Source organism: Meleagris gallopavo, chromosome 1, assembly GCF_905368555.1.
Source record: "Meleagris gallopavo chromosome 1, MGAL_WU_HG_1.1, whole genome shotgun sequence".
Classification (NCBI taxonomy): Eukaryota; Metazoa; Chordata; class Aves; order Galliformes; family Phasianidae; genus Meleagris; species Meleagris gallopavo.
The window spans coordinates 104,835,456-104,978,903 of NC_139404.1; the positions used below are offsets into that span (position 1 = coordinate 104,835,456).

The following is a 143,448-nucleotide window of genomic DNA, read 5'->3' on the forward strand; positions in this document are numbered from 1 at the left end:
GAATATTTGCACAGAATTGTTGCCTCTTATGAAGCCTTATGGTAAGTGTCACATAACAAGTAGAAAAATAGTTTTATATGACTCTTGGTGCTTATGACAGGATTTTGCTATTTAATGTCTTGAAGCACACTGCCCAACGAGGAACCATATTTGTTGTCTGAATTGTTGTGAACTAGCAAGAAAAAGAAGGAAATGAACAACTTTGGTACAGATGAGTGAATTATTGATTCATCTGACTCATTCCTGTGTACTGAAATGCTAAGAGAGAAAAAGCTTGCTGCAGTTTTGCATGCTGGGATTTGTATTCTGGAAACAAGCTGATAACGCCAGTGTATTAGTGACTAGATTGCTTTTGTTGAATTCTGCATTATTCTGGCATTTGGACTACATTCTAAAAGCTGTTGCAAAGCTGGGAATATTTTTTTTCACTTCAACATCTGGCTGTCATTATTGAGAAAATCACCTACTATTCTGAATATGCCTACAGATTGTAACAGGCTATTTCCTGGAAGCATTCCTGAAATTCAGTGTTGAGTTTTTGCAGATTCACACTTTATTTTTTTGTAACGAAACTCACTACAAACATTGAACATAAAGTGAACCGTGATCAGTTGTGTTCACATAAAATATTTTACAGGCATTTGTTTCAGTGAACACACAGCTGTAGAGTAAACAGACTTGAATTTGGGGTTTATTTAGTATGTACAAATATAATCAGTCTTTATTCTCTCTTTAACAGGTAGAGTGGTGAATGTCTCTAGCATGGTAAGTATCTCAGCTCTGGCAGGCTGTAGCCAAGAATTGCAGAAGAAGTTCCGCAGCGACACAATCACTGAGGATGAGTTAGTGGAGCTCATGACAAAGTTTGTGGAAGATACTAAGAAAAGCGTGCATGAGAAAGAAGGCTGGCCAAATACTGCTTATGGGGTATCCAAAATTGGTGTCACAGTCTTGTCCAGGATTCAAGCCCGGATGTTAAATGAGAAAAGAAAAGATGACCACATCCTTCTTAATGCCTGCTGTCCTGGATGGGTGAGAACAGACATGGCAGGTCCAAAGGCCCCGAAATCACCAGAGGAAGGGGCTGAGACTCCCGTTTACTTAGCCCTTCTGCCTTCTGATGCTGATGGTCCTCACGGCCAGTTTGTTAGTGACAAAACTGTTCGAGCCTGGTAAACTTAACATCTGTGGACCCTTGCAAGTGGTAAACATGGCTGTGAATTAACATATGCCTTGGTAGGGATATATACATCTAGATCTTACCCTGAATCTTACCCTGGCCACTTTAGCACTGGGTCCTTTGTAGCGAGGGCTACAGTTACTGAGTTTCTCTAACATTTTGTCTATAATATGGTACTTTCAGCAGTGTCTGTTGGCCTGTTTGCAGCACTGATTGGGTAGCCTGACTTCTGATTTGTGGGGCGTTCCAACCTAGTTAACATGAGTTGATTTGGTATTGCCCCAGTACAGAGGTGCCTGACCTTGTTTTACAAGGGTTTAGTCTTAGTGAAATCATTGCCAGCCCTTCTTTTTTTTTTTTTTTTCCCCATATAAGAGAGCCTACATATTTCTGTGATACGGGGCTTATATGAGGAGACAGATGCCTTATGCTTTCTCTGTGCAGTGGATCTTTTTGGGGGACCGTAGTTGCTTCTTAAGATTGTATGGGATTTCTTAAATGGAGGAAGGGTTTTTCTCAGTGCTACAGTTTAACTAGTTTGGGTTGGGAGGAACTAATCGGGTTCAAACTGAATCACTGTTGTATAGGGATTGCTTATTGTTATAGAACAGAATTTGGTGGAAAGAAAAAAAATAAAACAATGATGTACCATTAATAGGGAAAAATTACCTAGTTGGTTTTATTAATATGTATGTAATGTGATTACTTACAGGCTTGTATCAGAATAAGCCGCTTGTATGAATACTAAAAATCTAAGTTGAGACTATTTTCTGTATTCAAGTCTGTAATGCAAGTGTGTGATGTTTGGAATATGTGGAGACAAAATAAACTATAGAACTGGTATATCAAACATCTGAACTTCTGCAGGACTTCGGTTTCACTTATTGCACAACCTGAAGTTTTCTTACTAAGAACCGACATTAAATGCTGTAATGGGATGTAAAGTACCACGATAATAGTGAGGTACCAAAGTCTTTGGCTACAGCAAATGAGAATGAGCTGACTTGCAGCAGCTGCAAACACAGAAATGAAAGAAAAGAGCTGCTTACCTTTGAGAAGGCTTCAGGTAGGCAGGGATCTCCAGAGAGAGATCCTCTTGCCTCCACTGCCAACACTTGCTGAGCTCTGGGAAGGGATGGATCTGGCACCATCCCTTGTGGTTACTCAGGTACACTGCATGCATCTGAAATCCCTTGGGTTGACCTTGCCTTCCCACCAGGTGCTTTATCACTGTCTCAGGCTGTGACTTAGTGTTTCTGCTACAGATGTCCTCTGTGTAAAGGGAAAAATGAACTAAGAATATAATTATCACTTTTTTTTTTTTAAATGTCCTTCATGCAAAATGACAAGTAGAGGAAGCACTAATATGAAGAACATAGTTGTTTTAATAGTTGGTTATTGTGTTTCAAATGCTTAACTTTGAAAGGCAGAGCCATGAGGCAGCCTATGGGTAGGTTAAGGTAGCTGATTGCTGCTTGTAGGAGTGAGGTGGGTTTTGGTCACACCCAGGCACTAACCACTTAACTTTCTCTATAATGTCTTGGTTTCAGTTAGCATGACAGCCATGGCTAGAGTCTCAAAGACCTTGCCTGTCCCATGTTTCCTGCAGAGCAGGGAGTGTGCAGGACTGCTATGCAGGAAGAGGGTGCCTCCTTCGTCAATGCTGAGAGACTGAAAGAGCTGTGGGAAAATTGCAGGTCTCATTTGGTCGTGAAAGAAATGTAACAGTCATGTTAATTCTTAATCAGGAGTCAGCAAGACAATGGCTTGGCCAACTGAGTTTTATACTGGCTTTCTGTGGTAGTTTGTGTTCAGGGAAGTCTTAAGTTATGAGGCACTGAGCACAGTATGTGTTGTTTTGGTAATCACTTAACACAGAGAACAAAGCTGGGAGTATTAATCTTTTACAGATACATTAGGTTTTTTTTTTTTTTTTTAAGTAAGATGGAAGTGTTGCTATGAGTTAAGCCCCAGATCTCATAAAAGAGAGTGAGTGTTGCCTCCCAAAGTTACCGTGCTGATATATTCTCTATGAAGAAAAACATCTGAGGCCTGGTGCTTAATAGCAACAGATCAGTTACAAAATCCTTGTTTAAAGGGGAAAAAAAAAAAGCTTATGCATTCCGTGTAGCAACTGTAGGCTGCCTACAGCATCATAGCTCCAGTGGCCATTCTGCTAGTACAATGACTCACATTCTAATGTGCAACAGAAAGGACTGTAGTTTTCCTATGTTCTTTGGCTGTCTTACTGGTATTGGGGTGGGGTGGGGGGTGAAACTTGGCTGTTCTGATTTAGTAATACATTGTGCAGAACTGTTGAGAGATGTAATTGAGCAGTGGAGAATCATACATAGTTTGATTCTTGATACTTGAGTCATTCTGTTTCAAAAGTTGTTCTAGGTTATGTGTATGAACTTTACAAATGAACATATACCCAAACTTCTATACCTATTTTCATAAGGTTTGTACAAAGAGCAGACTAAGAATCCCTGGTAAGTTGAATGCAGCTAAATGATATCCATCGTAAGAGAAAATCAGCTTCTGAGTCTCTTCTACACCCCTTAGAGCTCCTACTTAAGTCTAACTCAGCATCTGGATTGTCGGTGTATTTTTTGGTTTTTTTTTTACATTTAAGTCAAGCAAATGATGTTTGACAACCTTACAGATGTTTCAATTTCTTACACTAAGCCCTTTTGCAGCGCTTATTCTTTTTTAAGAAGAAAAGTGGAAGACTATTTAGTAGTCCAGCAGAAATGCCATTTTCATAGTGATTGATTATAATACAGTTTCTTCTGATACATATCAAAAGAACAGAGGACACGTCTTTTACAGCCTTTCAGTTGAGTAGTGCCATACTTGAGGAAAGAGAAGCCAAAAAATGGCTGTTCACAGGACCAGCCTGAAGCAGAGAGGAGCTTGTGCAAGAGATGCACACCCATCTCCTTGTGACAGCAGGATGAGGACTGCATATTGGGAACAGAGCTGGGACTGTGCATGGCAGGCTTCCAGAGGAGGTCTGTTTGCCAAGAGCAGAATGAGAGGACAAGCTGTACAGTGTGCCTGGCAGGCTGAGTCTTTGGACAGGGCTTCCATTGTTCAACCATAATTTATTTTTAAGGCTGCTTCCCTGCTTCTCTCCCATGTCTGTTATGTCTGAAGTGTTTTGTTGTATTCAGATTCTGGCATGCCTGCAGAGTGGTCATTGTATAAAGTTTAAGGGTTGGGAAAAGAATGAAATAATGATCTGTTCTACTGTATGAAACCTTTGAAAACATGTGAATTACTGTTTTTCTTTTTACAGCATGTCACTAGCATTTTCACTTTGCAATTTATTAGCTAAAGAAAATGGCTGGCAATGCAGTGACTGTGGTGACATGGAACAGCAAAGGAATTGGACTGACAATTGTGAGAGCTCAGTGGAGGCACTTCATTGGTGATGCCATGGCTTCTGGAGGAGCCATTCAGGCAGCAGTGGCAAAACTTAGGGAATGGAAGCTGTCCATGCTTCTGTATCAGCTGGATATAAACAGTGCTAATAATAATGTGGTGTTTCCCTACTTGAAAAAAAAAGATGAAAAGAACTTTTTGAACTTCTTTATGTCTGTAGATAACTTTAATTTAACCCAACTCTTATGGTAGCATGATCCAACATATAGGTAATCTTGAAATGGTTTTAAGTTGAGGGAGAGAAGATTTAGGTTGGATATCAGTGGGAAGTTCTTTACTATGAGAGTGGTGAGGTGCTGGCACAGGCTGCCCTGAGAGGTTGTGGTGCCCCGTCCCTGGAGGTGTTCAAGGTTGGATGGGGCCCTGGGCAGCCTGGTGTAGTATGAAATGGGGAGGTTGGTGGCCCTGCTTTGGCAAGGGGGTTGGAAATTCATGATCCTTGAGGTCCCTTCCAAGCCAGGTCATTCTCATTCTGTGACTTTGAGTGCTGACTTTGAGTCCCCTTCAGGCTAAAAATGCATCAAGAAAATGTAAATTATATAAACCACTTAGTGTTACCTAAAATGTTTAAATGAAGAACATAGCTGAAATGCCAGTCTCAAATTTATATAAAAACATTTGTAGTTTATTTTTTCCCTCAAATAATGGGGGGGAAAAAAAAAGGAACAATGATGTTTCACAACAGAAAAATTTCAGTTTTCGTTTTTACTCTGCAAAGACTACTTCATTTTGAAGCTGACAATAAAGAAAACCATCAGCTGGAAAACGTTCTGGTCTTGGAGGCCAGTTGTCATAGCCTGCAGATTGCTTCACAAGGTGAGCCGTTCATAGCACGTAGATCTTAATGAATAGTACTTAAGATCACATTTTCCAGCTAGGATTGTTTTCTTGTCCTTGGGCCCTACTCACTATGTTGTCACAGTTATTCTACGTTCTTAAAATCCTACCTTTGCGTCTTCAGAAATGTACCTACACTCTGAGACACCCCATAGCAGTGTCTGTTTTGTTTGATTGGAGTTGTATAGTATTTAGAGGATATACAACAGAAGTGCCTCTGGTTTTATTTCTGTATGTGTTGGTTTAGATTTTTCTATGGAGGTAACATATGGAGAAAACAAGCAACTTGTTAAACTTTCATCAGTATTATTTACTGATGAAAAGAAATAAGGAAGTGGACTGACTTGAAGGCTGGTTGTTTTCAGTGCATGCTCCAATCCATGTTTGCCATCAGACTGAATGCTTCCATGGCCTCTCCCTTCAGTAGACTCTGCCGCAGCTGACTTGCCACCCTGAAGGCTCTTAAGGCCAGGTTGGATGGGGCTCTGGGCAGCCTGAGCCGGTGGGGGGCAGCCCTGCCCATGGCAGCAGGTTGGAGATTGATGATCTTTGAGGTCTCTTCTAACCAAAGCCAATCTATGATTATTACAGATCTGTTGTAAGTTTAAAAGATATCTGAAACGAGGTGGGGTATCTCATGCCCCAACCCAGGTGCAGCACCTTGCACTTGGTCTTGCTGAACCTCATAATGTACCGGTGGGCCCACTCCTCAAACCTGCCCAGGTCCCTCTGGATGGCATCCCTTCCTTCTGCAGTATCAACTTGATGTCACCAGCACCGCAGCACTCAAAGTCACAGAATGGCCCAGGGTGGAAGGACCTCAAGGATCATGAATCTCCAACCTCCCTGTCAAGGCAGGGCTACCAACCTGCTCATTTAATACTAGACCAGCCCACTCAGCTTGGTGTCACCAGCAAACTTGCAGAGGCTGCACTTAGTCCCATGATTTATGCTATTGATAAGGATGTTAAAAACATATATATAGATATAATAGTGTTAAAAATAATTGCAAAATGCTTTCTGCCTTTGTCACGCGCATGTTACATGTTGATCAGCTGTTACTGATGTGCTCCATGTGCACACGCTGACTCTCGCGCTGTCAGCAGATGCTGGCTTCTCAAATGGATGGAATGGGCAGCAGCCACATGGGCTGCGTGGAAACCTCTGAGTAACCTCTGAGTAACTGCTAAGACTATAGAGAGAGATAACGAGCGGTGAAGATCTGCCAGCAGCGCTTTTTGATTCCTGGTCCGGCTTTGGAAAGAGAGTGCAGAACTGAGATAAGAGTCTATTACCGCAGAACCATCAGTAAGTACCTTGCCGGTTTGTTTTCTCACCACAAAACTCACCTACTCACCCCGGGAGGTGGCACCCCGTCGCTGCGGGATGGGGCGAACTGCCGTAAGGGCGGCGGCCGCCCTGTTACCGCCAGGGGGCGCGCGAAGCCCGGCCGCGGCGCTGAGCCGTGCCATCTCCCCGCGGAATTGCGGGGGGCATCGCGGGTGAGCCGCTGTGCCGCCTGCCGTGTGGGTGAAGATGCGAGGGGACGTAGCTGGGCGGGACAGCCAGAGGCTGGATCAGAGCTGGGTTGCGCCTGAATGCTCTCTGCCTCCCTCCCCTTCTACTCCCCCCGTGCTGCATTCAGTGGTATCGCCCAGCTGCCGACCGCAGCGCAGCCCGCCCGGAGCGGGAGGAGCTGCTGCTCGGTGGCAGGTTGGGTCGGTTTTTTCGCTCCTTCCCGTTGCCATAGTGACTGCGGGCCGGGCCGCGACACCGCGACACGTCGCCGCTGTCAGCACAGCCACAGCCCGGTGGATCTGCGGGGCGCTGTCAGGTACCGGCGGTGCGCGGGGGCGGGAGGGAGCGGCGCGGGGCTCCCGCCGCGGTCACCTGCGGGTCGGCGGGCGGTGCGGTGTCTCCCGCCTCTGGGGAGCTTCCTGACAGCACGTAAAGGTCGCTGTCTGGTGCCGTGTGTGGATTTTGGCGTTGTTGCGGGCTCGCTTTCCTCTAATCAGCGCGGATGCTCAGCCCTGCTCACGGCAGGGGGTTGGAACGGTTTCTAATGCAGTCCAGCAGTTCGGTGATTCAGGCACGTGAAGGAGATGAGGGAAGCGGGGCTTTTTGTATCTTTACTGTGGTGGGTTAAAAAATATACCACAAAAACAAGCAAGCAAAAACACACATGGCCTTGCTATTAACTTAGAATCAATCATAGAATCATAGGCCCGTTTGAGTTGGAAGGGGCCCTTAAAGGTCATCTGGTCCAACTCCTCCGCAATACACAGGGACACCTACAGGTAGATCATCATTTATGTATGTATGTTTTTGTCATAGAGATGTATCTAGGCTGAAAAACATCAGGTATTTTGTTAGCAGTGGCTGAGCCCTGCTGAATCCTGCTATTAAAGAACTCAAAAGTGGCTTAAACATGCCTTTGAAATCATTTCTCACTTTTGGATCCATCTGCATTTTTCTGTTTCTGAGTTCCCTACCAGAACCCTCTCTCAGTGTAGTTATTATTTCCTGTTCAAGGATAATACACAGTTCAGGTTTTCTTCTGGTGTTATTTTTCTGTTTGTTTGTTTGTTTTAAGAATATAGAAGACTGCTTTGACTTATTTTTGTGACTTAAAAGCAGGAAACTGAATGCAGACACCTTTCAGAAACGTGATAAAATGTTACTACAGGACTATACTCACTTTCCTGTGTCAGTGAGACAGAAGGGATTGACCTGAGCCTGGCATTCTGAAACCTAAGCATGTGTCTAGGTGCTTATTTTGATATTAGCCCACAGAACTATTGTCATAGCTGATACCGGAGTGCAGATAAAATTTCTTGTATGCACAGTGCACCCAAGCCCATTTCCCGTTGTTCTAAACCAGCTTTGGTTTGGTTGTGTTTTATCTGAACGTACTGCAGAACGTGAGGAAAGCACGTCTGGAAAACTTGTTTTTCTACTCTGCAAAAATATATGAATACATTGTGGTGAAGTAAAGGAAGACTTGGATGCATGGCTTGTCACCTTTGCGCAACACCTTGAGCCTTTTACGTCACCGTTTCCTGCTGGCAATTAAACATGTTGAGGTCTGAGGGATCCTTCTTCTAAGGGCTGGGAATCCCATTAAAGGGCCTCCTCTGAAGAGTCATATTTTGATATGAAATGTTTCACATTCCACTGCTACAGATAAGCCTGCAGAACACTGCATGATGACAAAAACTACTCATATCTCTCTGCTTGTCAGCATTCTGCCTATTTGCAATAAGACTATAGTTTCCTTTCTTACTGTGTGACAGATCCTTGTGCATGGAATTAAAACAAACACAACAACAATAAAAAAAAATATTTCATAAAAAAGGGAACTGTGACTGCCAAGCCACTAAAACAGTTGGTGGAGAATTGGAGTCATGCTTGCAAAGTTATTTTTAACTTCATTTGCAACTTGGTCATTTGACCAGTTCACTGGGATGTCAGTGTTTCTGTGTATCTATTGTTATTTATAACATTTTAGGTTTACCAGAACTTAAATGTCAATTATCTCTTTGAAACTCTGTATATATTTTAGTTTAACAGGAAATTTCACCTTGCTATGAGAACTGAAGATGGACCCAGAGGAGCAGGAGTTACTTGGTGATTACAGATACAGGAATTATTCTTCAGCAATTGAGAAAGCTTTGAGAAACTTCGAATCATCAAGTGAATGGGCAGATCTTATATCTTCCCTTGGCAAACTCAATAAGGTACAGTGTCCCAGGACTGTTTTTTCATTTGTTTGTTATCTTTTTATTTTTATTCACTGTAACTCACAGTGTTTAAAAAGAATTAAAAATCAGTTGAAAAATACTAGTTTATAAAAGAAGGGGTAATAGAAACAGCTGAATTAGTATCTTTTATACAAATATGAGAAATCCTGATAAAACCAGCAAAGGTTTTCTTCAAATGGTGTTTGTTGCCTTTATGTCTAATTAAGATTTTGGTTTTAAACAATCTCACAGTCCTGGTTAAATTCAACCTAGAACAGTCGAGTAAGGCTTTATGTAGGACAAGAAGTTGCAGGTTCTACTATAGCTACCAAGTAAAAAATTATATTTAAAGAACGCATTTACTTGATCACGTCCTCATATTTGGGGAAATAACTGATTTGTTGCTGCTGGTGGTTTGTTTTGTGTGACCATGAAAAATATGAATAAATAAGAAGTCTTATATGGGAAAACACCTAGTAAATGTTTTCTCCTCTTGCCCAAGAAAGAAGGAGAATGTTACTTGTGTCCCATTTGGTCTATTTTGACATAATGCTCTTCCTGAGTGTACATGGGGCGTGAGTAGTTGCATCATCAAGTAAGTAGGAGTGGGAGGAGACAGCTCTTGCAGAATTCATAAGGAAATGTGTTGTTACCAGACAAGTATTGCTAAACCATAATGCTACAGAGGTTTCAAAGGGAAGGAGTATCCAAATGGAAGGTTTTCTAAAGGGCAGCCACCTTTTTTCCTTATCAACAGAAGGAAGCTGCATATTGCTTTGTTAATAGGAGTTGCACGTTTCTGCCTACACTATTTCTCCCTGTATTCTTGCTGAGGACAGTCATAAGGAGAATGAAAGGCCTTCAGAATGCTTCTCTTGAAAGGGAAAATCAGAATTTAAATGAGATTTACATAGCTATGGCAGAACATAGGCTTTGATCTTTTATCTGGATCTAGGTGAATACACTGCAATTGACTAACCTAGCTGAATCTCCTGTGCAGGGTACAGGATTGCCAAAATACATAGCAGCATAGTGGGAAACAAACAGAAAGGCTTTCAGCTGTTAAATCAGTCCATCTGCTGTGGTATTTTGTGGACTTAATCGTATTAGGAGCATAGGAATTGGTAGAACAGTATTCATCCCTAGTGTTCATCTGCTTCTGTTTGTTATCTGAAAAGAGGGATGATAACAGAAAAGTCAGGGGAGTGTGCCACAAAAAGGAAGATTGTGAAATAAGATATCAGTAGCTATTTGCTTAACCCCTGTGATATCTCGTTTTTTCTATAAAACAAAAATATTGTCGGGGAACTCTTTTCATGGTGTGATTCTAACATAAAGAGCCTAATTTATTTTACAGACAGTTTCTGATAATGCAAGAATGAATGAATGAGCAGGGAATGAGTGGGTAGAAGGAAGGAGATCAACATTATCTTAATGACAGAAATGTCTGTAAAAATACGTATTATTTTACACAGCACATGATTATATTCAGGAGTCTGAGTGTCAGTAACAGTGATGCCTATTACTAAGCAAACATGAAAATGCTGAGAAAAGGAGAGAGAGCAAAGAGAAGGAGTCAAGGCGTTTTGGAAGGACTTTTCATGCTTTTGGTGTTGCTTGGGAGATCCTAAGCATGTGCTTCAAAAGGATCTTTGAATTGTGAGTGCTCTTGCTTACATACTTGTAATATTTTCTGAGGCTTTTTCTCCTGTAGGTAGAGTACTCGGTCTTGTAGTACTTGTGCTTCTGAGTCTCCCAGGTTAATACCCACACTCTTATATCCACATAAGTTCAGTGGAATTATCCTTTCAATACAAGGGCTGGAGGAATCAGCGTGGGAGTCCTCCTATTTAAAGATGAGAGAAAAAGGGTGGAGGAAGCTGATACAAATGCCTTTGGCCATGGCTAAAACAAGTGGCATTGGAACTCTTGCTGCTCTTATTGCTGATGAAAAAGAGGCAGTTTTACTACTTCTTGCTAATATTAAATGCCTACCAAGGTTACACTGAATGTTATTTTTCACAATTTCTTTGTTGCTTCTGTGGTTCTCTGTTTCATGGTGACTTGCAGAACCACAGAAGCAGCAGAGAAACTGCCTGACATCAGTCTGAATGATCGGCTAAAGCGGTCAGATTGTAGATCTCAAAAGACAGTTTTGTCACTTAAGGGAGACAAACCTTTTCTAACTTTTGATGTCTTCAGTGTGGACATCTTTACTTTGAATCACTTTTAAGCAGGGAGAGAAATAAGGTTAAAGGTTTTAATTAGTTAGATGTGACTCACCTCTTGCTATTTAAAGTAGATCAGAAGAATCCTGTCCTAAAATTGCTTATGTTCCCTACTGGCTTTGTAGGAAGCCTGGAGTGAGTTACTACCATTTTGCCCATTATTTTTAGATGACCTAGACTTCCAACATTAGGTAAGATTAATCCCCTGCGGTGTTCTGAACAGAACTGCAGGTACCAGGTGTGAGTATGAGTGAAAACAAAAGCTAGCACTGGCAGAGGTTGCTAACTTACACTACATCACATATTCGTTTTTTCATTTTACGGTGTGTTACACATCATGATGATGGATCCTATCTCTAATTACATAAACCAATCATTTAGTAGCTGCAGCGTGGGCTGCTCCGTGCTTCAAGAAGTAGGATTACCATCTTCTCGTTGCTCTGAATGGATACAGCCCTGAACTGTGTTTTAATTATTTTTGGAAATTTGCATACGTTCGCTATCTGGAGAACAGTGTTTTGTGGCTAAGGTTTTCAGATCTTCAGTACAGATTGCTGCATCCAAGATTGTCTGAGTGCCAAAAAGTGATGGTGCTATTGCAGATTTTGCCAGCTTGTTCCAATGCTGTAATAGGATACAACTTTAGACAACTCTGCAAAGTCACTCTGATAGAAGAAATTTTTAGGTTCTCCTCCCCTGCCCCTTTTTTATTTTTAAACCTAGAAATAGGTGGTAGTTCAGCATGTGCAGGCTTGCCTTGTTTCACATTTAAAATGCTTGTAGCAATCTGTTCAGAATTCAAACAAATTAGAAGGAAATGGGACAGAAAGAACAAAAATCATTGCTGCTGCACAGCTGGCCTTTATTTCAGCAGTAACATCTAAATGCAACACTATGTTCTCGAGGGGAGAGAAAGATTCTTCTGAAACACAGATTTTGTCAGCAGAGCCTTTAATAATGCCAGTTAGTTTGTATGAGAACTGTGACTGCCAGGTCTTTATGCCAACTGTTTGCTGAGTTACAAACATAAACACCACTTGCCTTCTGTTGAAGGAAAGCCCTGCCTTCTAATGGCTTTATGGAACTTTACCGCACCCAGTGCTCAAATGCAGTGTGCTTAACTGGGGATGTGTCTCCTCCTTTTGATATATCTTAAGTTCCAGTTTCCTCATTACTGGCTTTGAACTTCATGCTGCTGTTTTTGTGGAAGCTGGAGCTCTGTTATGAATTTCTCTCAAACTTATCTGGAAAATGAATCAGTGGAAAATGGACTTACAGGCTGGCCTTCTCCCTCACTCTTCCCAACCACTGTTGACTTAAATAAGAGTCAGAGGATTTCCTGGTTGAATATACATGCTGCATTTTTTTTCTGGAATTCTATTTATGGGAATATAAATATTTACTTGATTTGCTTGCTTTTCTTAATGTCTAGGCAAATTGATACTGTGGTGCTATAAAGCAGTGTAGGCCTTAACCAGTAACTGTGGAAATAGAAGTATTTCTGCATGTGTGCCTGTGTTTGTTTTGCGTTCTCAGCCACAACACTATAAAGCCATGTGTATACACTATAAAGAGTAGATAGTCTTCTCTTCTGCCCTTTATAGCTCGTGTTCAAAGAAGGCATAAGCATCCTTGTCCATTAGAAGATGTTTTATGTGTATAATGTAACTCTTCTGCTGTCGTAATTGCTCACATGCAGGAAAGCTGGAGAAAAGGAGAAAATGTAGATCAGGGTGGGCTTCAGCTCTTATGTAACTGAAGGCCATCAAATTACACTCACAAGAATTAAAAATGAAAAAGGGGCAGGGGGAATAATGTCAGTTCCCAATCCTGTGAGGACAGTTGTCCACCTGCTGTTTTCTATGTAGTTAATATTAAGGTTTTAGCAGATAGTATATTAAGATGGTATCTGTTTGATCCTAAACTCAGGAAATATTTACCACTAGTGTATTTTTTTTGTAGTCATCTTCTTTTATATTTACAGAGGGTGTGGGCAAATATATACCAACCAATATAAGCAGAATGTTTCAAAGTCCAGCTTTCAGACAGTCTTCAAAGTTGGTACAAGACAACAACATGTTAAAGATATATATTTTTTTTTCCTATCTCAAATATAAAAGCTAATTTGGAAGTATGGCCCATTAGAGCTTCATGTGTGAGATTATGCTGTACTCTTCAATTCTGGCTTTTAATACCAATTGAAATGCAAATCTTATCTTGGGGGATGGGGGGAAGGAAGAAAGGAAATATAATGGCTCCGAATGGCATTTGTACTGTATGCATTTCAGAGTAATGTGACATTATGACATTTCTTTCTATTTACTGTTGTTAGGAACTCACAGCCCTTTTCTTCTGGAGTGCAGCTTTTTACTAGAAACTCTTCACTAAGAGCTAATGTAGGCTTAGGCATGGCAGCAAAAAGGAGAAATAATGCAGTGTAGTAGATTTTTAGCTTCTCGTGCCCACCTACTGTGAAGTCTTACATGATACATTGCACACACCTTTGAAATAGGATGAGTTTTGTGTCTTCTTCTGAATGCTGATGTGAATATTCAGGATTCTCCATTGAAGTGAGTGCTGTGATCATTGATGTACTGTGTTTTTCTTGGAACTGGACAAGCATGAGTTAGTTCCTTTGTCTACTGGGCTTTTTGGTTTTTTTTTCAGGCATACTGGAATAACATAGAGTTTTAAAGGGTTACATGGGGTAAGATCAAGACTTAGCCTTTGGGAGAGTCATGAATCTGCCTCATCCTGAAAACATCCCAAAAGGCAACCTGCAGTAAAACACTTGTTTGTGTTAATAGTCGGTGATTAAAGGCCAAAGTGGCATTTACTTGCAACTCCTTTTTTTTAATTGTTGCTTTCTCAATTTTAGAAACATACTTATTTGTATTTATATACTCATTTGCTTTAATGAAAAAGAGTAATGTTTTCAAGAAAGGCAATGCAGTTTGGTTTTCCTGAGCGTTAGCCTATGGACAATACTTAGTTGTTTCCTATCCTGAAGATCTCTGGCTTATTCATCCATACAATGGCTATAGTTACTAAAGCATACTGAGTATAGCCACGCAGGTTTACAAGTAACTTCACAGATTTTCTATGTGTACTTTGGTGGGAGGATTATTTGTTTATTCCAGCTATAAGAGCAATGTTAATTTATGAGGAAAGATAGTTATTTAATACTTACACCATTCCTGTCCTTAAAAACTGAGGCACTCCACTTCTTGCTTTCCCAATTCCCTTAGAGATAGGATGGGAGTGCTCTCTTTGTCCATTTGATTTTGATTTCCAGTCTCTTTGGAAAGCAAGACCAGACTTTACTAGGCTGTTCATAACTGATTTCATACTAAAACTCAATTGCAGAAGTCTGTTGAAGTGAAACAATCTGCATTTATGAGAGAAAAGTCTTGAATGTGTTATTTAGTTCTGTTTGCTAGTAGGAAACCTTTGAAATAGAGTCATTATAAACCGTATTTTACATTATAGATATTCATTCTGACCTGTTTTCTTCCACAGGCTCTTCAGAGTAACCTGAAGTATTCTCTATTGCCAAGACGTCTGATCATCAGTAAAAGATTATCTCAGTGTTTGCATCCAGCACTTCCTAGTGGAGTACATTTAAAGGCACTAGAAACCTACGAAATAATCTTTAAAATAATTGGGACAAAATGGCTTGCCAAGGACTTGTTCTTGTACAGGTAAACTTCTCTTTAAAAGCTTATGCATTTCGCAGTCTACTTTAATTAATTTTTTTATTTATTTTTTTTCAGCTCTGGTTTGTTTCCTCTGCTGGCAAATGCAGCAATGTCAGTGAGGCCTGTTCTCCTTGGTTTATATGAGAAATACTTTCTTCCTCTCCAAAAGTCCCTCCTGCCTGGTCTTCAAGCCTTTGTAATTGGACTGCTGCCTGGATTGGAAGAAGGGTCAGAAATCTATGACAGGTGAGAATTAATGTAAAAGTAATATACAGTATTTTGCTTTCTTATAGAATTCTGAAGAAATTTCTGATGGCTGGCTGTGGAAAGAGAAAGTTTGTTAAAGGGCTTCTAAGGGCAGAAGTGTGATGACTCCCTGAAAGCTGCGATAAATAGCTTTGAAGTAGAAACAACCTTTCCCCGTCTATTTTCATCTCAGGAGGAGGAAAGGAGAAGAGAAGAAGGAGGGATGAAAATCAATATATTGAAGGAAGAGAATGAAAAAGCATTTTTAAATGCTTTTCCAAATTCCTGAATAATTGACCTGTCTTCCCAAACTGCTGCTCTGTAAGGAAATTCTATTTAAATATGTATTGTGACGGAAGAGAGCATCTGCATTCTCTCTTCTTTCCAATCTCTCTATATCAGATACTTAGCCTCAGTTTCTGAAAGCAGAAGCAAGAGGCAACCCTTTCAACATCTATTGTGGAAGAGCTGTCTCACTCATTCCCTGGTGCCTCAGACAGTAATGGCAGTGATGTTTGGTACGATAAAGTCAGGATGAGGGAGTGTGCTAAGAAGAGCAGCTCAGCACCCACTTGTGTAATGGTTTTACTTCAGTTTGTAAGAGCTCAGCTACCGTAGGTTTCAATCAAATGTTTCTTTGCTTAAACCTTTATAGTGTATTTCCATCTGTATTTACAGTCTGGATACGTTGGCTGTTCTCACTGTTCTTTTTTGAATGCCAAGTTATATATAATATGGTTGATAAAATAGTTGTAGATCTAATGTCTCAACAACAAGTGTTAGATTGAAAATTCTTATCAGTCACTGAAGCATGTAAGAATAGGTCACATGTATTTGCAACTTGGTAGTATTCAGTTGACAATTGCAGAGCATCTTATCTGTAGACACGTGTGTACCTCATACAGTCTGCTATAGAAGGATGGATTTCATTACATGTTTTTTCCAGACAGGTTTACAAGACACAGTGATGTGTAGCTTTCCTCTTTCCAACAGCACTAGTTGTTAGGAATTTGGGAAGTAAGGGAATCCTTTGAAACTAAGGATTCTTTGAAATTCTATTCATCTCAAGACTTAATGAGATTCAGCTTATTTTGAAACTGCCTATAGCTAGTGCCTATCTAGTGAGTTACTGGCAACTGCAGATTAGTTCCAAGATCCAGATTCTGTTTGTATTCCTTTTTTTCCCTGTTCTTGATGGCGTTGTTTTCACCTTGCACAGACAGAAGTTGGCCGTATATTTCACTGTGTGGAAGATTTATGCTGAAATTTAATGTCATTTTACAAAACACACAAATCACATACAAATATCTTTCTTTAGTTTCCTTGTGGTAATGATTCTGGTACAAGAAAGATAAGCTAGATTTCTTGTTGGAAGCTGTGCTAGATTAATTTTAAACTCAGCTTTGTGAGAGACATAGATACTGTATCCTTCTAATGCTTACACACATACAGACAGAAAAGAAAATGTCTTGAAGGGTACTTTCTGAGGAAATGGATAAAGAACATTGGGTTTGGTGTCTTTTTTTTCCCTCTCTTCTGTACTGGACTTCTCTCTTTTCACTCACTTCTGCATTCCTAATGTGAGGTTTCTGTATCACAGTACTGACAGAGTTGCCGAAGCAGAGAATGTGCCTGAAGTCATAGGATCTCCAGTGTGATTGCCATTTAACAAATTTCAGTGTTCCAGTTCTATGTGCAGTAACTGTGTTCTTTTCTCTCATGTTTTGCTTGTTCAAGACTTAAAAATTGAGCCCATCAATTTTTAAGTATGAATGTATGGGATATCTTCCAATACCCAGACTGACAAAATCAGCTTTCACAGCCTGCCATCAGCTTAAAGTATTTCCAGCTCAGCATCAGGCACATCTCATTGTCAATATTTTGCAATTAGAGCTACTGCAGGTTTGGTCAGAGCTTAGTGTCAGCAGATAATTACAGGAGAAGTTTCCATAGCATGCAGAGAAACTGTTTCAAATGAATGTGCACAGTGACAAAGAACTGAAGGTTGTTTGTTTGTTTATTCTGTTGTTTTGTCATTGTTTATTCTGGTTTTGTTGCTTGATTGCTTTTCTTTTGTTTGTGCAATCACATGCTGGCCATCTTTCTGGAAAGGGACAATGCTGATAATACAAAAATGGAGAAAATAAATAAATTGTGACCTACAATACTAACTGTGTGTAATTGCTTTTTTACGGTGTAGAACTATAGGAACAGAAATCTTTTCTCACGTCAAATATTTTTTCTTACAGAACAGATGCTTTGCTTGTGAAGCTCTCCTTGTTAATGGGCAAAGAAGTTTTCTATGGAGCACTCTGGGGCAGTGTTCTGGTCAGCCCATCCATTAGGCTGCCTGCTTCTCTTTTTGTTGTCAGTCATATCAACAGAGAGCTGTCTGGAAAACAGCAGAAGTACATGCTTGGCGCCGATTATAAGCTTACAGTAAGTTCATTATGCTTCTTGTGGAACAATCTTACCTACCATAACGGCAGCATCTAGCAAGTTGTATCTTCTCTGTATTGGATTAGAACATCATGCTCTTAAGAGTGAGAAAAAGAAAGGCTGAAAGGTCTGTACTTCAGAATTGCATTATTAGGCAATTACTTCATGGGAACATCTTAACTGAAATGTGCCAGAGAATCTCCCATACATACTTTGTTCAGTTTGCAGAATGCAAATCTTCTGAATTTTCTGCACTTTTTTTTTCAGTATTGTATACAACCTTAGGAGACTGACTCAAGTGATAAACATGAAACCTTGTCTCTGCTTGTTCTGAATTACACCTTATATACTATGAACACCTTACGTACCATTTTTAATGTAGATTTCTCAAATGTTTACAATCCTAGAAGACAGTTCTGAAATTTAATGCCTTTTTATTTTTTTCAGTAAAATAGAAAACGTCAGTAGGTAGTAATTGATGTTGAAGTGATGGAATTACTGTAAAGTCAGCTTAAGTACTTAACATCGGCATTTTGTTTGACTTCACTTTCTGTCTGATAGTTAGTGGTACCACGTTGTGACATTCTGTATTGTTACAAAACCAGGTATTTTGTAAGTTTTAACAATATTTTAACAGTACTCTGCAAAACTTTTGGCTTGGCTTTTTTTTGGAGGGGAAGTAAATGGGTGGATAATTATCCTCTCACGTAAAATAATATTTTAATCAAGTTTGGTTTTTCTCTTTTTCCTCATGATTGTATTTTAGGTATCATCATGAAGTAAAAGACCATTATGTTTTCTTGTTGTTTTGCAGATCAAGTCTTTGTGTGTATCAGTACTGGATTCAAATGTCCTTGTGCAAAGAAACACTCTCGAAGTGATTCTTTTCTTCTTTCCATTTGATACAGCTTTGGTAAGAGGACTACTTTAGTATTGTCATATATGCACTTTGTGCAGGGAGGTAGTTACTTGAAACCAGTCCAGCTGCCACCTCTTATCACTAAATGTCTGACCTTTGTACCTTCAAAACCAATAAACAGATTTTGCAGTTTCTTACTCCTCCATCTATGTGTTCATACTCCATACAGCTAACTCAGTTCTACATCATCAAAATGCTTCAAATGAAGCTGTGCTTTGATTCGAGTATTGTGTATCTGGAATGTGTTTGAAGTGTTCAGGCCTGGGAAGCTGCACAGAGAAAAATATAGAGCATTTGGAATTGTCTATGCTAAACTAAGATAACTTCTGTGAATAACTAGAGAAACAAATAATACTTGAAACATTAGCTGTCCCCATCATTTCCCAGCTTGCCTTGTTGTGTAGTAGTTTGAAGGTACCAAATAACCTTAAGTCTTAAAATGTAACACAATTAAGTCTTCAGTATTATTAGCTTAACTGTGGCTCTGTACTATAAATAGGAAAATAATCACACAACTGTGTCAGGTTCCCTTTCCTGAAATTTTTAGTGAACGAAATATTTTGTCATTGATGGTTTACTATTCCTCTTTTATCCCTCTCCCAGAACACTAATATTACCAGTTTTAAAACAAATACAAAACCCCATTACCAGTTTAACTTGTTTCAGTGTTCGTAAACAACTGCGCTGTCTTTTTTGTCCTAGGACTACAATGAAAATGCTATTCTACTGTGCAGGACTGATCTAGTCTATGTTCTGTCAGCAGCTACGCAAACACTGTTGAGGAGAGACATGTCACTCAATAGAAGATTATATGCATGGTTGCTAGGTATGATGCAATATACAGCGATATTCAATATTCCAAGGACCTAAGAGAAAACTGTTTCAGTGCTTAAAAATATAATACGCTTTTTCAGCTGTTAATGAATGATGATTCAAGAAAATGTTGTTCTGCTTGCATTTACAAAGTACCCGTTTGTCAAATGAATGCTTGATTTTTATTAAACAGGTTTTCTCTTCAGAGGTTGAATTCATTTCACTGTCCTGAATCACTGTGGATCTGATGAGTTATTTATGGTTCCCTTCACAATTCACTCCAGAATCACCTGAAAGGAACAGAGTGCCATTTTAACCTTGCTCTTTTGGAAGTAATAGCCTATTAAAGATTCCTGTGTAGGCTCAATAGTCAATGAAGGAGCTATAAATGAGCTGTGGCTTCTCCCAGTCTGCCTCTTTTTAAGTGCCAGAGGAGACTGAAAGTGATAGGACAAGAGTTGCAGCTGTGTAATTGCATGAAGCCTACCTTTGATGACCCCGTATCTAACCTGACCTTGGTTTTGATGTATATTTGAAGTTCAGTATAGTATACCTGGATGTCTCAAATTGTGTTGCAGGAGCTGTCCTTGGGCACCTTCTGAGTTAGTTTCAAGTAAAGTGTTAAAATTATGAAGATAAAAAATGCAGTGTAGTTTCAATACTTTTATAAACAAGGTGTGTGTAGTTCTCTGTAGTGTAGGTAGTGCTCCGTAATGTAGTGTCTCTCTATACTTGTTATGCTTCTATTTGTCTTGTAGGCTCTGATATTAAAGGGGGTACTTTTGCTCCAGAGACAACAACTTCTGAAGACCATGCTATTTATTTTTTTGGAAAATACTCTAGAGATCTTTTAGTTGAGGTTGGTATTCATTCTATACAGATATTTGTATGATCCTTTTAAATTTTAGCACAAACTGTGTCTGTGGTTCACTGCATCTCTTCATATGTCCTTCAGAGCTTTCTATCCCTAACTATAGCATCCCCTTGGTGTTATTATATTCTTCAATCTGAATGCCTTCTGTGCTGTATTTGTCCCAGCATTATACGTGCTTACAAATACAAATGGAATCTAATTGAAATTATTAAAAATGCCTCCCTGAATAAGATCAGCTCTTGAGTGTGCATGATAAGATGTTGTCATTGATTTGTCTACCTTATGTGGAAAATTGGAGTTCAGTTGTAGATGATGCTACACAAAATAAAACTTAGAAATCATAGAATCATAGAATGGTTTGGGTTGGAATGAACTTTTAAGATCATCTAGTTCCAATCCCCTGCTGTAGGTAGGGACACCTTCCTCTAGATCAGGTTGCTCAAAGCCCCATCCAGCCTGGCCGTGGAAGACCAACTGTTAATAAAATGGAAATCTCTCTTCTAGGTATAACATTTTGATTCTTTCCTTTTACTAGAGTTTGGCTGAAATTTTACATCAGAAATTCTCTGAGTCTGATGCAGAGGAACAGCACCAAGCTTATCTGAAACCTTTCCGCATCCTTATCAGTCTCCTTGATAAACCTGAAATAGGTAATGTTACTTGTCACTTCTGTTGTGACTGTTAAAACTGTTATGACTTCTTGTTTATCAGCTTTGGAAGTAGGACTGAGGACAGCACCCTGCAGAGCTCTTCTGAATTCTGATCGTATGTGTTTTGTGCATTGCTGTGCATGGGGACTGTTTTACTCGCTTTAGAACTGGTTAAGAACTGTGCTTTAAAGCAAGCACCGTCCAGGTTATTTCTGGCCTTTTGCAGAGCACTGCACTGGATGCAGTGCACTCCAGCCTGTAATTATCACAAGGAGAACCCTCCACTGTGCTCAGAACTGCAGTCAGAGTCCAGTTCAAAAGAACCACTACTATTCTAGCTTTAGTATTCTGCTCTATTCACTCCTTGGAGCTTAATCTCTCAGGTTTAATGCCAGACATCTCTACTTTCTGGCTTGTAAGGAGGTTTCTATCTGAAAAACTGCCAGTACTACTTTTTCCTGCATTTGTTTTTATTGTTTGGCTGCTCTCAGGTCTTTCTGTAGGCCCGCATCACTCTGACTGCACTGTTTTTCCCAACAGTTTAGTCCCCCAGGCAGCTTGTTTACAGTGCTACTGCTGTCGGAATGGGCAGTACCATTTACCTGCAGCTGCTCCAGCTGCAAATAACCTCCTCTCAGCGTAGGAGATGGAGGTGCCTCTGTGAGTGGCACTGTGTGCTTGCACTGGCCTGCTACTGCTGTGTGAGCTATAGTCCGAGGCTCTGTGACTGGGCTGTGAAGAATTTCCTCCACTTCCTTGGTCACATGTCTATGCTGTTGTCTGTGTGAATTTCCCAGCTCTGCAAGGGTGAGACCCTGCCAGCCTGCCCTTCAAAGGTCAAGTTTTTTTTCTGTGTCAAAAATAAATAGATAAATAAATAAAATTTAAGGGGCTTGACAGAATTTAGATTTTCGGAGTATTCTTATAAGAACCACATGCAGATAAATCTTTGAAACTCTATTGTGTGAATCTGATGGATATGTGAGGTTAACAGGTAGTTTTTAGAAGGCAGTGTAGTCTTAATGATTGACTGTATTCCTCAGCATTCTATGTGTTACTCTGGAGAAAGATGTTAGTGTTGACTAAGCCTGTAGTCTTTATCACAAATAAAACTCATATACTGAGACTAAACTCTTTATTTGTAGGCTTCTGTGTATTAAATTATCCTTTTTCATGGGTCTGGAAAGTCCTCTAAAGCACATCTCCTATTAAAGTATTACCAAAACATTGCCAGGACAAAAGAGAATTCTGTATTACTTCCCTATTAACTGAATGCCACCTTAATAGAGGCCGTTGTTAATCTATTTATCAAATGGTGCTTACATCTCCTTCAGCTGTTAATTTTAATTTTTTTTTTAAGAATACCTGAAAAACAATTGTGATTAAAGAATATTATATAAAACATTTTTATTTCCTGAAAACTATGTTGAAGGAAGAACAGGTGACTGAGGTTGTTGGATTAGTCACATATTTTATAATCTAATTTAGAAAGTGAATGACTGAGAGTGGATGGCCTACTGTATGTTTTATTTTGTTGATGGTCATTGTTAATCTGAACCACAAAAAAAAGATTATTTAGCTGAGCTGCATTATATGGTTTACTCTTTCTGTTTCAATCAGCACACAAATTATAACTTCTTGAGCCTTAAACTTGTATAACTTTCACTTCCTTTTCAAATGACATTAAAAAAAAAAAAAGAGGCAAATTAAAACAGCAAGAATCTTTGACCTTTTCTGCTATTTAGTGATGTAACTTTGTTTCTTCCCATAGAAACACTCATTGGAATGCTTTATATACTCTTTTTTAATAGTTCCATATTTGGGATACCATACATATAAATTGTTCATCTTTGTGTGTAATTTTACATAAAATGAAGGTGTGCTGACCCATGACAATTGGGTGCTGATGACAGCACACACCTGACTTCTGGGTTCTTCTTAAAACTGTGCATAAAAAAGCATGTTATGGTTCTTTTTGTGCAATTGAGCTTTCTCTATTACAGTTATTTTCCCAGATTTTGTTCCTCAAAATTTAATCATGGCTACTATGCTGAATGAGAATTGGGAAATTTGCTTGTTTTCCTCACAGTTACAGATATGGTGATTATTTCTTGCATGTGAACTGCAGGTTTGTGATATGCTTATAGCCACTTACAATGACTGCAGTAGATGTGCCTTACTGAAGTGTCTTACATGTAATGTAGAATCAGTGCTGTGGCTTTTCAAGTAGCACTTTAAAAGTTCCTAAAAATGAAACACAGGGAGTATTCGACTAAAATAAAAAATAATAATAATAAAAAAATCCCTGTAAGTAGTTAATTTCATTTTAACTGAGATGTTTCCCAAAATCTGATGTTTTAAAAAGCCACATAATCATTTTCTTCATACTTCAAAACTCAACATGTTGTTGTTGTTTTATTTAAATCTAGTTACCCCTAATTCAAATTTATACAAGCTTGTAACTGAACTACCTAGCAATGACTTTGATACAATTGCAGGATTTATTTTTTTTCTTAAATTGTAGGGCCACAGGTTGTTGGGGACCTCTTCCTTGAAGTTATTAGAGCCTTTTATTCCTACTGCAAGGATGCACTTGGTTCTGATCTCAAACTTAGCTACAACCAAAGTGGCAACGTACTTGCAAGGTACAACTTTCAATTATAAACTGAAACTGTCTCGTATATATATTAAGCCAAGTTAATAAAAACTAACCTAACTAAGCAAATTTTTGTTTCAAAAGCTAAGTATCCTTCTATATAAAATGCCAGATTTCTTGTGACTTCCCTAACATTTTCCACACACACGCTTGATTTCTGTGATTAGAAGAGAAGAAATTGAAGAACGCTGCTTATTGTTGGCGGTGATTAAGTTCAGTAAGGTTTGATTTCTTTCACCTTGGAAGATACTCAAAGTTTAGCTGTTCTAGAATCTCTTAGTCCTTGGATTAAAGCAATCAATATCTCAGAGAGAAAATAAGTTTTTAGACTACGTCAGATAATGCTGTAACATACGTGCTCTTAAAATCTTTGCTGATATCTCTTTTTCTCTCTTTTCTTTTTTTCTTTTTCCTTCCATGCAGTGCAATCAAAGAGAACAAAAATGCTTCAGAAATTGTCAAAACAGTCAATGTGTTGATTACCTCCTTAAGCACAGACTTTCTTTGGGATTACATGACTAAATGTTTTGAAGATTGTTTCAGGTATTTATGTTATTGAAAAATAGAGCTCCCTCCCTCCCCAAAAATGATTCATAACAGCTATCTATGTAAGATCATAAAATTTATCAAAACATTTACATTCTGGTAGGGCCTCAGTACAAGTTAGATTCAGATAGCTATATGTGTTGCTTCTTGAAATAATTAAAGAATGCAAACAAATAATTGCATGCAAAAAAAATAAAATAAATTAAAAAAGAAATTACGTTTAATAGCAGCTAGGACTGGGAAGGACTCAAAAGGAGAGGTGGATAGAGAAAATGCTTTTGTCTTTTTTTGAAGGACAAGTGTATCCTTTTTTTTCTTTTTAAATGTAAGACAGAAAGTTACACTTAGTAAGAGAGTCTATAGAGATTTGATCTGAAAATTAGAAACTCTTGAGCATCTTGCATACGTGCAGCAGTTTAGGTGGTTTTTGACAGAATGCTTTCTGCTGCTGTATTAGAAATCTCTTTTTACTTTACTTTAGAAGGTCTAACTGTTCTGCTGAAAGTATTCCATTTTAACAAGAATTTTGACAGGAAAAAAGTTTTTAAAATGGTGTTTATTTCCATGCTAGAAAGAAATCTACACAGACAAGAGATCTTCGTGAAAATGTTAGCATGCCTCCTACTGTTTCAGAGCTCTGCACATTATTGGTGTTTCTTCTTGACGTGATTCCTTTGGTAAGGCAACTTGCAGTTAACTATTTTGATGTCTTTAGATGCCTAAGAACAAATAATTAGTAGATTATGTATAAAAGAAGCAAGCAAGCATGCATTTGTGCATCTATGACACATTTGGCAAAGTATAGTTTCACGTGCTATATGGTTATCCTTGCTGTTGCCTAGCAAAATAACTGTCATTTCAAATTATGGTAATTCAGTGAAAGTAACTGGCAGACTGTCAGTAACTCTTTTAGGGTATGATCTGTTTTTTATCATACAGAATGAAGGAAGAAGAATAGCTCTGAAGCAAGTTTGTACAGATCACATATTCATGAACTGATGTTATCAACAATTAACCAGTGTTACTACACAGTTAAATAATAATGTCTGATAGCTCTTTTAAACAATGCTTATTTATTTTAGGAACTCTACTCTGAAGTGCAGACTCAGTATCTTCCCCAGATGCTCAGTTATATGGTACAGTCTCTCCTGGAAAATGTGGAGGTATTAAGTTTGCCAGAACTCACTCATGCCTTAAAGACATGTTTTAAGGTGCTTAGCAAAGTGCAAATGCCTCCTTCCTATCTAGACATTGAGACAGGAAGTAGAAATGGGGTAAGTATTTCACAAGTACTTATCGATATGTAAAATTGATTGTGACAAGTCTTGTTTTTAAATACTAGTTCTTTAATCTTAAATGTAGATGATGAACAGAAGCAATACAGATTTTTCAAAACTTATTTTGTCCCCTTCCAGATTATTCAGTGTCCTGTAATTATTGTTCCATTTCTGACTTGTTTCAGTTATTTGTGAGAGTGAAGTAGTCTTGTCTGAAACAGAGGCTATGATCCTGTGTATTAAGAAAAATGTGCTTTTAATAGCATTGAAAAGGCAGACAGCATCATGCACTTCTTAAAGATGAGTTGACAAATCAAGCTCAGTATTACAGCTGGTTTAGGTCTATAAGGCTTTTTGTTAATATTTTAGCTTAATACAATGTGGAATTACTTGGGTGCAGGAGACTGTTATGGCAAATAAGGAACGGGTGGTATGAAGCGGTCACACAAGCACAGCCTGAATGTTTTTCAGTAGAACAAATAAATGTATTTGACTGAAAATAATCCAGCATAAATAATACTGTTCCAGTTGTAAAGTGGATTTAAGGAAATATTTCCATTTGCTAAGCATCTGTAGACAGGGATCTGTTGATATTTGAGTGAAAGTGTGGGGACTACACAAATATTTGTTATGTTTTAAATTCAGTTGAATCAAATTAATTCTCAGTGACTAAATACTGTCACATTGATTATGTTAATGTTTCTGTTCTAGAGCCCAGTGAAAAAGGAAAATGTGGATGTAACCTTGGAGACTAAGTCAGAGCTGCAGGAGGAGGATGAGACTCCATTCGCTCCCCTGAAGTCAGAAGACAGTGGCATTGGTCTGAGTGCTTCCTCCCCAGAGCTCTCTCAGCACTTAGGAGTGCCAACTGTGACACTGGAGAGAGATGATGTCTGGAAAAAAGGGGGGAGCATTCAGAAGACTTTGCATTGCATCCAAGAGCTGGTTGCCAAGTTTTCCAGTAAATACATTTTTGGGGTGCAATTTCAAGAAGCAAATAATGAAAGCATCTCAGCAATTAATCTGAGTGGAAAAGAGAAAAAGGAGAATGGCTACAGATTATCTGAGAGTGCCAGCAAGAAAAAGATTCCAAAGCAAATCACTGTACCTCAGTTTAAACAAATGCTTTCAGAATTGTTCTCAGTTCGAGGGTCACCATTCAAGAACAAGAGTTCTAACCTTCTTTCTTCTGATTGCAAGTCTGATAAAAAAGAAAAGGAGGAAGACTGGGACTTGGAACAAGTGATGCTTGTCTTGGGACCTTTAGAGCTGACTGCAAGGAAGCTTTTGCTGCAGCTTGTCACCTTCTGTTGGATTGTACCACATTCCCCGTCTATCTTTCGGAGGAGGAAATGGAACAGTTATATATCTCTTTGTTTCAGTTTCCTGGTAAGAGAAGATTCCTTTCATGGACAACTTGTGCATTTGGGAATACAAATTACAGTGTGAGCTCAGTTACTTGCAAGAGATGCAATCAGTAGGTAATGCCTTTTGACTGAGCTGAAGGCAAGTTGCCTATGAATTCAAGATTTACCACGTCAGCTATATTTTATGTCTTGGGAATATGGGACAATTCTTCTCAAGCATTTTTACTGAATTTTTTGAAGACTTTCACTACAAAACTTGTAGATGACGGGATGAGAACATCTTCTGGCCTGGGGCATTTTTTGGCAGGTTTCAGAAGTTTCAACATCCATAAAAAAGAAGCATTAGAGGTTGATGGACTAAATGGAAAATCGGAGCCCATAATAGAAGCAAAATATCCATTTTCCTAACCTTAAAGTTCAAAGGAATTTGATTAAAGCTAACATATATAAAAAAAATCATGTATGATTGGAGGGCCTGTCTGTGCTAGGAATTTTCATTAGGTTTAGCAGCAGTTACTGGCTTGAAGGCTTGTTGACAAGACTGTTTTGTGGTGAACGGAGAGGTGGGAAAGTGAAATTTGTCTTTCACTTCAATACAGATTTCTCGTGCCTTCCTTAACACAACAGTGATATGCTTATCATTTACATTTACATCATTGGGTGAGCTCTCCTTGCTGTAGATGCTTGCATATTTGCAGTGCCTTCCACTTGATTAAGCAATTTTGCTGTACTGAGCGTACTTAGAAGGCTTCCTTACATACTTGTATTTCTTTGGAATATTGTCCTAGGATTATGTAAGATTATTTTTGATATAATTTTCATCTGCACAGCTTGGAGAAACAGTAAGGTTTAAAGGCAAAAGGGTAGAGACCCTCTAATAATGAAGGTGTAGGCTGAATGCAGTACAGAAGTTGTCTGATGTGGAGAAGGAAGAGTATTCATTTTATTCTGGTGGTAAAGTAGTGAAAACATTTGTCTTTGAAGCTGGAGACGTGAATTCATACTTCAGACTGTATCCAGTCAAGTCCTAATAAAACGTTATCTGATTATTCATGCAGCAGAGCTAAAAGTGGCTTGACATGCTGTTAGTTTATCAGTTCTTTGTGTGCTTTATGGTTACTGAAATGATATGCCTCAATGCTGTTCCAGGGAGCCACTTTAGATCAGCAGACCTCTGTTATTATCTCTGACAGTGACAGCTGAAAAATGGCAGCTGTAAAAACTAGTTGTGCCTAAACAATCCAGAAAGCAGGAGTGCACTTGCTGTTGGGTCACTGAGCACCTTTTTGCTAGGAGAAGTAGGGAAAACATACACTATGTTTTGAAGAGAGCTCTTCTGAAGCAAGGGATGTTATGATAGCATCACAGCTGAATCTGGGTAGTCATTTTTGTCTCTTGATCCTGTGAGCTAGATTGAAGAATAGTCGGAGGTAAGACTATAACCTTTGAGTAACCTAAACTTTTTTCTCACCTGTCTTTTGAGGAGGTTGTGATGCCAGCTTCCCTCTGTGGCTGAAGTCCTTAATGACAATATGCTGCTGTGTGAATGACTGCTATGTTCAGAATGTGTCCATCTTCACACTGCTGGAAGTGATCAACCATTCCCAGTCACTGGCGCTTGTGATAGAAGACCGAATGAAGCGATACAAAGTCTCTGGCCACAACCCCTTCCTCGGGAAGCTGCAGATGGTCACGCTTCCTCCCATTGCTCCTGGAGTTCTAAAGATCATCTCAGAGAAAACAGATTTCTACCAGGTGTTGACACTCTCTTTCTTTATTACTGCCCAGCTGTAAATCCAAGGTGGGGTGGGAAAGGAAGTAGTACCGGTATGAATGTTTGGAGTAATATGTTTACTTCTGGTTTTGGTTTGGTTTTGTTTTCTTTTTTTTTTTTGACCTTCACAAGCATTTGAAAGGAGTTGAACATCTTATTGTGAAGTATACAAGTAAGAATACGAAAGTGACAGGCTATTTTTAAATTGCTGGTTGTTTGTGTCCAAATTCTTGAGATGGAGGTAAACTCAAAGGGCTAATTTTCATTAGCCTAAGCGCTATACTTCAGAGAACTTAGATACCACTCAAATTTTTCAGTAAGAGCCAGTACTAGTGGGTAAATAATAATGCGAACCTTCCGTCCTCCTTGTTTTGATTGCATCTATTTCAAAAATGCTTTCCTCATCTCAACCATCTGTTGGTATGAGAGTTCAGTCCAAGCTCTTACTGTTTATTACTGCGCTTCCGGCTGCTGTGCCTGATGTATGTGATCTGTTTTGACCCAGAAAATAGAAGCAGAAGTGCTCTCCTGAACTCTGGTGCTCATCTACTTTAATTACCTACTCTCTAATATCAGAGTTGGAAAGTATATTCCTTTAGGTCTAAGTGTATGACCTGAATTCTTGCTCTTTACTAAACTAGGAAGATTTAGAAATACCTTTCAGCAACAGAGTGCTTTTATGCAATAGAAAGCTTTGAAGTCAGTGAAGAAATGACAATGAAGAAATTGTTATTATCTATTCATTTTATTTTATTTATTGTTTTTACTGTACCCTAGAGAGTAGCTTGCGTGCTCTGGAATCAGCTGAACAAAGAGACACGAGAACATCATATTGCCTGTGTGGAACTATTCTATAGGCTGCATTGCCTGGCACCATCAGCAAATATCTGTGAAGACATTATATGCCATGCACTTTTGGATCATGATAAAGTAGGTCTTGTATTCACTGAAGCCCATTTGTCACTGTAGAGTTCTTCCAGTGTTTTCCAAACTGCATCCAATTCCCTTCCATCCCATGGCCTTTGCTTCCGTGGTCCCTCTGTCTTTCCACAGACTCTCTGTCCACTCCACTGCAATTCCTTGGGACTACTGCTAGATTTAATCCCTGAATCCAAGCTGTATCAGTCAGTGCTGGAACATTTTAGTTTTGGCCCAAATAATTCAGCATCTTAAAACTTGCAGCATTTATTATTATTTCTAAAATGACCTAGACCCACAATTGACTCTTAGTCCAACGCAACATTTTATTACTTTGTAAGTGTATGCCAGCATAATGTTGACCCCGTGTCTGCCTTAGTATTTAGTTCTCATATTAAGTAAGCTGTAATTAAATGAAGTCAGTTAGTTCTTAATTACTTTACTTACCTGGTTTAATGACAGAACAGTTCCGTAATGACTTAGTATTTATTTGTGAGAAATGTCTTGCATAACAAAGCTTACAACAGCCTCCTTTATTCTCCAGCATTGATTTGGGTCTTTCTGCTTGCAATTTTGAAACTTAAAAGTTTGGAAATATGTTAAAGCTTTTCAAACAAAATCACCAATAATAAACAGTACCTGATACAGCAGTTGTCATCCAACTTTCAGACCTCCCTAACATCAAACCAAGAGTAAATGTTTATAATACACTTAAGTCCTAAACTATATTTTTGGTATATTGGTGCATCTTTGTGGCTGTCAAGGTTTGGTTGTGCATTCATGGATATTTGGCATTTTGGTTTAGTCTACTGCATAAAAGTACTCTCAAAATACCTGAGAAGGATTAGTAGTCATCTGTGTAACAGCTATTGTTCTGATAGAGGTTTAAAAATCACTAAAATTTTACTCAGAGATAAATACTGCAAAAAATAATGTCTGTGTCTTGTTTCCTTGCAAAGGGAACAAGGCTGGAAGCACTGTTCAGATTCTCTGTCATGTGGCATCTGACCAGAGAGATCCAAGGCAGCAGAGTATCTTCTCACAATCGGTCCTTTGATAGGTATTTTCATTTCCACTTGCTTATATTTATGTTAATATTATGCTTTGTTCTGCTGTTTTTTTTCTGGGATGGGAGAAAGTTCTGTAGAGCCACACGAGCAAATGAAAAGCCTTCAGACTCCTTGCACTCCTGCTTGCACTCATTGCATGGTGCACCGAAGAGCAGCTTTATGTTCTGGTGTAAAGGAGGCTTTTGTAAAAATAGTAGGAGCTTCTTCTATGAAAGATAACTTGCTGACAAATTTCTGCATAGCAGACACGTTTTCTCTTAGAGTGGGTTATATTTTTTGTTTTCTCAAAGAAAACGGAACCAGTGCGCGTGCACACACGCAAAAATACCCTTTTGTTTAGAACGACTTAATATTTATGAGACAACAACTTTCATAGAAAATGGAGAGAAAAGTATTAAGAGTTTTCCTAAATACATGTATGAAAGAACTTTTCATAGTATGTTTTTCTACAGTGTGAATGCATGTTTGGCCTTGCTTCTACAAATGCATGTGTAGTTGACCTCAATTCAAGAAAATGTGCATGATCAAGCTGCTGTTAGCAGAGATGAGCTATTGGCTGATGCTTACATGAACATGTGCTAAGTCTTCCACACAACAACTTTGCTGTTTGCATTAGCTTTTTCAGGTATTTCAGTTGTACTTATTAGCTCTGATTTCTCCATTCAGGTCTCTGTTTGTGGTACTGGACAGTCTCAATTGTTCAGATGGTGCAATTGGTGCTGCAGCACAGGGCTGGCTGATCCGTGCTCTTTCACTTAATGATGTTGCACGGATTCTTGAACCAGTCCTGCTGCTGTTGCTTCATCCAAAGACACAACGCACGTCCATCCACTACATCAAACAGAAAAATTCAACAGGTAAAACTGTTCTTGGACTGAAACTGTAAGTGCTGACGTAGCATAACATACTTCTGAACACCTGCTGAAGGTGGTTTCTGGACTGTGATGGCATCCTGTTGCACTGGGTTATCTTGCCTCAGTTCCGTAGATTCTTCCTCATCCATGTACTTCTGGTGATGCCTAAAGCAGAATTCAGGAGTAAGTCATGCTAATTCGAGGACTAATGACAATTTCTGTTACAGTAGTTGCACCTGCACTGTTGGTTTGGATTGCTTCTTGCTTTGCTCTGGGATCTTGTCCCACACTTCTCATCACCATTCCTAAATGATCCACACTGCACGTGTGTTCACTGTTTACAGGATCCCTACCTGAGCAAAACTAGGTTTGCAACCAAATGAAATCCAGGAGCAGTTTGGTGACTATGTCAGTCCAGGAGCTGTTCCAGTAAGTGGGATGGACAGGCAAATCTTACTCTCTCTGCCAAGTCTTGCCCCAGCAGAGCATGCACCCTCAGTATCAGATTTCTTTCTTCAATCAGTATGTTTTTTGTTTTTGTTTTGCTTTGTTTTTTGTTTGCTTGTTTGTTTGGGGTTTTCTGTTTGTTTGGTTTTTAGTTTAATTTTAAGATATATAATGAGAAACATTATGAACCACACGTGATCATGTGGCAAATGTGGAGCAAACAGCTCATGTGACAGAGACCTCTAGGGAGTAGCTGTGGAAGACTTAGATATATCTAGGTATGAACTAAGGATTTGCTCCAAGTGCAGAATCCTGTGAAGGCTGAAAGCCTGTTTAGGTTTGGGATTGCTGGGAACAGTGTGGCTATGAGATGCCCTGCATCATTTGGCCCAAGTAACCAAGGTTTTTTCCTGGATTATATCAGGAATACTGCATAGAAGTGTCCAGTTGTTTTTTTTTTTAATAAACTTCTGTGTCACCTGTCTCCCTCATTCTGTTAGCCTAGCTATCTGTTTGTATAATTATTTTTGTCCTGATTGGCAAATAATTAGATGACAGACACTGGTAGAATCCAAAGAGATCTGTTTAGAAGACGCTGTAGAAACACCGAGCTAATATATTCTTTCCTTGTTTCATAGCATATAATCAAGGAAAACTTTATTAATAATATATTATTAATAGATAATATTAATAGACAAAAAGCGAATAATAAGCTCTTTATTCTCATTTCCTTCCTGATCTCAACAAATATTTTATGCTCAGAAAGCATAACAAATATTTCCACATCTCAGGCATCATAGCATAAGAAAAACAACACGTGCTTAGTGCTGTGATCCTCTTGTCTTGTGCTTAGAGTAGCTTAGTACTGCTTTACCACTTAAAAAAAATTGCTTCAATAAGCAAATTTTTTTTTCCTCTGTTCATTACAATTAATAGCAGAGGAGAGTAGCTTTTTAAAATCTTTTTTCTTACAATAATTTACTCAGTATAGAGAATGTTGTATGTAATGACCCATTATACATTCTTTTTAACTTTTTAATCTTTTTTTTTCAGAAGATATACATGATTGGCTTTGCAAGAAAAAGGTCTCCTGGAAAGAATCTTGCGTCTCTGAGAGCAATTCTGAAGAAAACCTCCCATTGAGTCAGTTTACTGCTGTGGATAGAGAAGCAATTTGGGCAGAAGTGGAAAAAGATCCAGAGAAGCTGGAGTTAAAAACTGAACAGTCTGAAAATGATGCCTCTTGTAAACCTGTAACTTCGCATGAGGCAGGTGGTGACCAGGATAATAGTGAACACACAGAATCAGCAGACACCAGCACAGGCCATGACAGTGAAAATACATCCTCTTTTTCTCCTTCTCTGGAGCTGCAAGAAATGAGCAATGAGGACAATGACAGTGCTGCAGCTGATGGCAAAGAGAACACAAATCAAGCATTCCTTCCTGAAAGCTCCAAATCCAGTGTAGCACTAAACCTTGTGCGTGCTGACTCTGAAAGGACTCAAGCGTCAGAATCTCTGTCAAGTGATGAGGAGGTGGACCTGGAGCTCCAGGAAATTACAAACTCTAGGTTGCTCAAGCAGCAGAAGGAAAAACAGGAGATGGCTGAGGCTCTGTTCAAACATATGCTGTTATATTTGCAACCCTATGATTCCAAGAGGGTACTGTATGCTTTTTCTGTTCTGGAGGCAGTGCTTAAAACAAACCCTAAAGAATTTGTTGAAGCTGTAGCTAGTACTAGCATGGATACCAGCTCCACTGCACATTTGAATCTTATTTACAATCTCCTAGCTCGTCACCAGGAAGCTCTTGTAGGGCAAAGTTTTTATGGCAAGCTTCAGACTCAGTCCCCAACCATGTGTCCCCATTCTCTCCTAATAGAATTGCTCACTTATCTCTGCCTCAGTTTTCTGCGCTCGTATTATCCATGCTACTTGAAGGTTACACACAGAGATGTGCTTGGCAACAGAGATGTCCAGGTAAAAAGTGTGGAAGTCTTGATTAGGATGATGACCCAACTGGCTACCATGGCAAAAGCAGCAGAGAATAAGAACGTAGAATTCATACGGAATTTGCTAGGAAGATGCAAAATTCAGGAGTTTGTTCTTCTTTCTTTGTCTGCATCTATGTACACAAGTCAGAAACGGTATGAACTGCTTATGGTAGGTGGAGTTAATAACATTCTGGAAGAAGATCTTTTTGAAGAGAGCCTAATCAATTTTGGACATGATCAAATATGGAGCGAACACCCGCTCCAGATTGAGTTGCTGAAGCTCTTGCAAGTATTGATTGTCTTGGAGCACCATCTTGGACAGACTCCAGAGGAGCAGGAGAATCAGCCAGACCTCTCCAGGGAATGGCAGCAGGCTCTTAATTTCCAACAGGCTATTGGTGCAATGCAGTATGTCTATCCACACCCAATAACTTCACAGGGATTATTTGTCTCTGCTGTTGTTAGAGGTTTACAACCAGAGTATGGTTATGGGATGCATCCTACTTGGGTAAGCTTAGTCACATGTTCCCTGCCTTACTTTGGGAAGTCTTTAGGTTGGACTGTGGCACCATTTGTTGTACAGATTTGTAAAAACCTGGATGAGCTTGTCAAACAGTACGAAAATGAAGCTGTGAAGATATCTGTGAAAACATCTGCAAGGTAAGAGTCTGCAGTGTGGGCTTCGTTATGCTGAAACTTTTTTTTTTTTTTTTTTAATCCCCTTCACTACAGACTAGTGCATGGTTACTTACTTAGCATTGTAACTCACAGAGTTTGATTTTTTGATCCTTAAATCCTGCTGCCTATACAGACATCTGAGCCTCAAGCCTAGATGAGGTGGATGCAGTTCTGTTGACATAGGGCTTAAAGCAGTTGGATGAAGAGAGGAAAGGGGACCAGCAGCAAGGATGACCAGCATCTGTGATACTGCTTACTATCCAAGTACAAAGCAAGGTCTCCGTTCTGACAAGATTCAGGATTTTAGGGAATTAATTGGAGACAGAGACCCTGCAGAAGTAAGATACTGTGCTATTGTTCAGAACAGATAGTAAGTAAAAGGAGCAGGGAAAAAGAACTGAACACCAGAGATTCACGTTGAGGTGGAGAATAATATTCTAAAAGATCTAGAGAGGTAAATGGGGTTGTCCAAGCACAGTTTGTGAGTTCTCTGTTCTGATAATTACTGTCTGTCTGGTCATTCCAATATTCTTTTGCAATGTTTCTTTACTGAACAATAATAGATCTCTGTTGGAATTTTTCATCATCCACTTGGACTGTTGAGCTTTTTTTTTTGCTTTTTTTTTTTTTTTTTCCTCCAAAAGCTTAACCTCTAAAAGAGAGAATGTTACACCTGATTATCCACTAACCCTTTTGGAAGGTCTGACAACTATTGGTCACTTTTGCCTCCTGGATCACCCTAATCAAACTAAAAAGGTAACTGCTTAATGCCTGCCATTTCCTACCACTTGCTTGACACCTTTGTATTAGTTTGTCAGAATATGCATCCCTTTTTCATTCTGAGGTGAATTTAAGTAGTAAAGACAAGCCTATAGAAGACAAGTAACCTTAGGGAAGCCTGATAATACATCAAAAGAAGTGAACTATGTAAATGTGTAAGGAAGGAGGGAGTTGATTTTCTTTTATTTGAAGAAAGGAAAGTTGATTGTGATGATCTTAGTCATGCATATACTAGTCCTATGTAGCTTGTCTGTAGTTGCTCTGTCATTAACCAAGTCTTCTATTTTCCTTATAGTTGATAAAGTGCTTTCTAATATGTTCCCTAAATTTTTGTTCCTGCAACGTAAGGCAGAAAAGGATATAATTCTAACAATTTCTTAGATGAATGTGCACAAAAACATTCAGCAGCCAATTAAATACTCTTAACAACAGCAGTATAATTCAGAAATAGAAGCGTTTGATTATTTGTGAGGTTGTCATTATAAAAGACTTCTAATTACAGCATGAAAGCAGTCACTGTAGTGCACAGTATAATGTATTTTAATCTTCATATTTTTGCTTTCGTAGTCATCCTGTCTAGCTGAACCTGCAAACTTGAGAAATGCTAGGAATGCCATTTTGGAAGAGTTGCCTCGTATTATTAATACTATGTCCCTTCTTTGGAATGTTATAAAGAAGGAAGACTCTCAAAAACGACCAACCGACTTCTTTGGAACTACTAAAGGCTCTTCCTCAGTCTACTTTAAAGCAACCAAAGTAGGAGTTCTTTTTAAACTACTGTGTATCTCATCATTCTTATCATCTCATCTCTCACCAGTGCTTTTTAGATAGAGTTCATAGAAATAGCTTTGCCATTTCCAGAATAACACTGGGACATAAAGAGTTTCTGAAGAAATCTTAAAAGCTATGAACTTTCACAGTACTTTCCTACAAAAATACGTCTTTCTCTGTTCCTCCTGCTCATCTGGACTCATTCTTGACCTGTTTAATGTTTATTTTTTTTCTGTGAGCTTCTATTACTAACTGCTGTAGAGCCTGAATTGTCTGCACTTTCCACAGGCAGTAGAGCGTGTATCTGAGGAAATAAAAATACTAGGCTTTTTCCTTTTTCTATAGTTACTGATAAACTGTAGTAGTAAAAAAATCAGTAGGAGAAAAAAAGAATACAGCACAATAAGAAGTCGGTTTTTCTATTTCAATATCTGTTTTCTAAAATATCTGCCTCCCTTCTCTAAAAAGGACACAACTAACTTATTAAAACTAGTCTGATTGCCAAATACATAAGGAGAGTATTTTGTTATCATGTTGTTTTTTTCTAACTTCTTTGGAAAAGGACAAATATTACTGAGAATTAGCCTTTACCTTGCAAAGTTTAGCATACTGGGTTTTTTTTTCCTCCCTCTACAGACATTAAGAACTAAAATACTGGACTTCCTGAATCCATTGACAGCACAACTTGGAATCCAATTGATGACAGCAGTTGCAGCAGTGTGGAATAGCAAGAAACCTCATAGGAATCAAAGTAAAATAAAGGTAAAACTGAATAAAGGAACCCTTAGTTTTCCAATGTAAAGGCAAATGCTGCATTTGTATGATTAGTTCTGCTCTTGTTTATAGATTGATTTGAGTATTTTTTTTAATTATTTTTGGGTTTGTTTTTTTGTTTTTTGGTTTTTTTTTTTTTCTGTTGTAGTTTACATATGACAAAGATAAATCTAAAATGTTTTTGTGTATATGCAATTCCACAAAGCATAAGGGCTACAATTAAACCTAATTAAGTAATCAGATTAGAAGGACCACATGGCAAGTTAAGTCTGACGGTAGTAGCCATTTTTTTAAATTCAATACCGGATTGTAATCTTAGTGATTACATATTGCCAGTTTTACTTTATCTGCTCTGTCTTCAGAGAAAGTTTAGAGATACAGAGTCCTCTAGAACTACGCATGTACTGTGAGCAGAAGACTGACCTTTTCTGATTTCATTTGGACACACTGTCATAGAGTCATCTTGGTTGAAAAAGACCTTTGAGATCATCAGGTCTAACCATCAACCTGACTTAGTCCTATCACTGGTCTTGCTGACCACACTTATTTCTGATGCAAGCTAGGACACCATTGGCCTTCTTGGTCAACCTGAGCACACTGCTGGCTCCTGTTCAGCTGAGCATCGACCAGCACCTCCAGATCCTTTTCTGCCAGGCAGCTTTCCAGCCACTCTTCCCCAGAGCTATACCACTGCATCTCGTTTGTAGGACACAACTGCAGAACCCTGCACATAATTGCTTTCAGGAATGTTTTGAAAGAAATCTGCATGTGGCAAATGGTTGCATGGTTGACGTAATTTATCTGATTTAAGTTTTGTGTATTTATACAAGAGTAGTCCCACTGAAAGCTGCTCATCAACTTCAAGGTTTGCTTGGTATAATGATCTGACAGATGTGCTTTTTGTTTGGTCAGATACTTCCAGTGGCTAGTGCATCCCAGCTCATTCTTGTGGACTTAATATGTGCACTTAACACACTGAAAACTGATACTATATTACATCTAGTCAAAGAAGTGGTCAAGAAGCCATCACAAATCAAGGGTGAAGAGGTAACCGGGAAGATAAGTTCACTATGTTTAACGTGTTGGGATAGATGTAGAATAGCATGCATCTTTAGATATTATTAGAAGAAAAATAACTTTTTTTTTTTTTTTTTAAGTGTGAATTTTCCTGAACATGTTATGCTTTCCAGAATTTGCTTTTCTTTAAACTATCAGTTTAAGTAGATTCTTTAGAAAATTTTGCCAGAAAAGTTACCATGGGTGTGGTAGCTCTGGGTCCTCTGGTACCAAAGATGATTTCAGGTATCATAAAGATGCTGCAGATATACTGCTTAGTGAGATATTTATATTTCTTTACCTTTATCTGAGCAGTTAGAAGTACTTTTATACTGCCCCTGCTGTTTTCCTCTTAGCAATACTGGCTTCCTGGAAAGCTATCATGTATGTATACCATCACAGGAGTTCATACAGCTCTGAAAAACTGTAGGGGATATTCAGAAGTAATGTCACTGATTCTGAACTAGAGTCCTCTGTTGAAGCTCTGAAATCCCTCGCACTCCTGTGTAGACAGTTGTATCACAGTTGCTCAGTTGTTTGAGTACAAGCTGCTTCTTTCTATTGCTTCTATTCTAATTCTACAAGCTGTTTTCTATTGAATACAGGTACCCAGCAGCAAGAGCTTTCTATTCTTCTGAGGGCAAATAATGAAATTTTTTTGCTTTTATTTTTCAGAAATCCTCTCTTGTAGATATTCCGATGTTGCAGTTCAGTTATGCTTTCATTCAAAGGTAATTCAGTCATTGTGAAAGATTATTTTCTGTTTGAATATTACTCAGAGTACCAGGATAACAGTTAACATTTATTGTTTTTGCTCAACTTTGATCTTGTTGCAAAGTCACGGAACACCTTTAGGTAGGGAATTGTTATCGGCACTTCACTGTTAAGTAGGCACAAAATAACTGGGCTTAGATTGTTTTCCAATGATATGTTGCCTATGTCACTTGAAAATCTCATTGCATATGAACAGAGCAATATGGATCAGATATTTCATTAGCAGGACACTTACATAAGGTGTTACAATCTGTCTCCTTATCTGGTATGTGTTTCCAGATGGCTGGATAGCAAACTTCCACATTTTACTTCATTTTGAGAAAGGCACAATAAAATTGCTGTGGATGCAGTCCATACTGGACACATAGTGGGTCAGACAGGTGATTGGAAATGTTTCTTGAATCAAAGTGTTTCCTCACATATTGGCTTTTCTCATATGGATGCTTTGGGATGTATCAGACTGCACATGATACTGTATGCAATAAGCTATGGAGATCGAGTGAGCTGGCAGGCAGTGGATCGGTCAGCTAAGCTTTACTCTTTTCCTTTCCCCTGAAGAACCATTCCTTTTACTGAGCTGGCATACTGCACATGCTGCTAGCCCTTACTGATGTAGGCATACAGACTGCACCACCAGATACTTATTCCATACTGTTGGGTCAGATAGTCCTTCAGATCCTGCTTTTTCCTAACATTGATAGAAGCTTCTAGAACACCAAGTTAAACTTTTTGTTGTTGCTGTTGTTTGTTTGTTTGTTGCTTTAAGTCTTAACTTCAGGCTTGGGTGTGTTTGTTATTGGGTTGTTTTTGTTTTTTTTTTTGACAGATTGCCTGTTGCAGCCTTACAGGAGAACTTCCAGTCCTTGTTAGGACTTCTGAAGGAGTCTGTGCAGTTGAACTTGGCTCCTCCTGGACACTTTCTGCTTCTCAGGTATTGCATAAGAGAGAAGGTTTATAGATGCACTGAGTAGAGCTGTCCAATTGCTAATTTGGAGCGAATTGATTTTTCCCACAGTACCCTGAATGACTTTGTGACCAGGACACCTACTCTAGAAAACAAAAAAGACCAAAAAGACTTGCAGGTACAGTCGATACTTGTAGAACTTTTTCTTCTAGTTTGTTTATTTGGCATGTACATCTGAGTAAAAGTGGAGATGGCCTAATCTGTACTTTGGATCTAAATTCACCTGTCCTTTTGGAATGGATGAATGCACATTTACACAAATACAGGAGACTGAAATATGAGACACGCACAGAATGTCTCTAACCAAATTTTCTCGAAAAAGTACGAAATCACAGTAGCAACTATGGACTATTCAAAGCTAGTTTCCTTGGGTAATTGTATGATTTTTCTCAGACTTGAAATCATAACAAAAATTTGACTGTCATGAGTTCATATCACGTGTGTAAAATATCAAAATCTCAAAACTGTCTAGAAAATTAGTGTCATAATTGTCCTTGAAGGACATAGCTAAATTTTGTAATGTCAATAACTGTCGTTTCATCTTTTATATAAAGAAGGGAAGGAGCAGAGCAGTATTCTTTTCCTCTACTGATTGTGATTTCACTAGAACAACGTAAGCACTACCCACATAAGTGTAGTTTTGGCTCTGAGCTAACCTAACACTTCCTATGAGGTGAGACTCTATTATGGTTATGGGAATTCTGTGTCCCAGCACTTCTGTGTATATCTGCTTCAGAGACTGACCAGCAAAATGACATCTTGCAGTCTCTTCACAAATGATCTCTGTTTTAATTTGGATGCGTAAGATTTACTTTCCTTAAAGTGTGACCAGCTTTTCATTTTGCTTGGAATGAAATGTGCTAAAATATGTATATAGTTTGATACTTACTTTACCCCTAGTAGAAAGACTGATATGGACAGATGAATTGCCATAGAATAGAACTCAGGCTCACTAAATGCTTTCAAATTTGAAATGAAGACACTACCAGGTCTCAACACAGGCACTGGTAGGTCATTCCTGAGGGACTGAACAATTCAGATCGTGTCTTTTGACAGTTGACATTAGATATATAAAGTATGTCAGGACTGATACTGAGCAGAAAGATACTGTATTAGTAATTTCTGTGGAAATTAATTACTAAAACCTCCATGGTAATCTAACTTACAGCTTTCTTTCTTGTTTCCCATCTTCTTGTCTTGTTTGAAGTGAGCAGTAATGTATATTGAGAGCACAGATAAATAAATATATCATAGAAGTATATATGTTTCTAAGAGTTAAAAGTGCCTACTATTGATTTTAGATCCATGTGAAAAGGACTATTGCATTTCCCAAGTGACAGTAAGTTTTATCTAATGCCAGACTGACATCTTATTTTATAGGAAGTGACCCAAAAAATCTTGGAGGCTGTAGGGAACGTTGCTGGTTCTTCTTTGGAACAGACTAGTTGGCTGAGCCGGAACTTAGAAGTGAAAGCTCAGCCTCAGATTTTGCCAGATGAGTTCAACACTGAAGATGTGAATGGTAATGTGATGGTTTTGTCTGACTTTCCACTGCTTTCTCTCTTCTGCTTAAGTCAATAAAGAGTACAATGTGTTAGTGCGTAGTTTGCTTGAGAAGAAAGTAATACAGATGAAAAGTAAAAGTAAAAATATGCATTGTCTTCTAATAGCGGGTTTAGTAAATACTATATATTGTGTGTAACACAGAGAAAAACTTATTTTAGGTGCATTCAATACATGGGACAGAAAAACACAAAGCATGAAGTATGCTACTGTGGTGAGATGCCCAGAAGCATTTCTTTGTAATACCAACATGCAAATAATAGTTCTGTTTGGGAAGAAAATGAGTCAACAGCAAAATTTAAACATGTCTTGTCTGAGGTGAAAACTATATGATTTTGCCTCCTGCAGATACTTCAGTGGCACCATCATCAATGGTTTCTGCTTCTGCCCCTTCAATATACAGTGTCCAAGCTCTTTCACTCCTTGCAGAAGTAAGTAGGATCCTGCATTGCAATTGCTGTTCTCAAATATAGTTATTTATTGATATTATTGAGCAGAGGAATACATCAGGTTTTTCCAGCAGAGTGTGTGCGGGTTTAGATCTTAATGAGGCATCCCACACACATCCACGTCCTATCTTGAAACACAGTGTGCTTTTCTCCTTTGTCGGAGACAACTGCTATAGGTTTAATGAGACATTCATTTCATTTTTAAGGTTCTTGCTTCTCTTTTGGACATGGTTTACCGAAGTGATGAGAAAGAAAAAGCTGTGCCATTGATTTCCCGTTTGCTATATTATGTATTTCCTTATCTACGCAACCACAGGTGACTTCTCTCTCTGTATATCTGATTTTTCTGAAGTTTAATTTTGACCACATTACAGATTTTTGCTTTTTTTCCTTCTCAGGGGTACTTAATAGTTGATAAAATATCATAAACTTGATCTTTTGCTCTAGAAAATTCTCAGTCTCACTAACAAGTGAACATTTCTGTTACAAGACTTGTAAAACTCCTATACTTGGAGACTGCTGTTCTGACCATTGCTCTAATGAATTAAAATACAGGATAATTCTTGATGGCTGTGTTTACATTAGCAATTTGGTTAGAGCAGTAGTTTAGTTTTGAGGTGAATCCCATGATTTGTCTCCATTTATGAAAAGCAGAGAGTTCTCAAAGCAGTTTTGGTGTGGGAACTAAATTCCTTTTGGAGGAAACTAACAGAAAGTCCTCTGCAAGTGTGACCCAAGAGGGCTTACTAGTTCCTGACTGCACTGCCATGAGGATATCTAGCATGTATGTACCACGCTTGCCAGTGGAAGGCTGTTAAACCTGGGACATCCTGAAGCAGTTCTTGCCAATCAGATAATCCTGCTCTTCTATTTGCCATCCACCATGATCCCTCAGATCTTCACTGCAACTACTTGTTCTGCAGCTGTTGTTTCCTCATCCTTCTGTTCTTCTTACACGTAACCCTTTCCTACTTTGTCTGCCCAGTTGCTTTTCTCTTTGTTGAAAACTATTGCTTTTGTTATCATTTATTATCATTGTTTTTTAATTTCTACCAATCTGACACCTACCTTTTCTGCCCCTTGAGGAGGAAAAGCAACAAAAACAGTGCCACTGGTGAGTCTTCTCTGTGAAGTGTCTAAATATCTGTTAGTAGTCAGAGTGAGGACCAGGACAGCAACTGGAGATAAGGAACAGCCTAGCAGACATGCACTGACTGTAGAGAGTTAGAGGAAATCTTCAAGTCACAGCTCACTGCCAAGCTTGCAGCCCATTTCAGCTCAAGTCTGAGGGCCACCATGCAAGTAGCATCCAGAGGCACTAATGTCACACATGCTGACATGTCATTGCTGCAACAGAGCTCTGAACCCTTGGCATGTCCTTACCTTATCCAGCAAAATTCTGTGTCAGGAGGCATTCTGAGCACTGGCTGTGGATAGAGAATAGCCCTAATGCTGTGTGCATCCCCTGAAAAATGCAGGCCTAGGTCATTTTTCATACTGGATGGTCTGGGATATGGCCTGGAGCACACTTAAAGCACATGCTGACAGAACTCCTTCTCTGTGCTCAAAAGCCTTATCCTTGCCTCCTTGAGAAAAGCTGGAGGTTCAGGGGTGGGAGGCCACAGATAATAGACTACTGTGTTTCTTTCACAGGCTCTCAGGCTGATAGGTTTCCTCTTTTCTTGTCTGCAATGTCTTCTGAGGAGGGAGATGCAACATCTAGTTCCCATGATGCTGTGGTGCAGTATGTACTCCAGAGAATTATTTCAGAGCACTCAGAGGCTAGGATTGCACTGCAAAGGGAGGAAAATACCAGAGGCAATAGTGGAAAGGGATCTGCATGATGCTTGCATGGTACCAGACTGACAAAGGCTTGCGAGCAGGAGGCTCTTAAGAGCTGGGAGAATGACAGCCTCTGCAGGAACGCCAGTGAACTATGTTCCCCAACTGTGGCTGCTGCACATTTGACTGCAAGTAGCAGCTTTGCTTGCTGCCAAGTGCTGATCCCCAGCACTTTTTCATGGCTGATGCTTGGTCAAACAACAGAGCCCATTTATGTGTGCAAGGTTATAGAAGGGTGAGGTAGGGCAAGAGACAAGGAGATTTTAAGGCCCTTTCCTGTTCTCTTTGTTCTCACAGGATGTTGTCCTATTTAGGCAGTGTTGGCCAATATTTGTAAATGTATAGACGCTGTGTAGACTTTGTTTGCCCACAGGGAAAGATGCCTGGTACTGTTTGTCCTCTCATCTGTTCCCATTCTAGTGAAGTTACATTCCAGTGTAACTTTTTTGTCCCCATAGGAGCAAAAGGAGGGAAAGGAAAACATTGTCTTCATGGGGAGATTTAATTTCCATGTTCTAGGGTCTTATAAGTCAGTCCTATTTCATTAGTCTTCTTCATGCTTCCCTTTCTCTTAAACTCCCAGTGCTATTCACAAATCTCTTAAAAATCAAATGAACTTCCTTCTTCTAGCAGCTCTCTGCCAACTGGCAAGAAGCAACCTTCTCTTGCTTACTTCTTCTCCAGCAAACACTGGACAGCTGCTACTGCTGTAGCTATTGTCAGGCTTCCCCTCCTCCTATCCGCTACTTTTTGGCTTCTACGTTTTCCAAAGTAGGCCAGTATATACTGAAGTGTGGGAGAGATCACAGCCACAGTTCAGGGAGTGGAGAGGAGATTGTCTCAAGTGTTATTTAGGTTGCAGTCAAAACCACTAGGCAGTATGCAGTAAAGAGCAAAAAAAGAATATGAAGGATCAAGGAAGATACAACCAGAATAACCAGGCATGCCTAAAAGGAGTGATGGGTTGAGTGTTACTAGGAAGTGAGGAAGTGAAGCCAGCAAGCCTGAGAGTGCAGCAGGGTATGAAGATTTTTCCATGCTCCAGGGAAATGAATCAGAGTGAAGCATAGAAATTTTGGGAAGCTCTTCTCTATTAATTTATTTGTCATTTTCCAATGTATTTACTAGAATGTACTTAACCTATCAGCAAGTCATTCAGATTCTTAATGTATGAAATGCATGCCATCCTTGTTGACTCCCAGCATATACTACTGCACAAATGGATCATGTGCCTTTGCTATTTGCAACACCTGAAGAAAATCCTGTATATAGCCACCATGGAAACTGTTCCTGGGAATGGCAGCATCATGCTGTCATGCTGAGCTTGCTATAAGCCAAACACTCACTCCATCTCTGCTCCACTGCTGTTAGGATGTCCTTGTGAGGTAGTGTAGGGGGTAACGACAACTTCTGCAAGGGCAAGGGAAGTGATTGTCTCTCTCTACTCTTTCCTCGTGAGGCCCCAGCTGGAATGCTGCGTACAAGTCTGGGGCCCCCAACACAGAAAAGATGTGAAGCTTTTGGAGGGGGTCCAGAGGAGGGCCATGAAGATAATCCAAAGGCTGGAGCACCTCTCCTATGAAGATAAGCTGAAGGAACTGGGCTTGTTCAGCCTGGAAAAGAGAAGGCTGTGGGGAGACTTCACTGTGGCCTTCCAGTATATGAAGGGATTTTATAAGCATGAGGGAAATACACTTTTTATGATCGTAGATAGTGATAGGATAGTGATGATTTTAAATTAAAGGAGGGGAAATTCAGTTTAGATGTTGGGAAGTTTTTACTGATAGAGTGGTGAGGTGCTGGAACAGTTCCCAGAGAGGTTGTGGATGCCATGTCCCTGAGATGTTTAAGGCCAGTTTGCATGGGGTCCTCTGCAATCTCACCTAGTACTTGATCTACAGTTGGCAACCCTGTCTGCAGTTGGGGGTTGGAATTTGATGATCCTTGAGGTCCCTTCCAATCCAAGCCATTCTATGATCTGAATGTGAAGATTAAGCCTGATTTTTTTTTTGTTTTTCATTTTTCTTTGCAAAGAAGGTAGTATCATTCCATGTGATCTGAAACTGATGGCTCAAAATACATTGGGCATCAGGTGATGAGTTGCTGAGATGCCTACAGATATTTCTTGATGGTTTTCCAGTGTCAGCCTGGCAAGGCCATCATTCCCTGTGATCTGTGTAGCCATAACTATAGTGAGATGTTCACTGGATAAGAATATGGAGCCCTTGTCAGGCCTGAGAAGGGTTAGATGATTTTCTCATCACTCATATTTGTTGCTCAGCAGTTGGACTAAGACTCTCTTTAATGCCTCTGTTCTTCCTCAGCTGGCAGGGGCTGAGTTGCAGGGCTCCAAAAAAAAAGCCAGAGCTTCTTCCTTGAAGACAAGTGGGCTACCAAAATCTTTTTAGAAGGTGTGGTGCCAGCTCACAAGAGAGAACATTTGACAGCATCTCTTTCCATCCAAAAGGTGTATTCCTGTTAGTCTGAGTGCCACCACTCAAACCTCTGAAACCTGTGTTGAGCGATTGTCAGAGCAGCTGCCATACCCAGGATTTCCAGGAAGCTATTTGACAAGCATCAGTTCATCAAGGGTCCCTTCTCCTTGCTCCTACCACTTTAGGCTTGAGTTCAGCACTCCTTCCCTACTGTACCTTTCAGAGCCTGTTGATTAGTTTGTGAACCTTCTTTTGGGGAAGATTTGAACCACACCTGTAGTTGATGTGGGCAGTGCCATGATATGTCTAATCAGAAAATACCTCCCCAAACAAGGTACTCTGGAAATGTGAGGAACTTCTGCAGAAACTGCTCTGAATTAATGAGGTGATGTAAACACAGCCTTTTCTGTTACTGAGATAATTTGGTTAGAAGTTCTGCAGAAAACAGTTAATTTTCCAGATACGCAAATGTAACTTTTTAAAAGATTCATATTTATCATTACTTTTCCTCTTCCCCCAGTACCTACAACGTTCCTAGTTTCCGTGCTGGTTCTCAGTTGCTCAGCTCATTGAGTGGATACGCCTATACCAAGCGAGCATGGAAAAAAGAAGTTCTTGAGTTATATATGGATCCAGCTTTTTTCCAGATGGACACTTCATGCACTCAGTAAGACATGAGATGGTAGCACTCCAAGAGTTTATTTGATGATTTGCAAAGAAAGATTAGAGAATGAGCTAATACTGAACGCTCTCTACAGTACTTGCTCAAAGAATGTAGTAACATTAAAAATAGATCTGAACAAACTCAAGTAAATTCATTATAGATATTTAAGTTATCTTTATGGCGCAGAAGAATAAATTTCTCTCTTGCTAACAACTGCCATTGGTGTTTGGAAATGGCATATAATGGAGTTGAAGGACCTAGAATTCAGTATGTGTAAACTGGATTAGGTTCTGCATAGTGAATACATGTTGGAAACTGTTGTCTAGTATGAAATGTTTGTCCAAAATCTTTTTATTTGAGTGTACACCAAGGCTTTCTCTGGTTATCTGTCATGTCCTTTATATTGTTGATCTTTTACTTATCCAATTCCTTCTATGTCTTATCCAGTTGGAGATCCATTATTGATCACCTTCTAACACATGAGAAAACTATGTTTAAAGACCTGATGAGTAAGTATTAGCTACTGATAACTTATTTCTGCATTAATTTTAAATTTATATTGAGCTGTTTGGTGTCTAATGTGTCAATAAAATGCAGGCAACGCTGCATCTGTAGAATTGATTATGTGACCAACCTTATTCTCCACTAAAAACTGTTCTAAGTTCAGACTGTATTTTGGTAATGTTAACATTTCAAAAATATTTACTCCAGAAATGCTAGTGTTGGACTGCTGCAAGCACATCTGGCCATTATTTTAAGTTGCTGAAGGGTGACTGTAGCACTGTTGCCTGTCAGAAAGCAAGGAGACTTCAGTTAACTTTGCATGTATCTGTATATTCACACAGAGCTGTGGGAATATGGTGCACCAGTACAGCAAGCCTTTGAGCAACATGCTTTGATCTCTAATTCAGGCTTGAGGACAATACAGAAGAATAAGTAATTGGAGAAGAGATGGGATAGGACCCTAACATTTGCCTGGAGCTTTGAAAGATAAAGCAGCTTTTGCCTCTTCTTGAAATCCTTTAGAAGAATAGTTGAAGGCTTACAGTGCAAATTTTAATGCATTTTTTTTTAACATTGTATGTTTTTTAATTTACCATTTTAGTTTTTTCTTGGTAAGAATTAAAAGTCTTGAAATCCCTCAGCCATGGTTTTAAGAGTCTGAAATGAGAAGGAGATTTGTGCATGTTAGAGACAGGGCTTTAAAATACTGAACAGCTGTAGAGTATGCTTTATATAATTCTCCTGCTAGTTTGAGCAGATCAGGATCAACACCAACATATTATTCCAATCTGTAGGCATAAAGAGAGTAGATATTTCTAAAAGATCTCAGGATACAGAAATTATTTTCATGTCAAGTCACTATTCGTTTTATGGCAGTTAAGAAGTAATTCTTATATGTGTTACAGATATGCAGAGCAGCGCCTTAAAGCTCTACCCAAGTGTTGAACAAAAAGCAATGTTGTTAAAGCGGCAAGCTTTCGCTGTCTTCAGTGGAGAAATTGATCAGTATCATCTCTATCTTCCCTTAATACAAGGTAAGATTTGTGGTCTTTTTCATTCGGCTCTAATACATATGTAAACATTAAAATTAAAAAAAAAAAAAGTACAACATTCCTTTCTTATGTAATTTATTTCAGAACGACTGACTGAGAACCTTCGTGTTGGGCAGACTTCTTTAGTTGCTGCACAGATGTTCCTCCTCTTCAGAGTTCTATTGTTAAGGATTTCTCCTCAGCATCTAACCTCCTTGTGGCCAATTATGGTAACTGAATTGGTAAGGAATGAGTGGTAACTTAAAATTAGTTTCTTGCATTCTTTGCATTTCACCTCCCTCACAGATCCATCCCTGGATGGAAGGAATTGTTTTCATAGGTCTGCATTAGTTTGATAATTTGGAAAAAGGAGTAACACTTTCATTAGGAGATACCTTTCTGATCAATGTTGCTGTTGTTGATAATGCAGTTTCTTTCACAATTTGTTAACTTGTTTAAGAGTTTGATGGGCCTGTATGTGGCAGGGGGGTTGGAGATTAATGATCCTTGAGGCCCCTTTCAACCTGGGCCATTATGTGATTTTGTGAGTAAACCAAGAGGTGGTTCCTTATAGTACTTACACTACTATGTGAAGAGTATCTTTTTATGATTAAGTTGTTCAAATGATTCAGCATTTCCTTAAATTTATTTATTTCAAGATTCAGACGTTTCTACAACTGGAAGAAGAATTAACTGAGGAAGATGAACTATCAAAGTAAGAATTAGCATTTACCTGATGAAAGCTTGAAAGCTGTTAGCAATTGTGCTTGTTCTGCATCTGCCTTTTTTTTTTTTTACTTGTATATTTCTGAAATTGGTAAATCAGTATTTTTTAAGCAGCAGAAATAGTTATAGTTACAAAAAATGATACTTAACAGCTGCATACAAGAATAGAAAAGAGGCAAAGTCAGTGTTTGAATATTAAATATTTTAACATTGACTTTTTTCTGAATACTTTAGATATCTCTTTCCATGTAACAGCCTTTTATATAAATCTGAGTGTTAATACAGAATAAAAATAAGACTTTTGTGCACAGGTGCAAGTGCACATTTGTGTAAATGTGTACATTTCCCTTTTGCTGAATGGAAAACACTTAGTGGATTTATGTTTAATCGTGTACTTCTCAATTTTTACTACCACAGAAGCAACAGCAAGTTAAGCAAACAGAAAGTCTCAGGTGATGGCAGTGGATCTGACATCCAGCAGAATGAGCTGTCTTTGTACTTATCCGCTTGCAAGTTTTTAGACACAGCGCTTTCATTTCCACCTGATAGGATGCAGTTGTTCCAAATGTAAGTCCTTTAGTTGCTTAACTGTTCTCCAGGTTGTTTCTGTACTTGTCCTTTAATGTAATTCCAGATATTAATTTCACTGTTTGTTCTTTTCACAAGTGCAGACTTTGATTCTAGGACAAAAGTAATTTGGGATATTTAGAAAGGCAATTCAGTCTTGTCAGCGGAGGAAGATTTCACTTTATTTGAAGGTTATCTCACATGGAAAAATAGGGAGAAGAAAAAGAAGGACTGTTCTTTGTTTTCCTTTTGCCACACTTGGGAATTTTTTTGGAGACAGTTGCATTCAAGTACTGATACAGTACTGAAGTAATAACTCACTAAGTTTAGCTCTGGTAATAGCATAACTTCATAGTTATGACAGCTCTTTCTGTGAACAAAACAGTGCTTTGCTAACTATGTCTGATCCAAACAGGGAACTTTTTTCCTGTCTTCTTAGCAATGTAATCCTTTTGTTTCAGGTATAAATGGGCATTTGTCCCAGAGGTGGACACAGAGTCATCTACTGTGACTTCTCATCTGGTAGAAAATCATCAGGAATGTAGGCCACACATAATACGAATCATGGATCTGCTAAAGATGAAATACAGGGTAAAGAAAGAGTGCTTTACTTATTTTTCTTTTTTAAGCCTTTAGCTTACTTTTCTAAACTAGTGGTAAGATTGTAAGTTGGGTGAGAGGTTTTTAGATGTTAAGATTTCATACGGTTTTAAAAATTATCTGCCTGCTTTCACAAATGTATCTTGAAAATGCCAGTTTTCTTTTGCATGTGGAGTGGCAAGAAATTTACCATAAGAGCATTTTAAATTGCCATTAAGGTTTAGTAATAGTACTTACAGAAGAATGCATTAGTATTTATCAGGTACCTCTGCATTCTGCAGCTTTCTGATACCTGCTTCTGAAGGCTTGTCAAACTTCCAATGTTCTGAAATTGTGGAACTTTCATTTAACAGAAGCTCAAATCTGATTATAGAAATAACTCAGTATACTATCTGTACAATTCATATTATGACAGAATTGTAGGCTGTGGACCTCTCAGTATAAAACCAAGTGTATAATACAGGCTTCAAAGGAGCCATATTTAGTAGGATATTGTGTCTTAATGCAGTAAGTAAATCTTGGTTTGCATGTTTACAGGAAAGAAACAACGCTGATGAGGGAATTTCCAAAAGGCACAAATTTCCTCTTTTGAACTTCCACACTATATCTAGCATTACCCAGCTTATGCCCTTCTTCAAGACACTGTGTTGTGCATTTACAACAAAAGGGAGTGAGGCCCAGAATTCACATACTTCTGCATCTCTCTCTGTGGACTACGTTGGCAGCAATGTCATAAAGATCTTGCAACAGCTTGAAGAAAGTGTTGAATGTGACTTCCTTGAAAACATGGAAAGTTAGGCTGCATATCAGACACTTAAGTGGTTAAGCAGTCAAAAAAAAAAAAAAGAGAAAACATTACTGTGATTCCTCTTTTTTTCCCATTTTGAAACTACATTTTAGGTTTTCTTTCAGCTCTCATGGGAAGTACACGATTGTTTGTGTTGTGAATGCAGGAAGGAGGATGTACAGCTTGGTGGTAATTTACCATTGTTACTGCATTCTTTTACTTCTTTTCCTTGTGAAGGATTAAACAGATTTGTAAATAATGATAGAAGATTTTTAACTTGGTGAAAGTAGCAACTTGTACCATTTATCCAGTAATTTCTCAAGTAAGTATTTTACACTACTTTTGGAACTGTGATCTGAAAGTAAATTTGAGAAGAAGCTTATATTGCATGTCAGTGTACAATCAGTTTGCAGAAAAGCCATGTCTTGAAGTTAAAACCCCCTTCTATTTCTTCTTCCTTTAACTGATCCTAAAACTTAGCAACTTGTAAACAGATAATTTAAATTTCAAACAGATCTATTTTATAAGCCTTATTACTCAAAGAACTGCAGACTTACCATGTTTGTAATTTCAGCTTTGTATTATAAGACCGTTCTTCAGGATTAGTGATTCCTAAATAAAAGACATGTACATGCGCAAATAAACAACCTATGCAGTAACATTTTATAATTTGCACTGCCTTGAGGGCTTTTGATTTTAATTAGCTGACTAATTAAAGAATACTCTAATTCTTAAATGGAAGAACTTTCTTCTTTCAGTGGCTAAGATCACCTTGCAACTTACAAAATGCAGTTAAATGAAGATAATCCTGTAAAAATATAAATTACTGTAAATCCCCAGCCTAGTTCAAAGGAAAATTCATTTTTTAAGAAACACTTTTTATACAAATAAATATATTTGGCTGTTCCTAGGTATTATAGGAGTGAGGGATGTCGTTCACGGTGCCATGACAACGGTAATGTTCAAGGTGCAGCTTCTTTTGGATCTGCACCACTTCCACCATTCAGGACCTGGACGAGACAGTGATTAGTTGTACTACCATACAGTGAAGCTGCTTGTCTGAAGGGCACTTCTGACAGTGGATAAATACCACCATAGCCACACATACATCAAAAAGCTCAGATGAATGCTTTTTCCATGAGGAGGTAGACTCCACTGAGATTTTGGATTTACTGGGTTTTCTGACTGGATTTGCAATGCTGATTTGTTTGGAAGGGAAGTTTATCACAGTTTTCATGATGAAAAGCTTTGTCTGCTTCTTTATTTAAACAACGTTGCCTCCACAGAAATGGATTTATAAGATAAAGCTGCAGACTGGTACTTGTGTTATTTGAAACATCTCAACCGAGGCAAATGTGCTTGGTATTGGACTTCATCATTATTGGTGGTTTTTTCCTAATTAAAAAAAAAAAATAAAGGACATGCCAAATAAATGGTTAATGTTGTTAGGTTGTGAGATCAGGGATTCTTATTTTTTATTTTTTTTCAAAACTTTCACAAGAAATATAGGTTACTTGGCAGTGTTTTTTACCTACAGATGTATGAATCCATCTTTGGATTATAAACTGAAATAATGAAAGACTAAGCAACATGCTTTACAATTGTAATACTGTAATGCTGTATGAAGGTAATAAGATAGACTTGTGCTAAATTTAAAGTTTCTGTGAATTTTGACTGTTAAGGAAAGCGATAGAATGAGGTGTGATACTGTGTAGTACTAGGGATGTGAATTATTTGTATTAATATAATCTATTAACAATCTAATGCTGTTGAAATAAGCACAAATGAAAAAAAGTATTCCTTTTTAAGCATCACTTGAAAATTGGAACAGGATATTTTTAAATAATTTTGTTAATTGCTTACATAAGCTCAAGGATTTTCTTTTTAATAATATTGCTAATACTCAGGATGACTTGGTAGTTTGACTTTTAGCTTTCTGGTGAGTGGTTGCATTCCATGCTTAGGGACTTCTTTTACATTCATGAGATGCTACTGAATTGCTGTTAACAATCTAGGACAACTTTTTGCTACTAAACCTTTTGCTTTACATTCTCCTCTAAGCTCTAAACCCGTGTCTTCACTTAGTTTACTTGCTAACAAAAGGCGATAAAGCACTAACTTAGATGGAGGGTTTTATCATCCTTCCCTTTGGAAGGGAATGTCCCATTCTATCTGTCAGGGCTTCAGATGTGCATGAGATCAAACATCACCATCCCACCACCCAGGATGTGGTGGTAAGCATTAAAAATTAAATCTGTAACTGAGCTGCTTGGAACTCCAAGATGATGTTACCTTCTGCAAAAATAGCACTTGCTTCTCTCTTGCCTTCTGTGTGTACTTTTACCTTTGCTCTGTGATTCTGCAGATTGCTGCTTTAAGTGGCCTGCACATCTTTTACCATTATAAAAAGGGTTCTGAACAAAAAACAATGGGCTCAATTGAATTCGTCTTACTCGGATAGCAGAGACTTGCCACTGAATACGCTTAAAGGTATCGATAACAGCGTAACTTCATTCCTTTTCTACACAAGACTAACGTTAGCCCTTTTAATTCTTACAGTACTGCATTTAAATCCATGTGAAGGAAGAGGGTTGTACTATGAAAGCAGTATAACCTCACTGTAGATACATCTGATAAACTTTCGCTTCAAACTCACTAGCAAGAGCTGGAGAGAAAATGCCTTTGCTGTGTGACGTAGTTTTTGCTTGTTTTCAAGCTTAGTTTTCTTTTTCATACTTCAGCTTTGAGACAGCAGAGCAACAGTGCATGATACATAGAGGGAAAAGTATTTAAATATTCACAGAGGTTTCCTTTTCCTGAAGGGAAGAAAAATACAGTTGGTGCAACTATGATAACTGCCAAAGAACAGCAGAACTTTAAATATGGAGCATTAAATAATGGCTAATTGTATTCAATGCTACATTTGAATGTAATTCTAATAATAATATTAAATGTTATTTTTGAAATACCTCTTCAGCTGCAGTTCTCATTTTTAGACTACTGCTGATGGATTGTCTTTTTCTCTGATTCTGTAAAAGCTCTCAAATTCGATCTCAGTGCATGAAGGCTTCTGTGCAGAACTCCAGACCTTATCTGGATTCCTGCAGCCGTGGCTGTGTGCCTGCCCATACATCCCCATTGGACAAGGCTGCACCATCTACCCTGTCTTATTGCCCACCCTTCCTGTTGCATGAAGTCTCTTCACCAGAGACTTCTGAAGTTCATACTGATGCTTTCGTATGTTCTGGGCAAAAGCCTTGAAAGTCCTGCCTTTTCATTTGGGGGGAAGAGAACTCTTCATACAATTTGGCTTGAAGTTCTAATGCCAGAGAAGTATGGTTTCAATGACCCTGATGAATAAGCTATTTTCATATTTCACCCTTTCCCCTGAGTCTTTGTGCATCTTTTTAAGGTTATGCAGTGTATCTCACACCTCATGAACAGGTAATATTTGGTTATATTTTAAAAATGCTTGCAATATGTTGCATGCATTCTGGGAAATATTGTAGCATAGTACAAATAGTACTAATTTATTAATACTAAAGTACTCAATGCCTGTTGAGTACCTGCTTAGTCAAATAAAGATCATCAGGTTTGGCAGTACCAGAACACCTCCACGATTTGCAATTACTGTCCCAAAGCAGTTCCCCGACTTACTTATTCAATACTGGTTGTCTCCTGGCACTCAGCAGCAGAGCTTCAGGAGGAGCTCATGACAGAGGTGAGTGCCCAGCAGACTAGGCCTTCTGATTTCATCTTTGCAAATAGAGCAAAGGGATGGTGGGAGCAGGCAGATAGAAACAGCCTCTGCCTGAAAGTACCATCAGTTTTGATCGACCCTTTCTTTCCAGGGTTGATCAAAACTGATGGTACTTTCAGACAGAGGCTGATGTATGTTTTCCATAACTTCTTTAGCAGAGGCTTGTAAGGTTTTGATCACCACGAATTACTGTACCTCAGGCTTTTAGTTCAAACTTTTTCTTTTACAATACCTGTATCTTCAGTTGTTGGGTTGCTTTTTTCTGTTCGACCTCCACCAAAATAAGAGTTGCTTTCTAGTAGAAGAAAATTGAGATGACAGGATGAAAAATTGTAAGGACAAAGAAAGGAGATGGAGAGGAACACATAGTGTGGTTATAATAGACAACAGGGAGCTTCCCAGCTATAAGTACATATATAAGAATAATCAAACCCCACAAACCCACAACTGTCTCAGGTCTTTCACAAAGAAAATAGTCTGGACTCAAGGTAAGTAACTGTCCACTGCTCAAAATACCTGCAGATAGCTAAAACACAGTAACTTTAATGAAACAGCTGGCAAATTTTGTTCTGTGAGTAAACAGGATGTGAAATAATAATTTTGTGAAATATGCATCTTACTGTAGATGTTACTGTATGCAACTTGGTAGAACACAGTACTAAGTCTTCAGTGAGGGAGACTCTAATTACTCGTGCAGTCTCTTCTTAGCGGTGTGATTTATCTGGGGAAAACTGCTAACTCATTAATAATGGCACTGGAATTTGACCTCAGTGCTGTCTTTGAAAAACACATAAGAAATCCACTGGGAAAGGGAATTGTGCAATCTTTATTGTGCAAGTGTATCTGACATTGCAGCTGCAGTTAGCAAAAAGAGTCAAAGCCCTTTGATTAAACTTTAAGTTCTTACCTTGCATTCTGGGGTTTGCACCTGAGCAAACAGTTGCAAATCTTTGCCATGATTTGTGCTTTTTTTTTTTCTCATTTCTACAAATGATGTTACCAAATACTCAGAATTACAACTTTATTTGGATCACAATAGAAGCAATCCACTGCTACAGCTGTAAGAGAAAACAGAGAAGCAATGTCAGCCGCTACTGTTAGGAACTCTGCCCATGTAGAGCAGTTATGCATTTATGTAGCTTTTGGTTATAGAGCTCTGAACTGTCAGATAAGCAGGAGTACAATAAATAGCAAAAGAGAACAATAACATCTGATTGCTTCATGTAAGAAGGATCTGCACAGACAGGTAAGAAAGCTTGAGATGACAGTACATCTTCTTACAAGCAATTCACTCCTGTATTAATCAAAGGCTCCTCAGGTCATGCTGTCATGCATTTCTTAGTTGGGAAGATTGATAAAGGTAATGCTTTGTGAGCCCCTTACTTCTGCAGTCTGCGGATTTCCTTTCTCATTCATGGACAAACTGACACTGAAAATGAACTGAAACTGAAAATGAAAGGGCCAGAAACAGATCTCTTTGCTTCCGTTTCATAGAATCACAGAAGGGTTTGGGTTGGAGGAACCTCAAAGCCCACCCACCCCAACCCCTGCCGTGGGCAGGGCTGCCCCCCACCAGCTCAGGCTGCCCAGGGCCCCATCCAACCTGGCCTTAAACCCCTCCAGAGATGGGGCACCACAGCTTCTCTGGGCAGCTGTGCCAATGCCTCACCATCCTCTTCAGTAAAAATTTTCCCCCTGCTATCTAACTCTCCTCTCTTTAGTTTTAAACCATTCCCCCTTGACCTTTCAACTATCAGACCATGAAAAAGTTGATTTCCCTCCTGCTTATAAGCTTCTTTTAAGTACTTTAAAAAAAGGCTGTAATGAGGTCTCCCTTGAGCCTTCTCCAGGCTGAACAAGCCCAGCTCCCTCATCCTGTCTTCACAGGAGAGGTGCTCCAGCTCTCTGAGCTCAGGACCTGCTCCAACAGTTCCACACTTATTTTGGGGCCCCAGGCCTGGATGCAGTACTCCAGATGGGGCCTCAGGAGGGCAGAGCAGAGGGGAACTATCCCCACCATCTTTCTGTTGCCCACTCCTCTTGTGATGCAGCCCAGGATACTGCTCTGTCTCTGGGCTGCGTGCACACAGAGCTGGCTCATGTCTAGCTTTTCATCCATCAGGACACCCGAGTTTTTCTCCCCAGGACTGCTCTCAGCGAGTTCTCCTCCCAGTCTGTGCTCATAACTGGGATTACCCCAAGTGCAACACCTTGCACTTGGCCTGGATGAACCTCATTGTGTTCCCATGGGATCACTTTTCAAGCCTGCCGTCTGGACGGTGTCCGTTCTACTGTACCAACTGCACCACTCAGCTTGGCGTCGTCTGCAACCTCGCTGAGGGTGCACCCTATCCCACTACCCAGCTCACCGATAAAGACGCTGAAGAGCACTGCCCTAAGACGGACCCCTAAGGGACACGACCTGTGACCGACCCCCACCTGCACACAGAGCTATTCATCGCTGCGACCGTTCACCCAACTAATTCTCCACCCACCTATCCGCGGGGCCGCAGGGGACAAGCGCCCGCTCGAGCCCCACCCCCAGGCGTGGCCGTAGAGCCCGCGCATTTTTACCTAAAAAAGAGAGGGAAGGCAAAACAAAACAAACCCGCCCCCCCCCCCGCGACACGCCAGCCTCGTCCCACTTCTCCGCGCCGTTGGACGGCCGCAGCCGATGGCCCCGCCTCCCCGCCGGCTGCCGACCAGCGGCAGCGCGCCGCGCTCGACCCCGCCCGCCGCCGCGCACCCAGCGGCGGTCTGTGCGCGCGGAGTAGGCGTGGCCTAACCACTAAGCCTCGCCCCCTCCCGGAAGAGGTTGAGGCTGGCGGCGGAAGCGCGCCGGGAGGGGGGCGAGGCGGATGTGCGCGCTCTGGGCGCTCCCCGACGCCCCCATTCCCCGCTCCTTCCCGCCCCGGCTGTCGCTGCAGCACAAAAGATGGCGGCGAAAACTCAGGGCGGCATTCGCCTCAGCGCGGTGAGCGCCTCAGCGCGGGGCCTGGGAGCGGTGGAGGGGTCTCTAGGAGGCCGGGTGGCCCTTACCGAGGAAGGAGGAGGCGGAGGAGGAGAAGAAGGAGGAGGGGCGAACCGGGCTGGCTGCGCGGGGCCGCGGAGGCTGAGGGAAGCTCCCGCTGAACGCCTCTGGGAGGAGGAAGCGGGCGATTGGACGGCGGCCGCCGTTCCTCAGCCCAAGCGGGAGGCTGCAGGGCGGCTCGGTGTGCCTGGGGCCGGGCCCTTGCGGGGAGGCAGCTCCAGTCGGGCTTGCAGCCGCTCCCGGCGGGAGGTGGTCGGGCCGTCTTAACAGCCGAGGCCGGTTGGGGGTGGGCTCCGCCAGACCCGCTGTTGTGCTGCGCTACTCGGCCTCGCATTGCTCGCTGCCGTCCTTTTCCTGCAGCTGGTGGCTTCTTTATTTACTCTCACTGCGAGCGGGGATGCCGCTGTTCTTTCAGTTGCTCAATACACTGTGGCTGAAACTGGCTATTTTCGAGGGACTTTCTCGTTTGTGTGGTTGTACGCCTCTAAGTACGCTAGCAACGCAAACACGTGGCTTGGGGCCTTGCTTTGAAATCTGGAATTAAGTTGTGGGGGGAAGCTGGATCCTTACAGGAAAATAACCGCTCAGGTGTCGGAATGTAAAGCATACATCATGTGTTGGATTGGGTCATCTTTATAGGTTCCTTCCAACTCGGGATATTCTGTGATTTATGATGCATCAATGTGCTCTCAGCACTGCTTAAATTACCTTAAATTAATTGGCATGATTGCAGAGGTTACGTGTGTCACCTGTTTGAAGTTTGGGAATTGCACTTTCATTTCAGCACTGTAATTGCTCTAAGTGCCTGATTTTATTAGGGAACTGCTCACCTGGCTTTTTAGATAATGTAATGTTCAAAAAAAAAAAAAAGGTAAAATCTCCCTTTGCTTTTGAATGCATGAGTAGTTTAACTTAGGGGAAAAGCGTGCCTCCGTTAACATCTGTTGTGAGTAGCACAACTTGGGCTATGATTTAAAATCTATCTCGGGTAGAAATCACATTGGCAAACTTACAGATGAGAAGTCTCAACTAGAATTGGTGTAGCTAACAGCAATTGGTAACTTTCTGATCTATATTTAGGATTTTATTTATTTATTTATTGGTCCCTACTCATAACTTAAGATTTTCATTCAATGTATTTCTAATTGCAGCGTTTATTTATTTATTTATTTAGGTAGGTTTTCAGTGCAGAGATGGAACAGCTGATAATGGTTGTTTTAACAGATAACACCTTTCTATACCTTCAGACAATGTTTCCCAGCAAAGAGCAATGCAGAACTGGCACTTGGTCTCTTCTGTCAGCCACTGCTCTTTGGAAATAAGTTGGGCTTCACCAGAATGTGTGCATTAGTTTCAGAGGCGTGCATGAACCACACAGCTGGTGTAAGCAGGCCTGGCAATTCATTCTCATTCTGGTGTTTATCTTTTGTTGTCGCTCTGGTAAAATGTTTGCTCAGTTGCACCATGAGACATATTGTGAAAGTGATCCAGGTTAAAAATACAATTTAAAAAATGAGTTGTAATGCGCATCAGCTCTGTGATACAGTTTGTTGTTGTGGTCATGTAGGTGTATCAGCATAACTGAAAGGGAGGATGAAGGGAGAACGTAGCGGAAAGGGGACGAGCACCCAGATGGAAGAAAAGCAGGAGGAGGAGAATGATAGTGGCGTTGTTCAGCCAAAATCTGCAAAATAGCTCTGATAGACAAGGCTGCTTGCTCAGTAGTTGTGATTTGTGCATGAGATGATCCATGAGAGATGGAATAGTTCAGTTTTCCTTGGAAAATTAAAATTCTCAAAACTGCTGTTTTATTGTTAAATATTTACTGTTCATAATTGTAGGAGATGCTCTGCCTGGTACAGTGAGTCTTTCTGTCATATGAGTTGTAGAAACAGTTTAAAGTTTACTTGGATTTTCAGAAGAGGATTTGCTGCACTTGGTCTCAGGATGCCAAATGAAATAGCTAACCAAAACCCACTCACTGACAAAATATTTTTTGGTCGGTGTACAAAGCAGCTGGATCATCTCAACCACAGCCATACTGACATAACCAAAAGCGAGCATTCGCCTGGGGATTAACACTCATACTGTATCCTAGTACTGCATAACTCATAAAGCTAAATAGGCTTAACTATTTCCCGCCAAGTTCCACCTCAGTTGTGGTAGCAGCTGGATATGCTTTGAAGGAAGCTAGGGAGTGCCCTTCAACCACTCTTCTCCATCTTCTTAGTCTGATTTTCTTGTGTATCCTTGTTTCATAGCCTTCTGTTAGTAAATGATGCTATCTGCTGCAACTCTTTGAAAGCAGGACACGGGGAAACGGTTTTAAATTGAAGGAGGGAAGATTTAGGCTGGATGTCAGGAGGAAGTTCTTTACAGAGAGAGTGGTGAGCTGCTGGCACAGGCTGCCCTGAGAGGTTGTGGTGCCCCATCCCTGGAGGTGTTCAAGGCAGATTGGATGGGGCCCTGGGCAGCCTGGTCTAGTATGAAATGGGGAGGTTGGTGGCCCTGCGTGTGCAGGGGGTTGGAGATTCATGATCCTTGAGGTCTCTTCCAACCAGGGCCATTCTGTGATTCTGTAGCTTTTCCTGTGAACTGCCCTCCAGGATGCTCACCTTTAGCTGAGGGAGCTTTAGAGCCAAGAACCAATTTCTTAAAGATCTCGTGTTCTAACTCATATCTTCTGGTTTTGTATAACTGTTCACATTTCTGCAGCTGGGTACCGCCTCTCAGCCTTTTTCACAACCTTACCATCTGAAACAGCAATCCAGGAGAGACTGGTGGAATTCCTGTTTGTTTATAAAAGGTGTTTCTTTTCAAAGTTAGTCACTAGTATGCAGCAGTGACACAAGGAATGGGAGGCATCGTGTTATCCAGGCACTGCATGAGAAGATTTTCTTGCCATACTGATCTACACTTTGCCTCACATAAAAGAGGACGCTCAGCTCTGATTATGTCAGTCTGAGAGATGCTGAAGTTCTTTCTTTCCTTAGCACTGTCTGACCAGGGGAGGCTCACAACTTTGAATTCTCACCTTTCAAAACTACATGGGGTTTTTTTTTTGTTTTTTTTTTTTTTTTCCCCCCAAGTCTTAAGATCTGCTGAGCTGTCATGTAGTAGATGAAGAAACTGAAAGCTCCATTTAACCAAGAGCTGTGGTGTACATGCTGTTTCCAGTAATTGGGCTCAATGTCTTAAATCCTAAATTATTTATAAGCATCTGTTAGGAATTTTTAAAAAGCACAGCGACTTGGGTTGATTGAATTCACCACAGTTTATAAAACACATGACAGTAAAGAGTGTAGTGTCTGTCTATTACTTGCAGTCTAACCTGGTGGAGAAATACCAGGGTTAAGCTGCAGTCCAAAAGTGTGTCTGGGGCTCTCTATGACCTTTGAATCAAGGTGAGATTTCTTGGCAGAAGATGTTGATCTGAACAAGGGCTGCTGCAGCTTTGCTCCCGCTGTGGCACCTAGTTCTGGAACTTGTTTTAGCATTATTCTGTTCTCTGATAAATGATCTTGGGGACCCCAAGTGGTTGCTTCCTCTAATTTAGTCCTTACTAATTATGTGAAAGTGATTGTCACTGTAGCAGTTGTATAAAATTGATTGTGTGGATACATAAGTGCTATTCTGAAATATTTTCCTTATTTTATGTATAGTATAGATTATGTTTTCTCATGCACCTGTACTTCACAGGAGCTATTTCCAGCATTGGATATTCCTAGATGCTTTTTATGTGCCACCAGTGTAACTACACCAATAAGACATAAGCATATATGTGTGCTGTCTGTGTCCAAGAGCTTGTAAAATTATAATTACAGATATTCTCCGCAAATACAGCCATACCAAGATCAACAGCTAAACTTCCCCAAACATTGCACTGACAAAACCATAAGTTATGTGATTCCCAGTTCTGCTTTTCCTGTTCTTTTGGTCTAGTGAATGTATACAAACCTAGGCTTTCATAAATGACTTGAGAATACTTTTGTCACTGACATCTATAAAATGTGTCACATAAATACATATTTTATTGTGCACGTTGCCATCTAGTCCTAGTAGTGCCTACATTCTTGTGGTTACAGCTGATCATAAATGAGGCTGAAATATATGACTGTGAATTGCCAGCAGTACCAACTACCATTTGAAAGAATCTGACAGGTCCCAGTAACAGGCAGTTTTGATCAATATGGGCAAAGGGAGCAGTGGCATTAAACAGTAAGTCACTGGGTGTATTAGGTGTTTTGTTTTTTTTTTCCAGATTAATACTCATGGTTTAAAATGTACATTTTTAATATTTGAGTGCTTGTGTTAAGGTTGTTACTTTTGGATGGAAGCATTGATGGGTTTCTGTAACTTCACCCTGGATCACAAACTGATGCTGTTGTTTCTGTTTTATTTCAGCTTTGCCCAAAGTTCTTGCATACCAACTCTACCAGTCACACCTGGCCCTTCAGTGCAGTTGCTGAGCTTATAGGTATGTGGATCACTAATACTTATGAAACTTTATTTCCAGTTGTAATTTTTTGTTCCATCAAGTAAGATCTTATTCAATTCCTGCTTGATGTGGTTAACCAGGTTTGAATTTTGTTAGGACGAATACATACAGGCACACATTAATGTGAGAAAGCACGCTCATGTAGGAAATTCTTATGCATTTTTGTTAATCTCTGTTTCTAACCGAGTGACAAAGGGTCCAACCGTGAAAGCATACTGACAGCTTGCACACAGTCAGCCTTTGTTATTCCCCTTATTCCTCCACCCTTGTTATCCTATGCTTTTTCTACCCATTGGACCTTTCCTTTTTCTTCACTTCAGTGCTTCTTCCAAAACATCTCACAGTAATTTCTTGACTTTGACACAATACCCCTCAAACATCCTTATTTTGTTTTGGGTTATGGTAGAGTAGTTCCTTTTAACAGTCCATTCATCAGCATCCCAGGAGTTCTGTTATTGCTTTTATCATCTGCTGCTTGTTAGGGTTTGAATATAGGTTTGGTTTATTAGAGCCCGTTTGTCATTTTGTCTTTTATTCTGAATAACTGGTAAGTAAATATTCTTCCTTGTTTCCTTAGTTGGGGAATGGTTAGTGTACCTTCTCTGTTTCCTTACAGTAAAGGTGGGGTATGGAAAGAGCTGTTAATCTAGCAGTTGTCTACTGCCAAAGGGAGCAGCTCTTGTGGCCACACGTTCCTTTGCTTCCTCTGCACTGGTTTTGTCAGTTCTTAATTCAGAAGAGGAGTAACCTAACAAAATAAGAAATTTTCTGTTAGATAAGGCCAGAATTGCCACAAAGATCATAACCGTATGACTATGGGAAGGACTAGATATTTTAGTGATGAGTCATGGCTGAAAAGCTAAGTCATTTCAGCTGTCTTAGCTTGTCATGCCATACCTGGTTGGAATTAATAAACATGTGCAGTGTAAGGCATGGAAGCGTGCCTTCTTCCTTCCTTTGGCCTCTGTTTTGTCATGCTTCTCTTTAACAAAGATCTGCAGAACCACAGAATCGTTCAGTTTCGAAAAGACCTCTGAGATCATCAAGTCCAACTCCAGCCCATCCCCATTGTGCCCACTCACCACGTCCCCAAGAGCTCAGCTCCATGCTCCCCACCAGACCCAGCAAACTCTTTTGTTCAAAGGGCTTTTCTGGCAGCGTTTTTCTTTCCTTTTCTTCCATTAGAAAGCATGTTCATTAGGAAGATATCAGAAACCTCTCAGGCAGCTTGTTTCTAATTCATTTTCCAAATGTATAGTGAGCCAAGAGTAAATTTTTTAGGGTGAATTTAATTGACCTTTGCAATGGCATTAGGCAGATTGACTTAAAGCGTATTAGAGTATAATGTAACCTGGTGAGATTTTAGGGAAAGTTACTGGAAAAAACTATCGACTCGGATTGCTTTTCTTCTTCCCCCCAATTAGCTTTTTTCATGCAGAGAAAAGGATAGCTTACGACTGGGAAGGCACCATAGAATCACAGAATCATTCACAGAATCCCAGAATGGCCAGGGTTGGAAGGGACCTCAAGGATCATGAATCTTCAACTCCCCTGCCACGTGCAGGGCCAAATCATTTAGGTTGGAAATGACCTCTCAGATCTCCAAGTCCAACCCTAAACCACACCCACTGTGCCCACTGCCCACATCCCTCAGTGCCACATCCCCACACCTCTGGAACACCTCCAGGGATGATGACCTCACTACTCCCTGGGCAGCCTGTGCCCTTCCTTTGGAGAAGAAATTGTTCCTACTAATATCCAACCTGATGAACAGATGGGGAAGAACTGAAAGAGAGAAGGGAGGAAAAGAGCAGGATGGGCACATCCCACCTGCAACCATCTCCTGGCTGGAAGCTCCCCACAGGGGGGTACAGTGCATCCCTGCGTGCCATAAGGAAAGCTGGGGAGCCTGGGGCAGCCAGGCAGAGAGTGAGAAACACCAACCCCCCGGTGTGCTCAGCACATTGCCCAAGCAGAATGAGTCCCCTGGTGGTTGCACACTGGGACATGCACACGCCGTGCGCCAACACATCTGCAGCTCTCTGATGTGTTAGCACACATCCAAAGGCACAGCAGCGACATGACTAGTGAGTCATCTTGGTTTTGTGAACTGCCTTTCACAGGCTACGTGTGTGGCTATATTGTATGCCAAATGTCAAGCAATATTAATTGGGCTATGTTATAGAGGCCTGAGTTTTCTTCTGTTCACTCATTAAGATGTTAATGATCTGTATGCTAAAATTTGCTTTTTAAACTCTAGTCCCTAGTGTCAGTGTTTTGGTAATTATGTTGCTGATTTCTGCTAGACCTCAGTTGCTTTAAATGTAAGCAAACTATTGATGCTACTTCCTGGGGAGAGGTTAAATGGGGCATCCAGAGAGAGCTGGTGAGCTAGCAAATCAGGAAACTTGTACGAAGTATGGACTTAAAATATTTTCAGTCTAATTGTACTTGAAATGTCCTCTTTTATTGATACTGAACTATTTTTATGAACTTTTTCACTGTGAGTACAGTGTGTAGTGTATGCTCACAGACAGCAAGCTGCGAGCTATGATTGCTTTTTATGGCTGCTGTGTTGGCCTGAGCTGTGTATTTCTGCCTTTCAGTTAAACGAGTCAAACCAATAGTGAGGCAGGGACACAAGTTCTTTCACAGCTCTTTCAAATCCTGCAAGTAGGGAGTTTAAGGTAAAGCATTTTATACTTCTGTGGAAGTTATGCCTTCTTAGATCTGAACAATTTGCAGTAGCAAGATGTGTGTTTGTGGCTGTCGGCTCTGCTGGTAATGAAGTAGAGCAGCAGTAATTTTTTTCACTTAGACCTCCAATACTTGGGCTTCAGGCTTTTGCTTTTTTTTTAATGTCTGAGTTCTCATTTAGAATGCCCGCAGTATGTAATGTATTTTTGTAGCCATGTGTATGTGCCATCATCTGGAGTGTGGACAGTAACCTCACCTGCAGCCAGTCAGACGAGGTGTTTTGGTGGCTGGAAGTGAATTTTGCAGCAGCTGCCTGGGATGCAGAAAGCAAAAGCAGAAACTTGTCTGGTTTTTGTTTTCTGTTCTCTGTTTCAGCTACTCATCTCAACCAAAGTTTTTGGCTATATGTTGTTGTCATTTGTAGTGGCTAGAAAGATTTTCTTGTTTTCAGGCAAGATTTGCTGGCTTTTGATGGAGCTTCTTCATTATAATCTTTTGATCTACTGTTGTCTATAACTATAGTTATAAAGAGGATAGTATTGTAGGAGGCTTCATTTTTAGCACAACATTACCTTTATTAAAAACTTCTAATAAAAAAAGCTTTTTGTTTCTGTGCAATTTTCCATGACTTTCCTGAGGAGTCTGAGTGAGTGCATAATTCCTGTAACTTCCTGAAGGGAGATTGTGATGAGGAGGGGTTTGGCCTCTTCTCCCAGGCAACAAACCCAAGGAAATGGCCACAAGTTGTACCAGAGGAGGTTTAGATTAGACATAAGGAAGAACTTTTTCTCTCAGAGAGCGGTCAGGCACTGGAATGGCTGCCCAGGGAGGTGGTGGAGTCGCCGTCCCTGGCAGCGTTCAAGTGGTGTCTGGATGAGGAGCTATGAGATATGGCTTAGTGCTTGTGGTAGCAGTGGTAATGGGAGGATGATTGGACTAGATGATCTTGTAGGCCCTTTCCAACCTGGTGATTTCTGTGATCACATACCTGACTGCAGAGATGAAAAGCCGCTGCAATTGTAGAGCTCCCTTAGTTCACAGTGTGCCTCTGCAGGGTTGTTGGATTACCACAAGTGCAAAATTGAGAGCCCGCAATGCCGTATTGCACAAACATCTCTTTGATGAAGCACAGCACCGTAATAAAGTTAGGGAAAGCAATTCCATATAGCTAAAGCATTGCAAGACTAATGTTTGGTGGATAGATTGCGTGTGCATGACTACCAGATAAGGCTGTGTTATGTGTCACAAGCATTTAAATAACTTTGAGAGTTGCTTTTTGGCATCTTCACTGGAATTAAGCACTTTCAGTGCAAACATGTTTTAAGTGTTTACTTTTCTATGATTCCTTTTTTTCTTAGTATCCTGTTCTTGTTTACTTTTCTCCCACTTCAGATAACGCTTATGATCCAGATGTGAGTGCTAAACAGATATGGATAGACAAAACAGTGATAAACAACAATATATGCTTGACGTTCACTGATAATGGAAATGGTATGAACTCAGAGAAGCTGCACAAAATGCTAAGGTGGATAACCTCTTTTGTGTATTTTTTTTTTCTTGTCACAGTTCCAATTTCTATTTTTGTTACTGTTAAACTTAACTCCTTTCTCTCACATGTAATCTACTATGCTCATTTTTCTATTTAGCACTTTTGAGGGTGAGTGATTACCCAAGTGAGGCTCTAGAACAGAGATGCCAGTACAGCTTTCATATAGCTTTGGCTGTTTGTTTTATCTCCTAGTTTCCTTTTATCCTTTCCATCAGCATTCCCATTTACTTTTATGTGCAGGCACGTGCAGTATAAACTCAGTAATGCCCATCAGTGGAAGTAAGGAGAATATTTTCCCCATTTGAACATGCTTTAGACTAAGTTAGCAAATGAGAGGCAAGAGATGTTCAGTTCAATCCAGTACTTCGGTGTTGAAAATATACTATGGAAATGTTAAGGGGAATTAAATTGATGCTGTTATCATTTTACCTTCTAATATCCTATAGTACTTGAACTGTTCTTTCTGCAGCTAGCAAACAGACTGCTGTTCAAATTCTCTTCTATTGTGAAAGATACTCGTCTGCTTCCAGATAAATCTCTGGATATAAATTTGAGGAAGCTTGAATTCAAATGACTGTTTTCTTTTTCTGCAATATACCATAATTAATAGCTTATTTGTTAAATTCCATGCTCCATATACAGTTACCCATTTGACTTCAAGTGTAATGTGTAGTTACCTGTAGAAAATACGTGGATCGCATGTGTTTAAGCAAACGGGGGGAGTGACTAAAGAGGAAGATAACCTAAGGGGCTTTTTCCAGTATTCATTGCAAAACCGGTGGATAAATATTAGAAACATATGGGAATGTACCTTTGTATGATTCCAGGCAGATGGTGTCTTTTAGATAATTAAAAGATGAATTTAACTTTCTCTAAATTCTTGTTTTGTGATTTTGGGAATATTATACAGGTGTTCTCAGTTTGTGTTGCTGTTCACTGTTTAATTGCATGGTAGTCCCTGATTTCTAGAACAGGAGATGGACTCAATGTGCTTAAGTCAAATTTGATGCACCTTGAGTACATCTTTTGGGTGTTCAGTTGTCTGGGGGGCTTTTTACACTCTTCCAATATTTGCTTTTTTTCATATCAGCTTCGGCTTTAGTGAGAAATCTGTGATGAATGGCCGTGTTCCAGTGGGACTGTATGGAAACGGGTTTAAATCAGGGTCCATGCGCCTGGGAAAAGATGCAATAGTCTTCACCAAGAATGGAGAAACAATGAGTGTTGGTCTCTTATCTCAGACTTATCTTGAAGTCACAAAAGCAGAACATGTCATGGTTCCTATAGTGACATTCAACAACCAACATATCCTTTTGACAGTTTCCTAACAAAAAGTTGTGTATGTGTGTCAAACTTTGCTGGTAACATCACTAAAGGAAATCTCCTTGTCTTGTTCTACAGATGCATTCTAAGATGGGCAGAAGGTTATTTAAGCTATAATGTATTTAAGAACTTTTACATTTTTTTTGGAGCTCTGTATTTGAGATGTGGAATGAGACCCTCTGAGGGGTGCAGATCCTATTGCAGAAGTTTACTAATCTTCTGAATTTTTTATTTTTTATTTTTTTACATTTAAGGTTACTTTCCTTAACATTTTGCTTACGACAGATAAGTGATCCAGTAGAATCCAAAAACAGTTTGAAGGCCATCTTAACACATTCTTTATTTTCTACCGAGGAGAAATTAGTGGCCGAGCTAGATGCTATAATGGGGAAAAAAGGAACAAGAATCATAATTTGGAATCTCAGAAGGTAAGATGAGGCCCAATTGCTCATGTCTTTTCTTTCATTTGCATTATCTCTTCAGTGTCTGCAAGTACACAAGGGTTTTTTTTTGCAGAGTAACTCTAGAAGACTGGATGAAGAGTTAGCTGCAGTTGGTGAAATTAGACTCAAATTCATTTGACCAAAGGAGAGCATAAAGGATTCCATATTTCATTTTGATAAAATATTGTTACTATTCCAGAAGAAAAATTGAAATAGATTAATTATAAATCTGATATCTCAAACCAATTGGGAAAGGCTTGAACCTTTCTAAACTTCTTAACTGTTTATCGTAGTAAAAACAGAAGTCCAAGTAAATAGATGCAGTTAATTACTTTCATCTACATATATATATGGGATTATTAACAGAAGAATGGATTTTCAGACTTTGGTAGCTTTTTCTTTTTTGCTGTTTTTTTTCTTTAAACAGCTGTTGTAGCAGTGGCAGCTGGGTGTTATTGTTTCTCATCTCCTTTCCCTTTCTTCCTCTTACATGGTTGCTGATCCCTTACTTGCAGGGAACCCATACGATGATCCATTAGAATAGTTCTAGCTTGCCTTTAACAATGTTGGAGCTAATTGTTTGGGAACGTGTAACCTCGTGTTATGCTCCTGAGTGTTTAGTTTACTGCAGTTTTGGATACCTGAAATAGCAAGGTATCCATAAGAAGCAGTTTCAAGTGGTTTTATGGGCCAGTAAATTTGGCAGGAAAATAGTTTATTCTTGCTTATCAGAAAAAAAAAAAGAGTGGGGAGAAAACTCATTCTGGGATACAATGGAATAAATGTTACAGAACAAAACAAAATCTCAGTCAATCAAAGCTGATAAAAAGCTTTATTTTTTTCCTATTTCATTAATCTCTTCTGTATTTTAGGAAGGTGCATCACTTTTAGCTTAGTAGATTTATATGCAAGAAAGCTGGAGGTAACAAAATCTATATCTGAATGTTGTGCAAAACTACTGCCAATGCAATTAAATAGAAGAAACCCTCTGGTGAGCACTTCAGTAAGAAATTGTGATGAAAAATTACTGAGTTAGAGAGTTGTAGTTTGTCATTCTCACAGCAGTAAGAATCCTAGGCAGTTTGCATTGTTGAGGAATTTTGCATTTAGAAGGACTGCATGCATCTTGGCCCATCTGTGTTCTCAGTGATACTGAGTGCTTTTATTAGTGAAGTACAATTAGAATACAGTTAGAATTCATGCAAATTTTCTTTGCTAGCATTTCTCTTATTTTCCTTGGGTTTCTAAAAGAAGCTATTGAATGTTTTTGATTTCTAGCAAGTCTGCTAGGAACGCCATTGTGACTCAAAGGAATTGTTTCTTTTGTGTCTTTTCTCTTGTATCTGTGATATCCTCTGGGTCCGTTGTCCATTTTTAAAATCTGAAACACTTTGGGGGGGAAAAAACAAGTGTTGAGGGGGCAAGCATACCTCTCTGCACATGGTACAAGATGGGTCATCTCCACAAATCATGCAACCCCAGTTTTCACATCTTCTATTTATAGTTGAAAATTTTCAAGTCACACCAACATACTACATATTCCCAGGGTTATACTAGTACAAGGCTACGCACACATAATTGAGTCTTCTGCACTTCTGTGGGAGTCTTCAGTGGTTGTTTGGGGAGGTGTCTCCCTACTCGCTTTGTCCACGTTTGGACACAAGTTTTCTAAGGACGCCTAGTTTTCATCTAGTCTCTACTGACTGACCACTGTTTCGGATCTGCGCTCCTATTTCAAGGGTGTTGCTCTTATGATAGAAGTCGTGTGGTCAGAAAGGGTGTTTATCATAGATAAGCAGTACATTTGGCAGTTATAAGCAGAACTATAAACACATGAGCAAACACATTAATTAGGCAGAAATGACAGGTATTTAGTTATGAGATATCAGGTTCACCTCAATCTTTTTTTTCTATCATAATTAGATTTTTTTCTTATTTCTTAGAGATAAAAATGATAAAACAGAATTTGACTTTGACAAGGATAAATACGACATCAGGATTCCAGAAGACTTAGATGAAACAGGGAAAAGAGGATACAAAAAACAAGAGAGACTGGACCAGATAGTTCCAGAAAGTGACTACTCGCTAAGAGTATGTATACTTTTCGTTTATTTACTTGTTCTGTGGAAGCAAGGTGATGTATGCTTTTGTTTTAATGTAATATACCATACTATAGAGGTTTTGATTTAAAAAAAAAAAAAAAAAAAAAAAAAAAAAGACAAAGTCCGAATTTAAACGTTAGGGCAATGAGCCAGTGGTATTTGGAAAACATAGAATGTGTTTGTGGACTTCTATAAACATCTGCTTTTTTGTTTTTCTTTTAGAAGAAAATGTCTGTTTTTGATGTAGTCCTACAGATACAGTGTAGCTAGTTTTCAGCTGGCAGTGTCCTCTTTAGATTCCAAAAGAGATCAAGGAACTATAAGGCAGCTGTTTCAAAATCTTCATATAGAAAAGCCCTAGCCCTGACTACAGGCTAAATATTGCAGCCATTGTTTATACTACTGACCCATAGTCTCTGAATCCGTTTCTTACAAGAAAGTGTGCCTGGAATTACTAGGTGTTCTGAGTGCTTGTGAATAGTATTGTAAATATTGTTCCAGCTCAGATACAACATTCAATTAGTCTAAGGCTCATTGAAGTCATAAATCCGCTTCAAATATGGCAGATGAAATGCAGGTTAAAATACATGGGTTGACACACAAGATTATATAGTTTGTAAGTCATTTGGAATAAAGTTAACAGCTGCTGTTTATTTTTTTTAAAGTCTGTGATATAATTTTTGAGTTCTAAATAGGGAATAAGAGTATAGGCTTGTATATCTAAACACGATTAAAAGCTCTTATAATAGTAAAACTGTATCTTCAGATATCTGACTAACTTGCCTTATTTACAAAAGTTCTCTTTCAGTTGCTTTTAATGTGATTTGTATTACGTATGTGCATTTGAGTTTCCTGTGTTTTGTGGAGTCAGGTTGGAGGAGCTAAAAAAAACACTTTGTAACATCTCAATTAAAATCTGGATTTGTCTTTCCAAACATGGTAAATGTTTTACAATACCCGTTTCTTGAAGTTTTTTAGGTGTGCGGGTTTTTTAGGTAGTGGTAGTGAGGATCTCACTGCTGTTGTTTTTGAATAATGAGAATTATTGTATATTTTGTAGGCTTACTGCAGTATTTTGTATCTGAAGCCAAGAATGCAGATCATTCTGCGAGGACAAAAAGTGAAAACACAGCTGGTTTCCAAGAGCCTTGCTTTCATTGAACGTGATATATATAGGCCAAAATTTTTGAATGTATCCTTTGTTAATGTGATGATTGCATGCTAAATTTAATGACGAGTTTTTGTACGTAAGCTTTCTAGATTCTGCTGGGAATATTGCAGCTGTCTTTACGGGTGTTCTTTAATTATTTTGTAAATCTTTGCTGTGAAGAGGTACCAAAGGAACTATCTCAATACTTAAAAGATGGAGGGGGGAAGAAAATACCAGGACCCAGTTTAGAATGAGCCCTAATATTTTTTATCACGTGACATTAACCAGACTTTTCCTTAATATCCGATAAAAGGCTAAAACAGTAAGAATTACATTTGGATTTAACTGTAGAAACAAAGATCACTATGGAATAATGATGTATCATAAAAACAGACTCATCAAAGCTTATGAAAGAGTTGGCTGTCAGTTAAAGGTAGGAATTTAAGCTGAAAAATACTTCAATGTTGTTAGAAATCATTTTCACTTAAACGCTGATTTTCTTAAAAAAAAGAATACAGATGAAAACTAGTATGCTTTCATAAATACACCTTTTTTCTTTTGGCATAGCAGTTAATAATTGCATTGAGTTGCACACAGTTCTTTAATTTTTGAAACTAAGCTTAATGCATGAAACACAGAAATCGGTGTGCCTTTCAGAACAGAAAGACGGATGGGTTGTAGGGCATTTGTTCTTTTTGTCTAGTGGATTTACATCAAGAGTTCTTTTGGAGATTATTCATAAAGCAGGAGGTTATTTTGACCTGGTGGATATATAAATTATAATTACTTCTGTCAAGATCTTAGAGGTTTTAGTATAGGATTTGTTTTGTTTTCCCTGATGGGTCTTAATTTTTTACAGGCAAACAACATGGGTGTTGGTGTAGTTGGGATTATCGAGTGCAACTTCTTAAAACCAACTCATAACAAACAAGATTTTGACTACACAAATGAATACAGGTAAATATGTATTCTATATAGACTTTTTGTTTAATAGTATTGTTCACTGGGAGATACTTGACCATAAAAGATTTTGTCCCTTTTAAGTAGTAAGAATACTTGTGTTCTATCATTAAACTGCGTTTTAAAGTAGGGATAGGATGTTAACATATATGCTGATCATAGCGTGTTCATTGTGCAGTCAGTGAAATCAAGGGTACAATACTCACCATTTTTATGCAAATGCCCTAAAAGCAGTTGGTTGCAACCCTGCTCTTCACTTACTGTGGGATGAACCCAAAATAACTAGCTTAGATTTTGTAGCAGACGGCTAAAACTGAGATATGAATGCCACGTGATTGATGATTCATAGTGATTCATCACAATTTCCTAGGGGTTGTTTGTTTTTTGTCTTTGTTTCTGGACGTTTTTCATCTATTGTTTTTAGGTTCTTTCTTAAAAGTAGACTTTCACGTCCTTAAGTCTACCTGATAGAGCATTTAAAAAATACAGGACACCCTGAATTAGAATGAAACTACATCCCATCAATCAATATCTAGTATGTTACTTCTTATAGCTGTACTGTAAACCTGATTGAGAATCTAATCTGATTTGGAAAAAAAAAAAAAAAAATTGTTCTTAAGCCAGATGAAATGTCTGGTGTGTTTACAATGCTCTTCTGTGAATTGATTGCACTGCTATTAGGGAAGGAAAGGGTAGGGAGGGCGAGTTACCTCAGCAGAAAAGATGCAAACATTGGGAATTACTCCACAGTGTTATCTTTCCTTTCAAGATGATGAGGCTATTTTCTATCTTCTATGCTGCTTGGTGCTAAGGGATATTAGGAGAAGCTGCCTCCCCCAGCAGTTGTGTCCCAGGATGCCCCTGGCCCAGACTTTGGGGACCCAGAGTCTCTGTCTTCCCTGCCTCTTTCCCATTTGCAGGCTTAACTAGCAGTGAAGTTGAGCACGTGTCTCAGAGATGCAGACGCACCGAACACTGACATGGCTGGCACATTCCCTTCAGCAGCACCTATGTGTGGGACTTGCATAAAGTATGGATCTAGACAGCCACGTACCTTTCTTTTTCCTCAACAGATAGTGATTGAAGGTCACTAGAGATGGTACACACTTTATATTCATAAGCATACTGAGTACAGCCCCTCTGATCACTTGACACCTCTGGCCCAATTTTAGGGTCTTCTAATCCAGTCCAAAGGTCCACTATGTGCTGGCCGGTCCACCTTGTTGCTCAGTACAAATCAAGGCAACATGCACACTTAAAGAAGCACAGAATTATTAAGGTGGCAAAGACCTCTAAGATCACCCAGTCCAACCATCAGCCCACCCCCACCACGCCCACTGCCCACGTCCCTCAGTGCCACATCCACACAGCTCCTGAATACCTCCAGGGATGGTGACTGCACCACCTTCCTGGGCAGCCTGCTCCGGTGTCTCATCACTCTTACTGAAAAGAAATTTATCCTAATACCCAACCTGAATCTCCCCTAGCACAACTCTCTAATTCCCTCTCATCTTATTGCTAGCTACCTAGAAAAAGCTGACCCCCACCTCGCCACAGCCTCCTTTCAGGTGAGAGCAGTGAGGTCTCCACTGAGCCTCTTCTTCTCCAGACTGAAGAATCCCAGCTCCCTCAGCTGCTCCTCGTAAGACTTATGCTCCAGACCCCTCACAGCTTTTTTGCCCTTCTCTGGACACTCTCTTGGGCTTCACCTGGAGCAAGGGGCCCAAAACTGAACACAGCACTTGAGGTGTGGTGTCATCAGTACTGAGTACAGAGAGAGGAATGCCTCTCTAGTCTTGCTGAGAGGACTATTTCTGCTGAGTTTGCTATTTCTGATATAAAATATACTGTCCCCACAAGGCACGCTCACAGGTGCTTCTGGACGAATGAGCACAGACAGACCCTTGATGGCCTAGGCCTAGACGTGGGTCCTACTACTCACTGGGCAGGTTGAGCTTTAAAGTTGCTGGTTAATACACATGTACATTCATATGTGCACCAAGTTTGATGAAGATGCAGGTACTTGTCCTTCTCCAGGTGCCCCAGATACTGGCATTAGGCACACAAGGCTGGAACCCTTGCTTGCTGCAGCAGTTTACTCTCCACTTCAAGTCTGACTCCAGTAGCTGCACCTGTTTCCACTCATATGCACAGGTCTTCCACTAGCAGGCACTTAGTCTTTGCAATGCATATATATGTGATAGAGAGTGAGATTATGGATAGAGTTAAAATTTGATAAGTAGATAGGGTAGGCTGCAGGGATCAAGCACAGTGATTGGTTAGTCAAGTATATTGGCCTGCCCTGTTTTATATGCAACTTGCACTTCTTTATACTCTTTTCTGTCTAACACTCCCCCAGCACTGTTTCTTTCTGATCCTTCTTGCCCTGCATGTTAGCATGGTTCCACTGACCTCTCTCCAACAGCTTGGGCCTTCAGAATTGCATCCGTATCAGTTTCTTGATAAGACCCAGGTTTGTTTCTGATTATTGTCTTTGTTAATACTAGTTAGTCAGGTTTTATGACTCTGTGTTTGTTCCTTCCTTTTCCTTATCCTCCCAACTAAAAAAACAAATGTTCTCACACTCTGTGTATCCTTACCATTTAGCATGACTGACCAGGATTGTTCTTGTCACTGTTTCCCTTATCGTATAGTCAGATTTGTTTCTGTACTTGTCTATGACCAGTCTCCTTTGACCAGATGTGCTTAAAAGAGCACATCTCCTCCTCTGTATCCTCAGACTTAGTTTCACTGTGGACTTAGAAATTTTGGGGTGTAGACTCACAAACATAAGTGGGAGTAGACTTTGGCAGGAGATGTCATCACCTTTTTCAGGCTGTGTATTTTATCCTTCGGTCAGTTATTGGTGTTCCCTTGACAAGGACAGCTGAAAAATCCACAAAGCCTTTCCTTAATTGCCTGTTTGTATGCAGCTCTACATATACGAGTAACCCAGAAACAGTATCAGAGTACTGTAGTAAACTAAACTGTTTGTTGTAGTAGTTGAGGAGCTGTGGCAGGAAAACTCCAGTCATTCCTGCCACTGAAACAACAACTCTCAGTGGAGGAGGAGCATGATTGGTAGCTGGCAACATAACTGCTGCAGCCACTACAGTTCATTCTGTATTTTTAAATAGCTCACTGTATTCTTCTTTGCAGTGGTGATGCCGGCTTCAAGCAGTTCCTGTGGCTGCAACTATTGAACTAGCAGAGCTGTTAATGAGAACACAAGTTAAAACAGACCAGGGAATTATTCTCGTGCTTGTTTCAGTACAAATGTTCCTTGAACCATTTCTTTTGTGGTAGCACTAAAAGTTCCTTTGGCAATGGATGTGCCATAGCATAGGCACTGCTATTAATCAGATTCTACACTGGGTTTCTGCAACCCAGCTGGCACAGTGAGCACTGGTTGTGTTTTTTGTTTTGTTTTTTTTGTTGTTGTTGTTGTTTGGCACCTGTAGCATGTATTGCGAAGGTTTTTTGATTGTTTCTTTGCTTTACAAAAGAGTGCTTCTACAGATTTTTAAAATGTAGATTTCCATCCTGAAACAGAAACACAAAACTGGTGCTGTAATGTTGTGATCAGCATGAGCTGACTTGCCTCTGTCCTTTCACCAGAAGAGACATGATTCAATCCATGTATTGCTGTTCATTTCTGCCCCTTTGCTAATTCCTTCTTCAGACACCAAAATTCGTGACTTGAGTTCAGGTGTTCCAGGTGGAAACTTTCCAGGCTGGACTAGGTTCCTTATTCTTCTTCCACATCACTCTTTCCTGTGTGCCAGCTCTAATGGTCATGCAGCTGTGAAATGGTTGGGTTCCTGATCAGAAAATCCAGCTAAAAATTAATATGGGGAAAAAACCACCCTGCTTCTTTCAGCGGCATGTAGACTATGTACTATGGTAAAGTGAACATATATTTACAATGTCAGTTAAGTATTGCTTTATGCCAGCTTAGAGTGATTGTGAGCTTGCAGTTAACAGGTATACATAGCCCAGTGCTGGACTGACAGAGGAGAGGCAGCTTTTTTTATGATTGAAATTGAGTTTAATGAATTGGTTTCAGGTTTTGCGTTGTTCACTGACAGTGCTTCTGAATCAAGCATTTTATTTCAGTTTAAAAACTGTCTGTATCCCAAGTCAAATTTCTTGTAATTTCATATCCGACAAACATTTGTTCCCACAATCCCACACTTCTGGGGTTTACTAAAAGTGAAAAGCTTACTATTGTGAAAATGTGAGTATCAGAGCGTTTCATATACTTATTATTTCACTGTTGTTTATAAACATTCTTTCTGTGCTAAGATGTTACTATTTCAGGTATTCTCTGAAAATTCTGTTTTCAGGCTTACAATAGCAGCGCTAGGAGAAAAGCTTAATGACTACTGGAATGAAATGAAAGCAAAGAAAAACGAAGAGTATCCATTAGCTTTACCAGTTGAGGAGATACAGTGAGTATCACTTTCAAATAGAAGAACGTTACATACTGTTATTACAGCTTTGTTCTTGATCATGCAAATAAATTGTTCATGTGAAAGTTCTGATATGTTTTTTCCATTACAGAAAGCAGCCTGATCAGACATGGGTGCAGTGTGATGCATGTCTGAAATGGCGGAAGCTACCAGATGGAATAGAGCATTTGCCAGAGAAGTGGTACTGCTCACTGAACCCTGACCCACAATTCCGGTAAAATTATATTTAGCTGAATATCTAAGCACTGCTTTTACTTCTTATTTTATTACTTAATGTAAGCACATATGGTAAGCTCTTTATTTTTTTTCTTAACTCAGGGATTGTAATGTGCCAGAAGAACCAGAAGATGATGACTTAATACATCCCACGTATGAGAAAACTTATAAGAAAAAGTGAGTACTGGAGACTTCAAGTGTTCCTACACTAGAAAAGGAGCATGAAAGCTGAACACTTTTCTCTCACCTGTGGTATAACTGCAGCTCTTCTAAGAATTCATCCTTTCAGAAAACAGTGCCCTAAGGTCAAAACCTAATCACAGCAGTGAATAGATAAATAGTGTTTTTCTTTTCTCTGTTATTAGCATGTTGACATGATATTGAAGGTAAAGAGGCCTGTATCATTTAGTAACAAGTAAGGAGAATAAAGCAAAAACTTGGTGTTCAGGTACAGTATGTTAAAGAAACAGGTCATTATGGTTGTTAAGAGCCCTTGCCTGGGTGACTACTATTTTCAAGCAGCTGAAAACCTCAGTAAATTTGTTTAAGAATTTCAGGGTTCTTAGTTAAGATGCTTGGGGGGAAAAAAATGACTGGAGCACTCTTAATGAATTGCTGGTTTACATTCTGAAAAGTGCCTTTTTTTTTTTTTAATTATTATTTTAATGTGAGAGGGATCTTGTTTGAAGTTTAAATTCAGCTTAGATTTAACTCAACTAGTAGTTTCTAAAGTCATGCAGAAAATTTTCATTCAGTGAAGTAGAATGTTGAAATTCACTGTGTATAGCTCAAAATAAGGTGTTTAGTTTCAGATTTAAGTAAGATTGTTTTGGATTCACAATTAATTAACAATTTGAATCTAAGCTCTTTTTTTTTTTTTTTCTTCCCCCTTGCTCCTGTGCAGAGACAGGGAAAAACTGAAGAAACGCCTAGAGTACCAGGTAACTCTCCTGAACTTGATGGCAAACCAACTTTGGTAGCCATTATTCTTTCTGGCACCACTGCTATGCAGTTTGATCCAGTGGGCTAGGCTTTGAGTTAGTTTGCTTTAAATAGTGGCCAGCTGATTAGGTCAGCAACCTTTTTGATAGTTGTATAGGCTGTGCTTACACTAGGTAAACCAGAAATCCCCCATCTCTTCTGTCCAATGATAGAAGTCAGTGGTGCATTTTATATGTTGTACTGAAGAAAGAGTTTGAAGAGGATGAAGCTGCTTCACAAAAATGTTACTAGAAAATAAGTCACTGCTACTCGTTTTTATAGAACAGTTTATCCAACATCTTATTGTTGGAAGTGGATTTTTTGTAGAGGGATATGTGATAAGGATATAAAAGTAAAGATGCCCTTAAAAAAAAAGGGAGTGGGGGGGGAATAGAATTTGTAATGGCTGTGTTTTTGAGAGTTTGTTTTGCTAGGAGACACTCAAATTCAAATGGAGATGCAAATAAAAAATGATTTAGTGACAAGACTATACAGATTGGAACTCAGAATCAGGTTTCTGAAGTGAGATGTAGCTTTCAAAGTAACTGTGAACTTCAGACCAATCAATTTTTGGATAAAAGATTTTCCATGTGCTGTTCTAACCTATCTACTTGATTGTATTCATTTTCCTGCAATTAGTTTAATCCAAGTAAAAAAGTTATTTCTGAAAGACCAAAATGAACAAAATATTTAAATATTTTACAAACTAATTATTAGCAGTTGTAAGAGAGATTACTGTCCCATGTTTTGTGTATGATGGTCAGACTTCAGATATGAGTACAGAACAGGCTGGAAAAAAATACTCCCCAGGATTTTACATGGTACCTATAATAGGTATTTCTTGGGAAATGCTTTAAGATCAGATAGCTGCTTTCTGACAACAATAAATCTCTGCATGGGAAGGAGTTTGTAGCTGTAGTCTTCTGAGAAATCCACCAGAAGTCTTAATCTAGACTTAAAAAGCAAATTAAACAAAAGAAAACAAAACAAACAAAAAAAGAAAAAAACAAGAAACCTTGCTACTCAGCTGTGCTATGATGATTACTTTTTTTAATACGTGACTTTAAACCAGCATGGAAAAGACATGAAGGAAACAGTTAACATCAGTAGAATTTAGTTGTATTTTCTGTTCTGTCTTGTTTGTTTTTTGTGTATGTGATCATTAAGCTGATAACTTTTTTTGTTTATTTTTTAACAAAGGGTATAGTCTGCTTTTCTTACTGCAAAATATTGAGTCAAGGTTCAAGGAGATTGCTCTGTGGAGAATCCTTGCAGTATACAGAAGAAATGACTGTCATAATTTCAGGTGTTTTCAGATAGTTAATGGAACTACTTGAAACTTATTCTGAAGACTCTACTAATGTCTATTGCTTTTCATTCTTAATGTTATCTTATAGATCAGTAATGAAATGCTTTTAAAAACATCCGTTTCCTCAAGTAAAGACTTTAGAACGTTCTCACCTGTGAGTGGAAGGGAAGCTGTTCCAAGAGCACTTTTACCAGAAACATCAAATGCTTCTGTCAAAAGACCTCTACTTGTTTCAAATAGATCAGTATCTTCACCTCATTCTGATTCTGATAACAGGTTAGTGAGCCTGTACAAAATAGACTGATTTATTTCTAAAGTTAATAATTTTTAAATAAAAAAATGATGTCAGGTGTAGTCCCATCTTTGAGTCACAGCTGCCAAAGTTCATGTGTCACTTTTTGGTAATACAGGAAGAACCATGTTAATGATGCCTAGAAACCTCATGAAGAACAAAAGTGAGAGCAACAAAAAGAAAATACTGTACTGTCAAGGAAAATTGCTCAGTGACTTGCCTTAATGTAGGAAAGCACTGTATTGTGTTAAGCTCATTCTACAGGATGTTTTCCTTAACCTCTCTTACAGGTCTTCCTCATCTCAAAAATGTTGAGTCTGTCTCAAAATAGTATATGAAAGTAATAATCTATTGTGTGAATTTCAGCCATTGTTTTTACAGAAAAGGTATTTACTGTGATTAATAATCTTAAGATGCTCTTCAGGGAGACATCTCTTTCTAGTTATTGTGTAGCAGTTTTGAATTGCACGTTTAGACACATTTAAACATTGTTTGAAACAAATGAGTTTGCAGTATTTGAGCAATACAGTAATCAGTTTAATGCTTTCTTCCTCAGTCTGAAACGGAAGATACTCATCAGTGTGACACCTTTAACCATAAAGACACCTCGTTTAAATGACAGAGCATTCAAAAGCCGTGATGATGATGATGATGTCATTATTTTAGAGGAGAGCAGCACTCCAAAGCCTTCCACAGATTCTGATGTTCCAGTGGTAAAAACTGAATGTATAAATGTTGACCAGGAGGAGCAGAAAAAAAGCAGTGATGTAAGAGAACCCTCCAGTGCAAGTACCTCAGAATCAAGAAGCGAACAGCTGACCTCTGCAACGCAGACAGAGGTCCCAAATTTGGTTGTTAAAAAGGAAGAGGTGGAAGATGAAATCGATATTCAAGTTCCCAACGTGGAAATGGAAATTAACCGGCACAGTGTAAATAATCTTTCTGAGACATCTGCAGAACTTGGAAACGAACTGAGAAATCAGCTGCAATCAGCAAACAAAGAGAAGGAGATGTACCAAAGCAAATGTGAAGCATTAACCAAGCAAGTAGAAACACTGGAACAGAGGATACTAGAAATGAATGATAAGTATGTGAAAAAAGAAATGTGCCATCAGTCAACTGAGACAATTTCTTCATTTGTGGAAGAAAATGTTCAGGAAAGAAGTTTGGCGGAAACAACCCTTCTCTATGAACAGGCCTTAGAAGAAATAGCAAAACTAAAAGAGCAATGCAATACTCTGCAAAACTTAAAAACTGAATGCAGCAGGTGTGCTGACGGTGAAAGTAAGAGTGAGGTAGATGAAATTGCTGTGCAGCTGGATGATGTTTTCAGGCAACTGGACAAATGCACCATTGAGAGAGACGAATACAAAAGTCAGGTATGTTAGTTAAAACAGTGGCATATTTCAAACGAAGAATTTAACTTTCCATTTTCTTAGATGAACGTTTTGTAGCAGTTCCAGTGCACAACATATTGTATGGTTAAATACAGACCATTCATTAATCAAGCCGCTTAGAAGGGTGGGGAATAAATATAATCTAGCCTAGAATCTTTTGTTTTCTTGGATTCCATTGACAGCAGAAAGTAAACTTAAGAGAGTCTGACAGCAAGCTGAGAGTGCAGTGTGTTCAACTGGCTACTTTAAAATAGTCTGTAGGTTGCAGTATCATAAAATGTCACTGGATATTAAAATGTCACCAAAAAGCTGATTAAAAGCAGTCAATGGATGTTTTATATTGGTTATGTTTATTTTAAACAAGCACAACAAATTGATGTATAAAATTATTTATTTTTATTTATTTGCAGGTGGAACTACTGGAAGCAGAGAAAAATAAAATTGCCTGTCAATGTGAAGAACTTAAATCAGAAATTGCAGAGTTGAAAGCTTCAATCCCACAAGCAGTAGCACGTGCAAATGATTCTACAGCCAGTAATGTAGAAGACACTGTTAATTTTTCTGATGGAGAAAGGTATCAATTTTCTTCTTTCTAGACTACTTCAAGTAAGATTTTACTTGGCTGATTGTACCTAAAAGACCTTGACAAAGATCATGTCTGACAATCATATAATAAAACGTGGTTTTTGGAATTATTTTTGCTGCCTCTTGTGACTTCTAAGTTGATAACACTTCTACTTCACCTTTTCATCCACTGATTTTGTTTTAGTTTTGACTTAGTGCTTCTTAAACAAGTACTTGACCATTGCTCAATAGAATGTCATACTGACACTTCTTTAAGTGCTGAAAATGTTATAAGAGTTTCTAGATTCTAGCTTGTAAAACAAGCGGAGGAAGAAAGGAGAGGCAGGGAAGAGGGAGGGGTGATCATTAGCTTATGCTGTGCAGATGATCTTTGCTATTGCATGCTATTTTTATTTCTTGACTCAGTAGTACCATACCGCAAAGAGTTTGTTTTCAGTTTTGGAACTGATTTGACCTTTCATGTAAGAACTTGCTGCAGACCAGTGCTCTGGACCTGTGCCAGTGTCCAGGGCGTATCTTCAAAACTAAACAAAAGTTTACGCCTCCAAGTAGGGATCTTGCTGCTCTCCATTAATAAAAATAGTAAACACATAAAAGAAGTACGTGTACAAGATGGAAGCAAGCAAGCACAGCACACATAAGTCCATAGAATCAGATGAAATGTGTCAGGGAGAGCTGGCCAGATGATGGAGAGTTGGCCTTGTGATGATGTCCAAAAGTTTGTGGCAGGTCCCTGATAACTGGTTTAAATAAAAAATAATAATTAAAAAAAGTTGTCATGCCCATATTCAGAGCAGGCAAAAATGAGGATCTGAACTACAGACTGGCCAGTACAAGCTCAATTCCTGGGAAGACCCTGAAGAAAATCTGCTTGGAAGCTGCATGCAAGCTCATGATAGTCAAGGTGATCAGAAACGATCAGCGTAGATTTACTGAGGGCAAAGATTGCCTTTCCAACTTGGTAACCTTTCCATTGAGATGACCAGCTCTGTGGATGAGGGGTGATTGGGCCTTCATTTTAGGAAAGCTTTCAAAATAGACTGCCATAATGTTATCATCAAATTTTGTGAGATATGATTTAGACCAGTGGACTAGGTGGTGGGTTGTAAAACTGCTTAGCAGACTGCCAGTCTGCTAAGCCTGGGCATCAATATGAAGGCCAATAATTTTTAATGCTTTCATTAATGGCGAATGTGACAGAGCGCAGTTAACTTGGTGAACTCATAATGGAACCGAGTTGGAGGGAATCACTGATACCCTGGATGATAGCACTGCTGTAGAGGGACCTTGAGAAGTAGGAAAAAGACCGAGAGAAATATTGTAGAAGCTTAGTAAAGGCAGCAGTGATGTTCTACACTTCTGCTAGGAATCGTCTCTGCAGCTGGACAAGCTGAAGTGCTGGGCTGTGGTGGAGGTGGATTAGAAGATGAATGCAAATCAACAGTGCCTCTTGTGGCAGGAGTGCCCAGTGTTCTGCCAGCAGTTGTATGGCAGAGGTTCTTCCCCTGTGCTGGGCAAATGCAGAGTACTGTGTCTGCTTTGGGGTTCCTGACTATATGAAAGACATTGGCATATAAGAGCAAATCCACTGAAAGACTACCAAGATGGTTAGGGGGCTGGAGCGTCTTACAAGGGAATGCTGAGGGAAAGAGCTGCAGGAAGAGAAGGCTACCTTCAGATCTGGTATCCTAATGCTTTCTTCTGCAGCTGAATGAATGTGTAGAAAAGATGAAGCCTGACTCCTCGCTAGCACAGTGATGTCATGAGAGGCAATGGAAACAAGCTGTAAGAAGGGAAATTCTGATGAGATAGAGGGGAAAAAATAACGTTCACAGTGAGGGCTCAGAAAAAAGGGTCCGAGGGAGATGGTGGAATCTCCATCTGTGGAGATTTTGAAAACACAAGGAGGTTTTAAGCAACCTAATCTGAAATAACCATTCTTTGAATGTGTTAGGGGTAGGGTAAGGGAATGAATGACCTCTGGAGATCCCTTTCAAGCTAAATTTGTTTGGGTTTTGTTTGTTTTTGTTCTGGGATTCAGCCTCCCCTGCATCTGCTAGAGTTTTACTTTCTGCTTACTGCATCTGACTACTTCTACATAGAAGAATTAGAAATTGCATGCATTACTTGTGTACTTACAGGTCCTTTGGGATGTAATGACTCTATGAAGAATGGCTACTGGAGATAATAAAGAAAATAATGGTAAAGGAAATGCTCAAGAGAAGGGATGAATGACTTAGAAGCAATTTGACCAGGAAGCGGATAGGGCAGTGGAATCGTGAAAGAAAGCAAAAAGAGGAGAAATAGTACTTTCCCATTAGTAAAATTGCTACTTCGTCTTTATGTTTTCAAACCTTCGGACAAACTACTCTTTCATACTTTCTCTTTTTTTCTTTCCTCTTTGTTTTCTCTTCCTTTGCTCCCATACATGGTGGTAGTTGGCAATTCTAGATATATTAAATATTTTTAAATACTGGTTTGAGAAATAAAAAAATATTGTAGGATAAAGGGTTATACCAATGTTTATTTGCTAACTTCAGTAGAAGTATTCAAAAATACCTTTAATCCATTCTGGGAAAGGCAGAAATCTTAGTATTTGTTTGAAACGAAGGAAATACACACCTTCAAAGTTAAAACTCAAGACAGTAAGCTTTGAAAAAATAATAGATCTTGAAATTATCTTGTTGCATTTTCAATTGTATAAGCTCTCTGTTGGTTCATAGAAGTCACATACTGACCCTTCCTATTATTGAATGTTACTCTAACTTTGTTAATTAACATTCTGTATATTTGGATGTGAAACTTGATCCACATCTAAACATCTCGATTATTTCTTCACAGCCTGAAACTGCGCTCCCTTCGAGTGAATGTTGGACAGCTTTTGGCTACAATCATGCCTGATCTAGACTTGCAACAAGTAAATTATGACATTGATGTAGTGGATGAAATTTTAGGACAAGTTGTAGAACAAATGCATGAAATCAGCAGCACTTAAGATATTAAAATTTTCACAGACCCCTACTTGATCTTCCAGTATAACCTTTATATAAGTTCTGAAGTGTAAATACTGCTTCTTCACTTTATATACTTCACAGTTTGATCAATAAATGTATATACTCTGTGAGTTCAGATGTTACCACAGATGCAGTGGGTATTATCTTAACGTCCTCTTAAATGAACACTGTCAATATTGACCAACCTCGATGTACTTAAAGATTTTGCTTTTAAAATGTATTTGTAATTAAATTTGCAAATATTTTTATGATTAAGAATGTTAATACTTTTCTACAAAAGTTTTGGTTGATTTTTGGTCTTATATATGCATTGATACTTGCAATTTTTTTCCTCATCCAAAATCCTAGCAGCAGAATATATTAAAAATGCAAAAAAAAAAAAAAAAACCTTGCTGATTTTCTTCCCAGAACAAACCTCAGTAACTTTATTGTAAACTACAGTATTTTCATTGCTATCAACAATGTTGTGTGTTGCGTTAATGGTTTAGAAATTTAACTAATAGATGAAAATTTTGGCCATATTGGCAGTATTTATGTCTTAGTACCAAAAGAAGAAAAATTCCTTAGGGGTTTTATCCCAAATATGGATGATCTTTGACACCCTTTTGGATTTTCTGGTGTTGATAGAAGACATTATCTGTACATAATCTTGCAGCATAAACAAATCCATGGGATATTTCAGCCTTACCAGTCTTGGAGACCACATGCCTGTTTGTGGCCTGCTCTTTCCACGATTGTTACTTCCTTGTTCCAAGAACCAGACTGTAGTGGAGTGCAGTCAGAGGGATGATTGGTTCTACCCCATGGTTCCCAATTGAACACAGCAGTACTAGTTTTTAAGTCCAGTATGTACCAGTACGTGAGTTCAAGTAGTCAGTTTTCACACGCAGCTTTTGCCTGCCTGTTTTCCAAGTCAGAAGCAACTGGTGGTCTGTTGGAGAGAATGTACACAAAACTAAGGTAGGATTCCTGGAGGACCTCTGCTGTAACACTGCCTCTTCAGAGCAGCCCAATGCAGAAAATAATTGGCTTAGAGGCTCTGTAATGTATACAAATATTTGCATGTTTTTTCTCAGAAGAAGTGTTGTAGCATTAAGCGAGCAGTCTGCCCTTGAGTTTCTCAGTCTGAGGCTTACCTTTCAATCACAGTGGGCCATGCTGCATGTAAATGGTCAGACTACTCAATCCTTCCTTAATTAGTCAAAATAGAAATATTTTGAGAAAGAGAGGCATGTTTTCTTATCTGTGGTGTCAAACGACAGAGTTAGCTAAAGCTGAAAATGTTCAAATGCGATTTGTTTATGCTGTCTTAATGTTTAGGCATCTTTTATTACAGGTAAGATAGGTGACTCCCTCTCTTTTTTCCCCTCTTAAATAATCACAGTAATTATTAAACCACTAGTTTTATTATTACAGTGGTGACAGTATTTTTCTCTTCAGCCAACTGCATGCTTTTCCCATTGAGGTCATCAGGAATAAGAGGTGGGCAAAGAGCCTATCTACCTGGTATCTCTGGTGGCATTCATCATCCAAACAGCGATCAAAAAAACCAGTTTTTGCTTTTTAAAAAAATAAAATCATGAAACTGCATTCAGTGTTTGTTCCTAGGAATTGTTGTTTTTGTAAAGCCAAGAATTTTGGCTTTTGCACTGCTGTCCATATTTAATTGGATTACGTTCCGTTTAGTTGTAGCTCAGTTTCTTCCAGTGGGCAGTACTTTGATTTCAGGATGCTTTCTGTTCCAGTACGCCAATAAGGATAATGCAATACTGCTTTGCTTCATAATGGCTAAATCAAATGTTTGATTTTTGGCGAGGTGGCTGTAATGTAACTTTTAAATATGAGTTTTAAAAAGTTTCTATTTTCCTTTTTTTTTTTTTTTTTTTGCTGTGTAGTTTTCCGTTCCTTCATCATTATTTATTATGTTTCATCAGATTCTGTAGTTGAGTTTATTGTAGATGACATAAAATATAGCATAAGTCTATATTAAAAATGGAAAAATTACAGTGTACATTTACACTTTGAGGAACAGTGGACTAATGGAAATGCTTTTTATTTGTCAAAATGTATTTTTTGTAAAAAATGAAAATGAAAAAATAAATCTGAATTTGCTGGATCAAAACTTGTGATCAGGTGCTGTGTTTCCTTTATAAGCAAGTAAGACTGTTACCTGCTTTCCTTAAGAATTATGCATATGAGCTTGTTTAGCTAGGAAAGGCAAAGGCTCTGGGGAGACCTCGTTGTGGCCTTCCAGTTCTTGAAGGGAGCAGATACGCAGGAGGGGTAACAACTGCTTAGGAGGGTGGATAGTGATAGGACAAGGGGGAATGGCCTTAAACTGAGACAGGGGAGGTTTAGGTTAGATATTAGGAGGAAGTTTTTCACACAGACGGTGATGACGCACTGGAACGGGTTGCCCAAGGAGGCTGTGGATGCCCCATCCCTGGAGGCATTCAAGGCCAGGCTGGATGTGGCTCTGGGCAGCCTGGTCTGCTGGTTGGCGACCCTGCGCATAGCAGGGGGGTGAAACTAGATGATCATTGTGGTCCTTTTCAACCCAGGCCATTCTGTGATTCAGGCCGAGAGGAAAGCCGCCTCACGGAGGGTTTGAGAAGCTGTGGAAACCTCCCGCGCTTCCATCCAGGCGGCCACGCCGCTGCCCAGCCGCACCGTAATGCCGTGCTCCACGCCGCTCGCTTTCCATTCCCCGCCCCGTGCCCTCAGCAGTGCCACCAGGGGGCGCTGTCGCCCCGCTCGAACCCGCCCAGAGCCCGCACGCATGCGCGGGGCGGGAAACGCGCTCCCGCGCTGGAGCTGGGCCGGGCCGCAGGTAGAGTCTCAGGGTGCGGGCGGCCGTTACAACGGTTGGGACTGAAGGGAGAGGCGCGCGGGGCGGCCGGATCAGGGGTTAGATGTTTTCTGTGGGCGTGCGGTGAGGAGCGGCGGGGTCGGGTGGCTTATGTTCTTCCATGCGGTTAAACCCTTGCCAGCTCCCATCGCCTGCGGGCGGGAGCGGCCTCTGTTGGCGGTGCGGGTCGGGTCGGCCTCCTCCAGGAGGAAAGAGCTGCAGTTCCTTCCCGGAGTGTGCTGCAGCGCTCGGACAGTAACCTCTGCCGCTGTAATCGCGACGATCTACAATGATCTTCCTGAAACTACCGTCTTGTCAGTTCCTGTAGTGCTTGTGAGGTCCACGTTAACTTGGATCGTGGTTATAGGGAACAGGAATTTAGCCAGGGTTTTGCTCCGTTTTCCTTAGCAGATATGAAGGTCATCACTTGCGAGATAGCGTGGCACAACAAGGAGCCTGTGTACAGCTTGGACTTCCAGCACGGAACTGATGGGAAGATCAACCGACTGGCCTCTGCGGGTGTGGATACGGCCGTCCGGGTATGTCTCATACCTTTTCTGTTCTGCTTCCTGGCATAAATAAAGCATGACACGTACTCTTATCTGAGGTGTTATTTTAGGAACCAGTGTGGACATCGAGGCCATGGACAGTGTCCAGAGAAGGACATTGGAGCTATGGAGGGTTTGGGGCATGAGTCTGATGGGGAGCAGCTGAGGGAGCTGGGGTTGTTCACTCTGGAGGAGGCTCAGGAGAGACCTCATCACTCTCTACAACCACCTGAGAGGAGTGGTGACGTGGGATTGGCCTCTTCTCCCAGGTAGAAGTGATAGGATGAGAGCTATTGGCCTCAAGTTGCACCAGGGGAGGTTCAGATTGGATGTCAGGAGCAATTTCTTCTCACCGAGAGCAGTGAGGCAGTGGCACAGGCTGCACAGAGAAGTGGTGAAGTCACCGTCTCTGGAGGTGTTCAACAGCCGTGTGGATGTGACACTGAGGGACGTGGTTGTTGGGCTAACAGTTGGACTAGGTGATCGTAGAGGTCTTTTCCAAACTTAGTGGTTCTGTGAGTGGAGTAGATGTTGAGGGCAAAAGCATGAGATTGTTCAGTTGTAGACAGAATGGCTGTATCTATGCTTACTGCTCTTGGCTAATGCCGAGTGTCAAACTGAATCTTTTAGAAGATGATCTGTGTTTATTGAGAAGTTGGACTAGGTGGTCTTCAAAGGTCCTTTCCAACCCCTGTGATTCTGCGATTGAGTAGTAATCCCAAAGTTATGGCATCATCTTATGGGTTAATGAGAAACAACTGCTTTTCTTTCCTTTGTATTTATCACAGTTGATCTTCATCTGCCTGTTTTGTAAGCTATCAGCACTGTGGGATCTTTCCACACACCTTTGCAGTCAGCTCCATGTACAGCTCTCAGAAATGGTTTTCCATTGGTGTTAGCAAGCTCTGTTAATGTTTGAGAGTCATTTCTGAAAATAATGATTGATTGTGTAGCCTAAGCCACAAAATAAGTGGCTATCAGATTCACCACTGCAAAATCAAGCAGTTGTTTTCTTTCTTATAAATTCTTATTGGCCATGAGGACTGTCCATGTCATTCAGAGATCACTTGTTTTTTTTAGAAGCCTTAGCGCTCATTGGAAAACTGTGGGAAATCAAGAGCACTGAATGAGCCATATTATTTTTTAACTGCATGTTAGTCAACTCCTTAAATAAAGTTAACGGCCTGGCGAGGCAGAGTTTTCATTGCAGACAAATATACTTGACTCAAATGTGTTGTTGCTTTTCTAACAGCTTCTCAGTACGGAAGGTAGATACAGCGTTCAGTGTTTTTTCTGAGTCACTGTTTGAGCACTTCTGAAATGCTTGCCTCCCTTTTTATTGGATCCAACACTGCAATATAGTTAGGTTTCCCATCAGTGCTGGGCTGTTCAGTTCGTGTTTGAGTTCCTCTGTGTCTCTTCAGCATCCAGTCCTGGTGATGTGCAGTAAAACAGAAGGCTTGTTTAATAAAAATTCTACTGCTAACCTTTGTCTCAAACTCATTCTGGTCTGAAGACAGATTCCAAGCCAAGAGTCTTCATGTGGTCCTTGGGAATGGACTGGAGGGCAGTGAATTCAAGCAGGTTTTCTGTGATGCGTGTGTATCTTTCTGTCTATTTATCTATCTTTGCTGATAATTTTACATTTTAATTATCTTTTGGGTCTGCTTATATTCTGTCACTCTTCTGTCATCTGATATGTTTGAAGAAATCAGGAAGGTCTTGTTATATGTGTGATAAGCAGGAAAACAGAAATAATGAGGTTTTCTTTTTTTATTACTCCCGCATTTCCTTCTGAATAGGTAAATGTTCTGTTTTAGTAGACGATCTGAGGTGCAAAGATCAAATCTGTCTTTACAGTGGGGTGCATTTTGATTGGATCCACGCATGTTCCTTAGGAACCTCAATGCGATATTTTGTGAAACATTATACTTTTAAATGTATTTTGTAACAAATTATCATGAATTGTATCTGTGATATGTGTCTGGTTGGACTGCCTCTTTCTTTTGGAAGTGCTAAGTCATGAAAAATTAGGAGTTAATTCCAGTAGTCCAGACAAAACTTTTCCTCAGAGGCAAATTGAGGTTTAGATTAGACATAAGGAAGAACTTTTTCTCTCAGAGAGTGGTCAGGCACTGGAATGGCTGCCCAGGGAGGTGGTGGAGTCGCCGTCCCTGGCAGCGTTCAAGAGGCGTCTAGATGAGGAGCTATGAGATATGGCTTAGTGCTTGTGGTAGCAGTGGTAATGGGAGGATGGTTGGACCGGATAATCTTGTAGGCCCTTTCCAACCTGGTGATTCTATGATTCTATGATTTTGTGATTCTATACTACAGTGCAGTTGCTCAAAGAGGGAAAATGTGTGGCTTTACCTGTGGAAGCTTCAGAATGATGGTCCAAGGAGTAAATTGTGAATTCTTGTGAGACATGTAGATTATACCTTGTTTCCAAAAACTACCTGCAGTGCTTTTGTAACTAGATCTGGAAAGTGGAAAAAGGACCGGATGGAAAAGCTATTGTGGAATTCTTGTCCAATCTTGCCCGCCATACCAAAGCAGTAAATGTCGTGCGCTTCTCTCCCAGTGGTGAAGTCCTCGCATCTGGCGGAGATGGTGAGTAACAGTGCTCAGTGGTGCTGATGAAAAGAAGCTCTGTTTGTGCATTTGGTGAATGAAGGGGGAAAAGTGAACAGATGGACTTGTTCATACCTTTCTCATGATTTCGATTTCAGATTCCTGTGTGCCCTCTGCCTGTCATGCAGTTAGTTCTTAACTTACTGCTGGCTGTGAGTCTGAGAAGGAGGGGTGATTGAGTGGATTACCTATTGTCACAGTGAGAAGCTGTGGCTGAATCTCTCTGTGGCTGTTTCTCCCTATCTCTCCAGGGTGATGTAGTTTCTTCAGTCCCAGTAAGGACAGCAATAGGTGGACATGTGTCCTGTGAGACAGAGCAGAGTGTTACCTTCTTCACTAGAAGATTTTCAAAAAGCATGACATACAGAACCATAGCCAGCTCTAATCCAAAGCAAATTGAAAGTTAAATTGTTAAGTGCAGGGCAAGGGGAAATGGTTTTAAGTTGAGGGAGGGGAGATTTAGGTTGGGTGTCAGGGGGAAGTTCTTTACAGAGAGAGTGGTGAGGTGCTGGAACAGGCTGCCCAGAGAGGTTGTGGTGCCCCATCCCTGGAGGTGTTCAAGGCCAGGTTGGATGGGGCCCTGGGCAGCCTGGTCTAGTACTGGGAGGTAATGGGGAGGTTGGTGGCCCTGCATGTGGCAGGGGGTTGGAGATTCATGATCCTTGAGGTCCCTTCCAACGTTGGCCATTCTGTGATTCTGTGATTAAGCTCTGCACTCTCATTTTACTCCTGGGAATCTCTCTATTTTTTTTTTAATTAAAGCATTATGCAAAAAAATAAAAGGGTAAGGCAGTCTAGGAACTTCTCTTCCCCAGTGCAAGTTAAGGTCTTTTCTTCCTATGTCATATGTGAGATGATTGTAACATTGAACTAAATATAATGTGTTAGCAAATGAGTGGGAAAGAAGCTTCATATTATTTCTTGTCCAGATGCTGTTATTTTATTATGGAAGCTGAATGATAGCAAAGAATTGGAACCACTAGCTTTTCAGGATGAAGATGAAGCTCAGCTTAACAAGGAGAACTGGACAGTTGTTAAATCTTTAAGGTATTTTAATATTTTTGAGATGTTTTTCTCTTCAGTGTTTTTGATTTCACAGTGAATTTTATCATCTAGTTTTTTGTTTACTGATTTTAGCACTTCAACACTCTAAAATTTGCTTACTGTGAGTTCATCTTTTTATTGTCTTTAATTTCTTTGTTTTGATACAGGCCCAACCTGCATCTTCTGTTACAGCATTTATGTGGCATAAAGAATTTCCATGACATAGTTGATGTGCTCTGAAATTGGTTCCTGAGATTTGCAATCAATTGAACTTTAATGCCTGTATATAAGTAAATATAAAGTTTTATTTATTAGCTTCATAGTGCAGATTTTGATCATTATTAAAACAAAAAATATCAGTAGCTGAAATAGTTTGGGCAAATTTGCCAGATAGTAGCTATGAGGGTGGAGGAGTCTTTTCCAACTAGTTCTTTTAAATAGTTGAAAATCTGGACAGCTTTTGTTTCAATCTGTGTTGTAATTAATAAGATAGACAACTTTGCCTGCAAAGACCATGTAAGTGTTGCTGACAGTGGCTAAGGCACCAAACCACTGCTGGTTTGCAGTTGCAATACTGTGTGTGGTGTTCTGTTCTCACTCTCAGCAGAAGATTGCAAGAAAGGGGTGGTTCTGCAATCTGCAGTAGTTTTTTATGAGATGTATATTTGTTTTGCTTTCTGTGTAGTATCTGTTAGAAGTTTTACTTTCTGTCTATACTGACAAAGTCATTCAGAATTTACACTTGTTTACAAAACATAAGTAACTATTGCTATCCATAACCAATACATTCCTTGCAACTATTGAGATTTCTGTGAGAACAGTTTCAGATGTGCTAGTGAGATTGCATAAAACACCAGCATGATCCTTAGTAACATTAATCTCTTAAAGCAAACAGAGCCAATCCCCCTCCCCTAAATTTATGTTGCAAATATTCATTACTGAAGCTTCCACCCTGTATAATAAACCTTCAAACTACAAGCAATATGCATAACTTTTGATGAAGCCTTTCTAGGTGGTTCTCAATATTTTTAAGCGTTTGTTCAGCTACATTGAATCAAACCTAGTGACATTTATTGCCTGTGAGAAAAGAAATGTTAAAGAAACCTACTTTGAGTAGAAGGAGGATGTGTTTTATAAAACATTTTAATGCTTCTGATTGTGGAAATTCTGTAGAAGCTGAAAATGATGCTGTTCTTTTTCTTCAACAGTTCTTTATTTCTCTCTTTGATTATTTTTTTTTAGTCCCAAAACATGTACAGCTGTTACATTTACATGTTCCTGTTTGCCTTAATAATCGGTTCCTTTGCTGGCTTCTAGAGGCCACTTAGAAGATGTGTATGATATCTGTTGGACCTCAGATGGGAATTACATGGCATCTGCCTCTGTAGATAACACGGCTATCATGTGGGATGTCATTAAAGGTAAGTACTGCGTTTTAGCCATTGTGGCTCCACCCTTGATGGAAGTATCCCCAAGTATTTACCAAAGTAAGTAAACGCATCTTTATTTAGTGAGAGAACAGTTGACTTAGTTGGTAGATTTCTGGAATTGTGAGGCATATACTCCAGTATATAAAGATACCTTCAGGTCAGCAAAGTTTGCACACAAGTGATCACTTCAGATTACTTGGAAAGTGAACGTCACCCTTTCTTCCCACCTCCCTTAAGCTCGTACTCACCCCACGCTTCCCAGCAAGCAAACAAAACCTGACTGGTATCAAGTAACTACCTCAGCTAAACACAGAAGAATGCAGAAGGCTTCTTTTTTCCCAGATGTGACACTTCTTTATGCTTTGTTCAGCAAAACACTTTTGTTCATGCTTATCCCACTGCTGTGGGATTGCTCATATTCTCCAAGAAAAGCCCTGTAGAGGTTGGACCAGTGCAGAATATTTAGGACACTGCAGTTTCCAACTGTGTGTATATAGCTGCCAGCTAAGTTAGGTTCCTTGACAGGAGTTTAATATTTTCTGATTAGCAATGTGATCATTGCTTTCACTTCTAATTTCATGTGGAAATAGTTGACTTTCCCTAAGTATAACGTACATGGATGTTCAATTAAATGTGTGTGCTCAGAGCATAATTTTGTGCATGGGTGTTGGTACCAGATGCCAACTTAATTCTTGATAAAAATGCTGAATGTCCTTTTATGTTACTTATGCGTAATGTCTTCCATTCTTACTGCTTTCTTTTAGCATGAAATTACTGCTGTGGAGGAAATTTGTGTCTTCTAGGCAGTGTCAGAACTAGTAAGTCAGAAGTAAGAAGCCAGTACTGGAAAATGTAGGACTTGGGGTTGAGGTTGTAGGTACACGAAAATAAAGAGTTTCAAGGAGAGCTTGACCCTGGCTAAAAGATTGCATAGTATAGGAAAGAAAACAAAAAACAAACAACAACAACAACAACAAAAACCTGACTGAATGAAAATTAATTAAAAATCCACAGGGCTGTTTAGTACAAAGACGACATCACTGGCTTAAGAAATCGTGTAAGTACAAACTTGGAAACTCACAGAACATCCTGGAGAAGTACTGTTATGTGCCCACTTTCTTATGCTCTTAGGCATCTGTTGTTGGGCACTGAAAACAGGGACCTTCAGACCAGAAGGACTTTTGGAGTTTGCAGCATGGCCTCAATTCTGTGTCTTTGAAACCAAACAAGACCGTGCTATTAGAAGTCCGCAACTGACAGTTAAAATGAAATATTTTATGAGAATTACATGTAACTTTACCTCATCCTAGCACTTTGGATTTGTGCCATTCCACTGTAGAACATTAGAGGGGTTGGAGAGTTCATGCCTTCATGATAGATTGAGTTGTGAAAGAATGAGTTAGCATTGCTGTAGAAGCGTTTCTGAAAGCTGTGTGAGTAAATGATCAGTCAGTGAGCATGCAGTGCATTTTTTCAGTGCCTGCTTGGTGGAGGAAGTGAGTTTCTACAGGCCTGGATAGCAGAACCTAGCTATCTAGCCCCACCTGAATGTTACGTTTTAATGCTGGAATTTCTGACTTCTCATACACCCAAAATCAGTTGAAAAGTATTTTAGAATTCCATTAGAAGTTTTTTTTCTACATCAGAAAAATTTTGATATGCTTTTAGTTTTGGAACGTGCACATTTGATGCCTGAATCAAGCTGCTTAGCTGAGTTAGTTCACAGGGAACAGCTTTTGAGTTGGCATTGCCAATCGGCTGCATCTAGCTGTTTTATTTCTAGAACCTACCTGTTTCCAGCATTCTTGTCAGGTACCACCAGGATAGATTTGCATGTTCAAAAGATTATTTGTTTACATTTTAAAACATTCTACTTTGCTTTATTTCTGAAATGAAGAAATGTTTTTAAAGCACATTTGAATTCAGAATTTGGGAACTGTTTGTAATTTCAGGACAGAAGGTTTCAATATTAAATGAACACAAGAGTTATGTCCAAGGAATAACCTGGGATCCTCTAGGCCAGTACATTGCAACTCTGAGTTGTGATAGGTGAGCTGTTGCTCTAAGTGTTTTGCCTTCATGTTTTTTCTTAAACATACTTTTAACTCATGCTCAGATATGTTTTAAATGTGACTTTTATGTGGGTTCAGATTGTTCAGTAAGAAAGCTGAGGTGAAAGCAACGTGCTAAATTAGTTAACTTTATGGCTGTGGTAAATGATTCCTGAGATATGAGTGTCTTTTCTAACTGGCAAGTAAGCTTATGTAACCTTTCAAAGAAAACTGTGTTTAGGCACTAAGTTTTCATGCCATTAGTCATTAGAGATGCCAGATGCATCTTAAAGAGACTGCTGCATTCTCTGGTTGCCAGTGAGCTAGTAAGTTCATCCTTATTAATACAATTTACAGAAAGATATGAACAGTTTAAGTAATCAGTTAAAATGTTTTTCCACTGATACCTTTCTTTTGCCCTCTTGCTCCCTCCCCATCCCCAGCAGTTTTGTAAGTGATGTCATTGGGAAAGCAAATGCACACTTCATAAAAGTTGGGCCTTGTCAGAACTTTGCAGTTCAGCTTAAACTGTTAAGGGCATGTGTGCTGCTCTGAAGGGATTGCAGCTGGCTAATAAATGCATGTCATCTGGCACCCGTTGCAAAGAAAATTGCTGTAACAGTGCAGAAGTAGTTTTGATTTAAGATTTGCAATAGGCTCTGAGAAATGATGAGTTAATGACTACTGGTTCATTATGAGCCTCTGTCTTCTGATAATCACTTAGGAGAAATTTGTCTGCTTTTATTAAAACGAACAGCAGCGAAATGTGAGTAATAGAGTGATGCACAAGTTTTTCTTGGAGTCAAGTCACAAGCTAGAGCATGAACTAATCTGAATAGAGGAAGTCTCCTACCTCCTCAAGTTTCAGACACTTCTGCAAAGTTGGCAAATATTATCTAGCTCAGCAAGAGTCCAACAGGAGCCAGAGCTGGTGCTTGGACTGGATGTTCAGCAGCCTCAAGTAGGGAGATTTCCTCCACTTTTGCCACGCCAGCTATGTGGCGCCCAGAGCTTGTAGTTCCAAAGCTGCCTCCAACCAACTGCTGAATGCCACAGCATCACCTTCTATTTTCTCCTCCTTGCTCTGTCAGGACTCTATGAAGCTGTTTCAGCAAATCAAATCTATCTTTTGTTAGGTTAGTTTTCTACTAGCCTAACAAACCAATGTAACCAAGCAAAGGCTTCAGTGGATGTCAGAGCTGGCAGAAGAGACAGGACGTTTAGACTAGCCCTTAGATTTGCTTTGGCTACTTGCTGTTTTAGGGAGATAAAGTCAGCAGAGCTCAAACCTTCTCTGTGGTGTTATGCTCCAGTTTTCATTTATTCCTAAGAAAACTCAATGAAAGCCCCGAAATGTAGCTAATGGTGAGATGAATTCCCACATCACTGGAGCATATTGGCTACTGCAGCACAAGTAGGAATGGCATGGCTGTTTGCTATCCATTAAATTCCTTTATTCTTCCATGTATACGTGTGCTGGTACTTTGGAAACATGATTGAGTCAAATAGTTGTCAGCGACTAATTGGTTGTGTAGCCATAAAAAACATATCTTTTCTAGTGGTCTCTCTTGAATGGAGTTAAAATTTTTCTGTTTGTCACTTAAATTTCTTATATTTGGCAGTCCTGGCCAAAAAATGAAGTGTTGTAACACTGTGTGCAACCTGGGGTGAAAGGACACTGTGAAAGCTAACTGTACTCTCTACTGTGTAGGGTTCTGAGGGTATACAACACACAAACCAAGCGTGTGGCATTCAATGTTACCAAGATGCCGTCTGAGTCAGGAGCTGAAGGAGAGGTATGTTGTTCTGCTACTAATGGTACTGGAGAACATGCTGGGTGCTATTCTATATGAGTTACTCTGTTCCCTGTAAGCAGAGGAGCAAGTATTTTCCATTCAAATAATCCACACATCACATATTTCTGTCTCTATCTCACCTGTACTTTTTCTTGTGCCATTTAAGAAGCAATTAACAATTAGCAATTAACAGTTAGCAATTGCCTGCTGCTGTTGATCTCTCAGCAAGTTCAGCTGAGTAAAGTAATAAGGCTGTGCATTTTGTACACAGTAATAACACTGACATTTTGGTAAATGTTAGAAATAGTGCAGAAAAAAATTGTATGCATGTGAATTGTAACAGACTGAGAACTTGTCTGTCAGATAGTAGCTGTACGTTTATTAACAGATACAATGTGGCATTAATACTTTCAGTGCAGCAGTCTGAAATTTTCAAAAGGTATTCTAATTTTTAGGAAAAATGGGATTAGAATTTCCTACATTTTTACTGATTTGTCGAAGAGAAACCAAAAAGCTTTTTTTCTTTCCCCAAATTAATTCAAAGTGATAGTAAAATAACAATTCCAAGCTAGCTTTTCAATTTCTTTTATTTATATATTTTTTAAACATTTGTAACAATTGCTATAGTGACGAAAGGAGAGGTTTGAGAGAGGGCTCTTTGCCATTATAAAAGTTCTATTTAAACCTCTACTTGAAGAGTTAAAATTAAATGCCTGTGGAACAAGCTCTTACACTGACTGCTACATAATGTTGTTCTCCAGGCTATTACTCCTTGATTACTAGTCTAATGTGACTACTCTTAGAGTGTTTTGATTAGTTGAAGAGCGATTAGGGCCTATTTTTCTTAGCTGTAAAGAGTTAATAGCAAAGAGAGAAAATGAGTTTGAAGGAGCTGTGGTTTTGTAAAATATTTGTCTTTTATTTTAAAAGTTCCACGAGGATGGGTTGTACAACCCGATGATTTTTCTCACTTGAATTCCCGCTGACATATTCATGGCACATGTAACACAATCAAGATTTCAATGTTACAGGCTAGGAGCTATCGGATGTTTCATGATGACAGCATGAAGTCATTTTTCCGCAGACTCAGTTTTACTCCTGATGGTTCCTTACTGCTCACTCCAGGTATGTGAGAAGAACATACGCCATAAAGTGCATGGTTTGTACTTGAAGCGTGCATAAAGATTGCTTTTCAGACTAGTGGGGGAGGGTTATTTATCTGAATGATGCCATTCCTCGTTTATCATCTTCCCCTTGAAGGAAATAGAAGCTCCACAATACGTTGTCATTCAGTCACTCAGAACTTCAATTTTATCTGTGATAAAAATGATATTTATGGGATTTTTCTTAACTGAAACGTGGAATTGCAACGTTTTATGTTAAAATAGAAATGAGGAGTTATTATTTTCTTTTGACTGTCAGGTCTTGCTTCATTTGTATTCTTTCTAAAAAACATTATGCAGTTATAGTAAAAATAACATTGCAAGGAGGGGATCAGTTTGCCCTGCAGTTAAGCACAGCATTTATAGATGTCTGGCAACATAAAAAAGAAGCTTTGAGTGGGAATTATATAAGGGAAACACAAACAGCATTAAATAAATATTTAGGATGCCTTTTTAAGTTGTATTCAAGTTGCACAGCTCTTGCCCAACTTAATGACAAGTCTAATTCTTGAGAAGTAAAATGTTTATAGACATAAAGTGTATAGTCAGTACCTTTTGACTTGATGAGTAATGCTTTTGCCTTTATTTTTGCAGCTGGCTGTGTTGAATCAGGAGAAAATGTGACAAACACCACGTATGTTTTCTCCAGAAATAATCTTAAAAGGTAGAGTTTAATAACATGTCAATATTATTTTATTAAATAATAATAATAATAATAATGAAATGGTGTTTTCTGAAATACTTATTCTTAAAGGCCCATGGGTCATCTGCCCTGTCCGGGAAAGGCAACTTTGGCTGTTCGCTGCTGCCCAGTCTACTTTGAGTTGAGAAGAGCACTTAATAAAGGTACTGCAAATCCTTCAGGGAGTATGATTTTTACAGCAAATATGTGAAAAAGCCAATGTGACTGTTTATTTTCAGGCCATACCATTTTATGCCCTAGCCTTTTAACATTCCATTAAGATAGTGTTATACCACATCTTAGAAGCTGTTTCCTGATTCTAAGACTCTGAATTTACCTCAAGTACCTTGCGAGTAGCTTTTGAAATAGTAGATGAATGCCTTACTTGGCACAGTAAGCTACAAAAATAATTCTTAGTACTTTCCTTCAACTTTTAACCATTTCGCGTGGGGGGTAGTGGGGGGTATGTAAATAATTTGGCTTAGCACTAAAGGGGCAATGCAATGAAATATTTTCTTTTAGTCTCAACTACCCACATCACAGAAGCATCACAGAGTTGGTGTAGTTTGCAACACCCTTTGATGTTTATTTAAGGAAGCCAAACTAGAAGGAATGCTGATCTCTGATCAGAATGGGAATTCTGAGGAGGGGAAGAGTGGTATGAAGTTGCATGAGAACTTACCTGGAGATTGAAATTTAGCCTTCTTATGAGCCCTGTGGGGCAGAAGTGTTTATATTTTAACCAGACTAGTTGTGTTCTGCTGAAAAGGCAGAGTTTTGCTCATTTCAAGCAGAAGTGAAATAAAACCTCTTTCTTTAGAGGGTCAATGTGCAGTATGCCTAAGAGGATTTAGAGATAATCTGTTGTGTTCTGTATTTCCATCATAATATTTAGATCCAGTGTTATTCTGTGGCAAGGAGGTGAGTGTCAGCTGTCAGTCTCTGTAGCTCTAAATGCAGCGGTTAGTTTCTGCAGCACGCTCCTAGAGAAGTGAAAATGTGGTAGTCCAGAAATCTCTAAGTGCAAGTACATGTTAATGGCCTGCCTTTTACAGTGCATTGCTTCCATCATCACAGAAGTGAACAGGAGACCCGTATTCTAGGAATTTTGGAAAGTAGCTAGCTAGTGGTCCAGTAGAAGGTGGAATAATCTGTCCTTACAATGAAACAATGCTGGAAGCAAAAGGCTACCTAGAAGCTAGAAACCAAGATACGTTTTGTACGAGACATACAGAATATAATGTGCAGGCATACATTTATGGTGACTTTGATTTAATGTATATCCTAGGAGTTGTTTGTTTAAACTTTGGTACTAAAGTGCATAATTATGTTGAAAAACTGGGAAATAAAGACTTTACAAAACAAAATATGAGTAACCTGAATGAACTAAACTTCTGCCGTCTTCTCTCTAAGACGGTAGAACCTATAGACAACGGAAATGTTAATGCTTGCCATTAAACTTTACATTGTATATCTTCTTCTCAGTCATTATTTGATGAACAATTAAATCTTTATTTGGTTCACGACTAACCAGTGCAGTTACTACCCTGCACTGAATACAAGAGAGAATTCTCAGTGTTTTCATTTGTTTGCATTATAGATGAAATCAGTCAGAAATCATCGCCCGCTCTATTGAATCTACCCTATCGATTGGTGTTTGCTGTTGCTTCAGAAGATTCTGTGCTTTTTTATGATACTGAGCAGTCTTTCCCTTTTGGTTATGTTTCTAACATACATTATCACACCCTCAGTGACATTTCATGGTAGGTCATTGTTAGATTCTTAAGATTCACTGTGCTGGGAAGAACGTCCTGTTTTTGTGCTGAAGCTTTGCACTGCATCTTACGTCCTGCTTCATTTTTGGGTTTCATTCATGAGGCATCTTTGGTCGCTGTCATTGCAATATCTGGACAGCAAGTCATCTTGTTTGCTCTGTAAAATGGAAAATTGTGATTCTTTGATCAGTTGGGAACCAAGGTGCCAGCAGCCAAAGGACAAGCAGGTGGCATTTGTATAGATACATGCACAATAAAGAGCCCATTGTCCAGGGAGTAAGTGGTAACAGTGATGTTATTTGAGATTACCAAGGTCATCTTTGAGTTTAGGTGTCTGTATCGTGGCCAAATAATGCTTCATCTGTGTAATTCTTCATGATGGTTCTTTATGCATAGCAGCTGATGAGGCTTGATGTAGGAAGTCAGAACTGGTGCTGAAAACTGAAGTCAAGTCTTTGCAGTCAGAATAATCCCTCTGCTGGACTGGGCTTGTTAGGCTTTTCTGGTCCGTATTCCTAAACTGAAGACCGTGTGACACTTCTTTTTTTAGAAGTTATAATTGATGCTCAGAAACTGAAAATCATTGTGTAACACAAGAAGGGGAATAGAAGAAAGTAGAAGCGTGACATCACTAATTAAAATGAGCGCCAAACACTTGTCCTTGTGAACACAGTGATTCTGAGTATTGCTTCTACTTATCCTGAGGATCATAACTAGAGAGCTTAAATTGCTCTTCTGGTCTGGATGTGCAGAGTTCAGCAATATTTCTGAAACTGTGGCTGAGGATATGGACCATACTGTGTCTCAGCTCAGATGGATGTAGTTTCTGGTAGCAGCACACTACCACTAATTATTGGCATGGCCGGAGAGATTAAATCAGGTGTGAAGGCAAGATGTGAAGATCTTTTGTTCTTTTGAATTGGATGTTTTTCACTTGACTACAGTTTTACTTAGATGTATGTACTGGGGGAGGGAAAGAAGTATAGATGAGTACAGTGTGTGTTATATATGGAGGTGAGTTGGGGTTGAAGAAAGAAGTTTTCACCTTTCCCCTTAATGGAAAAAAATTCCAAATAGGTCCAGCGATGGAGCCTTTCTTGCTATTTCTTCTACGGACGGTTATTGTTCGTTTGTTACCTTTGAGAAGGATGAGCTGGGAATACCACTGAAGGAAAAGCCTCAAATAAATGTCAGGACTTCCGGTGCAACAGAGAAGAAAGTGAAGAAGAGTCAACCACACAAAGTCATTTCCCCAAGCTCAAGGCTGTCAGAGGGGACTCCTCTGAGCACTCCCACTCTCCAACCTAAAACGCCTGTAGCTGCTGCTAAGGACTTGCCTTTCACACCTGTTGGCATAAAAAATGTTCCAGTCTCATCTTCAGAGGAGAGGAAAATCAGCCAGCCAGCCAACCAGAGTACTAAAGGAAACCAGCCCAGGAGGATTACTCTCAACACTTTACAAGCGTGGAGCAAGACGCCAAGGTGAGATTTATACTGCCATTTGCAGTCATAAATATGAAGGCCAAGACAAGCTGTGCTTCTGCTACATTTAAAGGTTTGAGGTTTAGATATAAATTCCTGGTCTTGACCTGGAACTTTTTGTTCCAGTTGTACTGCAACTAAAAGGTCAAAATGTCTTTAAAATCCTAAATGTAACTCTCATATTTCTATCTAAAATGTGAGGCAGTAGCAAAGTTAACCTGGCTGCTAAGCCTTGTCGAGATGGAAGACACAGTTGTCTGTTTTTATGTTCCACTTTCTAGAAAGATGGTGCCTTCAGCTGACGGGAATATTATGAAATACACACACAATTAGAAGTCTAGACATTGTCAGCAAAGAAAGGCTAATTTTAAGATTTAAGAGCCTATTGGTATTTCTCAAAGGAATGCAAAGATTACTAGGTAGCTAGGGAAGAGGTGGTCATTGAGAAAGCAGGTTCTGGGTTTCATTGTCAGCGGCAAAGAGGAGTCTTAGAGAAAGTGATTGCAGGATGATGGCTTTCTGTACATCAGTGATCATCTGTACAAGGACTAACAAATGAAGGACTAACTAGAGAGTCAAAAGTAGCTGTTGTTAGGGGGGCAGGATGACTGATGGTGCTACTTAATCTTGAGAAATAAGCTATATTTTATCATATCAGCTAATTATACCATGAGCGTCTTGTAGTAGCATGCATGATGCTGCCTATAAGATCAGCTTTTTAATAGATCAGTTAATGCTCTGCCACTTTTCTTATTTTTTAAGTGTCATCCACAAGACGTGATGTAAAGAAAGGTTTTATTTTGTTGTTGTTGTTCTGGCTGGGTTTGTTTATTTTTAAAAGCACACTTCAATGATCAAAAGAATTCTCTAGAGTTTTATCAGTCAGAAGTGTTAATGTGGATTGGGCTAGCCCAGGAATAGTAAACTGTTGCAGTGGAACTGGAGGCCTTAGCAGGTGTCAAGAAACAGTTTAAATTCTTTGCCTTTTCAGCCAGTCTTTGCTTTAAAATATTTGATCAAAATAATATCCTTTGTAGGATTATTTCAAATATAACATACAAAAAAGTATTTTCTTGTGAAAAAAGATAAATAAAAAGATGAGTAGTTGTATTCAAAGAATACAGCTGAAAACATCCTACTTGGCATATCAAGGAAGATAATATGCTTAGTAACATATTTCCAAACAAGACCTAAATTTAAATTACTATGTGTCAAATAAATCTTTAAATAAAGTAATTGAACTGTTTCTTCTCTTTCAAAGGAGAATAAACTTGATATCACTGAAGCCAGAAACACCGGCCTCAGTATATACAGACACAGTTCCTGTACCTCCTTCCTCAGAACAGGAACATGGTAAGTTTTTGTGGCTCTTAATATCCAGCAAAATTTTTTGCCAATCATTTTTTTCATTATAGACTTATTATAAGCCATGAAGATCTCAAATCAAGCACAGATGTAAAAGTAGTTGCAGATTGTAAAGCTTCTTCATTATGTAGGTGTGTTTGAAAGGTGCTTTTGACAACATGAAGTGTGTTGTTCTCACTGCAATTGTCTCAGCTGCTCATGTGACAGTATGTTACTGCAGTTCAATAATAATGCTACCATTAACTGACATTTGAAACACTGCAGCATAAACTTACTTGTTCTGCAGATCACACAGGTAGGTTTTAAAGACACTTGGAGCTTGTTTCAGGTGCTGGACTCTCAAACCAGTTTCTCAAGTATTTAATTGTTCATGAATCCAACAAATCAATTTACTTCCTTAATTTGACTTCACATAGCTTAAATGACTTTCGTATTTGCCTGTTTCAGAGAGGCCATTACCATCTGATGACAGTCTTCAAAATTCCCCAGCATCTAAACGTCCTAGAACTGAGGAAATGCCTCTTTCTGTGTCTGCTGAAGATCAGATCGGCTGCAAACCAAACAAATAACAACTGGTTTCTTAGTAGACTCTTCAATCTGAACGCAATGCGGCCGCACCTGAGAGCTCATTTCCTTCTGCAAATGATAAATCCTCAATTCCTGATTGAAGTACTGTATGAGTATTTGACACAGTGCTGTGAGTAAGCTGGCAGTAGCAGACAGTTTTCAGGAATGTAGCTTTACAGAAGAGGAAATAATTCTGAAGTGTCTTCAAAGTGTAGTTCTATTTCTTGAAGACAGCTTTCTTCGATGCTACAGTTCAAGGAAATCATGCAAATCTGGCTATCAAAAAGCCATACAGTAACCTGAGTGTTTCCGTCTGAATTCCCTGAGTTGATGTTTATAATGTATCGTCCTCCAGCGATCTGTCTGGCAAGTAAATAGAATTTCTAAGGAATTGGGTTCATTTTGATTTGATGTTGCTTAAGAAAAACAGAAGAAACAAAATACCTGAAGCTGTTTCACTAGGGCAGCTTGGCTTATACATTGTAGCAATGTGCTAAATAATCAGTGCTCTCCTGTACCTGTGGAATGGAAGCAAACCTTCATATGCTCTGAATGTGGCAGCATGATACTGAAATAGAAATCAGAAGCTAGAACTGCAAAAAACAAGAAAGCAGAAGGAAGACATTTTCTGAAGACCTGTTATAAGCATTAAGCAGTGGAAGAAAGTTCTTCACTGAACAAGGAGGTTTCTGTATTTACAAAAATGCAGACGTGAGATTTTCCTGAGGCACCAAGATTTGAATTTATACATAAAAAGTGCACAAAAAGCTTTCCCCGGTTCTTTTTTATAACTAAAATTGTTTTGGCCAATAAAATAAAACATGAATCCAATGTACATTACACTTTTAAAAGCTGATTTGTTTAATATTTCCTATAATTAAACTATGACCTATGATTGGAAACCACTACACTGAATTTTATCTGGTGTATGAAGACTCCAGAAGCTCAGCCACAGCATTCCAAGCTAATCCATTTCATTACTTTTGTTTAATATCAGATATTTATTTTTGAGAAGATAATACTTAAAATAGTTGTTCTGGTTATTGATACCACGTAGACAAAAATTTCTCTTGTGATTTAGCCCACACTTTTCTATTGTGAAGTTCTGAAATGCATGGGAGGGGAAAGCTAGAATGCGTATTACACCTCTTTGATTTCCCTGGATTTGATTGTTTTTAAGGTGTCTAACTAGTGTTTATTTTCTGTCATTCTCTAAGTGTACAAATACATCAGACATGCAGAAATAGAAATGTTTCAAAAGTGTCTCATAAAAATTCCACAAAGAAATGCTTACAGATACCTATCTCCAAAAAAGTTTCAGGCAAATGGAATATGTTAACCACAATCAAATTTCAACAGAAATTAGTAAGCAAAGTGTTTGAGGGAACTAACTGTATTTTTCTTTAAACCACTGAGATGAGGGTAGAACTTTACTAGACCTAGTCAAACCTGGGATTTCTTACAGGCAGGAGTGAAAAGTCTGTTACCAAGTGAAGCTACATCTGAAACTATTTTTTCCCCAAAATTTGTAGAAATAAAATTCGTAGAGATCTGAATTGTTAGCTAAAAAGCAAATATTTGTAACTAACACAGCAATGCATTTGTGGTTGTTCTTTTTTTTTTTTTTTTTTTTTTTGTATATCTGTTGCTAACACAACATTTCATCTTTCTGTGGGATAGTGACCCACTTAATACTTCACAGATTCATTTTGTGTACTGCAAAGGGTCCTTTGAGTTCAAACTTACATTTCTAAATGCTGATTGCAAAGCTATCCTAGTGGTTGGTTTGCTCTTTCTTTTTTTTTTTTTGTTTTTGTTTTGTTTTGTTTTCTTACAAAATGCATTTTGTCATGAGCTTCTTTCTGTTGAAAGCTGTAAGATTGAATATGTTATTTTAGTGTTAATGACATAACAGGCCTTTGTGCTCTTCGAATGTAATTAGTTACCAGAGTATTAGTCTTCATTTCATGCCACACACATTCTGGTAACATCCACATTTGTTTATATAATTGTTAGCCTATTTTCTCACTGCCTTGCAATGCAATTGGATTGGTAGATTTATTGACGCTTTCACTGCTTCCATTTGGAGATTATTTCCACATCATCATAATGTTCTATCTGGTACTTTTCTTTCCTAATAAGGACTTCTTTCATTAGTTTTAGTTTTTCTTCTGCTACTATAATTTCGTACTTCTCTTTTCTATTCATTCTCTGTTAGTTATGTTCTGCTTTGTTGTTAAGAGGCAGCAAATCAGTTTTAAACTTGGGAACTGCAAAACTCTTCACTGGGTGTCCAAAACCTGCACCCAGTCAAAAATATTTTGTAGCTGTGTATGTCAGTATCCTCCCAGCAAATCCCCGAAAGACCAAATAAACAGGATTTTGATACCAATTTGTGTTCTTTGAGGTGAAAGTAGCACGATCTTCTGTACCTGTTGGGCCACAACACACATGGATTACTGAGTCTTCCTGTCTCTGGAGACAATAGCGGTAAGGCTGGAGGGGGCTCTGAGTGACCTGATGGAGCTGTAGGTGTCCCTGTTCACTGCAGGGAGGTTGACCAGATAGCCTTGAAAGGTCTCTGGTGTTGCTGCTGTGCCTGCTTCATGACCATCCCCATCCCTTGGCGCTGATTCATCTGCCTTTTTACTGTAAGACTGTTTCTGCTTCAGCCAGGTGATGAGCTCCCAGAAGCATTCCAAGGAGCTGCTTGTCACAAGGAGAGAAACCATCATCTCTTTTTTTACTTCTACTTGCAAGATTATGATCATCCATCAAGAGTGCAAATTTTATTTGCCTGTTTTTCTGTGGATTCCTAGGAAAAAGTTATGGCTCTTTTTCCGAAGCCCAGGCTCCCCAGCATGTGGGCAGCAGCAGGAACACCAACTTCTGCCAGCTCAGTCGGGGACTTTTCCATAGCAAATATCTACCTCACAGGAGATACACGTTCTGTTTATGTTGTGACTTCAGGGTCATTTGAGACCATAGGAAATCTTAGCAGACACTTTGAACTATTTCTTTAATGAAAGGACTTGACACCCAGGCTTATATCAGACAGATTGCTTACTGAGGACACCAGAGATTCTGCGGATAAAAAGAACCTTCAAACCTTGGAATCATGTCATATCCTTCAGGCAAAATCCCTGTAGGAGCAATCATGAACCATATATTTCTTTTGTTGCCTCTCCTGCTTTTCTTGCTGTAAAGGCAGCCATCTCTCAGGCACTGGTCTTCCTAATTAGTCACATAAGGCTTTTGGACTCTGGGTGGCTCAGTCATTTGTAATGCCTCACAGTCCTTTCAGCTTGTGCTTCTTGGGGGTTCCCTCTATAAGAGTTTACTAGGACTGTTAGCATGCACATTTCAGTAAAATCAGTAACTCTTTCCCACTATGGAGGAATTGCCCACTAACCCTTGGGGCTTAAGCTATCCCACGCATTTTGAGTATGAAGAAGGCCGTAATAAGAGTCTTCAAACTCTGTTGGGACCTGATGTCAAATGGAATGGTTGTCTTTCTTCAGAGGCTATAAAGGCAGGTTATGTACTCTTGACGGAGTATGTCCTGAAACTTCCAAGATGAAGCCACCTCTGATGGAGCAAAAACTGTTGAGTGATGAAATGTAATCTTCCTTTGGATGCTACTCAAGCAACCACATAGAGTTTTCTTAAACATTATGTTACAGGATAGGCATCAAAACTGTTGCCGTTCTTGGTAGAAGTAGTGCCACCGTTGTTTTCCATGTGAAGGACTCAGAGTTTCTCTAAGTAAATTCAACCACGTACATTTTTCAGCCTGTTTGACACTGTGGAGACCACAGCTGGAGTGCTGCATCCAGTTCTGGCCTCTCCAGTACAAGAAAAATATGGAGCTCTTGGAGGAAACCTCATGAAAGGCCACTAAGATGATGAAGGGGTTTGGAGCATCTCCCTGTGAGGAAAAGTTGAGAGAGCTAGGACTGTTCAACCTACAGAAGAGATGGGTTGTGGGGATCTCATCAGTGCCTATAAACACCTGAAAGGAGGTTGTTAAGAAGATAGAGCCAGGCTCTTCAGTGGTGCCAGTGAGAGGATAAGAGACAAGGGGCACAAGCTGGAACAAAGTTTTCCTTTTTCAGTTACATGTACCTTACTTACCTGACCTTTTAAAAGGTCATCTTTATGTCTCAATTCCGCATATTATTCTATTTTAAATGCATCTATATATATGTAATCATTTACCAATGTCAGAAGAAAAAAAAAGTTCTTTGTTATTTTGATCTATTTTGATCTATGTGCCCTTTTTTCTTTTGTTGACGAGTGAGTGTTTAGTTGTACGAAGTTCAGCCCATGGTTCTAAAAAGCCCTAGCTGCAGAAGCTCCGAGTGAGATGTAAAAACAAAGTACAGAGTGCCCGCTAGATGCCGCTGATCTAACAGGATTCCTCCTCTTGTGGTTATGGCGAAGAGTGATCCAGGCAGCAAGAAAAGAGTTTTCTTTTTAATAACAGGTTGTAATTGAATCTATATAACAAATATAAATTATCAACAAATAAATTGATTTTATTATTTTGACGAGCTTCCTTCTAAAAGGATGTGTTTTCGTTTCCATATCCCTTAGAGTCATAGAATCATAGAATCACTCATGTTGGAAAAGACCTTAAAGATCATCAAGTCCAACCACGACCTAACCATACTACCCTAACAGCCCTCTGCTAAATCACGTCCCTGAGCACCACATCCCTTCTTTGTTGGGAGATACAAGGTAACAGATCTGAAATACCAAGTGCAACCCTAAACTTGCCAGGAATCTCTTAAGCATCGTTTCTGTCAAAAAGCTATTTGAAGAGCGTAGAGGAAGGATCTGAAATGTGTATGGACCATCTGGTTGGTATATACTCCAGGACCAGTTTTGGATTGTCTTTCCAGGAGTTCCCAGATTATGATACATATATTGCTGCATGTTTGCATGCCCCACCCCTATGTCAAAAGTTAATCGTGTGTGTCCATACTACAGTACCAGCTTCTCTGTTCTTATCTGTCTTAAAAAATTGCACTGCCATTTTATTTATCGTCTTGCCTATTAAAAGGAAATGCAGAAGATGAGGGCAGTCATACATAGCTGCACATCTAGGAGAGAGCGGCCATGGAGAGTGTGAGGGCAGTGTGCAAGCAATCCCCTCACATAAACTGTGTTCTCTCTGCAAGAGCAAAAAGATAACTCCTTAATTAGTGTCATTTTTATTTATTTTTGCCTGGAAATGTACTTTCTGCTGCTTCCAACTTGTGTCAGACTGGTGCTGCCCAGTCAGGGTCTTTTCCACTGCTGAGTTATTAATCATTACAATCGCAAGGAATACTTGCTCCTCAACAAAAACATATAGATTTACTTCCTTAAAAAACACATAATTCAGTGAGCCACTGAACTACTGAGACCTTGTTTCATACAGGAATATAGCAGTTTGCACTAGTGTTTTCAAACAGGCTTTGCAACATTTTAGACTGAGGGGTTTCACTGCTGTTTTGCTGCTGGAAGGACTTTTTGGTGTGTAATAATAGTTAATTTTTAGACAACTGGACATAATGCTTTCCATGCTACCAGTGCTAGTTTTATTTTTTCCTCTATCTGGCTACCTATATCAAATACATCCCATTATTTAATTGCTTTTTATCAAAACTTGGTTAATATTTGCTTACGGATTCAAAATAGAATCTCTGTATTGTGTAGTTTAAGCTCCTGTCTCACAAGCAGGAAATAACCGTGGGGTGCTGAGGCTATCACATGAACTTTCATTCCCTGTATTTCCTTGCAAAGAGGACAGCTTTTACAGCAGCAGGCAGAAAGGCCCAAATCTCTTCGGTGCTCACTGTGCTCTCTTGAGTCCAAATGGGAAATCTTGATCAGACAAATGTGAGACAGTGCCCCTTCCTAGTGATACTTCTGGATTTTCTCTTTGCTGTGTAAGGAGTAGGAAGGGGCCATCGTTATTGAGAAGAATGCAGGTAAAAGTCAAAGTCACTGGTGTGGATTAAGATTTTTGAGCTGAGCGTAGAGATACACTCAGGAGGAAAATGCAACAGATTGACATCAATCAAAATATCTCTTCCGTGCTGCCAGCTGTGAAACAGAGCACAGCCTCTCCTAATCCACTCATCAACAGTCTCAGGCAGATCTGAAAGCTTTTCCAGCAGGAGCTGACACTGCAGAGCTTCCAGATCAATTGACCTTTGATGAGTCAGTATCCTGGTTTGGGGTATCAGATAGTCTAAGCTACAGCAGTGTGGAAGGCTGGATGCTCAGATGTCCAGCAGTGCTTCTGGTCTGGGGAGCTGTCAGCCAAAGGTTCTGACAGTTTTAATGGAAAGTCTATTGTGAATTTGGATGCTGAGGGAAGCCTACCAGGCAAAGAGTGCTCAAGATGCAAGACAGTACTAAATGTACAAGGTATTTTTGTCCCCTTTCCACCACATTCCAGGTATGAATAGGAGATCTAAAGATCTATTGGGCCTTCTTTGGCAGTGCTGCCAGTAGTTCTGATGAAAAATCCCCAGATTTAGTACCAATTATTCTCTCTGACCAGCTCAGAACCCCATACAGCATGTCTATTCTTTGTCCCATGAGCTTTTGGGGGTACTGCCATTTTCTTTATGCTGTTTTTTTTTCAGAGAGTTGGCAGAGCAACCTATGGATGCCAAGATTCCCCTGAACTTGCAGCTCCAGCCTTCTCTGAGTCTGGCCTTTGCATATTCACTACTTTGTCTAGTCCTCCTTCCAAAGGAGGCATGAGAGAAGGAATAAGTACTTCTCTGCTGTGGACAAATGAACTTGCTGAGCCCTCCCTTCCACCAGCATGGCCTGATCTTGCCTTTCTGACTTAGTGTCCTGGGCTGCAGGTGCTCTAGCACCAGCAGAAGAACTGGAATGTGCAAACAGAGAGCAGTTAAGCTTTTCCCCTGCCAGTTCCCTTTCATGTGTGCCAAACCAGCATACAACAGTGTTTTTCTTGAGCCTGGCATTCACTTTCATCCAAGTGATATTGCTGAGAATGCGGCTGCTTATTCCCTCTACTGAAACCCCAAAAAGCCATGGCCTGGAGGCCTCCTGGCCTGCAACTTGAGAGGGTTTGCTTCTGGGAGCATGAATAATTAAAAAGGTTCACAAACTTATTTCTGTCTGGAAACTGTTCACAAATCTGGGCTTGTCCAGGGACTGTGAAAACCTGATCCTGGTTCTCATGAAAGCAGAAGACTTTTTCGTATCTTTTTAGCCTGGACTGATGAATGTCTGAGATCTCCAAAGCTTCAGTGTTAAGAGCTTCTTTGTGCCATGCAGTTACAGAGATGTTAGATTCAGTCTGCGCTTAAGTACATAAGTGCTCACATGCACTCTAGCCTATGTTTATATCCTTTTTTTTCCTTAATATTTTACATTTCCAAACATTTTTCTTGCTATGACTTATATTAACCAGAAAACCTTCATTTTGTAGGGCCTTATTTCTCTGACACTTGCATGGTATGATTTTTAGGCACACCAGCGATGATTATAAATAATGTCAGGTTTTGTCTAGGTATAAAATTTTCCTGTGCACTTAAACAGCAAAAATAAATAAATAAGCTGTGCAGGCATATTTATTTGAAATAATGTAAAATAGGCATTCTTAAATTTTGTTTGCTAAGGGAAACAGGCCAGATTGAAATGGAAATGGATATTTGTATATATTAGCCTGTTTAATTGAACTGGTTTAAAACCATACTTTGGGCTAAATGAATGCCACCTACTACATACTGAGCACTGTGGGACCTTCGTGGATGTTTTTATTTTGCCTGTCCTGGCACCAGCAAGGTTGCACCAGCTGGATGTACTTATGCATAGTGGGGCATAAAATAAGGTATGGATTTAGTCTGCAAGCAGAAGAGAGACAATACATTGGCTCTGTGCTCCAGCATTTTAAACTTGTATTTTGACTCTACAAAAAAGCTGCATCTCTGACTGTATGATGATTTATTATACGGCAATGACTGGGGCCAGCAACAAGCTAAATTAGTCTGTCTCATGTGCATATACAGTGATAACACCAACCAGTCTTGCTGCAATATTTTGTCTGGATTCAAGCGTGTGTGCTTGAGAGCAGACAGTACAGTAACAAAGACGAGCTATTGGTTATTGGAATGTGTCTCATAGAATGGTCTGTAGTGGGAAAGTGTGTGTATGCATACCTAGATTGTTCTTCAACCAGGAAAACTGGAGTGTCTTACAAGTGCCCGTATGGATTAGTTCTTTGTAGAAGTGCTGTGAGTAAATACACTTTTTTTTTCTATTTTGTTCATCAGATTCCCAGAAATAAGGAAGCAGTTTTCAAAATGGACTGTAAGTTTGCAACTACTTACAAATCAGATGTATGCACGCATTCTACTTTATACGAAATTTGCAAAAACCCAGGTCATGTTGTGATGTGGACATCTCTTGTCTTGTCCATTTTTTGGTCAGTGTAGTATTGCTTGTTGTGATTATGCAGAGAATGGGGTGGGAAAAGAGAGAGAATAACATTATGGAAAAGAACAAATCTTTCTAACAGTAGTAAGAGAAACTAATTACGGCATCTGAGCTTTAACATTTATAAACCATTACAGATATGAAAGGTATGTAAAACGACTATTTGATCTTCCTTACTGCTTTCTGCAGTAAGAGGTGATTCTCAGTTTTCTAAATTCTTAGTGAATAACTCAAGATTGATTTTGGAGTGAATTCTTAAGTGTTAGCTGTAAATCCATGAGGATAGGGATGATAGTGAAAAGGGTAATGTAACTGTCTATTGTACCCCCTAATGTAGGAAGGTAGCTACTGGTAATCTATAATAATAAATATCAACTTTAAACATTGCTTTTTAATTTTAACAGCAGGGTTCAGAGGATGCATTCTGCTTTCCGATACTTAATAAATTCAGGATCGTGCCTGAGCATTTGCTTATAGTAGCCACATGATGGCAATATTGCTAATCTTTAACTTTATTTGTTTAACCGCCTTGCTAGCTCTGGTTTTGATTCAGAATATGGTATGTAGTTCTTCAAAAATACTGAAGTTCTCTGTCTTTTAAAGGAAAACTTTCATGTTTAGACTTTATATATGTAGTATCTGTTGTAAATTTGGCCCATGGTTACATCCCTGATTTCAAAGGAAAAAAAGAATACTAATGCCACTGTGACAACACAGTAAGTGCTACATATGAGTGATGCTGAGACTGGAAAGGTGCATTAGCCATGAAATGGGAGAATACCAAAAAGAAGAAAGATTTAAGAGATGTTTTCTGAGTAACCAAAGGCACAGGATTTTTTCAGTCCGGTATTTCTGATAAGCAGTACGGAGCAAATACCTTTATGAACTGTGTCACAAACATTTCTGTTCTCTGCATTAAAGAATGTACAAAGCTTGGTGCATGCCCTGTCTGCTGCCTGGCATGAGGAGGCCTCTCCAGTGTTGTGTAGCCTACTGCAGGTTCAGGGTCTAATTGAAACCAATTACTCACCAAATGACCACCAAATGAATGTGTCTTTCAAGTCCCCAGCACAAGTGGAGTAATGTAAGAAGTCTATAACAGGGACTTCAGAGGTGGATTTGGAAAAAGAGCAGGAGAAAACATCTATGGCCAAGCAAAGAAAGATTGTTCCATGACTGGAAAAATGGCTGCAGGAACATAGCGCAGAGAAGGCTAAAGAAAGTGGTGACTGAAGAAAGGGAGATAGAGAAAGTTGCAATGAAGGAGAAGTGGGGCGAAAGCAGTGAGGATGTGTGAGGTGGAGGAAAACTTGGTTCTTCACAGAAAACCATGACACTGAAATCAAATCTCTTTATGAGGCATTCTGGGAGTTTCAGCTCGACACAAGCAGGATTTTAACAGGCAGGAGCAGAAAATGCTACTTTCTATTATTTTTTTTTCCCTTTTTTTTTCCCTTTTATGAGCTGCAGTGGAACCTGTAAAAGGGTTGTCCCTAGTGAGAACCAAGTAATTTCTGAAATGGTACGGCTATAAAACAGGAGACCAGGATCTGGCACCAGTGCAGGAGCTCAGACGAGTTTAAGCAAGATCTTTGGTAATGTCCTTAGATTCTCAATGTGATAAATATGGGCAGGTTTTGGTGGAGACTGGAGGAAAAATGTGCTCTTTTAGCCAAAGTAACTATCATCTTGACAAACATTTTGCTGGACTGTTATTTGAATGAATATTTAATGTAAAACATGCAACCTGCTCTAATAAGAGCACATTCATAATTTCTAGCATGCTAGTTGTGTCCAAAATTCACTTGGCTTTGCTCTGGGTAAAGGATACCTTAAGAAGGAAATGTTGGACTGCAGCTACTTTTGGCTGAAGCACACGGTACAACATGAACAGCTGTGGAAGCCAGATTTACTGCAATAAGTGAGGCTGCTAAAAACCTGACATTACTTTGATTTTTTTTTATGAAAAAGTCCAATATAGAGTTTATGACTTTTCATACAGTTATTTATTTTAGGAATAAGAGACCTGCCAAACACAGCAGGTAGTTAATACCCAATTCAGACTGCATTGAAATAGGAAGGGAGGTATTGGCTACATCCTTTGGGATCCTGTGATTAACCTACAGGGAGCTGTAGGTGGCTTTTTCCACATGCTTGCAGATGAAACATGGGTTGGAGTTGGCTGCCATTGAATATCTTGAAGTTTAGAGGAGATGTAGCAGATAATTCAGCTCATAATCTGCTGTAGTATTCCTTTCCTTTGGATACAGAGGATATGCCTGCTGTAATGGCACAAAGCTGAGATGCAGATCCAGTTCCCGCTTCTCTCTCAGACATGGGGTGCGTTGCCATACTCAGAAATACATGTCATGATGCTCTTCTACCACTGGTGTGAACTACAGTGTCCCATGGCAGGCAGCACTTGGTTGTGCTCATGTTTGGTCCCTGCTGTTGACAGCTAGCTCTTGGGCCTCTGGATGATCTGGGGGATGGTAAAGTTTGGTCACAAAGCTGTTTCATCCTGCACCACAAAGCGTTGAGGCTGGCTGTCACTGCTTAGTGCTGAGTAAGCTGGTTACTGTTTAAAACCTTTCTAGTGAACTTGGCAGCAGTCCTCTCAGTCTCCCTGCTGCTTGGCTGTCATAGTCAAAAAGCAGGGGCAGAGATCCTTGCATGCCTCCCCAGGGTTCTCAGAGCTAAATCCCTCAGTGCTTGAGAGACTGCCAGTGATGCAAGTCACAATAATAGTAGAATAGGATAGCGGTAACCACCAGAGAGATGAGCTAAATGAGTTTGAGGTGATTTTATGTCTGTTGATGCCTAGAAGTGTTTCAAAGCCCATGGACAAATCTAGACAGGACTGGCAATAGTTAGTTAAAGAGCAGTAAGTTTAGGATAAGTTCTGTATTTTGTGCTTCTTTAAAAATAGAGATATCCATGTTGCAGGAAAGCTATGACTATTAGATTGGCCCTCTTTGATGTCTTGAACCACCAGATATCCATGTTGCAGGAAAGCTATGATTATTAGATTGGCCCTCTTTGGTGTCTTGAACCAGCAGGAGAGAGGATATTTGAAAAGAGAATCTTTTTACCCAGGCTTCCTTTAGAAATTTCACATCTGCTTATTTGAAGAGTTTTGTTCTTAAAGAAAAGCTGCAATATCTCTGTTTTACTCTTCAGCAACTGAAATCTTTAAATTAGTTACTGCCAGTTTGCAGAAGACTGATTAATTTTAGAACTTCTGAATCCTGCAGAAGAAATGGTTTAAAATACCAACTGTATCCATCTCCACTACTCACCCATTAGCATGACCCAACCATCTGGCAAGGCCAGCCCTTGGTAGGTGTCTATTGCATATTGATAGTTCAATGTCTATGAAGATTATTAATAGTTTAACATCAGTGATGACTTTTCTTCTCCCTTCTCCAAAATAAGCTGCACAGTTTACTAATTTAAAGAAGAAAGAGTCAAAGGAATCAGATGCAAATCTGTGCTAGAAGGAAAACGTAGCGCTATTTTCCAAAGTGAAAAGCACAAGGAGGAAATTTTGTTAAAATGTAGCGCTCATTAATCCATAATTTTGAGTGCTTTCTGCCAACAGCATCCTCAGTGTCTGATATGAAATGTTCTTTAAAACTTCTTTTTATTGAACCGACACTGTCAAAATCATTTCCTATGTTGACAGGAAAAGAGAAGTTACGATGTTTGTGAACAGCATGTGGATGTAGGATAGATACTTTGCTGGCAAGGAATAAAATACCAGCTCACAAAAGCCAGTAAGTCCATAAGTTTTTGCCTTTAAAGTTTGTCATCTAGTTACTGGTGCAATAATAATGAACTGTTGAATGGGAAGACCAACAATTTATGGAAGTATAGAGGATGGAAGAATTGAGATACTGAATGACGGTGGAACTTCATAGAGTATTTTTCACAGAGTTTTCTGTCATTTGGGGATGTTTTAAAATGCAGTCGTAACTATGAAAGTCAAACATGATTTCACCTAGATTGGATATTGTTGACTTTCACGCTTTGGTATCTGATCGAGCATAAATAAAGTAACAACTACAAGTATAGTGATGTCATCAGTTGTCATCTAAAAGATGCAGAAGCAAAAACTCAATACATCATCTGAAGAGTATATGAGATAACCGTATAATATCCCAGGGACTCCAAAGGTTAAAATGCAGTTACTCATTTTCACAGAGTGAGTGGTGGACCTCTGATGCAGCCTAGGCATAAAGGTCTGGGAAATCCTACTGGAGAACTTACAGGCTGATATTGAGTGTTTATGATATACTTGTTACCAAAAGAGAGGGCTAATTTGAAGAGTCTCATGTTTGTAAAGTGTGAGTTCCTCTAATGAACCAATATTAAACAATTTTGGCCTTTGAAGCAATGAGACATTCAGAAACGCTGTTCAAAGCCCATGTCTATTTTAATTTGTCAGCTTGCTTATGCCTACCATGTAACTTCAGAGATGAGGTGCCAAACTAGAAGCCAAAAGCAGTAAATTTACTTGGGAGTATGGGACATGATGAGTTGAAGCCATGGGAGGAGCCTGTGTGTCCAGAAGTACAGTATTTGATGTTCATTTGAGTCACTAGGTGAGCACTTTCATATTATGGAGGGCAGAAATACCTTTTCAACTGCTGTCACTTTTCTGCAGCTGGCATCTTAAATAGCTGCAAAGTGATGTTTTTTTCTCACTGTAGAGGAAACAAACACTAATTCCATTAAGCTGTTGGAAATGCTAACAAGTTTGAAGCTGACTCACTGGGCTGACAGAGCTCAGCAAAAGGAAAATATTTTACTAAACTATCCCAACTTTCAGAGTCTTTCTCCTCAGCTGCCTTCCAAAAGCATACATGATGCAACTCAAATCTGATGCAACTCAATCTGATCTGAACGGTGTAAGAATTGAAATATATTGGAATAAGAATATTTACTGTGCTCTGTTTGAAAATAAAGATAGGAATCTGATGGTGTTAAAATAAATATACCTCCTTCATGCAGTCTGAACAAATTTAAGTGATTTTAACAGATGGCTTTGATTAATGGCCGGTACAAGCCAGTGCTCTTTCTTGCTGCCTTGGAGACTGCTGCAGCGTTTGTAATATTACCTTTGAGTGATGTACCTACCAAGAGAATCGGAAAGCATTCATGCAGGTAAAAATTTACATGAATCAGTACTATTTCCTTATATGAATGCTTGTAATATCTTTAATTCTTCTCCATCTCAAGCAGACTATTTAGATGAACTCTGCAGGGGTATTCAAGATTATAAGGTTGCCTTTTTTTGAAGCACTCTTGGCTGCAGCATATGGTAAAGTTTCATTGATGAACAGATTTAGTGTAAGAACTGTGATTTTTACGTTACGCAAGTTTGAGAAAAGGAAAAGAATCTGAGATTATGTTCCGGCAACTACTTTTTAGTTCCTTCTTTCTTTTTGTTCTCAAGTTCTTCATAGTTGAGTTCAGCCATGCTGGCTCAGTAAATGGAAGTTTCCATAATTTTCTTGAAAATTTCTTTTAACTTCTGTTCTTGTGTGGTCTCATTTTTCTTTTATTAACTAGATCAAGCCAAATCCTCAGTGAAACTGTGGCAAACACTTTGACCAGTAACCTGCTAAATAACTACCAACTTCCTGATGTGAATTTTACTTCACTGATTTTCTTACTGTGCAAAAGTATGCTGTGTTTCTATCCCTGCAGCTGGATGCAAATACGATGTCAGCTAGTCTGTGGTGGTGGCTACAAGAAAACATTTGAGCTGCTCCACTGTCACTGGGACTAAGGAACACAATGCTTGTATTTTGGAATGGTGTTACATCTTTGTAAAGGATATTTAGAATGATGTGTCTGACCAGTTCTTTCAGCTTTCTCATTTTATTTACCTAATCTGAGCAACGTACTGGTAGCATTCAGTAGCAACTGAGGTGGACGCTCTGACTTTATGTAGATTTTATCTTTTACTTTTTAAGATATTTTGGGACACAATTTCTAAGTTTAATTACTCATTCTGTGTTGATGGATTGAGTTTTTCTGTATGTGTTCAGTTTTTCTTTAATTGTTTTTCTCTTCCTCTATCTTTAATTTCGTATAGGTAAATAGATACAGCAGAAGCCATATATCAATATGTCATATTTGTTGTACTTACAGTAAGGAGGGACATCTAGAGAACTTGGCACACTGTGATGTATGGGAACAGGACTAGTCAGTACTCCATAAAGCTGGTCTCCCGTGTTTGGCCTGCTCTTGTTTTTGGCAGACCAGTTCCTACCTGCACATCCTAATCCCAGTTACTCAAATGAGCTTTCCACTCACTAGCTCTGCCCTTCCGTCCAGTCACTCTCAACACTATCCACTCCCTAAGAAAAACTAAGATCTTTTCTACCTAATTTTAGAAGTTTTTTTAAAAAATGTTCTTTTAAGTTCTGTATGGAAAACTACCATTGTCAGATAAGAAAATAAGGAATCAGATAAGCCTGTTATCTTCCACTGGATGATGACTTCACCACCTCCCTGAGTAGCCTGTTCCAGTGCCTTACCACTCTTTTGGAGAATAAATTTATCCTAACACCCAACCTGAACCACCCCTGGTGCAACTTAAGGCCATTAACTCTCCTCCTATTGCTATTACATGGGAGAAGAGGCTGACCCGCCCCCACCAAGCCTCCTCAGCCTCCTTTCAGATGGTTGTAGAGAGTGATGAGGTCTCCCCTGAACCTCCTCTTATCCAAACCAGACAGTCCCAGTTCCCTCAGCTGCTCTCCATCAGACTTATGCTCCAGACCCCTCACAGCTCCATTACCCTTCTCTGCACACACTCCAGGGCCTCAATGTCTTTCTTCTAGCGAGGGGCCCAAAACTGAACACAGCACTTGAGGTTCAGCCTCAGCGGTGCTGAGTACAGAGTACGATCACTTCCCTGCTCCTGCTAGCAGCCCTATTTCTGTGTAAGTCTGGCTTAATTCCGGATGTTTCACCACTGGCTTTTACAGGAGGTGGAGACAGGCTGCCGGTCTCTCACTGAGACAGCCATTGGAGTGTCCAGAACATGATGCCAGCACCCTTCACTCAGTCACACACTGGAACTGGAGCTGTGGCCACACCATTGCTACATGGGAGTCCTATAAGGTCCTATTAGGGGACTGCGTCCTGCAGCAGCCATCTGAGGTTGGGGAAGTTCGGTCAGATATTCTGTTCTGTCTCTGTATAGCAGTGGATGTCCCTCTGTACCAATGGTGGTCTTTCAAAGGTGCAGTCTGTCTGTCACACACAGTGAATCGTGTGATGCTTCTTTCCTACTCCATTCTACGCTGGGTTTTACTATAGAGTTAGAAATCCTAAATCTCACCAGGTACATGTGTATACTTATTATGCCATAACTTAACTGCAGTTAAGTTTAAACTGAATTTTCTCATCATAATGCTTCTGTCCTATACCCCACAGACATCAGTGACCACGTTACTTGAGTTATCAATTTTCTCTTTACTCTGTTACCGTTGAAATAATTGTGTAATGTAACTTTAAAAATTCAAATGTGCTCAAAACTGGTATAGGCAAGGAAAAGCTGGGAGAGGGGGAGCAGCTTCTGGGTTTGCACTGCCTACACCTGAACATCTAAAGAAGCCTGTCTGTCACAACCTGGGACAGGAGAACAATTTGTAATACATACCAATAAAGTGTTCATGTAATTAAACTGGTATGGAGGAGTACATAGTGACCAGTTTAAGTACACTTTATGGATGCTCACGAACATAATTCAGCTTCATCCAACTCAACTGCAAAAATTAAAGCTGGTAAAATACATACATGCAAGTAAATGAATAGATGTATATTTATGCATGTATGTAAAAGACCTTTAAAACCATGAAACAATTTTTGGAGAGTTTTTTGAACTTGTGGATGATTTTTTTGGTTGTTATTATGTTTTAGCTGAGTGTTCAGTGTGAAAAGAATAGTGAAAAATACTCAGTTATTGGTAGCCAAAACAGGAATACAAAGTAGATGAACCCAAATGATTCATGTTAGGCAATTAACGCCCACAGCAACTGGATGCAGAGAGCAAGAATTGACAGTATGGGTGTTTTCTGTTGGCTTCTGCCCAAAGCTATGCTGGCCATAATATTGTAAGATTAGACCCTAAATGCATGCTGGATCTCCAGGTTTACTGAGCAAGAATATCACAGTTAAAATATACTAGTAAGTATATACATAGCACTGTTCCTTTCTTTATAAAAATGCTGTACAAGATAGCTCTAAAAAAGTAACTTGCAGGAAGAGAAATACAGAAGAGAGCTAGCTATAGTAAAAAAAAAAAAAAAAAAAAAAAAAATTACCCTGTGTAGAGTTCGGGTAACTTTTTATTTGAAGACAATAGTAATGAATCACAGAGCACTTCTAGGTGGCCTCTGTAAGTGTTGTTACCATCTGACCGTCTTCATGCACTACTAATGGTACGTCTCTGTAAGAATACTGGAATGTTTTTGGCCCTGTTAAGCTGAAATCTCAGACTGAAGCCCACAGCTTTCTTTTTCCCTGCCTGTCTTGAGTGGTTTCAGTTTTCTTTGCTCTAATTTCCGTCATCTGCACAGCCCTCAGCAAGCTTAAAACTAGAAGGAAGTAAGCTCGTAAGCCAAGGAACCTGGCAAGTCTGGATCAGAGGAAACAGGGAACAAGAGGGAGGCTGTCATGTCTAGGAAATGAAAAGCTTAAGAAATCAATGAAAAACAGAAAGAGAGTGGCAAGCAGCCATGTACCGGTGTGAGGTTATTTTCATATTGTCTTTCTAATGCTCCCCTACAATAGCTTTGTTGGGCATAGCAGTGGGCATAGCTCTGCAGAGGTGCAGACATGAGGTCCTGCCACTTGCCTCTTGCAGGAGAGGGATCCGCAGGCTGAGAGTGATGGTTCCTCTAAAGTTCTGAACAATGACATCAACTCAGCTGCAACCCAGGTCAGGGTTCCCTCCAGGCAGAATGCACTGCTCTGATGCTGTGTCCTCATCTCCAAGGAAGCAAGGCACCCCAAAATGTTATAGACTATTCTTCCTCCCCTAAGCATCAGGCAGACATTTGAGCAGCAACATCCACCTCTCGCACTTGCAAAATTAGAAGGAAACAAGAAATACAATGCAGCCTTAGTCTACCTCTCATGGTGAGACCTGGGGCTGATTCCCCAGGTACGCATCAGGTTTAGGAGCTGGAAATCCAGGACTCACAGCACTGCTTCCACGTGTTTCTCTGATGTCTTTGTTCCTTCAGCAAACCCAACCTTTCACCAGGAGGTGGGGAGGCGGCCAGGGACAGCCAGCCCAGCCATAAAGGGGGCACTGAGCTGCACAGAGCCCCCTTCAGCTCCTTTCCCTCACTTTCCTCATACCTGCGTTTTCCTTCCTTCGGTGTTTGGTTTCAGATCTTGACAGAAACACCCTGAGAGCCTCTGTCTGCAGCCAAGATGCTTTGCTGCTCGCAGGTTTCACTTTGTTTCAGTTCACAACTGGGAAATGCAGGCACTGCTTTCAGACTGAAGATCTCAGGTGTTCAGTGGTCAATTCCTTTTTGCTGGCTTGCTGCCACCTCTCTTTTCCTCCCTTTCTCATAATCAATTAACATTTCTTAACATTAATGTTAGATATTATGGAAGCAACCATAAGGATATGATCCCCAGCTAATCCTGCTGCTTCTGCCACATTATCCTCAGCCAACCAGCGAATAAACAGACTGTTCTTCCAAGGATGTAGCCAGAAGAAGTTGTTTGCTTCTCACCATTTCTTTTTGCAGTTTTTATGAGACAGATTCTACTCATTAGCATCCCTAATTACAAAATCCACATTATTTTCAAAATACCAAAAATTTTTGCACAATCTTTGCACAAGCGATCGTGTTCTAACTGCTTTTCAAGGGTTATTAGTACTTCTTGACTTTTGCTTTTCTGTTTTTTTCAGTATAACAAGTGCTTAGCCCTTAAAACGTGAACAAATAAGACAAATAGGCAGCTCACTGAAAAGTGAAAGCGCGGGATTACTCTGTCAGCTTGCTCTTTTCTCACACTGCAAGCCCGGGAGCGATTAAATGAAGCTGACATGCATTAGCAAGGCAGCCTAATTGAGCATGAATTGCAAGGGAAGTAGCAATAACCCAAGCCAGTATGGATTCGAAAGCAACCCCATTAGGGAGTGTTGATCAATATCACCAATTATGACATTTTAAAAATAAAATTGATTGTCCTTGACTCAAGTGGAAGGGAGACTCATTCATACATTCCAGCGGATACAGCTGCTCTGCTCAGTATTAAACACTTTGTGAAATGGCCATTCCAAGTCCTACCTTGCTGTTCTTACAGGGCAAAAAATCCCGTGACTTTGACTCTCTTTGCTCTGGAGGCCTTTTAGTTAAAAGCTCTATAATAGACTTGGAAGTATTGACAATAATAATAAGCTTATAGGTTAAATTCTGACCTCAGTAAAGTCAATAGAGCCAGAATTTCACTGTTTTATATGTCCACACGCATATATAAAGTACATATACATATTCTCTTAACAGATCAAATCTGCACATTGATTCACTCTTTTTATTCACTCTGTTTTCTAATAGTTTGCTTACCAAAGTTGTTTCAGGTGCAAGCTAATAAAATGAATGGATCTTCCCCACGCTTAAATTAGAAAATAAAATTAACAACATTTTTTTCCCTAGGAAGCCTTCATCCGAAGGAAAAAAAAAAAAAAAGGAATTCAGTGCATCTTGCCCATGCTCTACGGAGTATTTTTCACCCATTCAGATGTTAAAGCTAATGAATAACCGTCCTACAAAATGGCAGGTCTCTTAGCAAAGGGAAACACCTCATTTTGATCTCTTGTTTGGGCAGGATGAGAGTTGGAGAAAGTGGAATAACGTGAGGAGTTGGACTCTATGGTCCCTATGAATCTCTTCCAACTTGAGACATTCTATAATTCAGTGACTTCAAGGGAGATCTCCTATGGATTTATGGGTTGTCAGGATCTAGCCTCTCTAGATTCAGACATGTCTTCTGGTGTAATGGTAAGAAGAATAGGAAAAGACAGGAAATAACCTAGGAATTGACATGACCATGCACTCATTTATCAGTGAGAAAAGGGAAATCTAGGTAATAGCAATGCATAGAAGCATAGAATCATTAAAGTTGGAAAAGATGTCTAAGATCACCCAGTCCAACCACCAGCCCACCCCCACCACGCCCACTGCCCACGTCCCATCAATGCCACCCACGGCTCCTGAACACCTCCAGGGACGGTGACTGCACCACCTCCCTTGGCAGCCTGTGCCACTGCATCACCGCTCTTGCTGAGGAATGTTTCCTAATATCCAGGTTGGGCACAGGCTAAGCTTTATGAATTATTTCCTAAGAAAAGAAATTAAAAAATAAAGTCTCTCTCATATTGCATGGCAAAATAAGGCATGCAGGAAAAGATAATATATTTTAGAAGATCAGCTAGGCAGAAAAAAGTTTGAGCTTTCTCTTCTGTAAGCACCTCCTCAGTGTCATGGCCTTTACCTTTGCCCATCTTTCTAACCTATTTCTCCACAAGCCATCTTACTGGATACACAGCAAAGTAAGCAAATAGCTGTAAATATTCTGTACACAAAATTTCCATCAATCTTAATACACGGAATTATCATAGAATTATAGAATCACAATATGGTTTGGGTTGGAAAGGAGCTCTAAGATTATCTAGTTGCAACCTCTGTGCTATAGGCAGGAACACCTCTCACTAGACCAGATTGCTCAAACCCTGTCCAGCATGGCTTTGAACACTTTCAGGCATCCAGAACCTCTTTGGGCAACCTATTCCACTGTCTAACTCAATAAATAATTTCTTCCTAATATCAAGTCTAAATCTACCTTCTTCCAGTTTAAAGCCATTTCCCCTTGTCCTGTTACTACATGCCCTTATAAAAAGTCCCTCTTCAGCTTTTCTGTAGGGCATCTTCAAGTACTGGAAGGTTTTTATAAGGTCTCCTTGGAGCCTTCTCTTCTCCAGGCTAAGAGCCCCAACAATCTCAGCCTGTCCTCATAGGGGAGGTGTTCCAGCCCTCTGATCATCTTCATGGCCCTTCTCTGGACCTGCTCCAACAGCTCCATGTCCTTCTTGTGTTGGAGGTCCCAAAACCGGACAAATTCAAAGTCCCTGATTAACAGCTAATTGTAGAGATGATCTGATAACTTTTGTCTTCAATTACTGGAACTTCTAACTCATTTCTTCATATTACTAACTCAGGCACATTTCTTGAGGAAATGAGTTACTGTTCCTATAGTTTGCCATTTACATTACTCCAGCACTTGTGCTAGGTGCTGTGGAGAACCTAAAACAAACACACTGGTCACAGCCCAAAGAGCTTCTCTCTGCCCAGTCTGGTTTTGTGGCTGCAAGCAGCACTGCATATCCCAGGTGCTGCTTTGTGTAACCCTTCTGTATCACGATCTTGTGGCCTCCACTGTGCAGATGGGCAGGTTTGAACATAACAGTGTCTTCAGAGCCTAAGACTGATGTGTGTTGATTTTACCAAAAAGTTAATCACTTCCCAAGCACCTACCTTGCATCCAGAGCCTAGGTTTGCCTCTGTGCCCGCCTCCAGTCCATTAGATCAGTTTGTTTCTGTGGCCTGCTGGTCAGATCTTTCTTCTGCAAATGAAGGGAGGTGGTGGAATACTGTTTGGCAAGGATGCTCATGATTTTAATCCCACAGGTTCAGTCATAAAAGAATGATGCATTTTCCTCCCTTGAACTATTAACCATTTCCAGCAGCAACTAAATACTTTTTTTCTCTTCTGTTCCTTTGATTTATATTTGGCTGTTTGTGATGCCCTGAATCAGAGTTGCACATATTTTATGAGACGATATCAAGGCAACTCAGCCCTTGTCCTTGGCAGTCTTTTGCACTTGGATGCCACTGAGGGCTGAGGGGTTACTCAGCAAGGCGAAGGCACCGGGAATTCAGCCCTTGGCTGAGGTCTCAGTGACATGCCTGTTTGCTGCCAGACCTTTCATACTGCTCGAGTGGATAAGACTGCTCCAAATGACAGCTTAAAAAGAAAAGAAAAAAAAAAAAAAAGAAAAGAAACAGAAACATATGTTGATGTTGATTCTAGCAGGGGATAGGATCCACCGGTTCACAGCACCATGTGAAACAAACCATTTCACTTTCTTTATTGACATCAGAGCACTTCCAGGTATTTTTGCCAGTTCTTACTACTATCACGTAACCTATTTGGCTGGGAATTTGTGCAGTAAGAATAGCACTACACATGAGCATTCCCACTACGCGAACATCTTGGCAAGTGAAATAATTTATCAGTATATAGCAAACATACTACCTAATGACACACAAGCCCATTTCCTGGACTTGGACTTGTGTTCTAGTATTCATGGCTGTCCAAATCTCTTGTTCAAAGTTGATATCATAATCACTTGGCTAGATCTACCGTAGCATAAACACAGAAAAAGACCTACGTAACTGGCCACCTTTATTAGGCTACCTTTCCCCCTAAAAAAGCATCCCAGAAAATATGCAATAGACTATGAGCAATTTTACTTCACCATAACTAAGAATCCATTGTCTAAGGCAGTTTTTTAATCCATTCCTTGCATCCCCAAATCTGTTATTAAGTTGTTTTCAGTGTTGGTGAGGTTTCTGTACAATCTTTTTTTTCACATCATATGTAATATCTGCAGTTAATAAAACACTGGTCTTTTACCACTCCAGTGCCAGAGCCTGGCCCCACATCCTTTTTGTGATTGCTGCTCTCAGCAAATTGCTTTAAAATGTCGTTTCATTTTTTAAAAGCAGTGATGACGATGACTGGCTTCGATGCTGAAAAACACTCGGTCAAAATTCAAATCAACATTAAAGAAAAGGCTGGTAATCAACCACGGAAAGAAAGGTACAGGGTGAGAACGTGGGAAGTGCTGAAAGACTCACAGTTCTGGAGGCGCTGCCCAGTGATAACATAACTGCACACAGGCTTTTGTCCAAATGAAGTGCACCACCTCACAGTTGTTGGAAGTGCTTTTTTCAGCCCTGTTAAATGTCAGTATGTTGGTCTATATGTTGATCCAGAGGGACTTACAGCTCTGTGGGGCTAGCAGGAATGGAGGGCTTCTATGGTTTTGATGGTTTTATACCATGGTCACATAGTATGTTTTCTACTGGTCTTCACTGTAATATGAAGTGCTCATTTATTTTTCTCAACTGTTTGAATACAAAGGTGAATTATTGCATTTTATCAGGATTTTCTTCATCATATATTCCTCCTGGAAGGCAGTGCTTATAATTCCTGAGCAGAACCTCTTCTAGCACTGGGACTGAACCTAAGAAGTTTTGTTAATCACATCATATTTGGGATATAGCATTCTAAAAACAGTTTTTCTAATCTGCAGAATTCATGGATATTCACAATATCATATCCCCTAAGGAATCAAATATCTATTCTGTGGCAAGTTCTGATAATTATTTAATTATTTTTTCTCCACCTTTAATTGGAGTTTAAAATCAAATGTGTACTTTTTTTCTATTGCTCATATTTCAAAAACCCTGTAGTTGATAGACTAGATATTAGGAAGAAAATCTTTACTGTGAGAGTGGTAAGACATTGGAATAGGTTGCTCAGTGAGGTTGTGGATGTCCCATCCCCGGAAGCATTCAAGGCCAGGTTGGATGGGGCTTTGAGCAACCTGATCTAGAGGAGGTATAGCAGGGGGTTGGAACTAGATGACCTTAGAGCTGCCTTCCAACCCAAACCATTCTATCACTCTGTGATCAACTGAAAATGTTTGTTTCCATTATATTTCAAAAAAGTACTAAAATCTTATAAAACCATTGCAGAAACTTTTAAAATATTGGCTACGACATGCTACATGGGTTTTATTAGTATTAAAATTTCTGAACGCTACAAAAAAAAAAGTTAAGTCAAACGACTAACTTGTCACAGTGAGATATCACACATTATGGAAATGAGAAACTCAACAGGAAATCACTGCTGTGCTTTGCCATGAAATTCTGTTTTAGGCAAAACTGCATCTTCTTTTGTGGGAACACTGCTCAAGTAAGAAGTTGTGGCCAGTTCGTAGTTGTTGCAGGGCAGAAACTACAAACTCAAACACCACTTTTAGCAAAACTGCTCTGGAACTGCCTGTATGCAAAACCCCAGCTTGAAGTAGGCAGGTATTTGCAGTCCATGGAGTATCACAGTTCTCTTTGCATTTATTTTCCGTGCACTGAAGCGAGCAGTTCTGGATTCAAATTCTTTCTATGGAAAGAAAGGGAAGGAAGAAAAAAACAACAGTGAACTCTGTATTGTTACCCTTATAAATTAAAAATCATCTTAGCTTTGTCTTATGCCATGCAGAAACTCTGATGCAGCTGTGTCCTGCAGGCAGCTCATAGGGAACTCACACATAGTCATTCAATCTGTAGCCGCTATGGGAAGCAGATGTCAGGGAAGAAGCGTGGTTTCCCTTGTAGGCAGTTGGTGGTCTGCAGGAGGGAGCCGTCCTGCTGCTGCAGGGCCGTGGCTGCTGTGGGGCCTGGTCTGTGCTGCACTGGCCCGAGGTGCAGAGCAGGGCACCGCCGAGGATGGTCAGCGATGCAGAGACAAAGCCCAGGTACAGGGCTTGGCCTATCTCGTACTTCATCCCCTGGGGAAGCAGTGGGTTGTAGAAATCTGTAACGACGTCGTTAGTGGTCCAGGAAACGGGTACCAGGCAAACGAGACCAGCCAAGATGAAAACAATCCCTCCGGAGACCGCGATGGAGGCTTTGGCAGAGGTCCCTTTGGCGCAGCGCGTGCACTTCATACCGACGACGGCGATCACGCAAGCCAGAGCAGAAAGGATGCAGGAAATTACCATCATGGCACGGGCTGCCTGGAGGTCAGGCGGCAGCGCGAGCTGCGAGCGGTGCACTTGGCACTGGTAGATGCCCGTGCTGTGCCAGACGCACTCCATCCAGAGCCCTTTCATGTACGCCACAGCTGTTATAATATTGGTGCCCACATGCGCCGTTCGCCACCAGTGAGGCAGAATAGTAGCAATTAGTGTCCCAATTAGGCCGAGCAGACTGAGAGAGAAGCCAAGTAACTGAACGGCTGTGCTTGCCATGCTAATGTTTGTCCTGAGCGGTTCCCTTAATAAAGCACCTCCGCTCGAATTCCTTCGGAAAACATGGGCTTTTCTTGGAAGATATGCAGCTGTTTTACTTTGACACCTTCCACTCTCCTAATAAAAGGTAATTGAGGAAAAAAGAAGTTAATTATTACCCAAATGCATTCCCTCTCCAGCCAGTAAGGTGCCTTCCAAGTGCGGTTAGTGCAATAATTAGCATAGTTATCGCTGTTAATCGTATTTTTGTGGAAGTAATGGGAAAGTAAGCTTCCCTCTCCGCTTATATAAACAGGCTTCTAGTGCCCACTGGGAAGAAAACTCGAGACAATTTATGAAATGGAAAAAAATATTTTAAATTGAAATATTCTTCTTCCCAGCAGACTCTTCACTAAAACAAACATGATTTCCTCCTAAAGCAGAGAATTAGCTGGTGTTAACACTCAGAATGAGTGAGATTTATAAAGTAGGGAGCTGCAGGTTGCTTTACACGATGAAAACGTTCCCAGAAGGTCACAGCAGGACTACAAAAACAATGAGGGTGTATTTGCTCAAACTGGGGAGCAACGAGAGTGATTTAAAACCTGTGGAAGAGGATAACAAGTATTGGATTAAAGCCTCTTTCCTGACTTGCCAGTAATTCTTGAGGTTGCATTTTAATAAAGCAGCTCAAAGGGGAATAATTTTCATTAGCCTCTGTGGAGACTCAGCTTATGATTTTAGGTTGTGGGCTAAATGACAGCATGTGAAACCAGATGTACATTCTGGAGCTTCTGAGGAGCAACACCTTCACAGTTTTGTCATATATAAATTCCATCTGAAAAGCAAGGAATAGGAACTCTTCCTTTGGTATAAATAGCAGTTAAGTGGCCTGTTCCAAAGGCTGTCTTGAAAGGTCTGTTATACATCATGCATTTTGTGTGTGGGCAGAAACCTGATATTTTAATATATAAAATAACAGTTGCATCAAAATCCAACTTGGAATTCAGAAACAGAAACAAATTTAGGCTCCAATCCTGCAAAAGAGCTGATGCCTGTTTGCAGGGAAAGCCTAAATTTTTGCAGGGAAAGGGAGGAAAACCATCTGTTGAAACTAATGAAGACTATTGGAACGAGTAGAGTGAGGAAAGCGAAAGCTGGTTTACATTCACCTTATCTCACTAATGAGGCAGGACTGCAATTTTTGTCTCCAGATGACATCATGACAGGCACTGATCTCTGCATAACAAAAATGTGCAGCGTTTCTTCTCAGAACAACCTAGAATCCACCTTAAACTTTGCACCAGATGATTGGAAAAAAATTGAAATGTATGGAAAATGCATGGGTTTGGCAGTCCCACAGACCTGGAGACTTGTGCTCAGACATGCTCTTTCTCTTTGGTATGGAGAGCATCTGCTTGGTGCAGACATAGAGTGGGAAGGAAGGCGGTGCTGGATGAGAGTACCAGCCCCTTGCAAAACTTAAGACCAGCTTTGCTTTAGGGTGGCACATTTTAGGGCTCATTTCAGACACTCTATATCTAATGCTTACACGAAAATAACCTGTTGTGTGTGGTTGTGGAAGTAATTTGCCCAATTGGCAAGCAGTGAGAAAAATGCAGAGGGTTTCTCTCAGAAATCCTTTTTCTGGTGGGTATCACACGGTCTTTCTGAGTTCTACCGGGTAGGGGTGCATTGCATACTGTTCTCTGTAACAGCTGTCACAGGGCACTGCAATGTAGCATGGCAAACGTTATGGCCAAACACAGCATGGAGGTGCACAGCGAGAGTAAGCAGGTGGTTGTCACCAGCAACCAGTTTGGTTTCTGTTCCCACCACGTGCTATGTGAAGAGCACTAGAAGTCCTCAAGCTACGTTTGTCTTCCAGATTATTTTATTTACTATATTATGCATAAGGAAAATTAAACTTTGAGGGATTTTTTTTTTTACATTACCCTTTCCTGCAAGGCACCTTATTGCTAGATCTAAGCAAACCACTTGCTAGAGTACTCACCCTGGCAGCACCCCTCCTGGAGCAGGCAGAAACAGATCTCACTTTGGGACATAGCACAAAGACACTTCCTTCAATTGCTTAGTTAAACCCCTATATTGCACACCACTCTGAAGAGTGCCATAGGTTACTCCTCTATGTTTGCAAACAAGCTTTCAAGGTCAAGCATTAGGCTTTGCAGCTAATCCCAGAGAGAACAGGATATAAAAGGTAAATGTGATTTACACCACCAGTCACGGGAAATGGACTTCCAATTTAATGGAGGTCAGAATACTCTGGGACTCAGCAGCAGCTATTTTTAGATATTGTTAGGGTGTTATTTTTAAACATTAGTCATTAAGAGCTTTCTAATTTAAGAAACGGGTATTAATTAGCCCCACTTGCTTGGCATCAGGTTTTCCATGTGCCTCAGCGGATGCCAGCTGCCCCTGGTGTTGAGTAATGCTTTAAGCACAGCTGAGCAGCCCTCCCAGTCCCTATCCGAAAGCAACAAAGCCAGCAGAAATGTAATGCCTTTATCTCTAAGAACATCAGTGCCCCTGTTAAAATGTCTCACCTTACAGCTTTGTTCCTAACAGGTTAGGTGAGAACATGACCACCACAGTGGGATCAGGTGTGCGGCTGGTGGAATTTTTCTCCTGTGCTGGCCTAGTTAAATGCAAGAACAGCAGCAAGCCATTTTTCTGCACGAATTGGTTTTGTTAATTTTTTTTAGGAAACGAGAGAACCAGAGCCAGCCTTTGCGAGGAAGCGAAGACATCTGTCCTGGGTGAAAACATACGGAGGCTGGTCAAATGGCTGTTCTCCTGGGGGAGAAGCTCCTTTCAGCTGCAGTGGTGCCTGCTTGCCTCTGCTCTACAGCAGTACAGCTTCTGTCCCATCATCTCAGGTAAATCACTTTGTCTTCATCCTCTTGGTGCAGTTTAACTCATAACAGCATGAAGCTGTGAGTTGGCATACCTGAACCCTTGCAGCAGAGCTGGTTTGGTGAGCACTGCTATTTTGTTAAATCCCAATGCCAAGGCCCCGTAATTGGACCAAGATGAGCAGGACAGCACATCTAAGCACCAAGTGGTTGTAGAGTAATGTGGAAATTTATGAAGAAGAACTGTGAAGCTTTTCTTCTCATCACTCTCTCAGCTTATGCCAACCTTTTAAGAGCACAAAAGCTCTGAAGAAGGAGCATTTCTCCACATAAACTTTTGTTCTGCCTGTCACTTGTCTTTTACAAGAACAGCCATGGCTGGGATAAGCCCCGGGCTTTACTTTCCATTGGGCTGTACCACAGCTGCGGTAGCTTTAGGAGACTTGTCTCCAAAGTAAGCTCCAAATAAACAGCAGAAACTGATGTCACTAATCTGGGTATTTACCCCGGATTAAATGGCAGATGCATGTTTTACTGCTACCTCTTTCATTGTTTCTCATTTTACTACTTCTGTACCCGTATCAGTCATATCCTTTTGTTTCTGTTCTCTCCTAGTCCTTTCTCTATACTTATGGATTGCTTCTTCTCATACAGATTTTGTCTGCAGTGACTCTCATCCGCTGGGCTGAGAAAGTTCTGCTGATGGGTATTCATTCAATGATTTTGATGTTTCTCTGTGTGCCCTTACCTACATGTTCTTTCACTTCCTCAAGTGCTCACCTCAGCTCCTCAAGTTCTGCACCAGTTCTCTTAAAAACTCTGAAAATCTGTCAGCCTCAAGCTCTTCAGGGGTGATGCAGGCTGCTGAGGTGTGATGATGTCCTTTTCAGCTTTCCAGCAAGGAGTAAGACCTGAGGTGCTCCCCACTGGGGACATCAGCTCAGCTAGGCCCTGAGTATGAACTCATTTTACATGCTTATTTAATGGCACACAGCCCAAATTCAATAATGGCTGGGCATATGTATCAGTGCCAGCTGAAACAGAGCTTTAAGGCATGAACTAGCAGTGCTTCAGCCAGGCAGCTGAGCAAGGGTATCCGTTCCTTCACTTTGAGTTTGGCTTTCTCTTCATCCCAAGGCCTTTTAATTGCTAACTCCTGAAATGTTTTTAGAAGGAAAATTTGGCTGGCACTTCTCTCTCTTTAAGAAGAAATCCCTCCCAGTATGTGGGCGTGGGTGAGTAGATCTCCGGGAAATAAAGTTTGTAGAGCTTGCAGCATAGTTCTTCAATTTCCCCCCCTTTTTTTTCCTGAAGAAGAGATTAGGAAATCAATAAAAGTTTGAAAGGCGCATTGTAACCAACCCTGACCCGACACCCACTCTAACCCCTCTCTGTGAAGCAAGACCTAGCAGCAAATTCTGACATTGATAACTGCTGCACAGCTGCAGCTCCACCAGATGTGTGGGAGGAGCAGGAGCCCCTCAGCAGACCCCAAAGTCTGCAGGACTTCCCTGTGCAGAGTTGCTGAGTTTTAACCGGCCCAGCACGAGCGGCACTTCCATATGATGATTTTTCACGTCTCTGTTTGGGTCACAGGTGCTGACAAGGGTCCACAATTCGATTGCAATAGTTTTACTTTCGTGGAGTTTGGAGTTTTGTCACCTTAGTCTTCTGGATAACCCCAAGCTGAGGAAGGTGCGTCAGGAGGTGGCTTAGGTCTTCACTAGGATGAGCTGCCCTCAAGGTTGCCATTTGCAATTGGGGTCAATGGCAGCAGCTGAGGGGAGTGGGTCTCCTCACTGAGGTACTTCAGGTAGCACCTGAGCAGGCCTCAGGGAGGAGGACTGTAGCACGTAGCAGTTGGCACTGCACAAATTGACATCAGGGTTTCAGGATGAAGATGTGTCCCCAGAATCATAGAATCATTAAGGTTGGAGAAAACCACTAAGATCACCCAGTCCAATTGTCAGCCAACCCCCACCAAGCCCACTGCCCACGTCCCTCACTGCCACATCCACAAGGCTCTTGAACACCTCCAGGGATGGTGACTCCACCACTTCCCTGGACAGCTGTGCTACTGCCACACTGTTCTTTCTGAGAGTTTTTTTCCTGATGTCCAGCCCAAATCTCCCTTTATGCAACTTGAGGCCATTCCCTCTTGTCCCATCACTGTTGCCTAGGAGAAGAAACTGACCTCCACCTCGCCACAGCCTCCTTTCAGGTGGTTGTAGAGAGTGATGAGGTCTCCCCTGAACCTTCTTTTCTCCAGACTGAAGAATCAGCAACTCCCTGTAAGAAATGATGTGTATGTATACACATACATGTATTTCCAAACTTGTACATTTAGATATTTCCAAAACTGTTCTCTTGACCAAAGACTTCAGTCCAGTGTTTTTTAATGTCTTCATCCATGCTTTTGGATGCTTAGTCTGTGAATGCTTCAAGTATTCCAATCTGTGGTGAACCTGAAGTCCTTCGTTACACCTATAACAGCATCTCAAGGTCCACCCATAAAACCCATGGTATGGAAAAAAGAAACAAAGAACAAAACTAAGCTGAACTATGATTGATTATAGTATAATGATTGATGTCTTTGGACAGAGGGAGATATGTGTTGCAATTATTTGGTTGGCATGTGATCTAAGGCTCTTATGCCTGGAACACTTGCAGCTCACATCATGATCTCATTTCTTACTAAATGTAGCCAAGATCAGTAGTTTTGAAAGATAATAAACATCCACATTATGGTAGGGGCTCCTCTTCATAGTTTAACATAGAAGAGGAGATGATGAATGGTACATTTATAAAGTACTACATGCAATACTTGATACTGCCTTTTATTTATAATATTAATGTCTTAAAGAGCACTGTAGCAAATAAACACTACAAACATTCATTTTCTTTCAGAAAGTCAATCCTTTCACTGAAACTGGTTTACTGAATCTAGGAAATGTTTGCTTGCCTATGGGACACTGCTAGATGAGTAAGTTTAACATGCTGGAAATAATGGACTCTCTTCTTACATGTTGACTGTGGCTTTGGCAGAAACTCTACTGGAGTTATTAGTACCTCTTTGGGTAATTTGAATCCATCCACAAACACACAAACATTATGAAGTAATGTATATGTACGTGATGAAACAACCTTTATTCCTTTAGAACCTCACTTGATCTAGAGTAATGGGCTGTATTCAGGGAAGTTGTATTCACAAATGAGGCTGCTGTCTGGGGGCATTATTAGTGTTATTCCACAACATTCTTAGGGAGTATTGGGCAAATCACAGATGCCAAACTTCACTTCCAGGCTCAGAAGACACAACAAAGCTGACAATTAAAATTTCAGTGGGAGATGGGACAAGATACTGTGCTGTGAAATGCTTAGTGCTGTGAAAGTCATGTATGTGGTTCCACTTGCCAAACACGAAATATTGGTTGCATTTTGGATAGTTTTGGCTTTCATTTCCATGTAAAATGGAAATAATTTAAATGGAGGGTGATTTCATCACTACTTAAAATGATGATGTAGTACAGTGAGACCACCAAGATGCTGCTCTACACGTAATGGAGCATTTTGTTGGAAAGTTAGTATAAAAGGAAAAGGCAAGATAACAACTTATCACAGTGCTTGGGGGTTGGTTTACAGAATTTATACGCAGTATCAGCATGTAAAAACAATTGTGCAAAACAAGGAGTCATGGGAACTGAGACTCCAATTGTTTGCATACCGATGTCTTGCAGACCTTTTCCTTCCAGAACAAATGTAACCGCATCAACATCAGAAAGCCTTCTCATAGCTTTGCATTTGAAACAACCATATCCACTTTTGGAACATGATCTGCTGGAAGCAGAGAAAGTCTGTGCGTAGGCTGGGCTTTTATCAGGCCCTCAGATTAAAAAGCCACCACATCTGCAGAAAGGGTTGCAGCCCGAATGACGCAGAACTTATGGGGGGCTCTGTGCCCTGGAGGATTCCTGTCAGCAAGCATGAGCTGGTGAATTAATCGCTGCCTGGGCAGATTATGAAAGTCTAGCAGCTAAAACAGAGTATTTATTGCCCTGGAGCACGAAGAGATCTTGGAGCTGTTTTAGCTCAGAGGTCAGGGCATTCAGGCCAGGTTCTCTGCTAGCATAAATCCACATGGTGTCACTTGGTGGTGGGGACAGGGCAGCACCAACTTGCACCAACATAGCATTTGGCTCAATGTATTGGGATGCAGAGGTGTGTGTAGCTGGCTGGCTACCTTTTGTACCTGAGTTATGGTAATTTATGGCCAGTGACTGCACTGCCTGCAGGCTACTCCTGGGTGATTCTGCCAGGTCAGTCTTTGAGTTACTCAAGTCCTGGAGTTTCTGACATTTCCTGCAGCAGGCTGCTCTGCAGTCTGGTATGCTTCACAGTTCAGAAATACATCCTGAGTGCCAAGCTAAAATATCATGCTCCTTCTTCCAGCCATATTTCCTTGAATCAACCTAAACAAATTACCTCGCTAATGTGTATGCCCTGCAAATGCCTACTGAAAGTTATCATACTTTTTTATTACTTGTATCCCACCTAAGCTCACTCCTTCTTCCCCTTGTCCCCCCATTCTCATACTACTGATATTACTTAATAATGCTTAAAGTAGTTTTCAGCCCAATTCAGCTTCATTTGTTGTTGCAATGTGTGATCTACTGCCCTGTATGTTGTCCTTTCTCCAGGACACGGTTTCCCTTTAGCCATTACGTAAACTGATCTCAGAAAAGAATCATGTACCTGGTCAGTACTACTCTTAGGTATGGATGCATCCTGTAGGCCTGGCTGTACGCGCAAGCCAAGCAGGGCCTGCATGGATGGCCATCACAAGACTGGTGGCACCCATGCTGTCTTGGGGCAACACAGGATCTCATCGCTACCTGCCTAATCCTGGCAGACCCTCTCAGGCAGGCGGGTAATGTGACTGTGAGTGGACCAATGTTTGTCAGTCCCAGATCAATGGCCAAGTTTCCCCATTATTCCTCACACAATATAAGGGTGTGCTAAAGATGTATCTGAAAAAATCCAGGTATGTCATAACCCAGTGAAAGTGCATAGAGGCTGTTAGAGTGGTAAGTGTTGTAAAAACTGCACAAGAAGATAAATGCCACTCCAAAAGCCAGGGGAGCAACCAGCATACCAGTATCTCAGCCTCCAAGGCACCATCTTGGGCTCGTGTGTGTAGGCATAAATGCAGAGCAACTCCCTGAGCGTGTCCTGTTAAAGGGCTGAGACCTCAGAAACAAACCTGATGAAAAGATCTTCCTTGCCCTTCAGTATTTGCTTTGGCTTTGGTCTTGCAACACACCAACAGAGATTTTACACAAAGCTGTTGATCTACAAACTTGTGTGCCATCATAGGAGACATATGGAGGGAAGCTGAGGGAACTGGGATTATTCAGTCAGGAGAAGAGCCCCAGGGGAGACGTTATTGCTCTCTACAACCACCTGAAGGGAGGTGATGTGGGGGTTGGCCTCTTCTTGCAGGTAACAGTGATGGGACAAGAGGGAATGGCCTCAAGTTCATGTTGGATGCTAGGAGACATTTCTTGTCAGAAAGTGATGAGGCAGCTGCTCAGGGAGCTGGTGGAGTCACCATCCCTGGAGATGTTCAGGAGTCGTGTGGATGTGGCACTGAGGGACATGGTCAGTGGGTATGCTGGGGGTGGGCTGACGGCTGAACTGGGTGATCCTAGTGGTCTTTTCCAACCTCAACAATTCCACGTTTCTGTATTATTCTGAGAGACATATTTTATTTTCAGACCAATTCATTTCCACTCAAATGAGCTGAGAGCCAAGTGACTGAGCACTCAGAATGCTTGCGACTGACTGCACAGTGCCCATGACACCATTGCAGTATGGAAGTTGGTGGGAGCACTGAGCCCAAGGTACCATCCTCTCTGTGAGTTGAGCATGTGTGGGACTCCTCACTGCCCTGCATTGCTCTGTGTTGCGTCTGATAGCTGTGTTATAGCCCCGCATGAAATTCTCCTGACATCTTTGGCACTTTCATTTGTCTTTTGGTACACGAGTAGCATAAATACAACCACTGGCCACAAACTCATTTGTCTTTCCTGTAGCTCTCAGAGAGCGCTGTAATTATTTAACTTCTTAAAACTTTCACACTCTTACAGCTCTCATAAAGTAGTTATTTAACTCTTGATATTTTCTCCCCAGCTGTGATGATTTAATCTCGCCTGGGTTTTGAAATACTCAGCCAGAAAAATCCCACAGCGCAATACAGCTCATTTATAAGGATCAGCATTTTTGCAAGACCAAGCCTGCACTGCACTCTACATCTGTCTTATCTAAACACTACCATCACACTGTATTTAGGTTTTCACGGTAAGTTAAACCACAACACGTCGATTTGAGAAAGTCATACATCTGGCCTGGAAAGATCATTCCGTATTTTAAACATTTTGCGGAACAGCTCCATATTATTAATTTCAGGTAGAGAACATTTGTTTGGGGAGGTTTAGTTCTCCTGCCAGCAAAAGGGGAAACACTGCGGTCCCTTTACCACAGAAGTTCGTACTTCTCACAACAACCCCCAGAATTAAGTCAGTCTTCACTAGCTCTATAAATCACGGCCCTTCATAAACATCACAAAAGTATTCTGATGTGAGAATTGTGTTCTGACACAGGTGAAACTCCCATTCTGTCCCAGCGATTACTTTCACCCATAAGTGAGAAAAAAGCCAAAATAACTCAGCAACCCAGTGGGGACATTTTATATTTCAAAATCAAGTGCTCTGAATTCCAAAGCAAGGAAATTCTTATAATTAAGATTCCTTTTATAGACATAAAATACCCGATATAGTTTATGTTGCTTATTAAAGGTCAACAAGAATACTTTAAAGTTTATATATATATAAACTTTATAAATATATAACCCAGAAATTGCAAGTATAAACTCCCACCACATATATTTGCTATTGCTGAGCTAACATTGAAAGACACATACTAACTTTTTAAATTTCCTGACTTTTATGATTGCTCAATTTTGCAACCTGAACATTATTTTGAAACTAGGATTGTGTAAAATTTTCCCCACGAGACTGAGAGAACTATGTGCTTTTGAAATGTTGCCTTTCTGTAGCTAATTTCCCTGGGTTGGTGTGTTGGTTTGGTTTTTCAGTTAGTCTTTTTTTTTTTTTTAACTGAAAATCTTGCAGACAGGAGCAAAATCATAGGACCTCAACAATAATCAAGTGTTTCTTGTACCCCTGTGCCTTAACCTCATGCCATGTGCTCTCAGGTGCAGGTGTATATCAGCGACGGATCACAACCCTGTCCAGGAGCTTTGCTAGCTCTGCTCTCATGCTTGGGGTGAGGCACTCACTTGAGTGCTTTCCTGGTTTGGGGAATATCTTTAGAGATATTTAAACTTGAAAGGAAATTGAATTTAATTTTCCCATCAATGCATGTGGGATTTGAACAGGTGACGAACTACATCTAATAGCTGCTAGTGTGTATAGTCCCTGGATGTGAATGGGAACTTAATCCTTTCTGTCTATGCGGAATCATAAAGCAGCATAATAAGTAAGAGAAGCTGCACTCATGTAAAACACAGCATAGGTCATTCTCAATCTGCATCCAGACTGCTCTGCAACTCAAGTTACAGACTTGTTTCTGGGCCCAGTGCTGGCTTTTTTCGGGAGGGGGAGTGAGTGGGTGTCAGGAGCTCTTCTATTACCTGGCCTTTTGATGTGAAAATTCTCCCCTTGTGACGGGGTAGCAGACCCATACAATATTCAAAACTCCTTAAGCAGGATTAAATGGAGCCTTCAGTCTGATGCTGGATCTCCGCAATGGGATGGCTTTTTGCCCCTCATGAGCTGAATGTGAGCTCCAAGGAAGAGCAATGCACTAAGCCCTGCTCTGAGGGCAGGACTGATGCTTGTGTTTTTCCAATAGCACATCATCCTCCTCCCCAAGCAGCAAGATGGGGATGTACACTTCACTCTAGTCTGTGATGAACTGTTCTATTACCAATGCTAAGTGACGCATGACTCCAAGTTGATTGCATGTCTTTACTGCAGGACATCACCAAATGAGTATGACTGAGCGCTGAAGAGGAAACCAGCAACTTTTTAAACAGAGACAAATACTTTGTGCACAAAACTTTTGTGCAAAGGTCTTCCAAGGGGCTCAGCATCACATGGAAGAAAGTGCTGGTATCTTAGTTTACAAAAGTACATAGAATGACGAGGGCATTTATTTAATTTGGAAAGTACTGGTGGTGCAGGTTTGTTTCCTTTGAACATGTGTCTCCCCAGACCATGTGCCAGTGTCTTTTCATGAGCTGATGAATATATTGAGTTTAGGAGCTGAAAGGAACAGGAGACACTTTTACCATGTTCCAAAGAATGGGAAATGTGGTATTGCGGGTTTATTTTTCAACCACTTAGGTACTGTCCAGTTGCCTACTGCAGATGCCTCCGTAAATATCTGCAAAGGAGGGACCTTTCGGGAACTGATATACTGCACTCGGCAGGCCGAGCCAATAGAAATATACTCAGTGTCCTGGACCTCTGTTTTCATTTCCTTCTTGTTCCCGTATAGCTGTGGATTTTTCTTCCTGGCTTGGACGTAAGTGCTGCCAAGCAGCCAGGCTGAGGAATTCCAGCCCTAAACTGACTGCAAAATCTGCAAGGGGAGTACCAGGTGGCCAGGATCGCTCTGTCGCTGCAGCACTCATGGGTGGCCCTGTTTTAGGAAGAGTTCCCAGAGAGGGAACAAAAACTTGCTGAAGTGCCCTGGCTAGCCCAACACCTGGGGCTATTCCAATGCTGTTGTACTGCTGTCGCTACTACTGTTATAATGGCTCCCTGTCCTTGGAGACACCCAAGATCAGGCTGAACTGGGCTCTGACTACCTGATGGAGCTGTAGATGTCCCTGTTTATTGCAAGGGGTTGGACCAGATGGCTTTAAGAGTCCCTTCCAGCTCAGTGATTCTATGATTACAGTACACTGACTCATTATTATTCCTAGTCCCTTCCTACTATTTCCAAGGCAGCAATATGCTTTTCGTAAGCAGCCACATCTTCCAGTTACTTTGTTAGTGCCCATCACAGAGATGGGAAAAGGCATGACTTTCTGCCAAAGCCTAATGCAGCAATTAACCTTCCAGTACTTGGCACAGCAATTTGTGAGGATGAAATCTCCAGACCTACTGGCTCCAAGGAGTTACTTTTATTGTATCAACTTTTCACATGCAATAAAAAGCATAGCCACATGAGAGATGGAACTTATCTATGCACCTCCAGGCTGCAGAGAGCAAAAGACTTCTAAACCAAGCAAACTGATTAGGAGAAATAAGGAAATGAAATCACTTAATGGGAATGCACAGTACATAGAAGGAATCAATAAATAGTTCCCAGGAGTTATCAGGGGCTGCTTAATGCTTTTTGGACCTAAACTATCTAATCCCTCCTCTTTCTGTTTTATTTGTTCTCCATTCTCTCACATATCACTGGAATATCATGCATCCTGTGAAGATCACAACAGCTGCTGAGTCCTGAGGCTCAAGGTATGCAGAAATGGTCAAGCTCTCTTCATGTTATGTATCAAATCTCTCTTTATGTTATGTATCAGATTCTCCATGAGAACTCTCTTGCCCCCCAGAATTGCTTTAAAGCCTTACTGAGGATACAAATATAAGCCTGTTTCCACACAGAAAAAAAAAAAACCTGTCTTCCTTTTCCTGGGGTTTAATACATGCTATGGAACAATTGTCCCTTGGATTTGGCCAGTAGCATTAGATCATCTGAATGCTGATAGATAAAGCAGTGCAGCACGTTGTGCTGTATGGCTGGTGAAACATTTTACAAATCAATTACCGCAAAAGAGGAGGAAATAACAGCCTGCAGGCCCTCTTGTTGACATCTGTGTAGCTTCTCTGTGACTCACATCACTGATTATCCCTAGATGTTTTCTGACTTACCTACGTTTCTTTTTTTTTTTTTTTTTTTTCACTGTATAGATCTGATAAATAGATGAACGTAGAAATCTCTCAGCCCCAAGTTCAGTACCCACTGAAGTTACCACTGGATAAATCTTGGACTTACTTCTGGATGGTGTCAAATTATCTCTTTGTCACTGTTCACACTGATATGTTTTCAGAGGACATAATTCCTAGGTCACCTCAACTGGTGATAAACTCTGAGAACAAATGATAGACAAGAATTGTGCTAGCAAATCTTAATTCAAGCTAGCATTAAGCAACATGAATGTGCAGCCCTTTTTGTTTGATGATGTCTACTTGAGCAGAGAAAGGTATGTCAGAAACCAGCGGTGCACGTAACTCATGTCTCGGAACACCTTTCTTTGCACAACCTTAATTTCCCTTTAATAGCACCCTATATTCAGCCAGTTGGATTGTCTATCTTCTGATATTTAGCATTGCTGGGAAACATCTGAATGCTTCATGTGACTGAAAGGCCTACATCTTTCAGTGGAAGTTGAGCCAAGGTAAGGAAAACTAAGGAGGCCTGCAAGATTTGCCCTATTCTCCTGGAGATTGATTATCTGTGAGATGGACAAAGTTTCACCAAACTTTGTAAACTAGAAACACTCCATTTAATTTTAATCAACCTGAATTTTTCATCAAAGTCTCCCTTTGCCTAGTAATTCTGTACCATCAACGTATATGGTGATGAGATCACACCAAATAATCTGAACCATTCTAATTTGGGAGATTTAAGTTATATTTTAAATCCAGGTTATAGAGTAAGTATGTATCACAGAAGGAGGTAAAGTAGCCTCCTTCTGAAAGTTCTTCTCATTCTTTGACTCAAAAATGTGTTTTACTTATCAATATAAAAAAAAAAAAATTACAAGCAAGTTAGATCAAAGCTCCATGCTTTCCTGTAGTGTATCGCAAAAGTGCCAATAGCTGAGGTTTAGGAAAGAGTAAAAACAGAAAAGCATGTGACATTTCCAGAATAATATCCCTGCCTCCAGCAAGCTGACAATCACAGACCTCTTGACTCTGAAATGTTATCTTTGCATTTCACCTTAATGACTTTTTCTTTCACTGTTTTGTCTAACTACTTTTTCAATCCATACAAACGCTTAATATTAAACTGTGTCCTGTGTTAGAACAGTCATTCTCCACTTCTCTGTGCTACCCATGATTTTGTAATGAACAAAACTGTGAGGGCAACCCAAGCCACAGAGTTCAGATCTACATCATATCAGAAGATATAAAATGGCTTGATTCTCCAGAGTAAAGCCACATTTCCACCCATTTCCTTTTTCTACCATTTTCTACCCATGCAACCTGCAGTTGTCAGCATAATAAAACACAGCAAGCAGGAGTCCTTGGCAAGTGGAGGCAAGTTATTACGTCTGCTGAGAATCTGTCCCCGTATGTTTAATAAATGCTTTCATTCAATGAATGTATACTCAGCTTTAAGAACCATGGAAAACTACAGGTTTTTTGTTATTTTGTTTTTTTGGTGTTTTTTTTTTTTTTTTTTTTTTTTTTGCATCGAGTGCCAAGATATTAATAATCTGGCAAATAACTCTTTACTCAAAGTAGTAAAAGGCCAGTGAAGCCAAGACTTGCTGTTATCACCTTAATAATAATTATTTGCTGGTGAACACCAGTCTTCAGTGGAAATTTCAGGAGCCTATGGTATTTTTTAATTTTTGCTAAGTGCTGTGTGACTCAGCATCCAGCTCTACTGCTCTTTCTCACACCAAGTTTTATCTGCTTACAAATTAGCCTCAAAAGAGTTGAATTGAAGCAAAATACAACTCATGCTGAGGAACAGCAGCAGAATCTGATCCTGTGTTGCTGGTCTCTAAATGATTTTTGAGTAGCTGGCACCAAAGCATTACATATATCTTTAAAATACTGGAGGT

At 39.9% G+C, this 143,448-nt stretch overlaps 5 protein-coding genes and 1 long non-coding RNA gene across 19 annotated transcripts in view; 4 read left to right on the top strand and 2 right to left on the bottom strand.

Annotated features, from left to right (window-relative positions):
- Window positions 1-2,038, top strand: part of CBR1 (carbonyl reductase 1) — a 6,385-nt gene extending 4,347 nt beyond the window's left edge. For all 3 annotated transcript variants that reach the window (XM_085242707.1, XM_085242715.1, XM_085242723.1), the window contains exons 3-4: window positions 1-41; window positions 740-2,038. The exon at window positions 1-41 is cut by the window's left edge and continues 67 nt beyond it. In XM_085242707.1, the coding sequence (XP_085098833.1) occupies window positions 1-41; window positions 740-1,176 (478 nt within the window). In that variant the 3' untranslated portion in view covers window positions 1,177-2,038. The remainder of the gene's footprint in view (window positions 42-739) is intronic.
- A 5,060-nt stretch (window positions 2,039-7,098) lies between these two features.
- DOP1B (DOP1 leucine zipper like protein B) lies at window positions 7,099-53,906 on the top strand. The gene is given in 38 exon segments (XM_085242732.1): window positions 7,099-7,298; window positions 9,027-9,201; window positions 14,952-15,133; window positions 15,206-15,376; window positions 17,626-17,815; window positions 18,630-18,728; window positions 19,437-19,560; window positions 20,306-20,406; window positions 20,957-21,071; window positions 23,596-23,716; window positions 24,151-24,270; window positions 24,845-24,950; window positions 25,356-25,547; window positions 26,262-26,811; window positions 26,814-26,939; window positions 28,401-28,672; window positions 29,469-29,621; window positions 30,569-30,669; window positions 31,346-31,536; window positions 33,034-34,633; window positions 35,296-35,407; window positions 35,999-36,187; window positions 36,839-36,964; window positions 37,889-38,023; window positions 38,708-38,763; window positions 39,633-39,737; window positions 39,822-39,888; window positions 41,151-41,292; window positions 41,682-41,764; window positions 41,989-42,098; window positions 46,580-46,726; window positions 47,171-47,232; window positions 48,133-48,261; window positions 48,364-48,500; window positions 48,918-48,973; window positions 49,402-49,551; window positions 50,013-50,142; window positions 50,689-53,906. Coding segments are annotated over 37 exon segments (6,849 nt in total). The 5' UTR covers window positions 7,099-7,298; window positions 9,027-9,063; the 3' UTR covers window positions 50,950-53,906.
- On the bottom strand, window positions 49,526-57,969 carry LOC146545548 (uncharacterized). 7 transcript variants are annotated; one of them, XR_014887954.1, is made up of 5 exons: window positions 57,738-57,969; window positions 55,606-55,756; window positions 54,931-54,993; window positions 51,496-51,550; window positions 49,526-49,664 (listed from the first exon to the last, which is right to left on the bottom strand). It is a non-coding gene; the product is annotated as an uncharacterized LOC146545548 (long non-coding RNA). The 7 variants fall into 7 exon arrangements; XR_014887956.1 differs by lacking the exon at window positions 57,738-57,969 and adding an exon at window positions 57,273-57,472; XR_014887951.1 differs by lacking the exon at window positions 57,738-57,969 and adding an exon at window positions 57,194-57,277.
- Window positions 57,496-86,839, top strand: MORC3 (MORC family CW-type zinc finger 3). 3 transcript variants are annotated; one of them, XM_085242747.1, is made up of 18 exons: window positions 57,496-57,672; window positions 62,134-62,206; window positions 66,317-66,449; window positions 67,564-67,776; window positions 68,075-68,224; window positions 70,183-70,330; window positions 71,402-71,533; window positions 71,805-71,924; window positions 72,351-72,448; window positions 76,798-76,902; window positions 77,015-77,137; window positions 77,242-77,316; window positions 78,044-78,080; window positions 79,518-79,705; window positions 80,278-81,100; window positions 81,529-81,692; window positions 83,845-83,905; window positions 84,545-84,678. In XM_085242747.1, exons 1-17 carry the CDS (start codon window positions 57,634-57,636, stop codon window positions 83,858-83,860), a joined length of 2,637 nt encoding a protein of 878 aa, XP_085098873.1. In that variant the 5' UTR covers window positions 57,496-57,633; the 3' UTR covers window positions 83,861-83,905; window positions 84,545-84,678. The 3 variants fall into 3 exon arrangements, with proteins under 3 accessions (XP_085098873.1, XP_085098872.1, XP_085098882.1); XM_085242746.1 differs by lacking the exon at window positions 83,845-83,905 and having other exon boundaries at window positions 84,545-86,839; XM_085242756.1 differs by lacking the exons at window positions 66,317-66,449; window positions 83,845-83,905 and having other exon boundaries at window positions 57,608-57,672; window positions 84,545-86,839.
- Window positions 86,840-87,448: 609 nt separating this feature from the next.
- CHAF1B (chromatin assembly factor 1 subunit B) lies at window positions 87,449-106,491 on the top strand. 4 transcript variants are annotated; one of them, XM_085242811.1, is made up of 14 exons: window positions 87,449-87,547; window positions 87,974-88,104; window positions 90,591-90,723; window positions 91,674-91,791; window positions 93,106-93,209; window positions 95,171-95,267; window positions 96,981-97,065; window positions 98,097-98,190; window positions 98,823-98,892; window positions 98,983-99,074; window positions 100,511-100,673; window positions 101,763-102,167; window positions 103,429-103,520; window positions 103,980-106,491. In XM_085242811.1, exons 2-14 carry the CDS (start codon window positions 87,979-87,981, stop codon window positions 104,099-104,101), a joined length of 1,701 nt encoding a protein of 566 aa, XP_085098937.1. In that variant the 5' UTR covers window positions 87,449-87,547; window positions 87,974-87,978; the 3' UTR covers window positions 104,102-106,491. The 4 variants fall into 4 exon arrangements, with proteins under 4 accessions (XP_085098937.1, XP_085098926.1, XP_010721701.2 ...); XM_085242800.1 differs by having other exon boundaries at window positions 87,476-87,547; window positions 87,977-88,104; XM_010723399.4 differs by lacking the exon at window positions 87,449-87,547 and adding an exon at window positions 87,550-87,624 and having other exon boundaries at window positions 87,977-88,104.
- Window positions 106,492-127,998: 21,507 nt separating this feature from the next.
- On the bottom strand, window positions 127,999-128,706 carry CLDN14 (claudin 14). Its single transcript, XM_031552364.2, has one exon. It carries the CDS (start codon window positions 128,704-128,706, stop codon window positions 127,999-128,001), a length of 708 nt encoding a protein of 235 aa, XP_031408224.2.
- Window positions 128,707-143,448: the final 14,742 nt, after the last annotated feature.

Coding starts and splice junctions, on each gene's coding strand:
- MORC3 (XM_085242746.1), top strand. CDS start 57,634: ATGGCGGCGAAAACTCAGGGCGGCATTCGCCTCAGCGCG. Junction 67,777..68,074: donor ATAGTGACATTCAACAACCA/ACATATCCTTTT, acceptor AACATTTTGCTT/ACGACAGATAAGTGATCCAG. Junction 81,693..84,544: donor AATTTTTCTGATGGAGAAAG/GTATCAATTTTC, acceptor ATTTCTTCACAG/CCTGAAACTGCGCTCCCTTC.
- CHAF1B (XM_085242811.1), top strand. CDS start 87,979: ATGAAGGTCATCACTTGCGAGATAGCGTGGCACAACAAGGAGCCTGTG. Junction 91,792..93,105: donor ACAGTTGTTAAATCTTTAAG/GTATTTTAATAT, acceptor GCTGGCTTCTAG/AGGCCACTTAGAAGATGTGT. Junction 100,674..101,762: donor ACCCTCAGTGACATTTCATG/GTAGGTCATTGT, acceptor AATTCCAAATAG/GTCCAGCGATGGAGCCTTTC.
- CLDN14 (XM_031552364.2), bottom strand. CDS start 128,706: ATGGCAAGCACAGCCGTTCAGTTACTTGGCTTCTCTCTCAGTCTGCTC.